The sequence below is a fragment of the Lynx rufus genome, unplaced genomic scaffold (genome assembly GCF_022079265.1).
Source record: "Lynx rufus isolate CCGP_SWC_20201006 ecotype Redwood Valley unplaced genomic scaffold, mLynRuf1.p SCAF_17, whole genome shotgun sequence".
NCBI lineage: Eukaryota > Metazoa > Chordata > Mammalia > Carnivora > Felidae > Lynx > Lynx rufus.
The window spans coordinates 41,263,449-41,401,531 of NW_025814831.1; the positions used below are offsets into that span (position 1 = coordinate 41,263,449).

The window sequence follows — 138,083 nt, forward strand, 5'->3', positions numbered from 1 at the left end:
TTCTCTTTATCTTTGTTGGTATTGTTGGAGATTTATCAATTTACTAATTTTTTTAAAAAAAACAGCTTTTTATTGATTTTTCTCTATTTCAATTACATTAATTTCTCCTCTTCATCATTTTATTCCTTCATCTTGCTTTAGGTTTATTTTGTCTTTTTTTTTTATAGTTTCTTGAGGTAGGAACTTAGATTATTGATTTAAGATCTTTTTTCCCCTAATATTAGCATTTAATACTCAGCACTGCTCTAGCTGCATTCCACATATTTTCATATGTTTTATTTTCACTTTCATACAGTTCTGTGTATTTTTAAATTTTTCTTTGAGACTCCCTCTTTGATCTATTTGTTATTTAGAAGTGCGTTATTTTTATTTCCAAGCGTTTGAAGACTTTCCTAATTGTTTTTCTATTACTGATTTGTATTTTGGCTCCATTATGGTTACAGAATATACTTTCTAAGATTTCAGTTCTTTTGAGTGTGTTGATATTTTTTCTGTGGCCCAGAATATGGTCTCTCTTGGTGAATGTTTCATGGACACTAGAAAAAAATGTGTATTTTGCTGTTGCTAGGTATATATAGGTTCTGTATATTTTAGATCTTGTTGGTTGATTGTGTTGTTCAGATCTTCTATATCCTTGCTGATTTGCCACCTAGTAGTTGTTTAGTAGTAATGGCTTTGAGTGGGTTAAGTCCCTAGTGTATAGTTGTAAATTTGTCTATTTCTCCTTTTACCCTATCAGTTTTTGTTTCATGGCTTTGAGATTCTGTCATCTGGTGTAACACACATTTAAGAGTAAGTCTTCCTAATGGGTTGATCCTCTCATCATATGTAACGTGCCTCTTTGTCTCTTGTAATTTTTATTGTTTTGAAGTCTATCTATCTGATGTTAATATAGCCACTCCTACTATATTATTATATGCTATTATTAAAAAATAATGTTTTTATGTACATCTCTTTCTATTCTTTTACTTTATTATTATTATTTTTTTACAAATTAGGGTTTTTTTTAATTAAAAACGCTTAAATCATTTATTTTCTTTTTTTTTAAAGAATTTACTTTTTTTTTTTACTTTTTTTTTTTTTAATCTTTATTATTTGAGAGAGAAAGAGACAGAGAACAAGCAGGGGAGGGGCAGAGAGAGAGGGAGACACAGAATCAGAAGCAGGCTCCAGACTGTGAGCTGCCAGCACAGAGCCTGACACAGGGCTTGAACCCACAGACCGTGAGATCATGACCTGAGCTGAAGTCAGCTACTTAACTGACTGAGCAACCCAGGTGCCCCCCATTTATTTTCTTAGTAAAGAATTTTGTGCATGTTCAATTTACTTGACTTGTATATTCAAATACAAATATATTAAGTTCAGAATTAAAAAAAAGAACATAAAATGATAGGTGCTTTGCAGAACACATAATTAGATAGCATTCCTGTAAAAGTTATTTTAATCCAAAATATTAATCACAAGTAAGGACTATTAATACTTTTCTATATTTTTCAGGCTTACATAGAGTTTTTTGTTGTAAAATTTCAACAAATGGAACCTTAAAGGTATTATAGTATTTCAATGCTAAATAAAAAGAAAATTCTTTAAAAAAAACTGAAAAAATCGAGATAAAATGTTCAAAACTGCTATGAGCTTGTCATATATAGACTTTGTTGTGTTGAGATAAATTCCTTCTATACCTAGTATGTTGAGAGTTTTTATCATGAAATGGTGTTGAATTTTGTGAAATGTTTTTTCTGCATCTGTTGAGATGATCATGTGATTTTTATTCTTCATTCTATTAATGTTGTATATCATATTAATTCATTTGCAGCACTGAAAGGCTTGGGATGTTGGATGTTTACCTCACCCTCTCTTCTTCCCCTAACCCAGGGAGGAGTCACAATCTTTCTTAGTGATGAGCTGTGTCAGGTTCAGGGGACTAACGCAGACTAAGTGAAATTGCTCTTCTTAACTGTTTTAGTGCAGCTGATCTTGGATTTTTTACCTACTTTTACCTACGTGGGATATTGCAACTTCTTAACTGAATTCTGGACTTCTCATAAAGGTATTTTGTAATTTATGTTGTTAAATCTATGTTGTTGGGGAGATGGGAATGAGGGCTGGGACTTCCTGTTCTGTCATTTTGATGTCACTTGATCTCTTGCTTTTAACTTACCTGTGTAATTGTACTTGAAGTGAATTTATTATATACAGCATACTTTTGGATGATGTTTTCTCAGCCACTCTGCCAATGTCTGTCTTTAATTGGTATATTTAAACTATTTACATTTAAGGTAATAACTGATACATTAAGCGTTAAGTCAGTTATTTTATTGTTTTCTGTTTGTTTTTTCTGTTTGCCTTTTCTTACCTTCCTGTGGGCTATTTGTACATTTTTAGGAGGAGTGGGATTTTCCATTGGTGTTTGGTAGGAACATTTGGTAGGAACAATGGTAGGAACCATTGGCTGGAGTAGGTTCAGTATCGCTGAGAGCTTTTCTGTTGTTAGGCCATTCAGTCCTTTGGCTAAGCAAAACAGATTTTTCTTGGTAGTTTTTTGTTTTTGTGTTTTGCTTTTTCCTGTTAGTGGTTTCAGTTTGGAGATTTCTGTAGTGCCTTGTCCAGAATATATGGGAGGTAACAAGGAAACTCAGGAAATAATCACTATGTTGATCCTTAAGCCCTTAGGTCTGTAGGCAGTCTGAGGTCTTTCAGAGTCTTCCTATCTTTCTTTGTTGTGTATCCCCAGGATTTTTTTATTTGCAGGGAGGAGGTCCTGGGAGGAATAAAAGTACTCCATCTTGGCAGAACTGGGGTATATGTATTTTAATAGCTGTTTCCAGACTGCTTTAATGTGCACTCAGTAGGATACAATTGCCTCTGGCTTTGATGGCAAATTCCAGTGTTAGAGAAACTTAAGGGGATTTACATATCTTTCCTTAGTACTGACAAATGAGATAATTAGGGTAAATAATATGTTAGGGTTCCTAATATGTTTAAACATTCCTTTTTTTTAAGTACTGTTTTATTAATCTTCACTTTGGAGCACTTTTTTTTTTTTTTTTGAGAGAGAGAGTTTGAGCAGGAGAGAGGGTCAGAGGGAGAGAGAGAGAGAATCTTAAGCAGGTTCTATGCTTTGCATGGAGCCTGACAAGGGGCTTGATCCCATAACCCTGGGATCATGACCTGAGCTGAAATCAAGAGTCATATGCTCAACTGACTGAGCCACCCAGGCACTCCTGGAGCACATGTAAATAACATACACTAAATCTTTTCTCAGTACTGTCTTTCTTGGTTTACTGTGTGTGTACAACATTCAAGAAAATAAATACCCTTCTCTTTGTAATTCCTCAGAACGGAATTTTCCATAAGATAAGAAGAAAATACAAGTAACAAGAAACAATGAAATTAATATAGTTGGGCTTTTTTTTAACTTTTTAAAAAAATTCTTGAGAGAGAGCAAGTGCAAGTGGGGAAGGGGTAGAGAGAGCAGGGGACAGAGCAGGGGACAAAGTAGGCTGTGCACTGACAGCAGAGAGCCCAACATGGAGCTTGAACTCACAAACCGTGAGATCATGACCTGAGCCGAAGTTGGCCACTTAACCGACTGAGCCACCCAGGCGCCCCGTGTAAGGAGGTTTTTCAACAGAAATTTTGGAAGTCGGAAGGGGGTGGCATGATCCATACAAAGTTCTGAATGGCAAAAATTTGCAGCCAAGAATACTCTATCCAGAAAGGCTATCATTCAGAATAGAAGGAGAGATAAAAAATTTCCCAAACATCAGCTAAAGGAGCTGATGACCACTAAATCAGCCCTGCAAGAAATATTAAAGAGGACTCTTTGAGTGGAAAGGGGAGACCAAAAGTGACAGCAAAAAAAGGTAGGAAACACAAAAGCAGTAAAAATGAATATTTCTCTAAAAAATCAGTCAAGGAACTCACAAAATAAAAGGATGTAAAGTATGACAACACAAACCAAAAATGTGGGGAGGAGAGGAGTAAAGAATGGGTTCAAACTTAAACAACCATCAACTTAATATAAACTGCTGTATGCAAAAGAGGTTATAAATAAGAATGAAATCTTGCCACTTGCAACAACATGGATGGAGCCAGAGAGTATAATGTAAAGCGAAAGAAGTCAGAGAAAACAAATACCATATGATTTCATTCATATGTGGAATTTAAGAAACAAAACAAATGAGCAAAGGGGGAAAATGAGAGAGACAAATTAAGAAACAGACTGTTAATTATAGAGAACAAACTGATGGTTACCCGAGGGGAGGGCAGTGGGGGGAGGGGGTTAAATAGGTGATGGAGATTAAGGAGTGCACTTGTGATGAGCACCAGGTGGTGTATGGAATTGTTGAATTGCTATATTGTACACCTGAAACTAATGTAATTAACTGGAATTAAAAAGTTTAAAGAAGTCACTATGATTTTTCAGGGGCTTAAAACAAGCAATGGAAACTAGTCTTCAAGGTAATTTCTAAATTATCTCCTTTATGTCATTTTTCTGTATCGACCTAGTCAATAATGATGGCTTCCATTCAGAGGCAGATTTTTGGAAAACCTACCAAAACTTAAGCAATTCTTTGACCCCTTCTGATGTTATGCTTTTGGAAAATTTGTAAGACTAAGGTATTTAACTGTAATCAGTTAAGGCCACCTGTGTGAAGTGGTGATGGAGTAGCCAGTGGCATGTTGGGGATTCAGATGAAGGACAAATGAAAGGAGGTACATCTTTTTTGAGTTTAATGGGGTCTATATAGGTAGCTTGCAGTTACTTGCATGTCTATTTAAGGCATTGTTAGATGTCAGAATAGTGTTGGAATGGCTTTCAATATGCTCTCATGGCCCACTGAGCCTGCTTAGCCAGCAGCGTGACAGGAAGGTATAAGGCCAGAGTCCACAGTACCATATGAAGTTGTCCTATGGTGCTGTGACAGGCAGCTTATAGAATGATGCAACCTGGTATTCACACCCTGTGTAATTACTTTCTCTCAAGTGTGGGTGGGTCCTAGGGATTCCTTCCAACTGAATGGTGAAGGGATGACATTTCTGTGATTAGGTTACAAGAGACTGGCTTCTTGCTAGCTTGTTCTCTCTTGCTGCTGTGCTCTCTCTTGCCCTCTTGCCTGCATACACTTCCTCTTGCATTGCTAACTGCCATGTTGTGAGATACTCAATGTAGACACATGCATGGAAAGGAACATTTTTTTTATAGTAACCACGTGAAATAGAATTTGTCAGACTCCTGTGTTTGTAACAAGCCTATAAGAAATGTACAAGCAACAAATACATTAAAAAAAATTTTTTTAACGCTTATTTGTGAGAGAGAGTGAGAGAGACAGAGCATGAGCAGGGGAGGGGTGGAGAGAGAAAGAGACACAGAATTCAAAGCAGGCTCCAGTCTCTAAGGTGTCATCACAGAGCCTGAACAAATACATCTTTTATAGCTGGTATTGGAAAGAAATTTGAAAGGAATTTTCAAAAATTTTCCTATAAAAATACTGGGTAAAATGTATTATACAGGCTTCTTAGGCAATAAATTAAAAAAATTAACTTTTCTAGATTTTGTGATATTTGCAGTAGATATCTGTACTTTATTGTTAATTCCTCATTCTAAACATTCATTTTCTCACTTAAAAAAAAGTTTAAAAACTTTATACTCTGCCAAGGAATTTCGTTATTACATGTATTGTATCCAAAAATGGAATTACCACTTTTTTGAATGTTTTGGAAGAAGAGACATGAAAACAATAAATTTATTTCTTAAAGATCCTCGGGAAAAAATATGAAGAGGCTCCTTTCTATTTAGAGAGAAACCTCAGAATTCAACACACCTGGCACAAATATTTGTGAGGGAGGAAGGTAAAAAATGAATGAATTATACTATCTGCACAGGACCACAATCTGTTTTATATCACACTAGATGCTTCATTATCACTACACTTTGTCTAACACAGTTAACACAGCTCTTTGAGGAGTAAACCAAAAAGAAAATTTTAAAAGTTACTTTATTTGAATCTATTGATCAACATGCAAGGTTTTCTAAGAATTTTTGAGAAATTAGTAAAGTCTTTTAGGTATGAAATACCATCACACAAACAGAAAGAAAACAGAATTATACCTTTTAAAAATAACTTTCCAAAAGAAGCATTTTTACCAAGAGCAATTGAACTTTTGATTTGATTAGATGCTAGCATTTATGTACTGAAGGCTATAGAACAAGTTGGCATATCATTCTATTTGTAAAAAAGCTACATGAAGTCCCTTAATGTTGCACATATTCTTTTGAGTTGATATACCATTTGGTGAATCTAATTTGTTCAGTGATTTTCAAGTACTTTTAAAATTACATTGATTTACACCAAATCCTAGTGACTAGTGTTCATACTATAAGATGACATTAATCTAATTATAAGATATATTCCTTTTTAAAATGAAGACCATTATAAAACATCTTTCCTATTGATTGAAGTTTTTGTATTTAAACAATCTTTACCTATTAGGCATGGAATCACATTAATATTATAAGGTTAATACAAAACAGACACATATTGTGGGGAAAATAGCAAAATAGAAAGCTTATTCCACACAAATATTCATAAATTTCTGAAAAAACTGCAAAGAATTATTGCAGAAAAATAATAATTAGTGTTAGGTTTTTAACAGATGCAAAAGGAACATTAATATAAACATATTAGTGCATAGCTTTCATTATGCATACTTATGTCATTTAGCAGAACTTATTAACTAAGTTGAGTTTTTAGCACTCTGTGAAAAACAGACTCACTACTGCAAAATCAGAGATAATCACCAAATGTCAAAGTTTATTAATGAACTTTATTTGATGATAATTTTCTTTAACTATATTAGAATGACAAGCTAATTTAATAATGGCTCCTGATACATAAATATAGCTATTTATTACATTTCTTAAAAAATTCATTAGACGGGGGGCCCCTGGATGGCTTAGTCAGTGTCTGGCTCTTCGTTTCTGCTCAGGTCATGATCTCGCGGCTTTGTGGCTTCAAGTCCTGCGTTGGTCTCTGTGCTGGCAGCGTGGGGCCTGCTTGGGATTCTCACTCTCTCCTCTCTCTCTGCCCCTCCCCCATGCACACTATCTTTCTCTCAAAATGGATAAATTAACTTTAAAAAAATTCACTGGATGGAAAAGGAAAAGATATATAATTCCCATACTTTCAAATTTAAAATTTGAGCTTTTTATCCATTTTAAATTGTCACAACTCCCTAAATATTAGAGAGTAAGACTAAAATTATTTTATTATTTTTTACAATGTTTATTTATTTATTTTGAAAGAGAGAGCACAAGTGGGGTGGGGAGGGGCAGAGAGGACAGAGAGAGAGAGAGAGAGAGACAGAGAGTCCCAAGCAGGCTCCATGCTGCCCAGCACAGAGCTGGACATAGGGCCTGATCCCATGAACCATGAGATATGACCTGAGCTGAAGACAAGAATTGGACACTTAATCAACTGAGCCACCCAGGCGCCCCTAAAATTTTTTATTTTAAACATTTCAAAATTATAGTCACTTCTCAGGAAAAGGCAAAAGACAAAAAGGCTAAAATTACCTTTTTAATTTTTTCCATATTTTTGGGGATATACAAAAATTAAAATGATACACCATTGCTGAACTCATTTTACTCCATAGTTTTAAACCAGTGACTAAGTCTACACACTCCACTGAAAAGCCAAGAATTTATTAAAAGGAGAACAGGAATCAAAATGAGAATATTAAGTCAAGTTTAAAGTTCAAATTCATTTTAAAGGTTAGATTTTAATCATTTAAAAAAACTGGGGAAAAAATGAATTCCAGGCACTGAATGGTGGACACTAGCTTCTCCTTTTAAGTATATTTAAGTAATTCATTTGTTCACCAACTTATTGTTCAACAGATATGATACAAATATCTGCTATGTACTGAGCACTGTGTTAAATGCTGGGGATATAGTGGTGAACCCAGACGACATGATCCCTGCCCTCATGGAGCTTCAGTTTCCAGGGATGCTTTATCTAGCAAACTAAGAAACTTGCTATGGAGCCTCAAATTGATTGCTGTTTTAAAGATAATTTTGTTGTTTTGGAGGGAAAATCTTATAAAAGTGTCAAAACTTGAAACAATTCTATACGTTCAATTATGATCATCATTTAGCCTTTTTGTAAAACAAGAAGAGGAACAATTTATTATTCTACCTACACCATATTTGAATCAGCAAAGACTAGCAGAGAAGCCACATGGAGCATAGCCTAAAGGAAAATGTATCTATGCTTCATTGCATTCCTGCTATAGACTCACTGAATGATCTTGGGCAGCTAAGTCTACACCTGGGCTTATGTTTTCTCACGTATAAAATGGGATCATCTAGGGGGCATCTGGGTGGATAGTCGATTGAGTGTCCAACTTCGGCTCAGGTCAGTCAGTGGGTTCAAGTCCTGCATCAGGCTTTGTGCTGACAGTGCAGAGCCTGCTTTGGATTCTCTGTCTCCCTTTCTCTCTGCCCCCACCCATTCTCTCTGTCTCAAACATAAATAAACATTAAAAAAAATGTTTTAAAAATGGGTTTATCTGTGAATATTTTTAAGATAAGTGAGATCATATATGAGTGCTCAGATGAGCCACTACTTGAAACTGTTATTGTACATTACAATACATTATCATTGATGGTCAAAAGGAAAGATGAGGAAGCAATATCCTGAAATAAAGTCAAATTCATTGTGTTGTGTAGGTTCAGGAACCCTTCATAAGAGACTGAAGCTTTTAGCTCACTCTCAAATACCAGAAATAAAAGTTTTCTAGCTGCCCCATTGTGTTTGGTGATGATCGAGAGTGCTGGTCTGGGCCTACTTTCCCCAACAATCTGATCTCATCTCCATCATCACACATGCAGGCAGCCACATTTCATAGACATGTATTAAAGAGAGTCAAAGGCAGAGAATTAACACCTGCATAAAGGATGCAAACTAGGCCATCACATTAAAGAGCATAAATTGATTAAATGAAAATGTAGTAAATGACATCCTAATGGTCCTTATTCTGGCTTCCTAATTCTCTGTGCACAAGATGCTTTTATGCACCACTGAAGTAGAGCCATCACAACTTCCAACTAGCCCCAGTTAGTCTAATTACAGCCTAATGCTCTCCAAATATGTCTGGCATAAAAGCCTCATAACCTGCCTTTTCTTAATTTAGAAGGGTCAGATTGAGCACTTTTTAAATCTGAACTATAGTATAACCCGATAGTACACACAAAATATGCATTGTCTTTTTTTTCCAAAATATACATTCTTAAGGAAAATATGCATTTAAACTATCTTTGGTAACCTGTCTCTGTACACAGATTGAGAATTTGTGAAACTGGAGGAGTTTGGGAGATCATGTGATTAAATTGCTATGAAAACCCTAGGAGGCACCATGTCTTAATATTTTTATTCACTGTGGACATGCAGTTTTGTCTTAATTAGACATGTAAAATTAAATCATTGTCTTATCATATAATCAATATAATAATAATAGCTGATAAGTACTAATTGCTTTACAAGGGTTAATTCATTTAATCCTATAATAATCCTAATCAAAAGGTATTGTTATTATCACTATTTTAAAGATGAGAAAACCAAAGCATAGAGAGGTTAAGTTATCTCAGGCCACATGATCTGTACATGGTGGACCTGGGATTTGAACCCAGGCAGTCAGTCTGTCTTTAGGTCAGCTCTTTTAACTATTATCACAGAATGCCTATATGGGTGTAGAAGTACAAGTCAAAGTCTATTGTATCAGGCAGGGTATCTTAGCTCACAGAATGTCCAGGAGGGTCATAGAGCCAGGTGTGGGGCCATCTGGTTTGGAACAGTACTGAAAATCATGCCATTGACTTGGTTTCTTAAAACCACCTTAGTTCTCCTTCGGCACACAGCATCACACTTGAACCATGAACATCAGTCAAGCTGAATTCTGGGTGCTGCTGCCAGAATCTACTATAGCATCCATCAGACAGTGGACATAGCCACCGCTTCACCAGAATGAATTCTGCCAAGTCCCCACTTCTTTGCATTCCTAGGTTCTGCTTCCAAGTCCAGGCTCTATGGCCGATGATAACCACAGAGAATACATTCTGCAAAGACATTGGAGACAACACACTGTTTCAGTTGAAACAGTTATGTAAACCTTTGAGAAAGAAAGCAATTTTTAATTGTTGATACGTGTCACCATTGAGAGGAATTTAAAGTCACCAAGAACATTTCCATTAATTAGGCACAGTCATCAGTAGAGATAATGGAAAACAGGAGTGTTTCCTCAAGAATGTATTTTCCATTTAGATTAGTAAAAAGTATCTGTGAAAATCCTTAGAGGAAGTGAGTAATCACACACAGTATCTACTGAGTCTACATCTTTTTTGCCTGTAGAATGTTTCACCTCATATGACGCTAATGGAGAAAAAATAGTTTGTTGTTCGAGTGTAAAGACTAAATAATGATAAATTAGTTGCCTGAAGTGCAGTAAAAAAGAAACAAATGGATGTGTGGCATTAACAGAGTTAATTATAGATGCAGATTAAAAGGTAAGATTAAGTAGTGGAAGAAAAGCAGAGAGTCACCTTCGGCCCAGACCCGCCAAGCAGTAGCGGTCAGTCACCTAGCAACAAGTTTCCTATCCCTGCTGTGCTCTTTAATTCAGCAAATCTGCTCAGGATGGCAGGCTGTTCTCCTGACAAAACGCATTATGTAGGAGACGGAGGGATACAAAAATCCACTGTACACAGCACTCTGCTCCCTATTGACCACTGATCCTTTCTCTCAATCCACAAAAGAGGTTCACATAATGCCCTGAAAGGAGAAGAGTCTCTACAGAGAAAACATTTGCTTGTAATTGAGATTGACTACATAATGAAAATGATGTTCTTTTTAAAATTCTGCTTGTTGAGGCCACACTTTTGTCTCCTGGCACTCAAAACACATCCCTGCTGGGAAAAGGGGCAAACATTGTAAAAACTCAAAACTGTGATTTTTTTTCTTTTCTTTGCATTGAAAATACCCATTCTATAACAAAATGGCCAGGTCTCTCTCTTAGAACTTAAACAAGTGATAAGAAGGTAAACAGGAAAACTTCTATTCAGAGTTGCTGTCACAAATGCTTGCTTTGCTGAAGGCACACAGGCAATGTATGCTCATTCATTTGCAAAACAACTGGACAAAAATAGAATTTTGATTTCTTGATCGTGCCCTCTGTGCAGACCCATTAAAATTTTAACCTGGCCCAGAGATAGGAGCAGAGACAAGCAGAGAGCAGAATAGCTCATCTTCTTAATCTAGAGGACACCATTAAAGTGACCTGTGTAGGGCTTAGGTTGATTTCCTATTAAAAGATTACATTGGGATCTTTAAGAGGACTGATCCAGCATAGTCACAGTTGTTTTAAAACCAGATCATTAAATTAATTAATTTTGAAATAATACTGAAATTATTTTAAAATAGATTAGTAAACATTAATATATCTGGGTTCCTATACTTCAAAGATTTTATCATGCAAAATATATAACTTTTACAAAACATAAATGATTTCCCACACATTAAAATGCTTTCACCAAAACATGCATTCAACAGACTTTTATAAAACCCAGGCACTGTTCTAGATGCTGGGGTTTTAGACATGAAAAATACAGAGTACTAGCCTTCAAGAGAAACTGAGGAGTATTGTACAATTACAGCATGGTGTGAAGGATGTTGGGGTAGAGTTTGGCATGTAAGAGAATACCTTGAGTGATATATGGCCCAGAATGTAGGGTAATGTTGTCCATACTGGTTAGATATTCTGGAAGAATGATACCTATCCTAGATATTTATATAAGTGAAATCATACACTATTTGTGCATTTGTATGTGGCTTATTTCACTTAGCATAATGCTTCCAAGTTCCATCCATGTTCTAAGATGTATCAGAATTTCATTCCTTTTTACAGCTATTATCCCAACAATGCACATGCCACAGTTTGTTTACCCATTTGCCCATTGATGCACAGGGGTTTTCCACCTTTTGGCTACTGTGCATAATGCTGCTATGAACATAGGTATATACAAATTTGAGTCCCTGTTTTCAATTCTTTTTTTTTTAATTTTTATTTATTTTTTTAATTTACATTTAAGTTAGCATATAGTGCAACAATGATTTCAGTGGTAGATTCCTTAATTCCCCTTACCCATTTAGCCCATTCCCCCTCCCACAATCCCTCCAGCAACTCTCTGTTCTCTGTATTTAAAAGTCTCTTATGTTTTGTCCCCTCCCTGTTTTTATATTGTTTTTGCTTCCCTTCCCTTATATTCATCTGTTTAGTATCTTAAATTCCTCATATAAGTGAAGTCATATGATATTTGTCTTTCTCTGATTGTCTGATTTCACTTAGCATAATACCCTCCAGTTCCATCCACGTAGTTGCAAATGGCAAGATTTCATTCTTTTTGATTGCCAAGTAATACTTCATTATATATGTATATACCCCATCTTCTTTATATATTCATCCATCAGTGGACATTGGGGCTCTTTCCATACTTTGGCTATTGTTGATAGTGCTGCTAGAAACATCAGGGTGCATGTGCCCCTTTGAAACAGCATACCTGTATCCCTTGGGTAAATACCTAGTAGTGCAATTGCTGGGTCGAGGGTAGTTCTATTTTTAATTTTTTGAGGAACCTCCATACTGTTTTCCAGAGTAGCTGCACCAGTTTGCATTCCCAGGTGTTAATTTTTCTTTAAATGTTTGCCAAAATTCACCAGTGAAGCCATCTGGTCCTGGGCTTTTCTTTTTGGGGAAACTTTTGATTACTAATTCAATTTCCTTACTAGTAATTGCTCTATTCAGATTTTCTGTATCTTCCTGTTCAGTCTTTGTACGTTGTAGAATTTTGTCATTTCTTCTAGATTGTCCAGAAGTTGGTTGTTGGCGAATAGGTTGTTCATTATAACCTCTATGATACTTTGAATTTCCGTGGTATGGATGTAATGTCTCCTTTTTCATTTATAATTTTGTTGATTTGGGTCCTTTCTCTTTTTTTCCTTGGTTAGTCTAGTTAAGAGTTTGTCAACTTTTATCTTTTAAAAGAACCAACTCTGAGTTTGATTAATCTTTTGTTTTTCTGTTCTCTATTTCATTTATTTCTGCTCTAATCTTTACTATTTCTTTTCTTCTGCAAACTTTGGGCTCAGTTTGTTCTTCTTTTTTCTACTTCCTTAACACATAGAGTTAGGTCATTTATTTGAGTTCTTTCTTGCTTCTGAATGTAGGCATTTATTGCTATGAACTTCCCTCTTGGAATTGCTTTTGCTATATCCCATAAGTTCTGGTACATTACATTTCAGTTTTAATTTGTTTCAAGAAACTTCATTTCCCCTTTAATTTCTTTTTGATCCATTGGTTGTACAGGAGAATATTGTTTAATTTCCATGTGTTCATGAATTTTCCAGTTTTCCTTTTGCTGTTGGTTTCTAGTCGTATGCCATTGTGGTCAGAGAAGATATTTGGTATGATTTCAATCATCTTGAATTTGCTAAGGCTCATTTTGTGGACTAACATATGGTCTATCCTAGAAAATGTTTTGTGTGCACTTGAGAAGAATGTATATTCTCCTGTTCTGTATATGTCTGTTAGATCCATTTAATCTATAACGTTATTCAAATCCACTGTTTCCTTATTGATTCTCTGTCTGGGTAACCTGTCCATTGCTGAGAGTAAGGTTATTAAAGTTTCCAATTATTATTGTATTACTGTTTATTTCTTTCTCCTTTTGGTGCTGTTAGTTTTAAATTTATATATTTTAGATGGTCCAATATTAAGCACATAAATATTTACAATTATATCTTAATTATTGACCCTTTTGTTATTATATAATGACCTTTGTCTTTTTATCACTTTTAGTTTAAAGTCTATTTTGTCTTAAGTGTAGCTACTCTGGCTTTTTGTTTGTTTGTTTTGGTTACCATTTACTTGAAATCTGTTTTTCCCCCTTTACTCTCAGTGTATGTGTGTTTTCAAGGCTACCATGGGTCTCTTGTAAGCAGTGTATTGTTGGATCTTGGTTTTTTATCTATTCAACCATTCTGTGTCTTTTGATTGGAGAATTTAATCCATTTATGTTTAAAGTAATTATTAATAGGTAAGGACTTACTATTACCATTTTGTTAATTATTTTCTTATTTTGTAGGTGTTTTGTTCCTTGTTTCTCATCCAGCTGTCTTTTCCTGTGCTTTGATGTGTTTTGGTATCAGTATGCTTTGACTTCTTTATCTTGTTCTTTTGTGTGTAATTACTATAAGATTTTCCCTTGTGGTTACCATGAGATTTACATAAAATATTTTAAATTTATAACACCCTATTTTAAACTGATAACAACTTAACTTCAATAGAATTTGTATATTTAATACTTTTACTTCTCACATTTTAGGTCACAGCTGTTACAATTTAGATGATTTTAATTGTGCAATAACCTAATAACAGGTTACCTCATTTATACTTATTTTTGATATATCCTTTTCTTTTAACTTTTAAACTACAATTGTGAATTCAACACCACTATTACCATATTGCAGAATCTAACTATGAGTATGTATTTACCATTACCAGTGAGATTTACTCCACCTGTTTGTGTTTTTATGATGTTAATTAACATTCTTTTACTTCCACTTAGAGAACTCTCTTTAGCATTTATTGTAAGGCAGGTTTGATGGTAATGAACTGCCTCAGCTTTTGTTTTTTCAGGAAAGTATTTATTCCTCCTTTGTTTCTGAATGACAGCTTTGTCAGGTATAGAATTCTTGGTTGACAGTTATATTCTTTCAATATTCTGAATATGTCATCCCATTCTCTACTGGCATGAAAAGTGTCTGTTGAGAAACCTAATGATAGTATCATGGGGTTTCCCTTAAATGTAACTTCTTTTTTCTCTGGCTGCTCTTAAAATTCTTTCTTTGTCTTTGACTTTTGACAGATTTATTTAAAGTGCCTTGGTATGGCTTTGTTCAGGTTCAGCCCATTTTGAATACTTTGGGCCTCATGGATCTGGATATTTATTTCTTTTCCCAGGTTTCAGAAGTTTTCAACCTTTATTGCTTTAAATATACTCTCTGTCTCGTTCTCTTTCTTTCCCCCTTCTGGAATTCCTATTGGTTACTCTCATTGTGTCCTGTAATTCCTGTTGATTTTCTTCACTCTTTCTTATTTTGTCTTTTTAGTTCTCTAACTGGGTAATTTCAATGTCCTGTCCTCCAGATTACTGATTCTTTCTTCTGCATGGTCAAGTCTACTTTTCAAAATCTCTATTGAATTCTTCAGTTTAGTTATCACATTCTTCAACTCTAGGATTTCTTGGGCTTTTGTTTTTGATGATTGCTATTTCCTTGTCAAACTTCTTGTTTTATTTGTCTGGTTTTTTTTCTTAATTTCATTTAATTGTCTGTGTTTTCTTGTAGTACACTGAACTTTCTTAAGAGGATTATTCTGAATTCTTTGCCTGACAGTTCACAGATCTCCATTTCTTTAGGGCCAGTTATGATTAGCTTTATTAGTTTCCTTTGATGGTGTCATATTTTACCTGATTCTTTGTGATCTTTGATTCTTTACACTGTTATCTGTACATTTGGATAATGGGGCTCTTCTTAAAGGTTTGCTTTAGCAGAGATAGTTCTTCACTGGCCAGCTCAGTTTGGGTTTCTTGTTATGTCTGCTGATAATCTTTGGGCAGTTAAGACCCAGTATTATAGTCTACTTTTAGGTATGGCAATTGTTTGAACTTTGAGGACAGGGAACAGGGGTGTGCCACTGGCACAGAACAGTAGGAATGAACTGCAAGCTTGTTCCCTACTAAAATGAAGCTGTAGGATGGGCTCCACAGTTGTCTGAATTCTCTGGTCAGGCTTACTAGATGATCAGGACTGGGTACTATATTCAATAGTATGTAGGGCTATAAATTAGTTTCCCTGCCTGGCAGGGCAGCAGATGAGAGCCCAGGGCCTATAGAACTCATTGTTTAGGGGCCTGAAGCAGGCCTGAGTATGCCCTGAATTCCCTGGTCTGGTGAAGTTTTGCTCTGCAGACAGGGGAATCCACAGACTGTGCTAGCTGTTCAAGTGCTATTATGTGGAGAGCTGTTGAATGAGCTACACAGCTTCCTATGTGCTCTGGCTAGGTTTCCTGGTCAGACAGGCTCCAGCTATATTCAGCAATGAGCAGGGCTACAAATTAGACTCCCTGCTCAGATGCAGCAGCAGAAGCAGCTCTAAAGCTTTTTGTTACTTTAACTCAAGCTGGCCCACATCCCAAATTTTCTGGCCATACAGGACCATTGGCTCTGCCCTGCAAACTATCACTTCTGTCTGTACTTTTCTTAGCTGGAACACCACTAGGCCACATAGGTCCCAAGAGTTGTCACCAACCCTTCTAGTCAGATAAGACTAGAATACACTCCACAGAGAGTGGGGCTATGTTTCAGCCCCCTTTCCTGGGCAGAATGGATGGGGAATGTTGTAGGCCACTCTCGATTTCCCAAATAGGCTCTCCAGTTGGAAGGGACTAGGAGCTATCTTTAGCTTTGGCTAAGAATTGATCCCTCTGCCTGTTTTATAGCATTGGAAGCCTGCATTTTCAATATTGGCTTGGCTCTGGGGGTGATTAGCTATGCCCATCCACCTCTCAGCTCAAGCACCACTGGGCCACACAGCCTCCAGGAGTTGTTACCAACTTTCTGGTTAGATGGGGCTAGAAGAGACCTTTAACAGTAGATGGATCTGTGACTCAACACCTTGCTTGGGTGTGGACAAACTCTAGGGCCAGCAAAACTTCACATCTGAGGATCTCAAGGAGGCATATCTGTATCCCACTGAGTTCCTTGGTCAGAGTGTGCTCATTCCTGACTTGGTTCTGCAGATGAGCAAAGCTTCTGGTTGGGATTAATTCTTGGGCACTGCAGGTATGAACGCAGTCAGCCAAGATCCATGTGCTACTTATTGCAAGCTCCTTCTTGTCTCTGTCTCACAGTCAGATGCCCAGCAGCTTGGCCCCACAGATTTTCCTGCCATCCCCATATGTGAGATCAGAGTAGGGACTCCCACAAAGTGACCCACAAGGCTGGGAGAGGTTAGCTGTACCCCTGATTCTCTTTCCCCCCTGGAGGAACTAGTGCCTCAGGGGAGGCCTCTCCATGTGGTGCTGTGCTATTCTGAGGTAGAGGCAATGTGGTGTACAGGTAGTCATTTTTCTTACCCTTTTAATGCAGTCTCTCTTGGTCTCTGAGGTGTAGGGGATTCCTTAGCCTCACCTTCATGTTCTAGAATTACATCAGCAGTGTCTTGTTCCTGAATAGGTGTTAGTTCTTGTGAGGGGGAGTGAGGTCAGGAATGACCTATGTTGCTATCTTGGAGATGTCACTCTCAGGACTTTTCTTGAAGGGAGTGAGGAAATACTGATAGACCTTAGTATGACTAGATTTGCAGTGACATAACCGGTGATTTTTATTTCCTCTTCCTGAGGAAAGCTCCCAGGTAATAAAAGAATGTATATCCCTCATTATAAGTTACCATTTAACTTAGATGGTAGAGTTCAGATTTTGCTGAAAATGCTAATGGAAAAAGAGGATTGTTGGTTTTATTGAGTGGTGAAAAATAATATTTCAATTTTCAGGGCATAATGAAGTTGTGAGTTCTTGATATTACTGAGGCTGCACCAAATTGGCACAGAGTGAAACAAAGCAAATTGTGGTTGAGGCATTTGTGCCTCGTTATTTTGCTGATTAATAAAATTGTGGTAGTGCCTAAATTTGAATAATGCAACAAATAGGCTATTTTCTGACTTTCTAGCCTTAAGTGTATATACTATGCATCCGGGCAGGAAAATGGAAGATTATATGAAACACAAAACAGATCCCATCAGACCAGTTTATTATCTATACAGAGACATGATTAAAAACATGTCAATACAAAGTATATCAATTGTCTAGTAGTTGTCATAGGAAGGTAGTACTATACTGTCTATAATCGTGAACACCTGCCTGCCCTTTCTACCACATTTTCTCTTTCCACACCCTGAGGGTACAGATTTTTCTAGACAAGGCACAAGAGGGAGGGTCCAGTATTTATATCATAACCAAATATGAACCAGTTCCAAATGATGACTTCATGTCTCTGCTAGATGGCACATTCCCATATTTTCCAGATTGCTGATGGCACCCAGTTTGAGGCCTTAGCACAAAGCAGTCCAAGCACAGCACTTCTTGGTTGGATGATTACCTAATTTTAAAAAGTCATCTCGGAACTCAAGAGGTAAAGAGATTATGAAAGGTGACAAAACTGAAATAGTGCTATAAGGACAGGAACTACATTAACAATAGACCCGGGGCCCTTCTATTTTGCAGCACTTGTTAAACTGATGGCTGATAGGCTTAGCACACTTTAGTATTCCCTTCGTCCTTCTCCCAAAGCATATCTTTGCCAAAGTTTCATAGTGGGTATTTCAAGGGTTACTTCACAGTAGCTTTCTTCTTTACTAAGCGGAATCTGTTGGGAAAATAGTATCACAACAATGCTGATCAGTTCCCTATAAAAGGTGACTTTAAACTCTCAAGTGAAAATGGGCCATATCAAGTCTGCATGATGAGCCACAGAGGATTTATGAGAATGTTGTCAAAGGTTGTGGAAATATAAGAGTTAGGGAGTCTCCCTCCAATAGTTTCTTTCAGAGAACATGCTTAATAACTTTGCAAATATTACCTTCTCACATTTATGTCTAATCAGTTAAACCACATTATCTACCTTCTTAGCTTTCTCATAGAAGATTATCTGACATTTAGCATTCACCAGTTTTTCTGAAAAGGTTAATAGTTCACCAGCCAAAGTTAGAACTAAACAGAATTGATCATTCCTAAAACTCTTGGTTGAAATGTGAGGGCTTTGTGTTGACAGCCAAGGGATTGTAATGAGTCTTTCGTACATTCTTAAAGCTTGTTTCATTTGCCTTGTGAATGGAGAGAGTAAAATTATAGTCTCTAGGTGTTTTCCATGGTTCTTTCACATGCAGGCTTCCCGACACCAATTAAAGAGATTATGTCATCAAGTGAAAGGAAAGCTATAACTTGTATGTTAATGCTGTGATTACTTGAGACAGGGTCACAGGACCCAACAGCATAGCAGCTGACCTTCAAAAAATTAACTTTGAGCTCAATTCCTAATTAACCTTTTTCAATGTAAGAAAGTATAATTTCAGGCCATTGGCCCTCTAAAATACTCTTATACATGAATGTGTTACGAAATCAGTTAGTAATTATCAAGATATTTTTTTCCTTAATGATGTTATCTTTGAGGGTGAATTTTTATTTCCACTCAAAGTATTCTATTTTCTCCATTAATAAAACTGCAGGAAACACACTTAAACCTACAAAAAATTTAGTGTTAAAATAAGTTCATGCTGATTCACAAAATGTCAAATAAGTATTGTACTCTGCCACTGCAGCAACAATGTGAGATTATCATCATTTGGACGTATGGAAAGATAGGTAAATTTAAAAAGTTATGTTGGATTCCAAAAATGTCCTCATTTTGAATTAATGTTCCCTGTAATTCTTAAAACCTTGCTCTACTGTATAGTGTGTATTTTATTCCAGAAATTGCTCTCTGATAAAGTACTCCAATTATATTAACTCTTATTTAGTCAGACTGAAGTTAATAGCTGGTGGACTTCACATTTCTTATAATCTCTGGTATCCTCTGGCTGAACAAAAGAGAAAGTTACTTTTAAAGTAGTGCTACATAATGGTTGAAAGGTTTGGTTCTGATATTCATGATTTGCCTCTGGAGATTATAAGGGTTCTCTGAATAAATAATTTTTACATCATTTGGTAATTATTCTCTTGTGATCTCCATATTAAAGTAGGATTTATCAAATTTAAGATCAAAATTAGCATTTTTGTGTTATGGATTTAGAAAATGCTTTAAATGTAACTTGAAATGTGGGTTCTACCAGCTCACTCCTTTGACTGCTTTGAATCCAGATTGTATATAATGCAGGCCAAAATATTGTTTTAGTAATAAATTATCAGAAACTATCCTAACAACGTCTGTATTTTTCTATTTTGCGTTTCCCCTAGTTTTGCCATAGCAGCATATTTTACTTGTAGAGTAGTGGACAATGCTCTACAAATTTCTGCAATATTATAATCAAAACAATTAATAATTATTACCTTTCTGGTCAAAAGACCCCAGAATTTAGATCTGAAGTGGCATTGTGGTAGAAATAGAGCAATAGACTTTTTAAAGGGCCCCACAAAATGCCCTGAAATACACTGGCAAATATGAATTTCCCACTTACTCTTTGCCTCATGAACAATGTACAAAAGAATATACTGCTGTTTTGTTTATCAGTTGTATTTCTCTTGGAGCATTTATATATGCCAGAATTGAAAAGAAGAGCTAGGACCAGTAATGAGATGCAATTAATGTCTTGCATAGGTTTCACTCAAATCAGAAAAATGACACCAAGAACACAGTAGTGAGCGCAATAGAAAACAGTTGGAGCACAGCTGGAGAAGTTGCCTTGATATCTAAGTATGCAATTGGCATTGATCCTTAGGCTTTTAAGATGAAACAGGAAAAAAAATCTTCTAGCTCGCAACCCAATCTGCAAAATAAAGAAACACATAATGTTGGAAACGCAAACAAAACATGTACATTCTTAAAGCAGATTTTATGTAGGTTTAGCGTTGTTCCAAAATTAAAAAATAACCCTGGAGAGGAGAGTTCAGGGTTCTTGTAAAATGTGTGTGTGTGTGTGTGTGTGTGTGTGTGTGTGTGTGTGTGTGTGTTTATCTATGTGCTTGGCATAGAAGGAGTTTAACATGGTTATGAAATAGAATTTTCCATCTCAGGGAAAGGCAAAGTGACTTATGAAGTCACCATCAACACATTTGTTCTACTCCTAATGGATTCTTTTGTTCTGTTTGATTCTCTTGAATTAATTTTAAAATGACAGGATTTGGGGTGTCTTGGTGGCTCACTCGGTTAAGCGTCCCACTTTGGCTGAGGTCATGATCTAGCAGCTCGTGAGTTCAAGCCCTGTCGGGCTCTGTGCTGACAGCTCAGAGCCTGGAGCCTGCTTTGGATTCTGTGTCTCCCTCTGTCTCTGCCCCTCTCCCACTTGCGTTCTGTCTCTTTCTCTCTCTCAAAAGTAAATAAACATTAAAATAATTTTTTTAATGATAGGATATGAGGTATACTAAATAAGCCCCATTCTTCAATTGGTGACTAAAGTGACTTAGAGCACAACGAGTACATGGCTAATGCTGACTATTAATATTTACCTTTATTTGGTCAGCTTAAATACATATTAATTCACAGAAGGTATTGCGTAATTATAGAAAGGTCAGTTATTAATAAATTTTAATAGATCTTGGCAGATAAATATATTAAAATATTTGTAACACAAATGAAATAGTTACTGAATTTTTTTCCTCAGCTAGAATTATCTCCTTGATACATAAAGATAAAATGCAAGGATTCCTGTATTCTTTTTCCAGCTCTCATGGAACTCTATTTCATTCTCCAAAATGCTCTGGAATTGGGAGGAAGACCATTGCTCTCAAGTTTCCAAAGAGACTGCTTTCTTTTAAATATCCAGTAACAAGTATCACCATCAACAACTGTGCCTGCCCTCCACCAGCTATAGAGTGCCACAAACATATACATTTCTACCTCTTCTCAAAAGTCTTTCTATTTTCTTGATTCCTGTAACAGCTGCTCACATATTCACCAACACATCTTTTAAAGTCTCACTGAATTATTCTGCATCTTATTTAATTCACAAATGTTTAATGAACACCTCCTATCCCAGTCCCTTTTCAATCTCTGGTTAGCTCTATGCCTTTGAGCAAAGCCCTTAACCATCCTTGGCTTTTCATCCTTAAGACAAAATCTCTAGTCCCTAGTGATTCTCTGTGAACTCTCATATAACTCTGTAAGTCCTTTTGAAATCTTTTTTTCTGAAAAAAAAAAAAGACAAAGCATATATAAATAGGTATTAACATGTGTATTTTCAATCTGCACTTTCTTGAATCAATTTGTACATATGGCAAATCTCATGTAAAAAAATAAACTGCAGACAAAATATCTTCGAGTTCCCAAGTTATACATGATAGGAAGTAGGTGGCATCAGTCCCTATCACTTATAACGTAGTTCCTTTCATTTAGTTAAAACGTAGTTGAGGCATCAGAATTCCAATATGGGGAGTTGGGTAATCCAATGAAATTCACTATGATGAGATCTGATATTTATACAAATATAAGCATATGTCTACATATGTGTGCAATGGTAAATGCATGTATGTGTGGAAATGAGAATGTGTATGGGTACAGTATTTACATATGATTGTGTTTTATTGCTGAAAATGTTTGGATGTAAACCCCTTTTAATCATTATTGGTGCTTGCCAATAGTGTATGAAAGCAGCCGAGGAAACTTCTTGACAAAGGAGTTTGGGGACTATGTGTGTTTTCAGCGTTTAAGCCTTAGAATCATAGCACTATGGGGAAGACATTATGAAGGAGAGGAAGGCTCTGGTGGGGAGAGAGGCTTCTTCAATTCACCTGCCTGTGAGCAGCTCAGGATGCAGACAGGAGTGTAATGTAATTCTAGAAGTTCGTGTAGGCTAGCCTCCCATAGTGCCAGGGTAGGGGGAGCTGGGAAATGAGTGGTTAACAGTGAACACTTAATAAAGACATTCTTAAACCTAGACAGAGCTGTACTGTTTGGGAGAGTCATGTCACACTTAGATAACCATATATAGATCTCTTAACACAGAAAATAAACTCATATGAGTAATAAGCCATCATTTCTCTCCAACTCAGTAAGTAGTACAGTGAGAGGGAAGGAAAGAATTGTAATTTTTAAAAATGACTTTGCAATATGTTACAATGCTGAGGGAAAAAAATACCAGTGTCAGCATTTAGCTTGACAGTGGACTTAAGTATTTAGATTAAGTATTTTTATTGCTGTAATTTTAATGGAACCTTGAATGCTACATTTATTTGAGCTGGTATTGAATTTTTAATCCGTTAATTTTCAAATAACTTAAACATTGCTGGAATAGATTTGGGAACAGGGTTTACTCCGCCACCTGCTGGCCATTTAAAAATACTGCTGCTCTCAGGAGTTTGCCACATGAACAAGGAGACTAAACCCTGGTTTGTGAAAATGCTGTGCTATAGGGGAGAAGACTTCTTCTAGCCTGGGTGGTGATAGAAATAGCACTGGGGGGCAGGGGGGCACCGAGGTAGCGGGGGTGGTGCGTCTCATTTTTATCACTTATTCTATGGCCAGCTGCCTAAGGCTCCCTGAATAATAAGAGCCGCTCTCTTTCCCTCTCCATGGAAGGCCCTACCCATCCCTTTAATTTCCTCCTGCCTGGGATAGGTGTCATGAGACCCACCTTACATACCTCAAGTGGAAAAATGCTTTTAAAACTTTAAGGCATTATATAAATAAATGTATTGGTCAGAAGTAGGGGTTGAATTAACAGTATGCAGTAGTCCCTTGGCTTCCTATAATCTGTATTTCATGTGGACATTGTCAGAAAACTTTTAATATCCAACATCTAACTGAAGTCACCTTAAATCATACTTAGAAAAATGGAAAGTATAAATGTGTATGCATATTTCTATGTATACCAAACCAGTTTCCAACTTCAACAGATCCCTTACCTGTATCATCCCTCCATCTTCCAAAAATATCTATTCCAATTAAAATGCTAAAAGTTTCCAAAATTTGTGCTTCAAACAGAGATAGTACAATAATCATAAAAACAAAATTGCCTTCACGATCTTTTCTAGTTATGCCAAATAGTATTCAAGGATAGCCTTAATGGAACTCAGGGAAACAAAACCAAGATACACAAAGCATAAAGGCCAAAATTGAATTGATTCAAATTGCCAAAATGAATTTTCTTTTTTTCCCCTAACAATCTCTTGATTTCCTAGCTATGGACGATTCCATTTTTTAGAGCCCCAATAAAATTCCCACAATTTATCTTTGTGAGGAACTCTGTGGTTGAGATTTAATATAAATTTGCAGGTATTCACAAAAGGCAGGTCAGGCAACATCACATCCTCCCCAATTGCTTTATTTCTTCACATAAATATCCCTTAAAATAGGCTTTTTCATGTTCCTGAACAGCATTGCAATCACCCTCACAAAACAAACATAGAATTCTGAACCTAAGCAAGCCACTTAGTCTGCTTGAGGGAGACAATGTCTTTCTTGTCACTTGATTTTGTCCGTTTTTTTTTTTTTTAAGAAGAGGAAAGTTTTTTCCCCTCCTGTTTTCAGACCACCCATGAATCTTTTTATTTTTCTCTTTTAATCTGAGAAAGGGGAGAAAAGGAGACTTGTTGCCCTTAGCAGTTCTTGGGCTTTTCTGCCAGTGGGGTAAGTTAATTATTTTAACCTACTGATGAGGGGTGGCCAGGGCAGTCAGCATGAGAGGGAGGGGGAAACAGGTGTTTCAAACACCTGCATTTCTAGGCTTAATTGCTCTGAAATCTTGTAGGCTCTCAACTGCATTCTCCTTTCTTTACAGAGGCTCAGGGGGAAGGGTTCGTTTGTGGAGTTCTTAACTAATTGTAGCATAAATATGCAACCACTTTTGGCTGAACAAATTATTTTCTTTAAAATGAACTCCAGGTAAATTTAATTAGGAAAAAGGTGATTGACAGGTATTACTCTGAATGCAAGGATTAAAAGTCCTGTTGTTAAAAGCAAAAGTCAGAGTCAATTGCCAGACATATTCTAGTTGTTTTCTTCTCACCGCACTAAGTTCAGGTAAAGAAAATGCAAATCAATGATTCTGGAAATCTCCATGTCATGTGGCATAACCACCACAATTAAGTACCAAGAAGTATTTTTTTTTCACTGAGTGCATGGAAAAATCAGCTTTTAAAATATGTTGGGATAACCTATGCACCCAAATGAGTGTTTAATGTGGTATTTTACATTCAGCTTGAATGTTTTCATAAACACAGCTTATCATAATTGAGTGCTTACCACATGGCAAACATTCTTTTTTCTATGTGTTGTCTTATTTAACCCACACACCAACCCCGGGAGAGATTACCTATTATTTGCCTCATTTTACAGGTGCAGAAGCTGAGGCATTAGGAAATTAATTAACTTATCCAAAACCAGGTATTAAGTGGTTGAGTAGGGATTCCAACTCAAGCAGCAAGGTCCAGAGTCTGCAGCTCCCACGCATTCATTAATTCACAAGAAGTCAATAGTTAGTAAGTCTCCCTACACTGAACTGTTCTCTAGGAAATTTTCTTTGTGATTCCTGAGGGTGGTAGAGGTAATATAGGGATTGGAACTTTCAGTGCTGAGCAAAAAATTCAAGGAGTTCTGTTGCTGAGCCCTAAGTCATCAGAAGAGTCATCAGAATAATACTATAGTATTATTTAATAAATGGTATGGGAAGATTCTATAAAAGTACAGGACTCCAGGATAGCCTGGGTAGTCTGAAAGCAGGAAGTTTTGGAAAACCAATTATTTTGGAACTAATCCCTCTGCTCAATAAGTAATCTGTGGTCCAGAGAAATTAAGGGAGATTTCGTCAGGCTTTCACAGCAGGGCCAGAGTCTGGTGCAAGATTATAATCCAGAAATACTGCCTTACAGCCAGTACCCTTTTATTCCCAGTTACGGATTTTTCTTCCTTAGGTGAGGATAATTAGACCAATCAATTAGACCAACAATTTAATGACCTAGCCATGTGACTTCTTGTGTATTGGTGTAAAGGCCACTGAAATGGAAATACAGTCTGTTACTGACTTAATGGTTCTCATCAGGCAGCAGCTAACACAGGCTCACTTGGCACAGGAAATCAGGTGTCAACACTGGCTGATTCTGGCCAGTAAATATGCTAGCCCCAGACAAGGGAGCCTTAGTTCTTTCTTCCACCTTCCCTTCTGCCTGCCCATTTTCACCTATGGGTTTTCAGGATGTGGAGGTGTGGAAATAGGAAAGCAAGAGATTCCCCATTGGGAACTGCCTAAAACTTCTCTCTGCTTCCTGATAAATCCCAGACACAGCCTTCCATTAGCCCTGGGTCTGCCTCTCCTTTCCCAGCCTCGTTTAAGTCACCTTTAAATGGAGGTCAGTGAGACATATTAGCAGGAGACCTTGTTAAAGGTTCTGACGTAAGAGGGTTCAGGTGGGGCCGAGAGTCGGCATTTCTGGCCAATTCTTAGGGAACGTTGATGCTGCTGGTCTGTTGATCCTATTTTTGAGTAGCAAGGTGATAGAGTAAATTCAGCTTATTTAAGATGGGCATTCTATTCCATTTTTTATGAATAAATTTACACTTTTAGGGAAGGTAGTTTAAAAAATAATTACACTTTTGTGGATCAATGAGTTCTGCTATCATAGTGTGGTCTGACCTGGTTTTTTCAGATATGTGAACAAGTTAAGAGAATTTCAAGTACACAATTGATAAGGGTAACTTACATGCTTAGGAATTTCTTGTTGATTTTGATGCTTAATTTTACATTTTAGATGTTTGAAGTGTTTGAGAGAATCAGATATGCTGAATTTATAATCGTACTTTGAAATAGCTAAGGGAATTTGAATAACTATGTAAATGTTATTACAACTATATAAAAGTTGAGGGAAATTTGATCTTTTAAATTGAAATTAATTGACTGTTCATCAAAGAATAAGACAAAGGAAGAAACATACCTAATTCATGGATCAATAAAGAAATTATAATGAGAATGAGAAAATATTGAGGATGGAATAATAACAAAATACTAACAAAACTTTGGGGAAAAAACTAAATTGATAGTTAAGGAAAAAATCAGGTTTTTTAAAATTTACTTTGAGAGAGAGAGAGAGAGCACAAGTGGAGGAGGAAAGAGAGAATCCCAAGCAGGCTTTGCACTGCCAGCACAGAGCCCCATGCGGGGCTTGAACTCATGAACCATGAGATCATGATCTAAGCCAAAATCCAGAGTTGGATACTTAACCAACTAAGCCACCCAGGCTCCCCCTGCAAAAATTCAGTTTTTAATACTTACATTAGAAAATAAGAAAGGCTAAACATTAGAAGTTACAAAAAAAAATTGTAGAAAAGATAAATTGAGAAAGAAGAGGAAGAAAATGATTAAGAGCATAAATTCGTGAAGTAGAAAATAGAGAATCAACAAACTCCTAAATTAGCTATTTGAAAAGACATAACTTACAAATTTACATAAAGATTGATCAAGTAAAAAGTAGAGGACATATATAAACCAAATCAGGAATGAAAAGGAAGCACAACTATAGATGCAGCAGAGATTTTTTTAAATTATAAGGCTATTATGAACAACAGGTTGCAAATACATTTGAAAATTTAGAAGACATGGACAGATTCTTTTTTTTTTTTAATGTTTATTTATTTTTGAGAGGGAGACAGACAGAGCATGAGCAGGGGAGGGGCAGAGAGAGAAGGAGACAGGATCTGGATCCCAAGCAGGATCCAGGCTCTGAGCTGTCAGCACAGAGCCCGAAGTGGAGCTCGAACCTACGAACCGTGAGATCATGACCTGAGCCGAAGTTGGACGTTTAACAACTGAGCCACCAAGGCACCCCTGGGCAAATTCTAAAAATATATCTATAAATCTTAAAACTGACTCAAGAAATAATAGGAAACCTGCATGGTTTTATAACCATTAAAGGAATTGAATTTAGTAGTTAAAAAATGTCACAGAGATTAAACACCAAACTCTTTCACTTTTAACAGTTTAACAAACATGGAAAGGAGCATGGCGGGGGGGGGGGGGGGTAAAGAACACTCCCAAACACAGATCTAAATGGAAATTCCAGGTGGATTACAGACTTGAATGTGAAAGACAAAACTATCACGCTTTAAGAAGATGAATATATTTGTGGCCTGATAATGGAGAGCTATTTCTTAAGCCACTAAAAGCACAAACTGTGGAGGAAAAGACCAACAATAAAAAATGTCAGAATAACAGAACATTTGAGATAACATTTCATACTCCTCAAATCAGCAAAAATTTTAAAGTATGACCAAATCAAGTATTGGAAAAAATGTGGAGGAAGAGAAACTCTTCACTGCTGGTGGGAGTGTAAATTATTACAATCACTTGGGAAAACAATTTAGCCTTATCTAAAAAACTTGAAGACATCCCTGCCATATGATGCAACCATTAACTGTACGTACCAGGAAACATGTACAAGAATATTCATAGCTGCAAAATTCATAAGTCAAAAACCTGGAAATAACCCAAATATTATCCATGTGAGAATAGATAAATAAATTGTGATACTAGTCATACAATAGAATATTATACAATATTGAAAATGAATGAACTAAAATGGCACACAACAACATAGATGAATGTCAGGAACACAGTGTCACAGAAGAATATAAAAGCAGCAAGAAGCTTTATATGCATTCCTCTGCCTGGCACTCATAGCATTCTATAATCCATAAAGCCCATTTAATCTATCCAATCTCATAACCTTCCCCAAAGCACATTAAGTCATTGAATCCACTAGGCACTACTTCTTTCATAGTGCCTCATGTAGACCATGATCCTTCCTCCTCCCTTGGTTTCACTTACATTATCACCACTTCTAGCTCCACCCCTACAGGAAGCCATTTGAGATGGTTCAACCTCTCTCTTCCGAACTTCCACTGAATTTACTATCAGCACTGTGACATTTCGTGATAAGTTGTTCTCCAGGTAAAGTTGATTTAACAGGTGCATAGTGAGCCCCCATTATGTGATTCAGCCTGTGGGATGTGCTGCAAGAGGCACAGAGATGAACAGAAAATAGTCCCCAGTCCCCAGTTCTAAGGAGTGATCTATCAAAACTGGGTGGGAAGTTAGGCAAAACTTTACAGCCTCTCAAGAGGCTGCTCTTGAGAAAGTTGTGAAGCAGCAGGTGGTGAAGTGGTTTGAGCATGGAATTCACAGACCTGCCTTTGACTCCTGGCTCCATCCCATGCACTAGTGGTATGACTTGAAGCAAGTCATTTTACTTTTCATGTTTTAGATTCATGTATTGTGTTATTACTCACTTCCTGGGTTGTGTTGGGGATTACCCCAGATGATGCACTATGGTGTGCTGAGGGCATTATCTGGAACATCATAAGCACAGGGAAAACAGTGCCTAGTAGCAATGAAGATGGCTAGGATTTCAACAGGTAGAGATGATGTAGACAGGAAAAGTTGCTTCTTGTGAGTAGTCCAGTTTGCTGGAGTACAAAGTTCAGGCAAGAGGAGTCCAGGTAAAGGGAATGGTTCGGATATGTTGTACAGAAAGTAGCTGCAGTTGAGAGTTGTGTGCTTAATCCTGTGGGAAAAGGTATTGGGGAAGTTGACCAAGAAGGCCATGCTTGTTTCTAAGAAGGCCCTGTGGAGAGGGTAGAAGCAGGGAAACTGATCAAAACCTTGCAAACTTTTACTGTTTGGGCTGTAGTACAAAAATAATAATGTCATTAATAGTTGAAAATTGTAATAATATTGAGTTTATATTTTGCTTCTGTGGAAACAGAAGAGAGTAAATAAAAAATGATATAGACTTTTACTCTATAGCTTAAATTTAATTCCATTACAACTTTCAAATGTTCCAATAAGGTTGATAATGATTTTTGTTGCTACAACTCTACTATACAAACATACGAAAGATTTTTATCACCAAGGACACCATGAGAGTGACTCAGTGCTATCACTGGCAAATCTGGTTAGCGTTTCACGAACTCTCATCTATTCTGGGAGGTAGGCAGGGGGTTGGAAGCGGTTTTAAACAAGGGCTTGAGATGCTGCCTTGAATTGATAGTTTTATTTTTAAATTATCATGGCAAATAGTTATCATGTAACAAATTATGGTTGTCGTCTAACAAAAACATAGGAAATTGACTTAAAAAGTGAGCTAAATCTTTCATAGTCTTTGCAACATCTTTGAAATCTCTGAAACTCACCCAATCCACTTTTGTGCCCACACTAAACTAGACAACCCCTAAAAGATCCTCTTAGCCTTATCAGTCAAAAAAGTAGAAGGATCTTTTTTACATCCGATGTACTTTACTCTGGGCCTTTGAGTCGTTTTGTGACCCTGCCAAAAATAAAAATAATTAGAAATAAATATCATGAAATTTGTTTCCTTTGTGATTTTCTAGCAAGTGACATGGAGACCCCAAAGTTTCAATTCAATGGGTGGCAGATTCTTCATGCTGCAAATATAGGCAGTGGAGATGGAGGATTGTCTTTTTCATAACTAAGAAGTGAAAAGTCTTTTCTCCCTTTCTCTGAATACCTGACTTTCCCTGCCAGCAATTCTCAAGATTATGGCTAAGTCTCCCTCACTGAATTTACCAGTCAAAAAATTTAGAAAGTGGATTGAATTATTCATTATGACAAAACCCACTTACAAATTAATTATAAAAGAGTAAATCTCTGTATAAGAAAGCCAACATTTTTCTTGCATTCTATTTCTGTGGACTACTTTTTAAAAAATATGTTTATTGGGGCGCCTGGGTGGCGCAGTCGGTTAAGCGTCCGACTTCAGCCAGGTCACGATCTCGCGGTGCGTGAGTTCGAGCCCCGCGTCGGGCTCTGGGCTGATGGCTCAGAGCCTGGAGCCTGTTTCCAATTCTGTGTCTCCCTCTCTCTCTGCCCCTCCTCCATTCATGCTCTGTCTCTCTCTGTCCCAAAAATAAATAAACGTTGAAAAAAAAATTTAAAAAAAAAAATAAAAAATATGTTTATTTTACTCCACTATAAGTTTGTTTTGAAAATCTAAAAGACTGAATTTTGGTAAATACGGATCTTGCTTATTTCCATTTCCTAGCTATTACCCAGAGAATGTACAAAGGAATATTTGTAGTTCATCAGTAAATGCTAGAAAACATGCCATGCCAGGAAGTCTGCAATAACATAAGGTATATAGCTTCACTGACAAAGAAAAAATATCCCTTCTTAAAAATGAGTTTCAAAAAAGAGTTCTTACTTTTACAATGCACCATAATGGTATAAAAAATAATCACCATGGTTTCCTTTCTTTAAAAGAAATAATTTATAGGCATTTCAATTTTCACCATCAACTGCCACAGCTTATGAGGTAGATCAAAATGCTATATGCAATTACCTGACTTCCACAAATGCTCCCTTGAAGTGGAAATAATGGGAGTTGATCATATTTCCTACTGAGGCAGGACTCCCAATGCCATAGATAGCAGCTGTCATGTGTATTTGAGAAGTGGGAGCCTAACAGGACCGTAGACAATGTGGAGACAGAACCATGTGAGAAAGGCTCTATTACTAATGGCAGATACACTATTTGTTGCTTTAGCTTTAAAAAGCAGACACATATTACGAGCATATAAATGTATTATGAACCATGTAGTCAGTTAACAAGAATAGCGAGCATTTATTGGGAGTGTGCCTGGCACTGTTCTGAGTACTTTATGTGTTACAACTTTTCTCACTTCATCACAACAACCTGATAAAGGTGGTACTATCATCTCCACTTTACAGATGAAGAAACGGAGTCCTATGCAAGAGCATTGTCCAAGGTCACACAGTGCATAAGAGGCTCACTCAGGGGGGATCGAACCCAGGTTTGCTTCTCTGAGACCCGGACTCCTAACTACTGTGCAGCCCCACATCCTTGAAAGTTCAGGTGCAGTGACCTCTGCTATTGCCTGTCATGGGCCTGAGGTGGGCCTTTGCCTACAGTGATGACCCAATGTCCGTGCGGGAGAACAAGACAAGCTCATTCCAGCCTGCTCCTCGTTCTAGAGACTCGAGGCACAAAACCGTGAAGTGGTGGAGGTAGGGCTCCATCTCCTGCTTTCCTCTCTGCCACACTCTGCTGTGTACCACACTCTTTTCACTTTTCACAAACTTGCTGGTTTTATGTGCAGCTATTCTAGCAGTTTTCCTATTGGCAAAGCTATTGTAAGGGGAGCTTTACTATTTAGTTGCAATAATAGGGCTTCCTAAGTCCAAGTCCCTCTATGTCAAGTATTATGTCTGTTTTCACAGTCAGGATTATCACACCATGATTAAGTAGCTGACAGACCTCCTGTTTTGCAGAACAAGATTGCATCACCAACCAGTTTCTCTGTCACTGATATTACTGTTGGGGACAAAGTGAATTTAATCATTTGGTAAAATGGTTCAGATTGGCCATATCACAGTTTGGTCATATTTGTCATTTGAATACGACTTAGCCCAAAAGAAAATATCCTGCCCACATAGCTATTTCTCTCCTGTTTACCTTAGACACAGAAGGCTTCTGGAGAGTGGAGCTAAGCCATACTCAACAAATGCCAGTGGCGTCTCTGTTGAAGTTGCTGGCCTCTTCATAGTTATAATCCCCTCCCTCACAGAATTAAGTCTTCCAGGGGAGAGACAATCAAACATGCAACTACAGTAAAGTGTAATAAGGGAAAGTTGGGAGGTTTCTGTGATAACAGTGGAAGGGCACCCAGTTCAGAATTTGGGGGCCTGGGGTCAATGAAGCTTTCATAGAGGAAAGATGTCAGACCCGAAGGGAGACTAGGAATTACTCAGAATGAGTGCCCTGAGAAAGGAGAGAGGAATAGGGAAAAGAGGTAAAGGGAATAGCAAAGGCTGGGAATTTGGAGGGAATATGGCACATCCCTGGAACTGGCAGGGGTTCCCAGCACTATTTTTTATTTACTGATTTACATAAGGGCCAAGGAACCCCCGATAAAAAGATTTTATCCTTGTTTGCCTGGGGTTTGGAAATATGCAGCCATAATCAAAACCAAATAGTGGGAAATGCTTGCAGAAAATGAGGTGAGAGTCAGCTCTATTTACATCCCATGTCATAAGACGTGGGGTTCTGTGTGTGCACAGGAGGGGCTGTGACACTGTAGGGCTCAAGTTGACTTGTGGTGGAACATATTCCCCTCTACCCACAAACTGACTACAATCCAGAAGGTGCATTCTTCTTACTGTTCCTGAGTGATAATGTGGATCTGTGGCCTTATGGTATAACCCCACCTTGAAGGTCTATCAGTCTCAAGGAGACCACAGTCCTGTTCTGCTTGCATTGAGCCAATGAGGGTTTTCTGCTCTGTCCACATCCAGGCAGTGGTGACAGCAAAGAATGAGAATAAGTAACACTCGGGCAGCACCTCTGTGGAACCCTAGAGGCTGGAGGCAGCTGAGTCCTGAAACAGGCCTCTGTACCTAATACTTGGGAGCTCAAGCAATCTTGCTTTGGGACTCCAAGTGGGCAAAAGTAAAAACAGATTCTTCTGGCTTCATGAGAACAGTGATGCCCCCTGGTATTGGGGCATACCACATTTTCAGCCCTACTGTCACCTGGTGGAGGCAATGGCAACAAGTGCAGGTACCAGCCTATAGATTTGTTGATCCTGAGACTCAGTTGTGATTTGGCCTCCACCAGCAACAAGTGATGACTGGGACTATTTATGGATTCCTGTAAGGACCTTGGGAGTTTCTAGAAATACTTTAGTAAGAGGGGACTACATAAAAGGTGAGAGCGCCTGGCTGGCTCAGTCAGTAGAGGATGTGACTCTTGATCTCGGGGTTGAGCCTCATGTTGGGTGTAGAGATTAATTTACAAAAAAGCAAAGAAAAAATTAAAAACAAAAAGAAGGTGTTTTCTGTGGCCAAGTAGGGAGCATGGGATTTAAGTCCCCTAAAATTTGGGCATGAATGGGTTTACATCCCTCCTCACCAACTGGGGAGGTTGAGAGATGTGGGTCACATCCAGAAGACATCACTAGCATAGCTAAACGTGAAGTTTCATAGAAGTAACGTGTGGTTGAATCCCCTGTAGCACTTACTACATATCTTGCACATAATAAAATTTCATAAATACTTGACAATCTAATGACTGACTGCATGTTTTTCTACTGGATCTTTCTGGAAGGAAAACCTGTAACCATGAAGGCATAAGGATTATGGTGACACAGAATGAGGTATGTGTGCCCCTAGGCATGTGCTTGGAGAGAAATGTGGTGAATACTCACTGGCACACTGATTTTTCTAAAGAGTTTTTGGACAAACACTAAATGTTTGAACTGGTAAGTAATTTAAAACATTTTGTATTAAAACAGGCATGGCCATATTCAGGAATAGCTATTAAAAAGCACATTGAATCTATTCTTGCTGTATAAGTGATGTTTGAAATAGAATATCAAACAAAGATAAAATAAATGATTTCAAACAAACACCAGCCTTGCCTTAGACACTTAGAACCTCCTTCCTCCACCTTCCTCCCTGGAGTCTTCTGCATCTTCACTGCCTTTGGCCAATAGAGATACTTGAATAGAAAAGTCTGCAAAGCACTGCTGGGTGGAAGTGTGGGATGGTGGTCAGGAGATACAAGTTTTAACTTTCTGCTTAATAAAAATAATAATCCATTTTTTACTTATTAATAGTAATAACAATAGTAGCAACAGGCTAGTGTTCGGCAAATGCTTACTAAGTGCCAAGTACTTTTAATGCCTTATTTCATTTAAAACACACACACACACACACACACACACATATTTTGAAGTCTGTACTATTAATATGTCAATTTATGAGGCACAGACAGCTGAAGTGACACAGGCTATGGGATGGAGCTGGCTTTCAAACCCAGGAGTGGGTCTTCCAAATCTAATTAAGCAATGGAACCTCAAGATGCCCACTAGCTGTGCTGCCCCCAGCTGGGGACACAGGCTGCTGGTCCTAAGCCAAAGCAGTCAGCTTTGCATTTCACCCGTGGCCTGTGGGGTAGCCGGACAAGAAAATTTGGCCCCAAAGGCATGCCTGAGATTGTGATGTCCAATGATCCCATTTGTATTTTCTTGAGAAAAGTGTGAAGGTAAGACAATCAGAAAGAGCGCACCAGGGCCAGAAGCAATAAAGGGGAAGCAAAGCAGGAAGAGAGGCAGAGGGTGATGCAGTTAGAAGGAGGCTATGTCCCAGTGGCCTGAGTCCCTGGGAGAGATGACATGGTGGCCAAATCCCTCGAGCTTCCCTCGAAAAGCTACGTCTGCTCAATCTGTAACAGTGAGAAAACTTTGCTCTGCCTTTCTGTGGGGCCTGGTGAGCAACTTCCTGACATGTTTCCTAGGTTTCCTCACCTCCTGTGTAAACTTTCAGTCATCCTTCAGCATCCGAGGCTGTGTTTCTTCTTTTCAGTCTGGCAGCCCAACACAGTACCAATTCAGTGTGGGTTCCAGGCAGGTCCCTTCTTCCTCCTGGGTCTCTGGTTTCGCTTCAGTCAGTTAGGCAGTTGTGTGCTCAAGTGAGGACGGTACTGCCCCACTGAGGACACTTGGGATGTGTGTATATAGAGGGGGCAGTTTTGAAGGTCAAAAAAAGATGGAGGGGCATTTAGCACCCAGGAACCATCAATGCTAAACACTCTGCCAGGCCATTAGTACCCACGCTGAGAAACACTGGGTGATCTGGAATCTTTACAGTGGCTTCTTCCTATAGAAATATAAGTAAAGCCATTTTAAGTTTTGAAGTTCTGTTAAATGGGCTTCTTAGAGTTGAAAGTTAAAATGTTAAAGGGAAGTGAAAAATAGCTCATTATTTATATGGAGATTTCCAAACAGACTTTTAAATACTGGGTGATTTTCTAAAGGAAACAGCTTTGCTGTGACTGGAGGATTTCTGGCATGTTTCTAATGCCCTTGAGCTCTAAAGATCTAAAGCCATGATCACATGAAACACAGATGTCCTATGAGCCAGAAGGTGTTCTGTTGATAAACTTTCATAGCAGAATTTCCTTAAATTGCAGGAAAAAAAAACCCCACCATTTTTTTTTTAAAGCCATTTGTACCTGATTTTATTTGTCTGCTAGTGAGGAATAATGGAATGTTTGGCAAAGTCAAACTGGAGCATACTTTGTTAAGGGCCCTTTCTTTCTTTCTTTTTTTTTAATGTTTATTTATTTTGAGAGAGAGAGAGAGAGCCAGGGAGGGGCAGAGAGAGAGGGAGACAGAGAATCCCAAGCAGACTCCTTGCTGTCAGCGCAGAGCCTGATGTGGAGCTCGAACTCATGAACTGTGAGATCATGACGTGAGATGAAATTAAGAGTTGGATGCTTAACCAACTGAGCCACCCAGGTGCCCCAAGGGCCCTTTCTTTAGGGCCATGTGCAGTTGCCTTTTTTGGTCCTCCTGGATCATATATAAACCTATGACTTAAATATTTTAGGTGTTCCTTACTGCTTATGTTATTTTTGTTGTATCTGATTACCATGTGTTATAATTAACTGAATATTTTTTATCAGCTCACTTTTTAAAAACTTGTATTCATCCTAAGTAATATCTGTGAGACAATGCTTTGATAAGCCATTTATATTTTTTTAATATACCCTAAAATGTACACATAACTTAAAAATTGTTTAAGTTCACGGGCACCTTGGTGGCTCAGTCGGCTAAGTGTCTGACTTGGGCTCAGGTCATGATCTCGCAGTCTATGAGTCTGAGCCCTGCCTTGGGCTCTGTGCTGACAGCTCAGAGCTTGGAGCCTGCTTCAGATTCTGTGTTTCCCTCTCTCTGCCCATCCCCCACTCATGCTCTGTCTCTCTGTCTCTCTCTCTCTCTCAAAAATAAATAAACATTAAAAATTTTTTTAAATAAAAAAATTGTTTAAGTTCATTCCATATATTACCTTAAATCACCTCCAGTAAGTATAACTATAGCCATAGCCATAACCTACACAATAGTACAGAGGAGCTTTAAAAATCCAGATCCTATATAGAAAACACAGGGATTAACAGAGAATAAATAAACCCATGTTTGTAACGTGAGTACATATAAGTTTATGATAGAGCTGACTTAAGCATGAGTTGGAATGTGTGAGTGTGTGTGTGAGTGCAATCAGTTATATCTAATATTTTTTGTGGCCTTAAGTTGCACCCTGGTATTACCTTCCAAATACTCCTTAATAGGTAACTGGTAAAATAGTCAGTGTTACCACAATGAATTAAAAATGCTGTAGCCAAAAGCAAAGAAATTTGACATGTATGTTAGTCTGTCCTGGCTTTATGTAGGGTGGACATACAATATCTTTTGGGCTTTGGAAACCATTGAAACAGAACCTATGGCAGACACAAGGGAAAAGATATAATGCGTGGTCATGGAATTGAAGGTGGGGTAGGAGGGAAATGAAGACAGGAAGAAGGGAGGGAGAGAAAGTTAAAAGAGATGAATAGATCGTGTCCCCTGAAGTTAGGTATCAACTTCACCAAATTCATAAGAAGGAATTAGACCTCTTTTCTATTCTTTCAAACATATGGATTCCTCCATCAGCGATGCCTTTTTCTTTGAAATCATTCAATAATCACAGTGATAGCTTCACATGAATGGAGGATGTTCAGTGTGTCAAAATTCTCACTAAGTCAAAAGGAAGGATTCTATTTAAGGGAAACTAGTGCCACACCATTGTCAGTTTGATACTGTCCATAGATTTTATCAATTTCTCTAGCGTCTTGCCAGCTCCACGCTGACCGAGTTTCTTACCTGTTTTGTTCAGAGTCTGAGCATCTGGGCTCAACACATAGAAGGCACTTGACAAACATTTGTTGAATGAATGAATGAAACTTGGTCTTTCCCAGCTTCTGTGAAAAGCACTGCGGGCGACTGAGAAGAAAATAAGAAAGCCTCGTCCCTGACATTTGTTGATGGAGGAGACAAAAAGTCCATGAGGATTGAGGTGAGGAGGCTTTTCCATGCCACATGGGCCTGAGTGAAAGGCAGGAAATGCACCATGACCTTATTGGTCCTTCCTGAAGCCCATTTCAGACACTTAGAACCTTAGCTAGAAAGCTCAGTAGTTCCTCTGCTCCCTCACTGGGGACAGTTCCCACTTATTTAGAGATAAACTGTCTGATGGATACAATTCTTCTGACTTCAATTTTCAATGGTCTTTGCAGCTTGAAAATTATAGTGGTGCATGGCTATTCAGCCCTCAGAACTCTTAAATCCCTTTCCTTTTGCTCAGCACTCCCCCACCCCAGCGGTAACTCAGAAGCCTAACTCTCCTTCCCTGTGTTTCAGAAATCATCCCCAACTGCTAGTGCTGTCCAATTTTATCGTTTTCAATTAAAATATTTTTAATGTATCTCTAAAAGCAATTTAACTTGCCTAGCTTTGTAAGATTTTCCCCATCTGAATATCCAAGTCATAGAAAAAAGTCATTTGGGGCATCTGGGTGGCTCAGTCTGTTAAGGATTGGACTTTGGCTCGGGTAATGATCTCACGATTCCTGGGTTGGAGCCCCAGGTCAGGCTCTGTGCTGACAACTCAGAGCCTGGAGCCTGCTTAGGATTCTGTGTCTCCCTCTCTCTCTGCCCCTCGCTTTCTCTCTCAAAAATAAATAAACATTAAAAAAAAATTTTAAGTCATTGACAGATATAAAGGGTAGCATATGGATGATTTGGGGTTTATGGATGATCGACTTGGGGTTTGGAAAATAGGCTTACCACCTGGAAACCATGGGTATGACACTTTCACACAAAACTAACTCTCAGGAGTGGTTCAGTATCATCTTTAGTGTGTGCGTGCCAGCTACTTTACCAGCCACAGCCTGGCTTTTAAGCTTACACGAGGGCGACCATGTCTTTGCTCATCTGCACACACCTCCCAGGCGAGGAGCACCCGCAGGCCTGGATAAATGCTTGTACGCTTCATTAACCCCCTGAGAGCTGGAGCTGGGGGTATCCGTATCGGGGCGGGCGAGCCACCTGAGCGCCGCCTGAGGCCGGGCGCCCGCAGGTGCAGAGGGCAGATGAAGCCACGGAGAGGCCTCGCCTGCCCGGCGCAGCCCCCAGCCCAGGAGTTAGACCAAATTTGTAGTGTCTCGGAGTCGGGAGCCACGCTCAGCCCACTCCTGGGGCCTGGCGGACGGCGGCCTCCTCCCGGGTGCTCCGCGGGCAGCGCCCTCTGAGCCTGGCGGCAGCTGCACCACGCCCGCCGCCCCCCTCGCGCAGCCGTGAGCGCAGTGGGGCCGTCCCGGGGATTTGTCAGTGCGCCCTAGATAGCCGCAGACAGCTGCCATCTGTTATGTTTAGTAACAACCCCACGCCGCTCCCCCTTCCCGGTGAATAAGCCTGCCTCGGTCATTAAGCCGGGAAGTTATTTTTTAACGGCTCCCACTCCCTCTCGCAAGCAGGTTTTGCCCATTAGGCAGCGGCTGCGGCTGTCTTCAGCGCCGCCGAATCCTCCTTTCTCCCCGCCTCCCGGCTTGGGCTGGAGGCCGTTTTCACTGTCAGCCTAGGCCTAGGGGCAGGTGCTTCACTGCAAAGGCGGAGAGAGCACCTCCCTCCACGAGTTCACTGAAGAGAAAAATCTGTGATGTGTGCACCATTTTAATGCATCGCATTTCAGGTCTGCAAATGCGAAGTGTAAATTGGACTAGAGTATGATTGTGAATCAGACCAGACGTCATGATTAATTTATCACCGTGCTCCAGATACATCAGCTAAAATAATATGAATTTCAAGTAACGGTTCCTCTTGCCTTTGTGTTGGCTGGTGAACTCTAAAGAATAGATCACTAAAGCAAGAAAGGAATTCACTTTCTTCTGGTATTGGCAAGGCATGGATGTAATTAAACATTCCCAACCAGGTTCCTAACACCACCTGAAACTGAATTTGCCCGTTGACATTTTATATCAGCCTATATCCAACTCTCAGTGATACACCCTAAGCGGCTGGAAAACACTGAAGTGGAGATGGGCTCTTTCATATTTCGGGCAATGTTTGAAATGCCTAAGGTTCTGGTTCTCCAACTGGCTGATTATTAGAATGTTTTAGGGCATTGCCACTCAGAGTGTGGTCCATGAAGCAGCAGCACCCCATCCCTTTCAAGATGATTAGAATGCAAAATCTCAGGCCCTACCTCAGACCTGTGGAGGCAGGTCCTGAGAATCTAACTTTTTAACAAGACCTCATATGAAAGTTTGAGAAGAAATGATTTAGTTTTTTTAAAACCACAAATATTTGCCCAAACGTCTAGATGCATTTAGTAAGCACCCCAGATGATTCTTATAAGTAGAGTGGTTAGGTTTGGAGGTCACTGTCACGAAAGTCTAAGGTTCAGGTGACTTTTATGCTCATGACATCAGCCGAATATTTGAATCAGTAGAACTGTCTTAAAGTTTGGCGCAAGTGGGTTTATCTCTTTGGGCATCCATGAATTACAAATGCAGTAAAGCTTATGAATTTTTTTTTGGTTAAATCACAACACATTTATTGCTCCATTAGGAAAGCTCAAAACTGAGAAGGTGGGTTTTCTCCTTGCATAACTGGCTTATTCACTTCCAGACTGAATGTAGGCATCAGAAAATCTTTTGCTTGGCCATTAAAACTGCCCCCTCCCCATCCAAATGGTCTGACTTTAGTTATAACGGTACCTTTCATTCAGAGGGACACAAAAAGTCCTTTATGCTGATGCTCAGTGCTGTTTAGGGTTATACTGGAAGACTGTGTCTCATTCTGGACTTTACAATAAAAGAAGGACGTGGAGACCTTGGCAAAGGGTTCAGAAGAAATTCCTAAAGATTATTTTTAAAATTCAAAGTGAATCTTCAAGTTGCACAGCATTTCTAGAAAGTAGACATCCATCCATTCATTGATATAAACAACATGAAATGAACTGTCACTGCAGCTTGAGAGCTTTTCACTTTTAGAGAAATTAATATTGTAGGAATAAGTAGAGGAAGAGGTAGGAATGTCTCTGGCACACCAGTTCTCCCCCTTGGTCGCACATCGCAATCACCTGGGGAGGTTTTAAAACTCCCAGTGCCAATTAAGTGGATGGTAAGGAGGCTTCAGTAGTTTCTAAAGTTCTCTAGGTGTTTCTGATTTGCAGCTAAAAACGAGAAGAGAGCAGTGCTTCTCCAACAGTAGCACACATCAGCACCACCTGGGGATTTTGTTAAAATGCAGATTCTGATGGAGTAGGTCTGGGGTGGGACTTCTGCAGCTCTAACAAGTGCTCAGGTGATGTCAAAGCTCCGGTCTGTACCCCAGGCTTGAGTGGCAAGGGGCTAGAGACCTTTGATAGTAGACAAATCTCTCTCCCAGAAAGAGTTCAGGATCTTATTTTTAGGACTATACCAAACTCCCTGTGGCTTTATTACATTTGTCAACAAGAAAAAGACATCCCTTCAGGCATCACCTAACCCAATGGAAAGAAAAAAGCAACATCAGGAACACTGCTTTGGATGAAAATATTTAACAATGATCAGTATCTCCTTGAATGGAGAAGTATTTACAGAATTTAAAGGACAGAGATAGGGGCGCCTGGGTGGCGCAGTCGGTTAAGCGTCCGACTTCGGCCAGGTCACGATCTCGCGGTCCGGGAGTTCGAGCCCCGCGTCGGGCTCTGGGCTGATGGCTCAGAGCCTGGAGCCTGTTTCCGATTCTGTGTCTCCCTCTCTCTCTGCCCCTCCCCCGTTCATGCTCTGTCTCTCTCTGTCCCAAAAATAAATAAACGTTGAAAAAAAAAAATTTAAAGGACAGAGATATTCCTGGATTTTGGGGACAATATTGCCATCCCTAATCTCATGCTACTCTTTCCTCAGAATGGTTTTATTTAGTAGCAGAGTCATCACAATGGTATCTGGTCAAGTTTAGGGGCAGCTGGGGGCGGGTGCTGCCACATCTATGTTGGGAACATCTGGTCCATCTCAGAACCGAGAGGATCCTCTGAGTTCTTGGCATAGGAGAGCCGGCCACTTTGTCATGAGACTCCATTCAGCTGTCAACATGATGGGGCAATTAACTAAACACAGTTTTAAAAACTTCAAATTTAAACGTGTCCACAGTGAAAGGAATGGCTAGCCTAGATGACAGGGCTTTAAGTGTGCTATCTCATTTAGATTGTCAACAACCTTATGGGGTGATTACTATTATTATCCATATTTTACAAATAACAGAGCTTAGAAACGATGAGAGACTTGTCCAAGACCACACAACTAGAAAGTAGCAGAACCAAGTTGGACCCCACTTCCATTTGACTCCAAAATTGCCACACTAAGTTCATCCGTGTGACGATAAATCTAGCTTGCTGTTTAGAGTTTTCTATGGGTATTTCTGCTGCTATAAGCAGTGTGTTCATGTTTTCCCTAGGCTGTGGTCTAAATATTTTTTAAAAAGCAGCCTTTTAATTTTGTAATTAGCCGGGTTCCCCAAAGATAAGGCTCTTTAAAGGTCAGATGTTAACTTAATCCTCTTTGGGTTATCATTGAAAAAGATCAGCTGTATTGACCTTGACAAAACCGCCTCAGAGGCTTGGGGACAGACAGGCCCTTCAGTATCAGTGAACACAGACAACTGCTGTTATGGGAAGGGGCATCTTCTGTGCTTTTGATAGCAGGCAGATTTGTTTTTCTTGACAAGACCCTGAGTAAAAAGACTTAATATCCATCTTCAGTGTGAATTGAATCGTGTCCTGCTGACATTAGATCCTCAGCCCCAAGGAACACCAGGCTGGCCACTGAGGGGCTGCGCTAGGCAGACTCAATGACCGAGAGAAGAAACAGAGCGTGACAGGGGCTGAATTGCATTGCCAAAAAGGGCAGGCTTGTCACATGCTTATCAGGCTGCCTCCACCGCAAAGCCTGACCAATGACACAAGACAACAGTGGCCCCCAGCTTGTGGAACACTTTCCTAAGGAGAGTCAGGACTTCTAAGATATCAGCCTAAAATGCAGAGTTTGCCTGAAAAGAGAAAAACTCTATCACCTTTGAGTCAACATGGTAACAGCTCTTCTACATGACAGCCGTAACAAAGCATTGCTATCCTGGGTGTGTGCTGGGATAAAGATGGGGGCACGCTGACCCACCCCAAGCCTGCACAAGGCTAGAGGGGGAACCGCTAGGACCAGCATTGGCAGTTGAGACAATTGGAGTCCTTCCCTGGGATTGTTTAAACTGTAAGTAAAAGAAGGAATCTTCACCCTTCCAGGGGCAGCGGTGGAGGGATCAAAGTTTAGGAGTTGGCAGCAGCCTTTCTGGAGGCGCTGGTCTAACCTAGAGGAGGCAACTGGTCTAACCTAGAAGGTAAGAAAGGCTACAGAGAAAGCAGGGAGGGCCCTCAGGCTCCTGGGCCCAGTTGTTCCTGAGGCTCAGCTCCTCCTGACCAGCCACAATGTAGTTGTTCAATAGTAGATACTACGAAGTAATAAATTCCCTTTTTGCCTAACCTACTTAAATTTCTATCAGTTGTCGGCAAGAAAGCCCTGACTCCTACAGAGGAAGTATGAAACGTGATCTTAGAAAATCTGCACTTCATTTTCAGTGTCCTCTCCTCTGAAGTGGACAAGCAGTGCATTCCTGCAGGGGACACTGTTTTCTCCCATTTCATAACCAGCAGGCTGATGGCTCCTTCCCAGAGGATCTGGCCATCGGCTTTCTGCCATGTGGTTTTAAGAAAAAGCTGAGAATTTCAAAATGTCTCCTCTGGGGAAAATCTGCAGTTTCTCTAAGAATGGAAGAAGGAATGCACTTTAGTAAGCTGAGGAGTGCAGGTACTTTAGGAGAGCAGGTCTCCCAGCTGGTGTTCACATGACATCATAATGTCAGAAATGGAAAGGGATGTGCATTTATGGAACGTGCCTCGCAACGTGTAAGGCACATTTTATAAAATGATCATTACATCACAGATAAGAACTGCTAGTCCATTTTGTAATGTAGCCGAGAAATATTATGATTTTAACTACTTTCTAACCCCTTACCCATATCCTCTCTCTTATTCAAACATCCTTGGGGACTTTCTATATGGATAGGACTAAAATCCTAGCAGAAGAAAATTCTTGCTGTTTTAGTTCAAAGGTAGATTTTTAAAAAAAATTTATAGCAGATACCAGATTTTCAAATGTAAGAGCCAAGCTCTTGAATAATTTTTGTCTTTTTAATTCTAAAATCTTGTTTCCAAATACTAAGGGCCAAAGACAAAAGGACCTAGAGTCCAGACTTTATTCTATAAACCAGGGGTCAGCAAGCTATGGCCTTCAGGGGTAAAGCTTTTATAAATGAAGTTTTATGGAAATAGTCACACCCATTTCTTTATGAATTGTCTATAGCTACTTTTGCCCTAGAACAGCAGAGCTGGGTGGTTGCAACAGAGACTGTATGGAATGTAAAGCCTAAAATAGTTACTTACTATCTGGCCCTTTTCAGAAAGCTTGCTGACCTCTGCATAAATCATAGGAAGGAGGAAGTATATAATAAGAGGTGGTGTTTTCTTCCCCCAAAAGGGATAAGAGTTTGACCTGCAAGAGAGAGAAATTTAAGGATGGGTGACTAAAGCTTAGAGATTTCTGAGCTCTGAAGAATAGGCACAGAGCCCACCATCCTGAACTAAGTCTAAAAGAGAGAGTGGGAAATAAAAACCACAGATTGACTTGGAAGTAGAGAGTAGAGGAACTTTTGCCTACAGGTGACCCCGTGAAGGGTCTAGGGGCAGCCTCAATACAGAGTGTTCTGTAGGAGTTTCCAGAAGATTCCTATGTCCCCTAAAAAAGGACTGGAGGTGACTAAAAGGGCTGAAAGCCTGGATGAAGTCTCTCAGTTATGACATGGGACTGCCACCAACAAATGAGCTGGACCATACATGTTGGAGACCCCAGCAGGACAAAAGCAGCATTAGAGACTGAGCCAGTATCCAAAATGCTATCGAGGGCAGGGGATGTTACATGTCCTGGATGCCTCATTCCTAATGCCAGGATAAACTCTTGGAGCCCCTGATTCACCCTCAGAACTCCAATTACTCCTTGGACAGAAAGAGATAAAATATGGGATCCTTGTCTAAGTGGTTCCCAAAAAGTGCTGAGCAGGCTTCCTGGAAGATAGTGTGGTCTCACTGTTAGCAGTATCTTTTAGCTTATCCTTCAGAAGTTCTGCCCCAATGAAGTGTCATCAGCATTAGGACAATAATATTGGTGTCTGAAACAGCACTGTCCACAGAACTTCCTGCTGGGGTGGAAATGTTCTATATCTTCACTGTTCATCCACTAACTGCATGTGGCTATTGTGCTTGAAGTATGGCTGTGCCACTGAAGGACTGATTTTTTCACTTGCATTTAATCTTTATTAACTTATGTTATAATTTAAATAGCTACAGTACAGGTCTAAGAGATTAGATTATTTTCCAGGTAAAAATGAAAAGAAGTAACTGAAGAAATCCAGTTTGAGAGCTAGTGGACCTTGTGACATCTGTTTTCTAGTCTCTTCAGTTTTGTGTCTGGATTAAATTCCTAGAGTGTTCCTGGAATGTTCTCACACATATTACAGATTAGAGAACCCAAATGAAGAAGCAAAACACAGATCGTTTGACATGAGGATGCCTCAAGAACTTTTCTTTTGATCCCCGCAGGCCATCTGGAGCTGATGGACAAAGAGGTCTGAGATGAGGGAAAAACACAGATCGCAAAAGAAACCTAAGGTGAGGGGGCATCTGGGTGGCTCAGTCAGTTAAGCATCCAACTTCAGCTCAGGTCATGATCTCACGGTTGGTGGGTTCCAGCCCTGCGTCGGGCTCTGGGCTGACAGCTCAGAGCCTGGAGCCTGCTTTGGATTCTGTGTCTCCCAATCTCTCTGCCCCTCCCCAACATGTGTTCTATCTCTGTTTCTCAAAAATAAATAAACGTTAAGATTGTATTTATTTATTTATTTATTTATTTATTTATTGAGAGAGAGAGCGAGCGCGCGCACGAGCGCCAGCATGAGCAGGGGAGGGGCAGAGAGAGAGAGGGGGACGGAGGATCCGAAGCAGGCTCCGTGCTGATAGGCTGACAGCAACTGCAAGCCGGATGTGGGGCTTGAACTCACAAACCGCGAGATCACGACCTGAGCCCAAGTCGGTCGCTCAACCGACTGAGCCACCCAGGCGCCCCGGCGTTAAAAGACGTTGAAAGAAAGAAAGAAAGAAACCCAAGGTAAGAAAAGAAGGTGGTGGGGCACGGTTGGGGCGGAAGATGATGTAACTTCCTCAGCTGCCTGGTTTCTCATCCCCCAGTACTGTCAAAACCCCTCCTGAACCAGTCTCCACACCCAGCTGTATTTGGTCTGCTCTTATCCCTTCTTTCCTCCGTGTCCAAGCCTGTAATTATTGACACCAGGTGCACTGCTAACACTCATCTCCTGTGACTTTATCATTCACAGAACTGTGAGTGGTAATTTGCCAACTTCCATGGAAGTTTCTTTTTAAAGGCAGAAAACGCTGGGTGTAATGTTACATCACTAAAGAACCCTTAGACAATAGAAAAGGAAATGGAATTTATCCAGGGAACAAAGGAGTCTGCAGCTCACTTCTCTTCAGCTCTAGACAACACTGTGGAATTGACTGCAGGGCTCTGGGAGAACAGAGACGGTGCTCAGGACAGGAAGCGGCTTGTGGCAGGAGAAGCTCCTGGGGTTGGTGCTTAGTAACTCCAAGTGGGGCATTTGCCCTAATGCCAAGTTGAGATTGAAGCGAGGAAGCAAAAGACTGGTTTATCCACTCAATAGGTTGCCAGGGAAGACCACAAAGAAGGTAGGAGGTTTTGAAGGCAGGCTTCCTGGTTTCAGACCCGGGCTTAACCAGTTAGTAGTGGTGCACCCCTGTACAAGTCAGGCACCCTTTCTAAGCCTCAGTTGTTCATCTGAGTAATAGGACAATTATCATGCCTATGTCAGGGTGGTGTTTGAAGGATTTTAAAGAAGATGGTGTGTGGAAAGCACTCAACCAGCTACCTGACACAGAATACACACAGTGTCAACCGTGTGGCAGTGCTGGTTTGCTTTGCTTTGCTTTGCCCAGCCGTGTGCAAAGTGGTCATAAGACAGAGTAGCCGTGTACTTTGGGGCATACACCTGCAAATCTGTCATGTTCGGTATCTTTGGAAGAAGAATGTTCCATCTGCAGCTGGTTTTGTGTATCTCTTGCTTCTGTTGGCCTCTGTGCAAGTCTCTTTCCTTAGAAAGGCAGACTGACAAAGACTCCTTCCTCCCTTCAGGCCTTTACTTGGCTCAGGAGACCTACGGCTCCAGACTGAGAGGTTCGGAAGTCCCCTCCAGTGAGCTAAGAGATAAGAAGAGAGTAATTAGTAAATAACTTTCACCTTGGATGACAGACGGATGAACAAATTACACATTGTGACTCAAATACAGGGGACTCTAAACTGTGTGTTCAGCGTGTCTCCCAGCTTTGGGGTTTCTCAGGGGTGGGAAAATGAGGTCCAAATCCCAAGGGTCCCTGGTAGGGTCTTCAGTCTCTTCAAGACCAGTGCAGTTTCTAAGGAGCCAGTTCTGGAGGATTTAAAATCTTATCTTAGTAACCAGATTTCCTTGCCACTCCTCCCCATCAGCTCTTCTGTGGACTACATTGCTGCTGAGGAATTTGTGTGAACGCCAGTTCCCCAGTCATGCTCCGTTCTCCGAGAGACACTGAGGAAGAATTTAGCAAAGCAAGGAGTTAGGAATAAGGTGGAGTGATGATATGGGACACCTGGGAAGGAGAGGCCATGAGGAAGGATCAGACACCTGCCCACAGATGAGAAGCATGATAATTCCCCACAACCCCCTTCCTGAACTTGTCTGTGAGACTTCATCTTAACCCCTGGCAACAGGTGAAAACACTGCCTACCCTCCATTTAGAGAACAAATAATCGTGGTTCACAAGTTAGAAATTAGGCCAAATTTAGTCATAGGGATACAACCAATATTCACAGCCCTTGAAAAACTGCCCTGGCCATGGGGGCAGGCACTTTGGATGGCCGCCAGCCCCCCTCCCCTTGCCCGTCAGGGCAGGAGACCACAGTGCTTGCTTCTGTGCTTCCCAAAGGCTGAGAGCCTGCCTGAAGATATCTCAAAGGTGAGTTTTTGAAAGTCATACTCATGGTGATCTTGACTTTTTGTGGTGAAAAGATTAATTGGCCAATTTGAATTTAAGACCCAAATGGACTTGACAGGCAGTGTCTGCAGTGCTGCATAAAATATTTCTTGTTATTCATTCAGCTCAACTCACCCTGACCTTGAATATGGGGGAAGCATACATCTGAAACCAAGAGCTCACCCTGCTTGCAGAGTGGTGGGTGGGAGCCCCCATGGGAGCCTTCTTCCTGCCAATGGGGAACCACAAGCCTGACTCTGTAGGGGCAGTGGACACCCAGGGAAACAGTCACTTCCTGTTCAGGAGGAACCTCCAGTCGACTACTGTAGCTCATGGCCTTGAGGAAGTTGAAGGGGCCCCCAAAAACCTAGCAAAAAGCTATCTGAATACACAGACTCCAAGACAGACTTCAGAGCTGTGCCCACAAAAGATGGTGCCAGCTCACCTGCTGACAAGCCAGGGGTAGGGTGTGGGGACTCAGGAACAGGGTGCACTCAAAATGACATATCAGAGAAAGGGTTAGTATCCAAAATCTATAAAGAGCTTATCAAAATCAACACCCAAAAAACAACCCAGTGAAGAAGTGGGCAGAAGACAAGAACAGACATCCAGATGGCTAACAGACAGATGAAAAAAATGCTCAACATCACTCATCATCAGGGAAGTACAAATCAAAACCACAATGAGATACCACCTCATACCTGTCAGAATGGCTAAAATGAACAACTCAGGCAACAACAGATGTTGGCAAGGATGTGGAGGAGAAACACTTTTGCACTGTTGGGAATGCAAACTGGTTCACTTGCTCTGGAAAATGGTATGGAGGTTCCTCAAAAAATTAAAAATAGAGCTATCCTATGACCCAGTGATTGCACTACTAGGTATTTATCCAAAGGATACAGAAGTGCAGTTTCGAAGGGGCACATTTCACCCCAATGTTTTTGGTAGCACTATCAACAATAGCCAAAGTATGGAAAGAGCCCAAATGTCCATCAACTCACGAATGGATAAAGAAGATGTGGCATATACATACACAATGGAATATTATTTGGCAATCAAAAAGAATGAAATCTCGCCATTTGCAACAGTGTGGAAGGAACTAGAGTGTATTATGCTCAGCGAGATAAATCAATCAGAGAAAAACAAATATATGACTTCACTCATGTGAAATTTAAGATACAAAAGAGATGCACATAAGGGAAGGAAAGCAAAAATAATATAAAAAGAAACAGGGAGATAAACCATAAGAGACTCTTAAATACAGAGAACAAACAGGATTGCTGGAGGGGTGTTGGGTGGGGGGGGGGGGGATGAACTAAATGGGCAAGAGGCATTAAGGATGGCACTTGTTGAGAGAAGCACTGGGTGTTATATGTAAGTGATGAATCACTAAATTCTATTCCTGAAATCATCATTACACTATATGTTAACTAACTTGGATTTAAATTAAAAAAGAACAGGGTACACTCAGAACTTAAGTCCCAGGTGAGCACCTCCCATTAGCCCCATCCAAGTGCCCCTTCCCCACCTCAGGGCAGCCCTGAAACAACAGGTAGGAGCTTTTTGGAATGACAGTGGCAGCCCATGTGGTCTCTGCCCCCGTTCTGCTCTCTCCTGTTTGCAAAAGCAGCTGTACCACTACAGACTGGCTGTGCCTGCACCCCAGACTTTCTTGGTCTAGCAGAACTGGCACAAGCACATGCCTGGGAGGCTCCAGGATGGGGCTTTATCTGCTGTCTCCATAGTAACAACTATCACTTACTGAGTTGTTATTAGGGAGCGTCCCTGAGTTAAGCAATTGACCTACATGCTTGACTCAGGGGGCTAACATTCTGCATCAGCTGAATGCTGCCATTCTTCCACTCCCCTGTTCATTCACTGGCTTGTCTCATAAATGTGAACAGCATCTGTCACTGTTTCTCAAAGACCGGAATCCAGTCTTTCCCACATCTTCATCTCCTACAGAGAATTAGCTCAGGGGCTTGCATGTACTGTTGGAAATGTGAAGGAAAATCCTCCATGTATGTACTGGATGTCATCGACTGAATGCCTGCCATGCTCACAATTGATCTTGCCTTATCCCACGTGACTTTCCTGCCCTATGTCAGAGGTTGGCACCTGAGCTTCAGGCTCCTGTCTCAGGCTGGGTGTGGTCTGTGAGATGGCTGGTCCAGAGAGGGAGCACCGTCGAATGAGACTCTTGAGAATGGATGTTGACTAGCCAGGCAATCAGATTCTCTCCCTTGGGGAAATTTGATTAAAGGCCTATGGAAGGAGTTCATCAGTTGGTGGCAGCAAAAGTAGAAGAAATAAGTTGAGTCACACATATGGTGGAATCCTGAAAGTGAACAGCAATGTCTGCCCACATGTAAGAGGCTAGAGCCCTTATATCCTTGAATGATGTAACCCTGAGGCTCTATTTGTCTAACCAAAATTAAGTGCTATATTTAGGAACATGTGTACTCTTCTACAGCCATTATCCAAATGTATAAATGCTGTAAAAGAATTTGGGAACATAAACCAAAATGAAAAACAGCCAAAGGGTTTCTCTTTGCTGAGCCCATTGTTTTCAAATTCAGGACAAGGCCAAGCACTGTCCATTGCCCGCACCTGCTTTCTTCCTCCCCTTCCTCACCCGATTCCATAGTCTCACATGGCTAACTGGAAGGGGGTCTCTGGCCATGCAGGCTGCTATACCTAGACAATGGGTCACTGCCTTGTTTTCCAGATGGTCTGTGGGTTGGGAAATCAAACTCTGCCTGACTGTTGTATTTCTGGTTAGCCAGGGAGAGGCATTCTCTGGACATGGTAGATCTAGCATGTGGTCTCCTGTTCCTTGTAGTGCCAAATGGTAGGTGCTTTTTGTCAATTTCTAGGTAATTTAATTTTTTTCAGTGTACATTGTCTTTTTCTATCCTCATTATAGTTTGTCTCCAGATAATGGGGAATTGAGTATTCTCAGTAAATCTGCATATCTCCATACATAGCCATATAAGATGCAAACATGTTTACATGATGGGTATTGCCAGCAAATGTGACATGATAACCAAAAATAACTACACTGTAGAAAGTAAGTGTTGGGTTCAGCTAATAACATGACCAGCTAATAACATAACAGGATTTTTTTTTGCCATGAAATAAAATATATTGATCAAAGTACATGCACATTGCAAATAGGTATTGCCAACTGTCCACAAAAATAATGGCTGTATTAATCTACATTCAAGAGCATATACGTTCATATGTTCTCATGCATTGACCAACACAGGATCGTATCATTTTTTAGTTTTTGCCCATCTGAGAGGTGAAGAATCATACCTACAAAGCAACCACTAGTTCTCCTTTTTCTAATGGGTGGTGGTTTTTATCAGTCATAGTCTAGTCAGGAAAACAGAAAATTTATTCCAGCTTTCTGGTCCATCTCCTATAATTAGCATGAAGTAACTTAAAAAGGAAAAAAAAAATCAGCTGGCAAAGGAGAAATGTAGTTGAAGGGATCAGAGCCCCAGCATCACAAGGTGGAGTTGAGAAGAACAGATCTGGAGCTGAGATGTTAGCTTCAAGACCAGCATATTTCCATGGTCACTGGAAGTTCATATTTCTTCTGCAATCCTTTTGCATTGTCTTTTTTTTAATTGAAGTATAGTTGACACACAATGTTACATTAGTTTCAGGTGTAAAACATAGTGATTTGGCCAGTCTATATAACATAAGATGATTTTGTAATACTACAAAATCCCCTTTCCTAACTCATTGTGGATATGAGGACATCCAACCTGAATGCAGTTAGAGGAAATAAAATGTCATAGAGTTTCTGTTTGGATATTTTTATATAAATGTTTCTTAGAAGACAGTGGTTCCTGAAAGTTCTGATCACTGGTCAGTGCATCCAAGTTAGAACTTAACAGTGTGAGGTTGTCAAGAAACAAGGGACTTAAGATTCCAGTCAAGAAGGAGTATTAGGGACCAGATTTATCCTTCCACATGAAGCAATTAAGGACATAGACAAAACATATGAAACAAAGATTTTTAGGACATTGGACAACCAGGCAGTAAGGCACAGGGATCCCTGAGAGAAAAGAAACATAAAATATGAACCTGTGAATGCCCCAGCTTATTGCCTGGGGAGAGGCTACATCACAGGGAAGGGGGGATTAGGTGGAGCCTTGTGACCCTTCCGCATTGGGTAGACAGATTTTGGAGTCCGGGGAAGCTCAGGCACTAGAGTTCTCAGGAGAGCGTCTCTGAGAAAGCTTAAGAGAAAGGGCTCTAGAGAGCAGCAGAGGCTCCTGCAAGTCTCCAGCTGAGCTCCAGCCAGCACAGGCATATGAGGAAACTACATAAGACCAGGTACAGGATCACCCAGCACTGGATAATGTATAAATATTCCACATATTCAGTAGCAAACTTTATGTGACCTCAATTTAGAGAATTTTAAAAAGTATCACCCTCTACTTGATAAATGAAGATGACCAAAATAACTCCCTTTTGCACTGGCTACTAGAAAGCCCCAAACATGGGCATACAGAATGACATGAATTCTATATACCAGCCTTACTCTGGGCTTAATCTTATTTTTGCTATTCTTGCTTGTTGTCTTAGTTGGGGCTGCTATACAAAAGTACCATAGACTGGGTGGCTGATAAACAACAGAAAGCTATCGCTCACAGTTCTGGAGGCTGGGAGTCCAAAGTCAAGATGCCAGCATGGTTGGGTTCTGGTGAGGGCCATCTTGTACATTGCAAACTGCCAACTTCTTATATCTTCACATGGTGGAAAGAGAGCTAGCCATCTCTGACCTCTTCTCATAAGGGCACTAATCCTATTCATGAGGGCTTCACCCTTATGACTTAATTACCTCTTAAAGGTCCCACCACCAAACACCATGACATTGGGGTTTAGGGTTTCAACATACTGATTTTTTTTTTAAGTTTATTTATTTTAAGAGAGAGAGAGAGAGAGAGCAAGTAGGGGAGGAACACAGAGAGAAGGAGAGAAGGAATCCCAAGCAGACTCCATGCTGTCAGTGCAGAGCCTGACATGGGGCTGTATCCCATGAACCATGAGATCTTGACCTGAGCTGAAATCAAGAGTTGGAGGATTAACTGACTGAAGCACCCAAGTGCCCCTTGACATATGGATTTTTATATATGAACATATTAGACATTTGAACATTTAGCTCATTGCATAGCTTACTCCCTATTCTCTCTCTTAAAGTCGTTGGTATATTTTTGAAAACTACCTTTGAGAATAAGGAAACAACCAACAAAACTAAAAGGCAACCAACGGAATGGGAAAAGATATTTGCAAATGACATATCGGACAAAGGGCTAGTATCTAAAATCTATAAAGAGCTCACCAAACTCCACACCCGAAAAACAAATAACCCAGTGAAGAAATGGGCAGAAAACATGAATAGACACTTCTCTAAAGAAGACATCCAGATGGCCAACAGGCACATGAAAAGATGTTCAGCGTCGCTCCTTATCAGGGAAATACAAATCAAAACCACACTCAGGTATCACCTCACGCCAGTCAGAGTGGCCAAAGTGAACAAATCAGGAGACTATAGATGCTGGAGAGGATGTGGAGAAACGGGAACCCTCTTGCACTGTTGGTGGGAATGCAAATTGGTGCAGCCGCTCTGGAAAGCAGTGTGGAGGTTCCTCAGAAAATTAAAAATAGACCTACCCTATGACCCAGCAATAGCACTGCTAGGAATTTATCCAAGGGATACAGGAGTACTGATGCATAGGGGCACTTGTACCCCAATGTTCATAGCAGCACTCTCAACAATAGCCAAATTATGGAAAGAGCCTAAATGTCCATCAACTGATGAATGGATAAAGAAATTGTGGTATATATACACAATGGAATACTATGTGGCAATGAGAAAAAATGAAATATGGCCTTTTGTAGCAACGTGGATGGAACTGGAGAGTGTAATGCTAAGTGAAATAAGCCATACAGAGAAAGACAGATACCATATGGTTTCACTCTTATGTGGATCCTGAGAAACTTAACAGGAACCCATGGGGGAGGGGAAGGAAAAAAAAAAAAAGAGGTTAGAGTGGGAGAGAGCCAAAGCATAAGAGACTGTTAAAAACTGAGAACAAACTGAGGGTTGATGGGGGGTGGGAGGGAGGGGAGGGTGGGTGATGGGTATTGAGGAGGGCACCTTTTGGGATGAGCACTGGGTGTTGTATGGAAACCAATTTGTCAATAAATTTCATATATAAAAAAAAAAGAATAAGGTATAAACAAATAGTCAAATTAGGACTCCTGTTTTGCAAAGAAAAATTCTAGCTTTGACTTTTGGAAAAGCCAATGAGACAAAGATTAGCAATGAAAGTATGTCTAAAACTTTCAGGATTGATGGAATAGTTGAAATCTACCTCCTTAAAAGGAGGTGAAGATTGATGTAATGTTCTCTCTGAGATAAATGCTTTTGCTAGCACATTATCAATGTCCAGTCTACTCTCCAGGGCACATTGTCCAGACTCAAGGCCAAAAATAGGGTGGGGTGAGGGGGCCAGGAAAGCTTGGGGATGGATGAAGCTCAGAGATGGAGCAGGAGGCAGGTTGGGATGGCAGTCAGTCAAAGGCAGAGCTCAGGATTGGATCAGGGACCAATAGGGGGTTGAAGCTCAGGACAGGGAATTCAAGGATGGAGTGAGAATATGCTAGGCACATGTATTAATTCTTAAAAAGTTAAAAGTTGGAAAGGAAAGGGAAAGCCTTTCTTTACAGTAGAATACAGAAAGTATGGAGGTACAAAATCAATTGATGCTAACACTGGTAGGTGAGAGTTTGATGAGGAATAGACAACACAGTCTCAATAAAATTCCACATTAATTACAAGGTGAAAAACAGTGACTTCACAGTGGAGAAAACCAGCAGATATCACCTTAATTGAGTGATCAAAGATGACATAAACCACCAATAATGGGACAAATAGGTAACATGTGCCTCCTGGATGTGATGCACCAAGGAGGACATGGCATCAGTTCTGTGGTGGTCCTGCCACAACTGCATCATCTGAACTAGTAATGAGAAAGCACTGGAAAAACCCAAACTGAGGGATAGTCTCAGAATAACTGGCTTCTTTTCCTCAAAAGTGGCACAGTCATTAATGACAAAGGTGGGCCGAGGGACTGTTCCAGAATGAAGAAACTAGAGAGACACGACAGCTGATTGCAATGCATGATCCTGGGTTGACCTTGGAGTGGCAGAAAGGGCTATGAAAGGCATTTTGGTGTAATTGATGAAATTTGAATATGGACTGTGGATTAGGTGACTGTGTTTTATGAATGTTATCTTTCGTGGTTATGATAATTGGGCTGTGATTATGTAGGAAAACATCCTTGTTCTATGGAAATACACGTTGAAGTATTCAGAGGTGAAGAAGTACAGTGTTTCAACTCATTTTCAAATGGTTCAGAAAACAGTAACTGCTGATACAACCAATAGTGTACTTATATAAATATTTTAGATAATTTAGTGTTTGCCCACTCCTCCTATTGCCAGGAGTTGGTTAAATTCACCATCTAGTATGTAAGCTACTGAAGGCAAGGACTAAAGAGTAGACATCACAGAGATGTCCTGGACTTGGAACAGTAATTGATGACACTTTGTATTGTCCCCTCTGGGGAGGGGCTAATGCAGTTTTGAAAATTGCATTATGTGAGGCCAGGAGCATTTTGGGAAGCATTTGAATGAAAAAGATGTGGATGTAGATATTGGGAGACTTGCGAGATGATTTACAGAAGACAGTTGCCATTAATTGTTGCCCAGTATTCACCCCCTCTTCCTGTGCTCTGATCTCCTCTAGGACATCTCTTATACAGCCTTATGTCTGGTCTCAGTGCATCACTAAATTTTGGCATCTGTCTTACAATGAAGCTAAGAGGATGGACCATTCCTCTGATTACCTTGGTTTTCACTCATTTCCAAGCCTGGTTTTCCAGCCTTCTTATAAGTCTGTGAGCTTCTAAGAGGCTTGCTATAAATTTCACTTTTTCCTTAAGTATTTCCTAGAGTCAAGATCTGTGGCCTGAAAAGGAAGAACCCTGACTGATCCATTCACTGTGTGGTGGGCACTGTGGTAGGTGTTTTGCATACACTGTCAACAATTCTCAGAGCCCTCTACCAGCCTCATGGAGAAGACAGGCATATAAAGGCTAATTGCTAGTAGCAAGAACCACAAATCCATTTGTCTCAGCTAATCGAGAGTTTTAAATGGGGATCCTAAGTACAGTTTTTACTGTGGGAATCGGAGTTGATCCTCACCAGCCAGATAAGAGGAAGGGGAAAAAGCGGTTTGCAAGCTTTGTGCCTCCAGCCTGTGCCCACGGCCAGGTGAGGCAGGAAGAGAAATCCATCCTCATAAATAAAGTTGTTAATCTTTTAAACAAATGGTGCTGGGAAAACTGGATATCCATAGGTGAAAGAATGAAGCTGGACCCTTACCTTACACCATATACAAAAATTAACTAAAAAATGGATCAAAGACCTAAATTTAAGAACTATATAGCCCTTGGAATAAAACACAGCTGAAAATCTTCATGACTTTGGGTTAGGCAATGATTTCTTAGTTATGACACCAAAAGCACAGGCAATAAAAATAAATAAATCAGGCTTCACCAAAATTAAAAACTTTTGGTACATCAAAAGACACTATCAACAGAGTAGAAAGACAACCCACAGAATGGGAGGAAATATTTGCAAATCATCTATCTGATAAGAGATTAATATCCAGAATATATAAAGAATCCCTACAAGTCAACACACCAACAAAACCAAGCAACCCAGTTAAAAATGGGCAAAAGTTAAACTAGACATTTCTCCAAAAAAGATACACAAATAGCCAATACACACATAAAAAGATGCTCAACATCATTAGTCATCAGGGAAATGCAAATCAAAACCAGTGAGAAACCACCATAGGATGGCTATTTTTCAAACAAAAAAACAAAGAGAAAAGTATTGGTGAGGATATGGGGAACTGGAACCCGCATCATTGCTTCTGGGAATGTAAAATGGTGCAGCTGCTGTGGGTGACAATCTGGCAGCTCCTCAATAAGTTGAACACAGAGTTACAATATGACCCAGCAATTCCACTCCTAGCTATATACCCAAAAGAATTGAAAACATGGACTTCAAGCTGTATTACAAAGATGTAATCATCAAGACAGTATGGTACTGGCACAAGAACACTCAGATCAATGGAACAGAATAGAGAACCCAGAAGTAGACCCACAAACGTATGGCCAACTAATTTTTGACAAAGCAGGAAAGAATATCCAATGGAATAAAGACAGTTTTTTCAGCAAGTTGTGCTGGGAAAACTGGACATAACATGCAGAAAAATGAACCTGGACCACTTTCTTACACCATACACAAAAATAAACTCAAAATGGATGAAAGACCTAAATGTAAGACAGGAAGCCATCAATATCCTCGAGGAGAAAGCAGACAAAAGCTTTGATCTTGGTTGCAGCAACTTCTTACTCAACACGTCTCCAGAGGCAAGGGAAATAAAAGCAAAAATGAACTACGGGGACCTCATCAAAATAAAAAGCTTCTGCACAGCAGAGGAAACAATCAGCAAAACTAAAAGGCAACCGACAGAATGGGAGAAGATACTTGCAGACGACATATTGGATAAAGGGTTAGTATCCAAAATCTATAAAGAACTTATCAAACTCAACACCCAAAAAACAAATAATCCAGTGAAGAAATGGGCAAAAGACATGAATAGATACTTCTCTAAAGAAGACATCCAGGTGGCCAACCAACACATGAAAAAATGCTCAACATCACTCATCATCAGGGAAAGACGAATCAAAACCACAATCACACCTGTCAGAATGGCTAACATTAACAACTCAGGCAACAACAAATGTTGGTGAGAATGCGGAGAAAGAGGATCTCTTTTGCACTGCTGGTGGGAATGCAAACTGGTGCAGCCACTCTGGAAAACAGTACGGAGGTTCCTCAAAAAATTAAAAATAGAACTACCCTATGACCCAGCAATTGCACTAGTAGGTATTTATCCAAGGGATACAGGTATGCCGTTTCCAAGGGGCACATGCACCCCAACGTTTATAGCGGCACTATCAACAATAGCCAAGGTATGGAAAGAGCCTAAATGTCCATCAATGAATGAATGGATAAAGATGTGGTGTGTGTGTGTGTGTGTGTGTGTGTATACACACACACATACACACATACATACAGTGGAGTATTACTTGGCAGTCAAAACAACTGAAATCTTGCCGTTTGCAACTACATGGATGAAGCTAGAGGGTATTATGCTGAGTGAAGTTAGTCAGAGAAAGACAAATATCATATGACTTCACTCATATGAGGACTTTAAGACACAGAACAGATGAACACAAGGGAAGGGAAACAAATAATATAAAAACAGGGAGGAGGACAAAACAGAAGAGACTCATAAATATGGAGAACAAACTGAGGGTTACTGGAGGGGTTGTGGGAGGGGGGATGGGCTAAATGGGTAAGGGGCATTAAGGAATCTACTCCTGAAATCACTGTTGCACTAGATGCTAACTTAGATGTAAATTTAAAAAATAAAAATTAAAAGAATTGAAAACAGGGACTCAAATTTGTATACCTATGTTCATAGCAGCATTATGCACAGTAGCCAAAAGGTGGAAAAACCCCTGTCCATCAATGGGCAAATGGGTAAACAAACTGTGGCATATGCATTGTTGGGATAGTAGCTGTAAAAAGGAATGAAATTCTGATACATCTCAGAACATGGATGAAACTTGGAAGCATTATATTATGCTAAGTGAAATAAGCCACATACAAATGGACAAATAGTGTATGATTTCACTTATATAAATATCTAGGATAGGTAAATTTCTCAAGATAGAAAGTAGACTAGAGGTTGCCAAGGGCTGAGGGGAGGGGAGAATGGGAAGTGACTGCTTAATGGATACAGTTTCTGTTTCGGGTGATGAAAATGCTCTGGAACTAGACAGCAGTAATGGTTAAACAACATTGTGAATGCACCTAATGCCACTGAATTGTACACTTAAAATGGTAACTTTGTTATGTATCTCTTACAGTAACAAAATTATGTGAAGAGATAATAAAGCTGGTGAGATTTTCTCTGAGAAGTTAATTTGGGTGGCTAATGATCAAAGATGTTTGAAAAAAATGTTGGGTTTTTGTTTTTCCCAGCTTGAGGTTATTTTTTTACCGGTTATCTAAATCATGGATGGAGGTGTATCTAGTATATTTTCATTATTAATATTCTTCAGCTTGCACAATAATCCATATACACTAGAATTTCTCTTTGTCTTTTCCCCCAGTCACAAGAAAATGATTGGAAAGACTGTCACCAAATTTGGAGGCTTAAGTTAGTCTAACTTCAAATAATAGGCTCTGTGGCAAACATCACATTCACTTTGATGCTCCCAGAAACACTGAGGGGTAAGATTATCTGCAGAAGACCGGACTGAGGGCCAACTGTCTGCGGGCACACAGGAGCAGTTGCAGGTGAGGATAGCAGTGGAGGGGCCTCTGACAGGGCGGCTTTAGCATATCTGAGGGTTAGTGACAGCAGGGCTTTCTTTAGTTAATATTGGTTAATAATTCTGCCCAGCAATGGGCAGCATGGCTGGGACAGCGGGAGGATGAAGTAGCCAGTAAGTGGGCAGAGCCCACGCTGGTGGGTTTTGCTTTTCGTTTTTTGTTTTTGCTCATCACTTATATTCAGAAAATTTCTACTCCAAAGAATTGCATTTACTAAGAAGAAAAACATATTGTTTTACCTCCTGTCCTGGCCACAACTGGCATAGGTTACTGGCTCAGAATGGAAGGAAGCGGAGCACAGTGTGAGGAGGGAAGCTTTCTGATAACACAGAGCTTCTGGCAGGGTTCACACCCAAACTGTCATATTCACGGTGAATGGACTTGGGTAGTGGCTTTAGAAGCAGCTCAAAAATAGGCGCATGATAATTGTACACCCGAAGAGAGTCACCTCAGAAATAAGTTGCTGATAAATTGGAGGCTCTGTTGGATAAAGTGTTTTTTGAATTGTGAAGTATGTTGTCCATTGTTGAAACTTGAAAAAAATGATACACTGTCAAATGCCGAACTGCTCTTAGCTGACTCTACGTTCTGAATGTTAATGTTATTTTGTTTTGGCTGGGAGGGCGGTGGTGGCAGAGGGCAGCGGCAGCAGCGAGCTAGAGCAAACAGGAAACCTCAAACAGCATTTCATGTGGTCCCCGCCTGTCTGCTCCCACGCACTTGCCTCAAAGTACGCAGTTCAAATTAGACCACCGCTCCTGGGTCGTGCTGGCCAAGTAATAGCTAGGCCAGCTAAGTCGGGGCTCAGCTAAGGTCATGAACGTCTCCTTCATGGAGTCACAGTTCTGCCACAGATACTAAGGCTCTCTACAGCCCCTATCTCTTCCAGAGGCTCCAGAACACTCCTCAGGTGGAAGAAATAACAGATAAACTTTGACTGTTAGGTTTGGGGCAGCACTGTCCTGGGTGGTGTATGAGAATAACACACAGCTCCTCTATGTGTTGTGGAAATGCCACTGAACTTGACAGTAAAGCTGATTTAACATAAGCAATGCCATATTCCTAACATAGACTTAGTGAAAAGCTCTCTTCAGGAAGCAAAGGACATAAAAAGCAGGCTTTCTTAGTGTTGTGCCTTTAAACCTCTCTTACTCCCCTTTGGGGATCTGAGTGTGGGAAGTTCCTGCTAAACCAGGCATTCTCACTGGCCTCAGCCGCCTTACCTTTTCCTTTGCTCATCTGTTTTCTCTGCTGGGAAAACATCCTGTTTAGCCCTGTCTATGCAAATCCAACCTCACCCTTAATGCCAGGTAGTCCGCTTCAACACCCAAAGATGCAGAAACACTGACCTCTCATAATTGGGAGCACTTGCAATACGAGATAATCCCATGTGGTCCCTGCATCTGCCACCAGCACTTATCTCAAAGCGCACAGTTCAAATAAGACCACGTCTCCTGGAGTGTATGTAACACCAATCTCATTTTCTGCAGGCACACACACATGCACAGGCTTATTTATCCAAACGCATACTGTGGCCCCCTGGTAGCTATTAGGGTTATCCACAATTATTGTGGTTTGTTCCTTTCAGGTTTCCTGAAGTTAGATGCGACTTGCTTTGACCAGTGAAACAATCCAGGTGGAGTGAACAGTAAAGCAATTCCCCTAAGACCCTAGGATCTGAAGGAGACAGGCATGTTTGGCGACAGCCAGGAGACCAGTGTGGCTGAAGCAAAAGCAAGGGAGGGGAGTCTGAGAGGTCTCAAGAACATCACATAGGGGGCTTTGTAGGCCACTGTTAAGGACTTTGGCTGTTAGTGAAATGGGAGGCACCTCAGGAATTTGAACAAAAGATCCCAGGAGGGGCAAGAGGGAATGTAGGCATCACTGGGATGGTGGTGGGGTAACCTTCCAACTTAACCTTAACTGATGAAAGAGTTTTTAGTTTTCCAGGTCATTCTATCTTGCAAGCAGGTTCAGAATCACTGCTTCAGAGAAGACAGGGAAACAATGAATAGAAGGGAAACCTGCAATCCTTACCTTAAACTTCATTTTAATCACTTTCCTAATCGAACCTACAAGTGACAGCTGACAAATGATATTGGGTTATCCCCTCCTTCCCTTTATACAAGGCCTTTGGAGGGACATACTGGAGGGAGAACAAGACGACTAATCTACCGACCAGTGATGCATTATATTGACTGCTGTAAAACATAAGGAGGATTTATGGAGCCTAAATTGGTTGTTTTTAATTTCAGAAAAGAATTTTCTTAAGTTAAAAAAAATACCTTGTTTTTCCACTTTAGAACCTCTTCTTGCCCTTATCTCCTTTTCTTCCCCTCCTCATTCTTTTCCTCTTCCTCCTTTACCAAAGAGAAAACTGCCAACTTCATCAAATGACTTCAAATTATTAAAGTCTAAGAAAGTCACAGATTCTAAGATTAAAAAGTACAATTATTTTCACATAAACATTCAAATTTTTATATCTGAACAAATGAGTTTTGAACAAAAGTGTTTGACTTTCAGTCCAAGAAACTAAAATATCAAAACAGTTCCAAGCGACTTAGAGAACCAACTATGTGATCTTCAGAAACTGCTACTGCATTCTTCCTTATTTCAAATCATGGAGACTTGCCCTCCAGGAAGTTTCCTTCTTGGAGCCCTGCTCCTCCTGAGATGAAGTTTTACTGACACTGTAGTTCTGTCAGATGCCAAATCCATCTGGTAGTGAAGCAGCAAACCTCTCTGAAGGTCAAGTTGAACCAGTAACACTAGTGACAGGCACCTGCAGTTGACCTTGAACAAGGATATTTATATATGCATATGTAACACACTTATAACCATATTGTCAGTAAACAGTCCAACCTACCTATATTGTAGAAATCAGGACAGAGCACAACGATATCCAAGGATGCAGAATTCAACACCCTGAGACTTCCCTTAAAAAATGTTTACACAAGTCCTAAAGTGAATGTAGTCTAGGAACTTACATATTTAAAACAAAGCCAAAGGACAAAAACAAGGCAAGCATTCTGATTTCAGACATAAAAATAAATACTAAGGAAGGACACCCAAGCAAGCTTCCTTTCTGTGATCTTGGCACATTAGCAGTTTTGTTGCCCTTATTAAATGCTAAGACCTCTTTTTATTTTATTAAGGATCATTGCAGCAAAATCTGTCAAAATACGTCAAGAAAAGTGGACAGTTATAAAAGCTGAATTTATATAAGTAACATGAGGACTTTTATTTGCCTAATGCCAAGTTAATAACTCACTTCCCATGTGATTCTACTGTATCAAATCACTAGAACATTTTACTTGTTTTGTTATAAGCAGTTAAAAGATCAATGGCTAAAATAACAGAATAACTCTGCTCTTATAATGATATATATAGTGAATCTTCATTTTCTTCATTAAATATGATCAAATACACATTGAAGATTGTTATATTGAAACTTTAAAAGACAATCTTTGGAATGGTTTCAGTATGCTAATGTGAGGTACATATATAAACCCATTTGACCTAGAACAGTCACAAACTCATCTAGCAAATCCTTTGATTTTTAAATATGAAACAATTTTAGTTGATAGCAAAACAAACACAAATAGCAAAATACAATAACAAAAAAGATTTTTAGGAAGGACACAGCACGACTACAATCTAAGTCAGAATTTGTCATCTAGTTAGAGCCTTCATCCACCTATAACAAAGACAGCACTTAAAAGAGTAATTTTCAGAGACTCGAGTGATGTCTCTGTCAGACTGAGTTGGATCCATAAATCTCTATGACCTGTGAAAGGAACTCTGCTCACCTTACTTTTATGTTAATTCAAAATAAAACCATAAAATCATTTTCCCATCTTATCTTTATGCTTTATTATAATCCAGCATTAATATTTAAACTCTGTAATTTCCTTTCCAGGTCAACTGCTGGAATAACATTTCTCATAGCAATGTCCAAGCAAGTTGATCTGATACCAGCGCATCTAGAGGGCTGGCTCTACGAGAAGCTGAAATGACAAAGAATAAGTTAGTGACTTAAAAACTGGAGATTTAATTTCAAGGTAGGAATCATAAACTTGGTATTGTCTGTTTTTACCAAACTTCATATATGCAAATTTTACGTACGTATGGTTTTTCTTTAAACCTGTCATCCAGTTCTAAGGGTCAATTCCAAGGAGACACAACTAAATTGCAGTAATGAGAGAAGTACTGATCTGTAGTCTGATCATTCAAGAATAACTAACTTCAGGGGTGCCTGGATTACGCAGTCAGTTAAGCATCCCACTCTTGATCCTGGTTCAGGTCATGATCTCATGGTTCATAAGATCCAGTGCCACGTTGGGCTCTACACTGACACTGTGGAACCTACTTGGGATTTTCCCTCCCTCTACTGCCCCCCTCATTCTCCCTCAAAATAAAAAAATAAACTTAAAAAAAACCTTTAGAAACTACTAAATTTAACGAAAAAAACTGCCATTTTTATAGATCAAAGATGGTCAAATATCAGAAATTTCACTGACTCAAACTGACATCTGAAAAAATGTACCTTATGTACTCTTGCGTACCTGTAAGGAAAGCCACAGAGAAAATGCTTTGGTCTAGGAGACCCAAGCCTCTACCTAAACTATAGCAGAGGACACATATGCAGTATGTTGAGGTAAGCCACTATCTAGGTAACAGTACAACTATTAAACAATCTTATAAAAAGCTTTCTAGATACTCTGAATCACCTTATACAAGGTATCAGAAATTAATATGAATTTCACTAGAAAACATGCAGCAGCTGAGTCCAAATCGCTTACCCATGTCTGGCAAGTGGCTGGTTTTGAGGCAAGTAAACAAAATGCTGTAGAGGGCATGCAAGCTAAGCTTGTCTGGGGCAGTTCACCTAAGAATAGATTTTTCAACTTGAATCAAAATTTCTGTGATTTGATGGGAATTTCAATCTAAGCAATTAAGTGATAGCAAGGAAAGAGCACCCCAATATTCGTTGCTCGGTAAATAATAGCTTAAAGGCAAAAAAATAATTGAAATAAACAATTTTTACTTAAAAAAAAACAAAACACAACAAACCCTACCTTCAATGTTTAAAAGAATTACAAAAAAACCAAAACCCCAGGACACAAAACTGCACTTTGACACGTGAACATGTACTCATTACATGTGAGCCAAATAAACTTATTTGCCTCAACCCTCATTTCCAAGACTTCCCACCTTTAATTAATTAACGTGTTTTCATTATACATTCCACAATGAAAATAGGTTTTGCAGTTCCTGGAACTTCACTTAGTCACTAATTCGGTGTACTTTAAAATCCCTCTAATTATGCAAGCCTATAAAGTAAGTCACACTTTCAGACATGAACACAGGTAATACAAAATACCAGAATTAGCAGAAGCATCAAAGCACACAGACACACACACACACTGCTACTATGAAGTGAGCACTACATCAGGGATACTCAATGGGTAAGGCCTTTTCCAGACCACTTCCAATTCCTAATCTCAACTCTTCAAGAGAGTAAGAAATATTTATCATCTGTAAGAAGACAAATGTAAATGTTCTTGCCAAAGAACTTCTTTGTTTCTGGGATGTTTTTATGAAAACCATCAATTCAAACTTGCTTTCAGTACTCTTCCTAAAATCAAGAAGGCACAAGACTATCAGTTCCATGTTCTTTAGCCAATTAACCAAATTCAGTTGAACAAAAATTCTCTTAATTTGTCCTAATAACTTCAAATTTTCCACGTTTCTAGGCAGAACAAAAATGCTGCTTGCAATATCAAACAATCATAAATACACACACATTATGCAATTGCCTGTTTATTTAGTGGCACCAGTTTTGCAAACTAGAAATTATTTCTACTTTTCATCTCACATACAATCTGCAACCATTCACAGGCTGAATGCAATTTCTTCAACAGACTTGAAAACAAAAAGTACATTCTTAAAATTAGGACTGAATTCACATGTCTTCTTTGGACCAAGAAAATGGTACATAATACAAAATATACATTTATGGAATTTCTTTAAAAGTTTGGATCACATAAACAGCAAACAGTGGGTGAGTTAACTGTGGAGAATTTCATTATACACTGTTTAGGAAAAATATTTCTGCAGTTGTATTAGTTTTACATTTATAGATTTTTAAAAAATGAATCTATGTATAATACAACATGCTTTTAACATGTACATGGACTCTCCACTTGTAACATTTATGCAAATTAAGTGAAATAAACCATTTCAAGAGTGAAACCAACTACTACTGGGGCATATTACTACAAACAAGATACTTCCTGCAGATATGCTGATGTCTTCGTGAAGGGCTAACCAAGCAAGACAATGGTTTCTGTTTCAAAATTCCCACACATGGGAATTAAATAAGCTGTAACTGAACATCCAATTTGGGCAACAAATGAGACAAGCTAATCAATTTTTTCATGGTCGTTACATTTTAGTAGAAATCCCATTAATCCTGTACATTGATGGCCATATGTTACATCCTATTTTAACATTCTGTATCAGTAAGTAAATACCTAATACCCTAGAATCTGAAGTGAATTAAACATTTTATGAACTCTAAAACTAGGAAGCTCAAAATTTTAAAACCTGAGTGCGATCAGACAGTTAAATGTCTTGTGAATATACTATATTTGCACTATGCAGGTCAGAAACATTCCAAACTTTCAATTTCCATCTTACCTCTTTTCTGTTGAGTTTCAAAAGTGGCAAACTTAAGAGTGATGTTATCCTCCAGAACTGGTCCAAATAAGATTATTTTATTCACCTTTAATTACTCTCCTTTCCCCCAAAATACAACCTTTAAAAAGGGTACTTTAATATCAGATTCTAGCCTAGGCTCCCATCCACCTCCTCTCTCTCTCAAAAAGTTAAACACTTCCTTAAATTACTCAAATTATTTTAACACCTTTGAAATATTTTTTACGGGCTTTTTGCAGGAAAAAAGGCTGATGAACCCCTGCAATATTGTAAACTTTGGGGAGTTAGGTACATTATATGATTTTCCTGGGTAAGGAAGTTCCTAGGATTCATCATTTTCAAAGGGCCTGGGAACGTACAAAGTTAAGAATTGTTCCTAAAATGGATTTGTAGCACTCACTATACCTAATTGAGATATTACTAATTTTGTCCTGTGGCTACAATCTCCTACACCAATCTTACTTCAGGTAGTACAATACAAACACAAATGTTACTCAATGTCTTCTACTGGACCAGGAGGACTATGGAAAAGAAAGGAAAAACATTAAATTTTTCTGAATACTTAATTCGATGAGAAAGCTAATAGAAACTGAGGTTTGGAGCAATTAAAAGACCGGAAGGATTGGGTTTTGTGGTGAATAAACATTTGCATTTATTTTTTCTGTTTTTAAGTTGAAGCAGCAGTATTTTTGTTTATCATTATCTCCCTTGATGGAAAATCAAATGATCTGAAGAAGCAAAGGTTGGTTCTTGCCGGTTTATGTAACAGTTCTTAATAGCCTGGCTAGAGGAAGATCTCTCTATGGCTTTTATAACAATTAAGAGTAATCCTCTCTGTCCTCCTCACTGGCATCTCCCAAATTTTCTTTTTTTCGGCCCAGTTTTATACAGTAGAAATTGGCCTTGGTGAAGTAATGCCCTAAACTCTTGCTCAAGAAAATGGAATCAGCCTGCTTACGTTTGAAAAAGAGAGAGACAACCACCACAAAGAGGGCAGTAGAGGAAATAAAGCAACATTTCGTGCTGGATAAGGGAGGGAAAAAAGTCACTTCTTTGTTACATCAATCCAAACAACATTTTCCCCCATCTAATAAAATGCAAGTTAGTCAACTATAATTTCAATACATCTGAGTGTTTCTAGTTGGCGCACTCCTACCTGCTGGTAATATAACCAGAAAAATACGAGAGCAGAGGCCACTAGGTTAATACATAAAGCAGGTAAAAGGGAAAGAATGAGTGAAGGTGAACAAAAGTAGAAATGTTCATTTGACAATCAAGTGGAACCAAATGCCTCTCATCATTTCTGATGGCATTCTGATTATCAGTAATAACTAACACTTGAGACTTAACTATTCTGACCTACAAAACAATACAGTATTATACTTGCAACATTTAGAAAATGTATCCTTAAATATTTCAAGCATATTCTAAAGTAATATAGAATTTAAAAATACAATCCAAAACTCATGGCACATTATTGAAGAAAATAAAGTAAAATTATGCTTCTAAAGTTTTAAACTATAAAGAACTCTTCCTAATGCCTAAAAGAAAAACTAATGAGAGGACTAGATCACTCAGTTACAAAATGGTCATCTCACCGGCAGTATCTGCAAGCAAAAGTATGAAACTCTTTAAGGTTCCTTCAAAGAGAAACCTCAAAAGAGAAACATTTATGTACTGAAATATTTACATATTTTCTACTACCAAATCCTAATATAATACTGTACAAATAACAAAACATTATAGGCTTATACCTCTAATTCAAATTTTATGAATTAAAAGTATACATCATGAAATTCAAAATTAAAAAAGAAAACCTGTAACCAATTTTGTCATTTCTTTCAGAAATCACAAATTGAATTCACATATGAACTTGTCCAGTAAAGATGGGCAGTGAAATTATTTTTAAAAATTAATGCATAATAATCATTTGGCTAAAACTAGATATTAACGGCAGTGTGTTTCAAAGAAACAGAATTTTTCTTAAATTTTAGCTGTCTGTATATAGCAGGAAACTAATTTTATATGAGTAGTAAAAGGCCATTTGTTAAAGGTAGTCAAGCATACTGAATAGATTTGAGCCTCATCAGTCCTATATTATTACTATGCTGAGCAAAATTTTCTTTTGAATGAGATTTTTAACTTTGGGGAGAGGAAAACAAATGGAAGAGTTTTCAAGTGAATAATGGAAGCATAAATGAGCTTTTTAGGACAGAGAGACCTGCCTTATTCAGGAAAATTATCTGGCAGACAGTAGGAGGGTGACAGTTATTTTTTTTTTTTTTTGGATGAGTGATTCAGCTATAATATTAACATGTGTTAGATTATAAATTCTACTCAAATGTAAACTCCTTGAGGGCAAGGATCTAGTCATTTCTTTATAGTTCCAAGGTATTTCGCCTAGAACAGTGTTTTGCAGATAACACTCAATGTTTCCTGGGAAAGCTGATTAGTGGAATATGTGGTCAGATGGATGATCACTAAAAATGCTAGTAGAACTCAGATTATTTGAATTACATAATTTATTCTTTAATCTAAATTTCTTAATGTAGTAATAAAAAATAAGTGGCTGGAGCAGTATACTAATTGCATAGTACTCTAGAAGCAAGCATTATAATTAAAAATGTTTGAAATAGTTCTAAAGCTAAATAAGAAAAATACCATTTGGATTTTGTAAAGTTAATGCTAATATTGAGAACTGCTTCTGTTATCTATAAAAGTATATTCCTTAACAAAGTGGAAATTAAGAGAGCTTACTGCTACGACAGTAAGAGACCAGTGAAATTTTTTAATGTTAGGGTTAAGAGTCTGCTACACAAAATGAATTTCCTATTACAAGCAGCAAAATGAGTTCATCCTAAGAAAACACTTAAATGAAAGTACATTTTGAATGGTAAATTATCATCACAAAAGAACTTTCACCCTCCAAAGAAAATAACATACAACACATCGAAAAATTTTGAGGCATTGCCCTGAGATGCTAATTAGCACACAAAAGGGGGTTGGGAGGGCAAGAACTTAAGTGGTACAAAAATGAAGTGCACCATAGAGGTGCAAAAGTGCCTTTTAAACGTGTGGTCGGTTCCCACCACCACCATTACCCCCAGGAATCAAGAACACACACAGTCTGCTATAATAATGGATACTTCCTTTTTTATAATGAAAAGTTATATCTAGTATGGCAATGCTGACTCATGTGGAAAAGATTTAGTCTTCTCAGAGAACATTTAATAGTTTTCTCTCACTTCCAAGCTTCATTTCAGTACTAATAATTTTAACAGAGGAATAGCTTAACTTCCTCTTTTTTATTTAAAAACTCTCAAAAAAAAAAAGCTCTAAATATGCTGTTATGGTTTGAAATATAGCTCTCCATCACATATTTTAACTTGTGATTTATGATTTTGCAGATCAAAATCCAATTCGAAGTTTTGCAATTTCTAGAACTAAAAAATTCAGTCTACTTAAAAAATTAAGAACCTGGCTTCTTATAATAGGAATTTAGTTTTCAGTACTAGTATGTCTGGTAATCACTCTATACTAGAAGCATTGTATTCATTAAATGCACACTGAGATGCTTGCAAAGCCATAACTTAGAACATTATCATACTTCGCACTCTACCACAGATTTAGACACTGAGCATTTATTTGTAAGTATGGAATTGGTTCTGTAATTCCAACTTATGAATTTCTAAATATAAATAGTACTTGTTTTTCTTCATGCTGGATTGAGATATAAATTAAATACAATTAAATTACATTTAATCGCCTCACAAATAAGGGGGATAATGAAAAGGTTTTGCTGGTATGTAACTACTTAAATCTGAGACATTTCACATTACTTTTCCCACTACTCCCCTAACTTTACATTAGTTTTAAGGCTATATATACAAATATGTATATTTCCAAGTTAGGGAAAAAACAAATGTAACAAAGTTGATTATACTACCTTTTATACACAGAGTTTTGATTTTGTATTCAATGTTGTATTGTAATCTTACATTTTAATAATTTCTAGTGGGGAATCTGCCTACTGAATGATTAAATTACACGGCAATAAATACAATATTCAACCTAAAGAGACAAAAATACAGAAGGGCACAAAACAGTAGTCTTTTCAACGTGACAGATTTTAAAACTTACTTTCACATGCTTAATCAGAGGAATTTAAGCCTAAATTAAATTAGGTTATTTTTATATCTACAATTCCTTAAGCTTCGAATGTTATTTTTAAAGGCCAACAGCTAAATATTAGCAACATGCTCTATTTCAAATCACAAATACATCTTAACTACTTGGATTCTAAAGACATGAGTCCATTAAAAATCACAGGCAAACACACGCACGTGCACACACGCGCACACCCACCCACACACACGCACACCCCTACTATAGAGTGTTAGATTGTCAAGCTCTGACAATTATTTTAATTAAACAGTAGGCAAATTCAAGCTGATACACATAGAATGAAAAATAAGCAGCCAGAAAGAAACCCATTAAAAAACAGATTAAGAAACAACAGAGATTTAAATCTTTTAGTCTTTCTAATGGAAGGGAAACAGTTCCATCTGTGCCGTGAGTAACATTATTTCCCAATTAAAAGAGACAAACATCTTTCCCCACGAGAAACTTCTCACTTACAATGGCATGGTGTTTTAAAAGGGCGGGGTAAAGGAGGAATTACACATACATGATTAAATTTCTTGTTTGTTAAATCAAGCTTTATTGATAAAATGGAATTCAGAATACCTTACTAGGAACAGCAGCAGGCCCAGCCAATCATGATAGCAAAAATGTGGCAGTCTCCTACTATATGTAGGAAGCTGCTGCTTATCAATTAGTAATTCAATGTAAGGACTCGGAAAAGAGGTGCAAAGAATCAAGGCATTTCAGCCCCAAGATTGATATTCTTATGAATATACTGTATTACCTGCAATACTCCTGGCAACAAGGAGAGAACAACCTAGACGACAGTTAAATGAAGGGACCAGCTTTATCAACAGTGCCAACCCCACTGCCAAAACATGAAGACAGTTTTCAGTTAATTCCCTGGATATCCGGCTTTGTAAGATTTGGGAATTCTCCTTAATCATGTGCACATTTGAGTGCCTAGCTGACATGGCTGCTGCTCTCCCTGTCCCAACCCCAAGTCCAAACACAACATGACTTGAAAGGGCTATATATCTGTTGCATCACACAACAAGCCAAACATTTTTTTGTAACTCTGATAGTGATTTAAAGCAGTTCATAATTAAATATGAGCATTTTGTACAAGGACAATTACACTTTACAAAAAACAAAATCATACAACAAAAATTGCTGGAGTCTGATTTACAACATGAATTATGGTTTGAAATCACGTTTACATAAGTCTCAAATTTACAAAAAAAAAAAAAAATCAGTTCTGGGCTAGCTGTTGTACTGCTGAAGTTCTCTGGTGTGATCCACTCTCACCCATGACACATGTCCTTCTTTAAAGTTGAGGAGGGATGTTTAAAAGGTTCAAGGAAGTTGAGCTGTACTCTCCTTTGGAGGTGAAGGTAAACTCCATGGCTAGATGAGCAGTTTTACCACATATCATCAGTCGATGTAGAATCCTTTATAAAAGGAAACAAAGCAAAAGAAGGAACTACATTAAAGCTGAGAGGTGCCAAAGCACATTACTCTTGGGATAATGCAGCAAGATAAGGTTTTGTAAAGTTGACATTCAGTCTATAAATGCTTTTTAAAGTATGTAAGTATGTGTGTGTGTCTAATATGAAGTATCAGTATTCAAGTTGTTCAAAAAATGTTTTGGAGTAAAATATTTAAAATATGATTTTACCATGAGGTGGACCAAATGTATTTCTAAACCATATAATAAAAATTTCTTATTTTCTTCAATTAAAACCCAATTTATTTTTAGACCACTTTTATAAACTTTTATTACACAAGAAGAGATTAAGACCTCAAGTCATAAGAGATGTAAGGAATACAGATGTGAGCAGTATATATTTTCGAGCTGTGCCCAAATGATTTTTAAGTTACCACTTTGCTGTAAACACCATACTGCAACAGAATTCTAACAGGAAACTGGAGAATAGGGCATTCTTTTCACATAAGTAGAATTCTCTACTTTAGTATTTAAACGAAGTATATACTTCAGGGTTCTCAGACAAGGTATTTCCAAACATAAAAACTATTCAGTGGAGCTGGGCAATCTGAAGTTCTATTGTAGCTCCTTATAAAACTCATAATAATTCAAGATTCTGAGCAACTTCAAAAAAAACATTTAGTAGAGACAAACCTTCTGAAGTTGATTGCCTGCCGAGGCTTAAAAAACCAGCAATAATTCAAAGGGACTTTCTTCTTTTTTGAGAGGTGGCCACTCACCATGATTATGTCCTCAATCACGAGAACTTTGGTGCACCCAGAGTTCAGAACAATCAATCAGGGGTGTGTGTAAGGGCAAATGGGTACAGTGAACAGCTCTGCAAAATACAGGTACGAGGGTGTGCACATTTAGAGTGGTGGGGAAGGAGAAGCAGAGGGAGCGAAAATGCTACTTACAGTGTCATCATTTTTGTAAGGATTCAGTCTATTGTAAACGGCTTCAATTACATTCCGCCTAAATTTAAAAAAATGCAGAAAGTTAATTCTTTAGAGCACAGAACTGCTTAATAACTCATAGGTGCTCATTAAAATGTCAGATAATCTTACACTTAGAAATTATTTTAATTCTATTTCTTACTGTCAATAAGTGATCCACTTTAAGATATTTGAACCCCAATGTTAAACTAGATGTGAATTTATTCTAAAATGTAACATTCCACCAACCCAATTAATAGAAGACTGAAAGTCATGGTTTAAAGAAAAAAATCAGTCAGTAGGGTCAACTTCATTTGAACTGGCTTATGTGGTTATGACTCAGCAGTGATGCTAGTCTTAAGATATAATAGTAACATATTCTGGTTAAGAGTTGAACGTTAGTTTTGAAATAGAAGTAACGTCAACATCTGCTGTGGTAAAATAATTTGGATAAATTTTTACATTTGAATTTCTGCTTTTTGTAATGCCCCCTTTAAAAAGCTCTATAAAACAGAAATGTCAAATGTGACATTTTCCCTGCAAAGTCTAGGAATTAATTTTTGAATAATATTTTGTTAAAAACTCTGTAGTGGTATTATAAGTTATAGCCTCCCTACTTCCAAAATTGATTTGAAGCAATTTTATAGACAGTCATTTCACAGAAGGTCACATTGGAAGAAAAGAAATAAAAGCTTCAAACAGGAATTTTTACAATTTCTATTTAGACAAATGATCATAAGGAACCTGGCTTCATTTCTATAACAGTAGAAAATCAAGGAAATTGTCAATATATCTTTGTAGGTCAATTATATGGATAGTTAAGGTACAAATGCTTGATTTATAAAATTTCCTACAAAGATGTAAGCTTAATTTTTAACACGAATTAGTCCAGTTCTGTGAACTGAGGTGCACATAGAAGAAGGCAAGAAATGCTTCCTCCTATCTTCCCTCACAACAAAATCCACCCAACCAGGAATCAACAACCAAAAACACTGGGAAAATCAGAGATACAGAAAAATGGCCCAGATGGAGGAAGAGAAAAATGCTTATCCCTGGGGTACTAAATTATCCAGGGATCAACAAAATCAAATTACAATAGCAGCAATAAAAATGAAAATTGTAGTGCTATGTAATTTAGCTTAAAAAATTCTTTCACTATATTTATTATACTTATGCTACATGAGGAAATCAACGTAACCCACGTCTCCACTAAAGACGGCCTTCAGTGTAATAAGTTACAAACAATGACATCCTGACACCTGTTCTGAACAAGCACCATGTACCATTAATAATGAAAAACACTGAATTGCGGTTAAACATCCTGAAGATCACTTCAGAAATTAGGTAAATACACATTTGGTCAATGAACACCTAATATTTTTATGTACTGAGACAAATTTTAAGAGTGTGCAGAATGTAACTTACTTGCTTGCCAATTCACCCCCCGGTGGGAGGCTGGGGATGTTCTCACTTGCTAATGTGCGCATCACATGGACTAAGTCAGGGACGCCTTCCCCCTGCTTCTTTATGATTTCTGGGAATCAGAAGTACTTTTTTTGTAAGTGTTATTCAAATTTAATTAAAAAAAAAACGAAACAAAGATAACTTAGGTTTTTAAAGATGGCATTTACCACATCTGAGATTTTCTAAGCTGGTATTAGAAAAAAAATTAAGTTGACTTTTGAAAATTTATGACAAAGGGATGCACAAAATGACACACAAAAATGAGATACTTTCCAGATTAAGTTGAAAGAATGAAAATGAACAAGATAAACATGTGAAAAAATTTTCATGTTAAAACCAATGCATTACCTAATCAAGGATATAGGTATAAAAATGAAATGTCAACTAGTTTACTTTGGAGGAGGTCAACTCCTCTCTTTACACTAGAAACATGTTTCCTGAATTTTACACAGATTTAAAAAAAATAATTTCAAAATTTGAAAGGAAAAAAACCCTTTAAGTATAGGGGAATTTATTGATTATATACTAACCCAAATCATTTTTACATGTTTATATTTGCAAAACGATACTTAAGTAGCATGTGCAGATTAGGTTATATAACTGAATACCACTCACAGCTTAGTTTTTGTCTGAAGTAACTTTAGGCAATAAACAGATATATAATACCATTTCTTTAGTTGATTATTTGAACAAGGCATACAGAATGGAAAAAAGTCTAAATTTCGTAACTTTTAATTTGATAAACCATACAACTGCATTTTAAATTGTTAATTTCAAAACATCCAGTTACTAAATGGGTATAGTGATATGATCTGCAGTGTTGCCATGTAGATGCATACTGTTCCTCATACCACAGAATACCAACAGTTACGTACAAAAGACTTAACTCTCAGACTAAATCTTTACATGGGAGTTTCAGCGTATTTACTCTAAACGCAAGATCATACCAAAGGTATCTGTAAATTAAAGGTTCAAGTTTTATTCAATTTTCTGTTTTTAAATGTTTATCCTAAGAGATTTCTTTGTCATCATTAGGGCAATAAAATTATCATTCTAGTTCTCAATTTGTAAATACCCTTGAAAGTCACAATGCATATAAAGATCTTCTGTCTTCTGATCAGGTTTTAAAATACTAATTCCTCATTAAAGCCGCATATTAAAAGACAGACATTGCTACCCGTATTTCTTTAAATGGCTCAAATTGTCCTTTTGGAATTAAGGCCAAATTTTACCATGTATTATTTTTTTGCCTTTTTTTTTTTTTTTTTAACCAGTCTTAAATCTGAACAAAAAGCAAGGATCTCAGATTTGGTTTGCCAAGTTCCTTTATTGTATAATCTTTAACATCTAGTATATTTATTCTACATAGTTCTAATGCTGGAAATCTGCCGTACAAAAATAAAGGGTTTTGATGTTTACCTAAGCTGCACAATTTCACAATCTAAAGCTGTAATACACTTAACATACAGTCTCTGCTAAGCCAACACAATTATTGGATAGATAACTAAATACAATAGAAATGAACACTGATGATAAATTCAATCAATGATAGTTTCAGGTCTAAAAAACATTACCTTAATTCATCTATATTTGATGTATCTTACATCTCCTCTGTTAAAATATATATTTGGGTATTTTAATTGTGAAGAAAATTACAGGAAGACAAATTCTTTAAAAAAAATGAATGTAAGTCTTTAAAAACAGTTAATATCTCCTATTCCACATGGGACAGTAATACATTTAAACTGTCTTACCATTAATACTATACTAGCATTGCCTCTTCTGCTTTTAAAAAGGAAAACAAAGTGAATCTTAAGAAATATTCCTTTAATTGCTGTTGGACTATACATTTTAATTAGAACTGTAAAAAGACTGAATGTTTTTACTAAAGAATATATATGTATAGAAGATGTTTCTCACACTCACATATAAACACATTCTACTCTTCCCCACTCCACTTCACACCAAGTTTGAGGGATTCTAGTATTTATCTCCAAATTAGCAACTTTAAAGCTTGGGCAGTCAGCAGCAAAGATTTAAAAAATATATGTGTAGAAGAAGAACAATCTTACATTGGTTTAAAAGGACCACAACCTTAGGTGATGTGGTTTAAATTATGAGCTGAATCTTTTCACAACCCTACAGAGTCAAGTATTTAGAAGGACACAGATAACAGGAGAGCTGAAAAGCCTTTTCTCTTCTACGGTGTGGACAGAGAAGCCAAAAGTATTCAAAGCAAATAAAATGAGGTTTGATAGGTCACAGCAATTTTGAAGGCATGTATTTAAAAAAATAAAGAAAAAAAGAAGAGAATATTCAGTGCCTGTTCTGGAGGCTGAATGCAGTCTTTTTTTCTTAGAACAACTTTTGCAATTTAAATAGTTACATTCTGTGTTTTAAAATATAGTAGCAATTTTAATTAATGTAATATATTTATTCTCTAGTTGCAGTCTTATCAAATCTATCTCAATAAGGAATATAAAATTTAACTTCTGACACAATAATCTTAAATTGGTACAAGTATAACACTTCGACATATCAAAAATATTGAGTATTGATGTAAACTCTGTTCAGGTGGCAATCCTTGCTGGATAAAAAGCAATATAAAACTTAATACTGTAACATAAAATTATGTATCTAAAGCAATTATTTAGAATTGCACCAAAAACTTAAAGAGTGCATACTAAAGAGAAAAGTTGTATTTCAAAAATGTGACCCTATTTCATAGCAAATAAAACTGAAGTATTTATTTTTTATATCAATAAGAAAACATGTACACCCAAGTTAAAGTGCCAATAAATCAAATACCAATTTATCCCAATACAGATTCTTACGGTTTCATTTTTCCACTAACCAGCAGTTTGAATCAATGTGAAATAACTTGGTAGCATTCTAAATATTTTATTTTACTGTATTATATAAATAACATATCAAAATGAATCATTTAAAATATAAAAATTCCAAGATCCTTGGATAATAGTGAGAAAACAAAGTCATTTAATAAGTAGGTCCAATGAATGAAATAGTAAATAGTACATACACACACTAGATATATCGCTATCAAGTGGGGGGAGAGCAATAAAAACAAAACAGCAGCTCCAGATAGTACTGAAAATCAAAACCAATCATGATTCTAGTATCAGACTGATAATTGATATCAAACAGTAAAAAGGGAGAAAACAAAATTAAAGTGCATATTAATTTTAATAATGCAGGCACAGCAGGATATAATAGTGTGTAGGTCAATGCTTACATGCTCTTAGATCTTTAACGTGCAAATTCATAACATCAGGAGCCCAAAATGTATTTTAACGCTTTTATAAGCATGTTAAAGTTTTTCTTCCTAAAGAAACTGCATAATCTACATGCTTACTGCATATATGCAGCAAAATGCAATTCTCTGGGGAGACTTAGCATTTATATCAAGTAGTAGCTGAGTAAAAGGTTATGTATTTTCAAATGTTTAAAGCCATTACACTTGACAGTTACAGACATCTTTCTAATTGTCTCAAAATAATTTGCAGAATCATGACAAATCCACTGCTGGAACTCCCAATAAAATGCTGATTTTATTCAGCATTTGCATTTCTGCCAAGTAGAGACCTAGCATATCTTCTATTCAGGTCTATGTTATCTCGATGAGGCAGTTTATGTCTTATGTCTTCAAGTCTTGAAACAGTTTAAAATAAATTTTTAAAAGCTGTGGCACATGAAAGTTGCTAATAACCAGGCTGTGATCTTCAAGTTATTGAAAAAAAAAAAAGTCCTAAAAATCTTAAATTCATATACATAGCTTTACACAGAAAGATGGTATTTAAATTATCACCATCATAAACAATCTGTTCATCATTAAATAAATCACAAATCAGACTTTCCTGGCATAAAATTACTCATGCCAGTGAATTCATCAAGAATTTTAAAGCACACACTTTTTAGCCTTTTTAAACAAAAGTATCCTGAACAGAACGTACAGCGCCACATTAGTTCTTATTTCTATTATAACTGTGATAGGACAATCAAAAACATCTGAACAGTGACTACAGAAATGCCCTTTCCCACCTTTGTACACTAAACACTAAATGTCAAAGGCATGTAAAGGTCTAAAAGCTAAAATATTAAAGTTTGATTGTGTTGAGGTTTTTCTTTAAGAAAGCTACTTATTTTTTGTTAAATGATCCACCTTCTACTCTGCTTTCCAGGTACTTGTCCAATTCTGCCTCCTTCTTCACTGCTTCTGGTGATACTTTGGGTGCATTTGGAAAACAGATCAATATCACACTCATGTTGTCTCGACTTCCCTAGGAAGAAAAAAGTTTGAGAAATATTATGCTTTCTTCTTGCTCTTTAAAGCTTTGAGAATCTTTATAGCCACGACAATTTTAATTATACTTGTTCTAGAAAACACATACACATATGGTTTTTAAGGAGAAAAAAATACGCATATGTGGAGAGGCACCCCCCCCGCCATACACATAATAGTACGTATGGTATACAGTATAACTAACACTCCAAAAGACAGAAGAAACACTACAGGTTAACCTCCACTGCAACAATAATTTTTTTAAATGCTATAAAAAAAAAATATTGCCGAACATTTACTACTGGTGGCCTACTTAACTTGCAGTGATACCTAACCCGAATACATGTACATATTCACTCAACAAAACAGAAAATTCTAGTGGTATTCCTTACAAGAGGATTTGATCTGTAGTTACATGTATGCTTGACAAATTTATATTTAAAATGAATCATAATAAATTATGGGCTAATTAACTTGCTTCATAATAGAAACATGAAATTAAAAGAATACATGTATATAGTTTATAAAACAGTTTTTAACTTTCATAAGTTAAGAACAACTGACTTTTTAGGAAGTACATTAACTTTTAAAGACACCTAGGTATTCAAAATGTTATAATTAAAATACTTGAATCAATGGTAGCCTCCCCATACTCCTCTTCCTATTGGGAACTGGAGTTAACTTTTACATGTTAAGTATTTGATGCCTCTATATGGGAAAACTGACCTTATAACATTAGTTTAAGCAAACCATACAAAGAATTTAATATTAAAAAGAATCTTGGAGAAAAACAGTATAAAATGTGGCAAATGATAAGGTACTGAATAATTTTTAAAATGGAGTGGAATGCAGAAGAAATAAGTGGAAGCTGAGTCATAATTTACTAGTTTCTGAATGTGATAATTCTCTCAAGAAAACAGCTTTGAATTTAGCTAACAACTACTTAATTCTCAAGAGCTACAGAATAAGACCAACAAATGGACACTACTTTTATGCATACTAAAAGGGACAAAAAAACACAAGCATCACTGTTCATCATTGTTCGCCTCTCATCAAATTCAGAAATTAACAGTGTGCACTATTAAGTTGTTGCTCTACTGATTTTTTGTAACATGTGTTGCATGTTACATAAACTTGATTTGTATTGGATGTTACATAAACCTGATTTCTAAGTATGATCAGATTTTAATTAAGATTTTAGGTAGAGCTGGCAGTATGCTTATAAAACTACACAGAACATTAGACGACTTTCATTTTCTGCACGTTGAAAGAAAATCAAATATGTAGCCTCAGAGAGTTTTATAAAATCAACATTTGCTGGGGGGGAAAAAAAATCAAAGAATTAGTTAATGAACACTACTGACAAAAAATTTAATTCCTCAATAGCCCTGTGAGTTAGATACTATGATCTCCATTCAAAAGCGGAGAAAGGTTGAACACTTTGTCCAAGACTGTAGAGTACAAAAGTAAGAGGTAAGCCTGATTCAAGGCCTGACTCTTAAGTGTGCTTCCTCTTGCTTCAGCTTCCTCACCTGTAAAATAAAGGGGCTGACCTGGCTCATCTATATATATTACCCCTTTTGATCCTCCCCAACAACCCCAGTGACAGTATAATAATCTCTCTTACCTTTTTTACAATGATAGAAACTGATTTTTTCCACACAGCTTAAATAGCTTACCTGAAGTCATAGTCTCAGACCAAGTTCTTCTGACTCCATGTCCAAGGCTATTCTTATTACATCACACCAATGATCACTAAATTCTTTGCTGGTGCTACAGATTCATTACACCATAATCTCAAAGTACATCCATGAGTATACTGAGATATCACATGATAAAAATAAAATATTAAAATTCTAAAATGCTTTTCAATTATAGACAAAGGCCTAACCCTCCCTTTCCTTTTAAAACATGCACTCTGATGTGATCTTTCTGCCTTTGATAATCTTCCACAATACTGAAAGACTCAAGTAGTAATGGTTAGTAAAAGACCATTCAGATCATAACTCTTGCATATTTGGTAATTTATTTCTAAAAAATGTTCCTAAATTTTCCTAATTGGTAAAGAGTATCCTGCAGTTTTTGTGCCAAAAACTTATTTCTGAGAACTATAGTTTCTAAAATGATTAAATACTAGAGTAATAATTAAGATGACATAAAATCATTTTTATCTTTTAAAAGAAAGTCTAGCTACCTTATACAAACAGGTGTCGACTACTTCATTGCAAACTTTCTCAAGGTCATCAGTGACTTCAAGTCTGGATCTTACAAAATCACAGAGCTCTTCATTTCCCATAACATCCCAAATACCATCACATGCAAGGATAATGAACTGATCATCTTCTTCAGATCTTTCAATATCATGGACTTCGGGCTCTGGTGAGACAAGCTGCTCTGTAGGACCTTTTCCATGGACACATTTGTAATCAAAGTCCCCAAGGGCCCTCGATACAGCCAGAGAGCCATTCACACGCTGAATCATTACAGAACCACCTGCATTCTGAATTCGTTCTTTTTCCAGCGGATTACTTGGTTTGTGATCTTGTGTGAAGAAGTGAACTTTCCTGTTCCTACAAAGTAAACCTCTCGAGTCTCCACAGTTAATGAAATAAGTATGTTGAGGAGAAATTAAGACACCCACAGCTGTTGACCCACTTCTATCTGCACCATGTTTCTTCTCTGACATAACTCTCATGTGTTCATCAATCTCCAGAAAACCTGTTCTGATTCCATTCTTTACATTTTCCACAGAAGGTGCTCCTGCAGACCCTTTAAAATCCTGGTTATTGGTGATGTGATCTAGCAAATGCTCACAGCAGTATTTGGCAACCTGAGAACCAGCATGCCCATCATACACAGCAAAGAATGACCATGTTTCAAGTCCACTTGGCAAACCGATCACAGCCGTATGTGCATCCTCCATTTCAACTCGCCAACCTTGCATGCTGCTTAGCCCATATCGCAACCCATTACCCTGCCCCTGGGCATTATGTTTTTCCATCTTTGGCTTGTCTAAAAATGCTCCCATTATGTCTTGATATTCTAGGTCTGCAAAGGAAGAGAAACAGGAAAGTTAATAACTATCTCACACACAAAATACATATCCAACAACCTTTTTAAGAGTGAAGGAGACAAACCTTTAAATAAGAAATCACAACTTTTTAAAAAAAAGTTTATTTATTATGAGAGAGACAGCATGAGCAGGGGAGGGGCAGAGAGAGAGAGGGAGAGAAAGAATCCCAAGCAGGCTTTGCACTGCCAGCACAAAGGACTGGGGCTCGAACCGCATTGGTGTTCGAACTCACAGACCTCAACATCATGACCTGAGCCAAAACCAAGAATGGGACACTTAACCAAATGAGCCACCCAGGCACCCAGGAAATCACAACTCTTAGATGCCCGGCTGATTGGCTCAGTCACTGGGTCGTGAGTTCAAGCCGTACGTTGGGCGTAGGGTTTACTTAAAAAAAAAGAGAGAGAGATTTAGAAATCACAACTCTTATAAGCAGACATTGTGTTGCTGATGTGGAACCTGGAGATTAACAGGAAAGAGTTGGGGGAAAGGCTGATCAGGCACAGCTTAGAACCAGGCAAATAGAACTAAAGCATCAGGATAAAGGTAGCTGACCTGACACTGCCCCCATGAGGCACAACCATTTGAGGTAGCAAGGAGATCTGGCAGTAGTCATCAGCTTATTAGAGCCAGGCCAAGTGTTTAAGAATGCAATAAACAGGTGAATCTCTTAGGAAATCTCAGACCTAAGTTGTATGTGTATATTAATCAAGAAAAAGCCAGATGAATTCACAACATACCAAAAGCCTACTAATTCAAACATCTTGGTTGAAGATTCAGGATTTTCCAGTTTAATTCTGAACTACCTATAGTTTTATTGCTACTACATGAACTCTCTGAAAAAGTAAAAAATGATCTACTCACAATGGTCCAAATTTGCACACTCCTTCAAGCCTCTGCTCATGTTAGTTCCCCTAACTGGAATCCCCTTCCCCTCCTCCCTACTTATTGAGAAAAGTACATCCATCTTTTAAAGTTTAGTGCAAATTCTACCATTTCCATAGGTTTTTCAGTCTTTGACAAAGCCATTAAGTTATTAAATTTCTATAAATAGTACAGCCTCAACTGTCAAAGTGCAAAGCAATTATCATACATACAGCAAAGCTTGTTACACAGAACAAAATCAACCTACTATAATCTACTGATGTATTAATTTAATGGTAATAACATGTATCATTACTATTATACTCTATGACCCTTAGTTATAAATAGTAAAGGAGATTAGAGGGTCTAGAAACAGCCATGTGGACAAGCCTGAAGGCTTAGCTAATCTAATCCTTTCCCAAGAACCAGTAACTACAAACCCTGGTCTGGAATGGACCCAGACAACACAGGGAGACAGTTGGTTAGAATTTAGGTCGACCTCTACTTGAGTAATAGCCTAGGAATGCAGAGACTTGGGGTGCAAGTCATCAAATAAGTCACAACTCAATTCAAACCAATCTGAACAAAGGATAGAATGAAATTTAATAGAGGTAAAGGGGGGAGGGGAAGTAGGGGGAAGGGAAAAGTACCTAGGTACATCAGGATGCAGTTATGAGACTAAAGGATTGATGATGCCAGTGATGCTAAGCTTTCAGAAGAAGATGGGAGAGAAAGGGAAAGAATAACTCCTCAGGAAGGTAAATAGTTTCCAGTAACCTTTTTCCCCTTCTTTCCCTATCAGGGCCAAAGTAATACACAAAAGAGAAGTATGACTGATTGGTGTGATAAAACAATCTCCTGCCTACTCCTCTGTCCCTTATTACAATTCCGCTAATGAAGGTAAATAATGAAAACTAGCCATTTATTCCTTATGCTCATATTCATCAGATTACCAGATACCAACTTGATACATATCATGACAAGGGTGAGTGTTTTGACTGGACAAAGGATAACATAACGATGACACCTTAATAGCAGACAACATTTAAGAATCATTCATTCATTCTCAACAACTCTCTAAAGTGAGTAATAATACCTTCACTTTATAGATGAATCTTAATGAGACTAAAGGACTTGGCCAAGGTCACTCAACTGATTAAGTTTAGAGGAATCAGGACTCTAATTCAAGCCTGACTCTGAAGTACCATTTTACTAAGGCAATGGTCTTGATAATAGATGTACAAAAGAATTACCTGTGGACCTTTTGAAAAATAACAATTAACAAATCAGAATTTCCAGGGTAGGGTTGGAACCTAGGCATCTGCGTATCCATAGAAAAGATTAGATGGGATGCCTAGATAGATATGTGATTAGATGATGACTGAGTCATCATAAAGTTAAGTCATCTGCTGAAAGTCAACAGCAATTTGCCTCATTTCTGTACCTCAATTCCTTTAGCTAAGCTAAAGGGGAGGAGGGAGATATAGTTAAGATGTTTGATATTTACTAATCTAGCATTTCTTCTCTATACAATGGACACATTTATACTTAACTCTGAATGTTGCTTTGAGGTTTAAATGAGGCACTCAGCAAACAAGTATTTAATTATTATTACATTCTGACATACACAGTCACATCTAGATTCTGATATTACCTAAAAGGGAACTTACTCTTTTTTGAAATATATGTTAGAATATATATTCTAACATATATATGTTGAAATATATATATGTTTGAAATATACATGTTAGAAATGTAAAAATAACAAACCAAGTCAACCATCTGATAAAATTTTAGGTCCTGCTCAATCATAAATATAAAAATATGGGTCAAGGACACATTCAAAGTTTTGTGGTTGGACTTTCACATAGCAAAAACAGGCAATTTAGAAATCTTACCTCCTGGAATTTTGAGTAATTTGTAGAATCCTAGTGAAGCAGCTAACAATAGCTACATAAATACAGCAGATGGTTATGTAAATTAATACCAGAAATATATTTTCTTATAAATACTATGTTTACATAATCATCTTCCAGAAGTGGACTACTTACTAATTATGTAGTCAAATTATTAAAATGGCATAAATCTAGAAATAGTAAATTCCAAGGGGATTCAATATGCCAATGAAAGCTTAAGCTAGTTTCTGAGAGAAATTCTAGTTCTCACCTCATCTTTTTTTTATGTTTATTTATTTGAGAGAGAGCACTAGTGAGTGTGGGAGAGGGGCAGAGAGACAAGGAGAGAATCCCAAGCAGGTTCAATGCTCAAAGCAGAGTCCAAGGAGGGGCTTGATCTCACTAACTGTGAGATCATGGCCTGAGCCAAAAATCAAGAGTCAGATGCTCACCTGACTGAGCCACCCAGGTGCCCCTCACCTCATCTTAAATCTACTCTGCACACATGCTGACTAGATCTCACCACAACACTAGCTTATCAGTTGATCTGAACTTTTCAAAACAGTACTATGACAATCACAAGACTGTATTCATCTTTGATATAATCAGAAAATTTGGTGAATATTTTTTGTCTTTTTAAAAACTAACTCCTAAACTGAAAAATTCTAAGGCCGAGCCAGGAAATAATTCATTAAAGTCCATCCATTGGCTTTTATTAAGAAAAACTGATCTTATAATGATAGCATAAACTCTTAATAAACCTTGTCATTTGGTTTAATCTGCTCATAAATCCTCCCCTCCTCCCCATAAAAGCTCTATATATTCAACTGTTAAGATCCTTAAGCAACATATTAGTCCAGAAACAAGAGTTTTTCAAGTGACCGTTTGGGTAGTCTTTTAATAAAAAAAACTGTGGTTTTTTTGTTTACCTATGGACACATAGTAAGTGGGCTCCATACACAGAGGTCAAAATACACATATGTAAACAATGTGAAGAAATTATATTTTAAAGATTAGGGGGGATCCAGAGGGATTATATACAAGAAAGATTAGAAGCTCCTTGGGGGAAGAGGGAAAAAATAGAACACTAACTGGTAGCAGTGTATAAAACATGGCAAAATTCAAGTCATTTGCAGTGAGATATGGGAAGTAAACCCTCTACCACTACCAAATATTTAGCATATTCTACATTGCCCACTAATGCTTATATATAGATTTTGTCAAAGAAGAGGACAAATGCTCAGCTGACCCTGGAAATGCACATTTACTAAATAACAGAATATTAAGCAATATATTCCACAGCTGGGGTTCAATAAAGAAACACAGATTCCTTGTGGACGTATATCTGCTGTAAAGGATAATTTAGGGTACACAAACTACTTTTAACTTCCTACACTATGAGACATGGTAATTCATAAATTATATTTTGTAATACAAGGCAGTCACCTCAAAATTATCTATGGTAATGATAAATAAGTGCATGAGGGGTGCCTGAGTGGCTCGGTGGAGTAAGTGGCCAACTCTTGATTTTGGCTCAGGTCAGGATCTCACAGTCATGAGATCGAGCCCTGGGTAGAGTTCCATGTTGTTGGGCTCCATGCTGGGCGTGGAGCCTGTAGAAGATTCTCTCTCCTTCTCCCTCTCTCTCTGCCCCTCTCCTGCTCTCTCTCTCTCTCTCTCTCAAATAAATAAATAAATAAATAAATAAATAAATAAATAAATAAATACATGAAAAAACTTTTTACCAATTTCAGGGAAAAAAGTTAATCTTTGGATAATTTTTCTCTCATTGGGAATCTGAAATTTCTCATCTCATTTACTTTAAAAAATGATCACACATATTTATATTTACAAATTTGATTTTGGTTAACTTGTATAACTCATCAGAGCCAAAAGGTAGAAATTATCTGTCCAAGCCTATTTTACAAATGAGAAGGCACCAAGAAATAGAATGATTTGCTCAAGGCCACAAAGCTAGTTCTGCAGTAAAGGCTGAGAAACAGGACCTAGGTTTTGGACTTTTACTCCAATTCTACACATGCTATCCTGTGTACTTGCAAATGAAGTAATGGAAACCTAAAAACATAGACTTTTTATTTTTATTAATGTTTATTTTTTTTAGAGAGAGAGAAAGAGACAGAGTTTGAGGAGGGGAGGAGCAGAAAGGGAGACACAGAATCTGAAGCAGGCTCCAGGCTCTGAGCTGTCAACACAGAACCCCACATGGGGCTCGAACTCACGAACCATGAGATCATGACCTGAGCAGAAGTCGGACGCTTAACTGACTAAGCCACACAGGCGCCAAAGAAACATAGGCTTTTTAAAGACAAAACACAAAGCTCATAGGCAGGGGAGGCTGTCAGAGAATAAAGCTGAAACTTCCTTAAGTGCCATTTCTTCCTCTGCCTATTCTAACTTGTCTTCTAACCTTCTATCCTACCAAAGATAAATGACCAAAACAAACAAACAAACAAACAAACAAACAAAAGGAAAGGTAAAGAGAAAAGGAAAAAAGGCAAGAAATCTAAACTTCGGTTTTTTTTTTTTTTGTCTGGGACAGAGAGAAAACAACAGTGAACAATTAAATTTCTGGCAAAGCAAATCTCAAATACTCAGGCTTAATAAAATATGAGCAAAGAAAAGTTAGGGGATATATTTTTAAAGATTCACAAGTTACAGGGAGAATGGGAGTACCTCAATATTCATTAGCTCCAAATTGGAAACTACCCATCAACATACAAGGTATGAGAGGTCACTGAATGAATAAAAACTGCAGGCTGTCAATTAAAGAAACAAACAAAAAAACAAAAGGCACTCTGAAAGTAGGTTCATGGAAATGAAAAACTATTATTGAACTAAAAATTTCAATGAATAGCCAATCAGAGACTACAGAAAAAACAAACCTATACATGAGATCACCTCAAGAAATTCTTTTAGAACTCAGGTCTTTCCTCATCTTGTTAATTCTAAACATACAAACCCACCCATATTTATACCCATCCTATCCTCATACCTTTCTGTTACAAAAGAGGACTCTATGCTCTCACTTAACATAAATCCCTCTACTAGAGCTTTAAAGCCCATGCTTCAAAGGAATCTTACACTACTTACATGTCTTCTCTGGAACCTTACACTATTATCCTCTTTATATTCAACCTCTCTCTTTCAATTGGAGTACAACTTTTTTTTTTTTTTAACGTTTATTTATTTTTGAGAGAGAGACAGTGTGTGAGTCGGGGAGAGGCAGAGAGAGAGACACACACACACACAGCATCTGAAGCAGGCTCCAGGCTCTGAACTGTCAGCACAAAGTCTGACACGGGGCTCGAACCCACAAACCGCGAGATCATGACCTGAACCAAAGTCAGACGCTTAACTGACTGAGCCACCCAGGTGCCCCTGGATTACAACTTTTAAAGATACTCAAGGGGCGCATGGGTGGCTCAGTCGGTTGAGCTTCCGACTTCGGCTCAGGTCATGATCTCATGGTCTGTGAGTTCGAGCCCCGCGTTGGGCTCTGTGCTGACAGCTCGGAGCCTGGAGCCTGCTTCAGATTCTGTGTCTCACTCTCTCTCTGACCCTCCCCTGTTCATGCTCTGTCTCTCTCTGCCTCAAAAATAAATAAACGTTAAAAAAAATTAAAAAAAAAAAAGATACTCAAATGCCACCCATTACTAATAAGTCTTTACGTGACTCCTGCCCCTCTAGCTACTCGTCTGCCTTTTTCTTCCCTTTGCAGTTCATCTTCTTAAAAACAAGTATTGATGCTCTCTACACTGTTGTCTGACCATTCCACCAAAATAAACTTCTCCAAGTTGCTTATTACAATGGACATTTTTAGTCCTCATTTGATTGATTTCTTACAAAAGCTTTCAACACTCCCTCTTCCAATTTCCCACTGGTTTTTCAAGAGACTACACACTCCCAGCTTTCCTCCTGCCCTTAGCTTTTCCATCCTTGTTCCCTTTGCAGACCCATCTTCATCTTCCAAGCCATTAAATGTTGACATTCAAGGCTTAAACCTAAGCCCTTTTCTCATTTTATGCTGGCTTCGAAACTATTATTAATGTACATAGGAGGAAAGGGAAACAGAACAGATACACAAGGACTCAAAGTATACACTCATACTTTATTAATGAAAAACCCAGCCACGCAAACATATACTTTCTATGGTTTAAAACTAAGTTCATCTCTACGACTTGTCATTATCTCTTAAGTAATCTCCTTCTTAAAAATAATCTAGAAAAACAAAATCCTGTACATAAAGTAAAAAGAACTTGAGAAATTGCCCACTTATCCAATTTAATAATAAGGAGACACCCATTTTATGTCTGTAAATGGAAATACCTTTCATAATATTAAACTGAAAAGTTATGGATGTATCCAATATGTGACTTTGGACAAATCCTTTCACTTAATTTCTAACTCTCTTCATTGATAAATAAACATTGATAAATTAAGTGAAAGATAAACCATTCTCAGAACAAGGTAATTCCACATTGAGAAATGTAGAAGTGAGAAGCCTAAAGTTTTAGGAATACTTAGGTAAATGGCATTAGTAAATTAATACTTCAATCTAAAACCATGCTGATGAATCCTATTTAAAAACTTTTATTCTCAATACCAAGATGAAGGTTATGAGACAAAGATTATTTTATAACAGAAAAATCAACTTGTAGAGAATGAAAAAAGAAAACACACAAAAACCAAAACCAAATTCAAACAAAAAACAAAAAAAGAAAAAAGAGAAAAACAGTCACCAACAGTTGTAAGACTACAAGCTGGTAGCCTGAATTTGACCTTCACATTTATGGTTAGCCCCTTCCCTGAACAACATGCATTCTTCAGAGTCCCTACTACTTTTTATTGACCACACGGCATCTGAGCTTGTATCATTTGAAAAAGAGGACAATATCTACTATGATGGTAACAGCATATAATCCATGAGGATGAACTCTAATCTGTTATTTCATGAGTGGTCATCTCATCTCAATGTAGCAAAACAAAATATATCTGTAATAGGCTGAATAATGGCTTCCAACGATACCAGGTCCAAATCCTATAAATATTACGTTATTTGGAAAATCTTTGCAGGTGTGTTAAGAAACTTGCAATGGGGTAATTATTTTGGATTATACTGGGGTCCCTAAATGCAATCACAAGGGTCCTTGTAAGAGAAAGACAGTGGAAGAATTGTCACAGAGAAGTGATGTGAAGATAGAGCAAAGAGAGATTTGAAGATGCTGGCACTGAAGATTACAGTGATATATGGCTACAATCCAAGGAATGCTGCATTCTTCCCTAAAGCCTCCAGAGTGAACACATTCCTGCCAACACCTTGACTCTGGCCCACTGCAAATGATTTTGGACTTGTGCCCTCTAGATCGGTAAGAGAACAAACATGTATGAAAAGTAAGAAACTAGCGGTAAGAGAACAAACATGTATGAAAAATAAGAAACTAGAGTATAAAAAGTATTAATAGAGCTAAGGAAAGAAATTTAAGAGGCAAAAATTATTGTAGTATTTTAAATGGCATGAAAAACAATAATGAGCAGAAAACCTATAGAAAACAACCTGCAAGGGGTAAAATTCAAAAACAGGAGAAAAATCATCCTGTATGCAGATAAGAATAAAGAGATGAAAGTGGGTAAAGATACAAAGAATGTAGATCCAACAATTTAATTAGTACATTATAAAAAGAAAATCAAATACTGGAGAATAAACTTCAAAGAAAAGAGAAATTAATCCTAAACTGAGGGAAAATTTGATGATTTAAAATGTTCATCAAATACTAGATAATTTTAGTAGAAATGACCAACACCAAAGTATAATTTGATAATGAATTTCAAGAATATACAAATTCAGAAAAGTGAAACATACCAAAAAACAAAAGCAAATCAGGCTGGCCTCAAACTTGTCACATGATATGCAATAATGAAGTCATGCCTATACATGTTGAGAGTAAAGGGGAATATTCCCAGAATTCTATACCCAGCAAAGCTGGCATTTATATGTGAAGGTAATAGAAAAGGTATCATCAACTATGACAGCATTAAACAAGTATCATCCATGTACCATTCATGAACAACCTATTTAAAGCCAAAATGATGTCACCAAGAGATTAATCAAAACCAGAAACTCAGTAATGGAGATGTCATAATATAGAGGACTTTGGGGTGGGCAAAATATGCTAAGCAAATACAGGTGACCCTTAAGAAGGAGATTACTTAAGAGATAATGACAAGTCATAGAGATGAACTTAGTTTTAAACCATAGAAAGTATATGTTTGCGTGGCTGGGTTTTTCATTAATGATCTGCACAGGTCCACTTATACACAGATTTCCTTTTTATAAATACAGTACAGTACTATAAACGTATTTTCTCTTTCTTATGAGTTTTTTAACATTTTTTTCTTTAGCTTATTTTATTATAAGAATATGGTATACAACGCATAACATGCAAAATATACACAATCAACTGTTTATATTTTCAGTAAGGTTTCTAATCAACAGTAAGCTATCAATAGTTTTGGGGGAGACAAAAGTTATATGTGAGTTTTTGGCCATGTGGAGAGTTGGTACCCCTAACCTCCATGTTGTTCAAGGGTCAACTGCGTAACAAAAGTCAAGGGTTGAGATTTTAATTTCAGACAAAGAAAAGCATAAGACTAAGTCAATAAATACGATTGTCTTTTTTTTTTTTTTAATTTTTTTTTCAACGTTTTTATTTTTTATTTTTGGGACAGAGAGAGACAGAGCATGAACGGGGGAGGGGCAGAGAGAGAGGGAGACACAGAATCGGAAACAGGCTCCAGGCTCCAAGCCATCAGCCCAGAGCCTGACGCGGGGCTCGAACCCACGGACCGCGAGATCGTGACCTGGCTGAAGTCGGACGCTTAACCGACTGCGCCACCCAGGCGCCCCCGATTGTCTTTTTTTAATTGATGAGAGTGTACTCTAAAATTATAACTTCCAAATTTTATGGGCTAAGTATTTTTATGCCAGATAATACAGAACAATCTTTCAAATATACTATATATTGAAATCAAGACTATATGCTCTGTTCAAACATGCTTAAAGCATTAGTTAAAAACCAAGCATTTACTTGATTGTATACTGGAAAACGAAAGGGGTAAAGTTTCCTAACATACTCCCACCCATCCTACCCCAGGACCCCTCTCCCCACCAAAAAAGAAAACGAAAAACAAATGACACAGACCATACTATCTGACTTTACTACAATAACAGTAGATGCTGGTAGCAGTAAAGAAAGAAGAACACTTCTGAGACCTGGATATTGCTTTAAATAAGGCATGCTTCTAATAAACCTTGCACTGAGTTTGTGTATTTTTAGAATTATAGGATATTTAATCCTATATAATCCAATAATAATGAGAAAAACCTTGTATCAATTTTAATGAGATGTGACCAAACCTTACTCAAGAAAACTCACACTTCCTTAGTAAAAAAGTAAAAATCAGCATACTAAACATCAACTCAATAAGTAAAAAGAACAACCACACACACCTACACACAAGACCTATGGAGAGAAATATATTAAGGAATATATTAAGAAAAATTAAGGTAAGGGGCGCCTGGGTGGCTCAGGCGGTAAGACCTCAGCTCAGGTCATGATCTCACGGTTCGTGAGTTTGAGCCCTGCATCAGGCTCTGTGCTGATAGCTCAGAGCCTGGAGTATGCTTCAGATTCTGTGTCTCCCTCTCTCTGTTCCTCCCTCTCTCACACTCTGTCTCTCTGTCTCTCAAAAATAAACATTACAAAAAAAAGAAAAATTAAGGTAAATATGATGTTATAGGAGGAAAATACGAGTAAAAATAGGTTAAACCACTAGTCTAAGAAAAAATATTATACAAAATTAGAAATCAAACAAACTGTACTTGCCTCACGGATAGGTGTTTTTTTTTTTTTTTATAAAAACACACTGTACAATTCTTTGCCAATAAATTTGAAAATATGGAGGAAACAGGCAATGTTCTTAAAAATAAATTATCAAAATTTTTTCAAGCAGTTATGAAATAGAGACCAGTAACTCTGGAACAAAATGAGAAAGTTATCAAAGAACTGAAGAGCTCTTGGGGCGCCTGGGTGGCGCAGTCAGTTAAGCGTCCGACTTCAGCCAGGTCACGATCTCAGGGTCGTGAGTTCGAGCCCCGCGTCGGGCTCTGGGCTGATGGCTCAGAGCCTGGAGCCTGTTACCGATTCTGTGTCTCCCTCTCTCTCTGCCCCTCCCCCGTTCATGCTCTGTCTCTCTCTGTCCCAAAAATAAATAAACGTGGAAAAAAAAAATTAAAAAAAAAAAAAAAGAACTAAAGAGCTCTAGGGTTCATGAAAAATAAAATTAAAAAAACATAAGAACCATTCCAGGGTAAAGAAGACCAAAGAGATATAAGTGTAATATATAATAGTGCACTGGCTTATACATATTTGTGTGTGCAAAAAGAACACGCATGAGTATACACACAAAAGGAAAAAAATAAAACTTGTAAAACAAATGTGGCAAATGTTAATTAGTCATTCAGGTTAATATTAAAGTTCGCTGTACTTTTTTTCTTAAAATTTTGTTAATTTAAATTGTTTTCAAAATAAAGTTATTAAAAACAAAAGTGTATCAGATAATTTCATGATCAATATCTTACAAGCCTTAAAAGAAATAGTAATAATACCCAATTTACCTAAATTACCTAAAGAACAGAGAAAAAAGCTTCCCATTTCTTTTTACAACCCTACCATAATCCTGATTAAAAACTGAAAAAGACAGCGCCCAAAAATACAACTACAGTCTGAACATATTAATACAGAAGCAAAAAACCCTAAGTAAAATATGAATATATATTACAAATCAACAAGTAGAGCTCATTTTAAGAATTTAACTATGAGCCAACATTTAACAACCTATTAAGATGTCATCTTCTTAAAAAAAGTTCAAAGAAAAAAAAAACACATGATCATCTCTTCATATGATAAAAGGGATTTGATAAAATTAATTCCATAATATAACATATATTTGAAGCCAAAGAGGACACACAGTGATTAGGACAATTCCCAGGAAAAAAACGAATACAGGATACCTGCTCTTATCCTTTAGCAATGTCTAGAAATGGTGATCAATACAGTTAACACTTTTTTAAAGGTGTAAAATTATGAGACGAGATAAAATTGCTATTTGCAAATAATAATTATGTCATGACAAACTCAAAATCTAAAACATTTTTAGGAAAAAAAAGTTCAGTAAGGTTATCTGATTACAGAAAATCATATAAGAAAACTATTAATAACCACTTACAAAATAAAGAAAAAATGCCAACAAAAGTATATCTGAATATATATTCAAAGAAATATTCAGGACCTTTAAGAAGAGAGCCTCAGGGGCGCCTGGGTGGCTCAGTCAGTTAAGCATCTGACTCTTGATTTTGGCTCATGGCATGATCTCACACATTTCTGAGATCCAGCCCTGTGTGGAGTCTGCTTGGGATTCACTCTCTCCCTCTGTCTGTCCTTCCCCCAATCACATGCATGCCCAAGTGTTTTCTCTCTATATAAATAAACTTAAACCCCCCTCCCCCCACAAAAAAAGAAAAGAGCCTCAGAATAAAAGACACTTCTATTTCTGAGACAGGAAGATTCAATATTACAAAGACAGTTATCCTCACTTTATTAACCGATAAATTCAGTGTAACCACAACTGGGTCCTTTTGTTCCCAGACCTTGATGAAATGATTCCAAAATTCTTATGAAGCAATAAATGTTTGAGAATATCCAAAACATTCTAAAAAACATTAGCACCTGCCATACATAATATTAAACAATGTCGAATTATGGTAATTAAGAGTGAATACTATTGCAGGAATGAACTGATCAGTGGAATAGAATTGAGACTCCAGAAAGACAACTGTGCAAACAAAAATTCAAAAAATGGTGTTAAAATAGCTGGCCTATTCTAATCCTCCCCTCTCCCATGGCAAGTAACTGAATCCCTATCACACAGCTTAAAATAAATATCAGGTAATTAAAGATTTAAGCTTGAAATACTAATAATAAAACAATACAAGTGCATCTAGGCAAATATTTCAATAATCTTATAGTAGGAAAGGACTTTCTGAGTATGACATTTTTTTGCCATTGTGGCAAAAAAAGACTCTAAAGGAATAAAAAGCAACTCCAGAGGAATAAAACTTCTACACTATAAAACCAGGCTTATAAAGTTGAAAGGCAAGTATCTTTGAAATAACTATTTGCAGGGGTGCCTGGGTGGCTCAGTCAGTGAGCGTCCGACTTTGGCTCAGATCATGATCTCACAGTTCATGGGTTCAAGCCCCGCATCAGGCTCTGTGCAGACAAGCTCAGAGCTTGGAGCCTGCTCTGGACTCTCTGTTTCCCTCTCTCTCTTTGCCCTCTTCTGCTTGTGCTTTGTCTCGCTCACTCTCAAAAATAAAATTAAAATAAAATGAAAAATAAATTAAAAAAAATTGTCCATACAAATGGACAATACATGGAGTAATAAGCAAGCTCACTAGCCATTAAACATAAATTCATTTTTTACACATTATTAAAGATTAAAAATTTATAATGTCCACTATTGGCAAAGAAATACAAAAAATATGCTTCTCCTAGATAAAGAGTAAACAGCCATCTTTCTAAAGGATATATATGACACACATTAATTTTAAATTTTTTTTTTCAACGTTTATTTATTTTTGGGACAGAGAGAGACAGAGCATGAACGGGGGAGGGGCAGAGAGAGAGAGGGAGACACAGAATCGGAAACAGGCTCCAGGCTCTGAGCCATCAGCCCAGAGCCCGATGCGGGGCTCGAACTCACGGACCGCGAGATCGTGACCTGGCTGAAGTCGGACGCTTAACCGACTGCGCCACCCAGGCGCCCCAACATTAATTTTAAATGTTGATCGCCCTTTAAATGGTTTTGTATATTCACACTCTGAAGTGCCCTTCTACTACAGAAGTATTTTTAAATAAATGAACTATAAAACAAAATTAAGAAGACCAAGCCACTTGCTAAAGATAAATTCTTGAAATACAAAGCTCTTTGTGAAGCTGAAACTATGAGCCTCCTGGGTTCAACTCCCAGAGATGGACAAGAGTCTACATCCTGTAGAGATAGTAACAGAGATTAAAAATGCCCTGTGCAAGGCTGAAGCAGAATTCTACCTCACTGAAACTAATGCCTGGGACGGAAGGGCTCTGCTGCCTATAAAAGGAGCTGGCAAAGGCTACTTACTAATCCTTACCTGGAGCTATACTTTGAATGAAGTTAGGTGCCCAGTGAGCAGAAGTATAGAAATCTTTTAGTCTGTCTTTTCTTCGGAGAGATAAGGCTGATTCTGATGCTATTGAGAATCAGGAGCCACACCTCCAATATAAGACATAGTTTCAGACTGGACACCCTAGGGCCAAGATGTGGGCACATACAAAAACACTGGATAAGGGCGAAAACAAAAAACTTCTAACATGAGAATGCAAAACCGAATTCCAAAACACATGAGGGAAAAAAAAAACAACTAACATGGACAAACAAAACAATAGACATGAAGAGGAAAAAATTTTAAACAGAAACCAAATCAGAATAGGTGGCTATTAGAGACAGAGATCCTGAAAAGGAAAAAATATTCACCGAAAATTAAAACAACTGAGGCCATGTAAACTCTAGCTGAATAAAGTCAAGAGGGTAATTAGTAAATTGAAAACTGATACTTAGGTAGTATCTGGAACATAACACAGAGATTAAAACGAACACCACAAAAGCAATATTCAAAAATTTAGGGGCACCTGGCTGACTAAGTCAGTAAAGCATGTGACTCTTGATCTCAGGAATCTAAGTTCAAGTCTCATGTTAGGTGTAGAAATTACTTAAAAATAAATTTTTTAAAAAGACGGGGCGCCTGTGTTAAGCGTCTGACTTCGGCTCAGGTCATGATCTCACAGCTCATGGGTTCGAGCTCCGCACCAGGCTCTGTGCTGACAGCTCAGAGCCTGGAGCCTGCTTCTGATTCCGTGTCTCCCTCTCTCTCCGCCCCAACCCACTCGCATTCTGTCTCTTTCTCTCTCAAAAATAAACATTAAAAATGTTTTAAAAAGAAAAATATAAAGGTTAGAGAATTTTCTAGAATTGAAAGATACTCGTCTTTAGATGAACAATGCGTATCAACCACGTATTTCAAGGAATACTTACATACAGCACAGCATACACATATCTAGGCATATGAGAATGTGTTTAGAATAGTAATATTTATATCACACTTAAAAACAGGACTCTGTCCTACATACATTTTACATAGATTAATGTAATCACTGCTACAACCCCCCCACAACACAGATAACATCTCATTATCTCTGTTTGCAACTTGCCAAAGGTCACACAGTGGTGACAGATACAGAAAAGGAATCTTTTTAAAACTATCAGAGAGAAAAATTATATACAAAAGCCTAACAGCTAGGTAGAAACCAGACTTCTCAGGGAGTCAAGTTTCATAATACAATGAAATAATACCTTGAGGGTACTAATAGGAAAGGGGGGTACCTATTAGCCAAAAAGTCTTTATTTGCTAAAAAAGGAAAGAAATGTATAAAATATACTTTCAAACAAAAACTACAGATATCTACAGGCCACACTCTGTTATTAACAATATTACTAAAGGATATACTTTAGCAAGAAAGGTAAATCCAGGAATGAGATATAAGGAACAGTTAAGCATAATAAAATATATTGGCTGATTACATTAGGTGTTAAATATAAAAAAGAAAATAACTTTTTTATGCTACAAAAAGAGGAAATAAAATTATAGACAGTTATACAGAAGATAAAGGAATGTTGTGTTTAATCAAATATGAGCTCACAGAAAAAAAAACTCACCAAATATACAAGGAAACAGGCTGCCATGAGTAGGAGTTAACATGACAAATATAAGATATAAAATAACTACGTAAGGAGTATTTAACAAGATTTCTCTCTCTCTCACACACACACACACACACACACGAAAATGAGAAGAAATTATTTAAAAATCACCAGGCAAACTGGGAAAGAATTAAATGCCACTTTTGGAAATTAAGAATTAAAAATTTATTTACTTATTTTTAATATTTATATTTGAGAGAGAGAGAGAGCGCGCACACAAGCGGGGTGGGGGCAGAGAGAGAGAGGGAGACACAGAATCAGAAGCAGGCTCCAGGCTCTGAGCTGTCAGCACACAGTCTGACACGGGGCTTTAACTCATGAGTGCCGTAGGATCATGACCAGAGCTGAAGTCAGACGCCCGACTGACTGAGCCACCCAGGTGCCCCGAGAATTAAAAATTTTTTTAAAGAATTAAAAATTTGTTGATAACAAAATTTCAAAGGATGACAACAGACTAAAAACGAACGCAATAAATGTAGTTGACTGATTTGAAGAAATAAATAAATAAAATTATGTTCACTTCAAAAAAACCTACAACCAAAGGATGAGGGAAAGGGGAAGGAGAAATAGAAAATCAAATTCTCCATAAACAGAAAGTAGCATAAATAGTCCACATAAGTAGGTTCTTAGAAATTTAAGACTTGGACATTGTAGGACCCCTGAAAGCCCAGGAACTATTAACTAATCTCTCTCTGTTGATGTCAACTCCCTAGAACATGGTAGTAGTAGCAGAGTTCTTTATACTCTATAATCAATATTTATTCCACTATGAAATCAGAAAACACCAGTAAAATAATGGTACCTTACTCTATACATACAGCTTAATCTCATTTAACAAACGCTCCTCTAGTATCTCATATTTTATTTATTTTTAATTGTGTATGTGAGAGAGAGAGCACAGGCAAGCAGGGGAGAGGGGCAGAGGGAGATAGAGAATCTTAAGCAGGCTCCACACTCAGCACGGAGCCTAACATGGGGCTCAATCCCACAACACTGGGATCATCACCTGAGCCAAAAATCAAGAGTCAGATGCTCAACCAAGCCATCCAGGTGACCCATTATCTATTTTCTAAATATACATAAATCATAGTCTCTAAATTTGTACATCTTTATTTATTTTTATTTAATTTTTATTTATTTTTGAGAGAGAAAGTGCAAGCAGAAGAGGGGCAGAGAGAGAGGGAGACCCAGAATCCGAAGCAGGCTATAGGCTCTGAGCTGTCAGCCCCCCACCCCCCATGTGGGGCTCAAACTCACAGACCACAGATCATGACCTGAGTTGAAGTCAGACTCTTAACCAACTGAGCCACCCAGGCAGCCCCATCTTACTTCAGTTAGAAGTTTCTTATAGGGTCCATTAGTTTGCAGCTCATAGGGCTAAGACCTCCGGAATGTTGCTCCAATCTCCCTCAGGCCTAAAATATTTTCACAGGTTTCTTATTAAATATTCTTTTAGGGACGCCTGGGTGGCTCAGTCAGTTAAGCGTCCGGCTTCCACTAAGGTCATGATCTCATGGTTCGTGAGTTTGAGCCCCATGTGGGGCTCTGTGATGACAGCTCAGAGCCTGGAGCCTGCTTTAGATTCTGTCTCCCTCTTTAGATTCTGTCTGCCCCTCCCCTGCTCATGCTCTGTCTCTCTCTCTCTCTCCTTCAAAAATAAACATTAAAAAAATAAAATTTAAATATTCTTTTAATAAAGCTCAATCTGATAGTCAGTTAAATCAACAAATAACTGTACTCTTAAGTTTCTCCTACAATATAACCTATAAAAGAATTATGCAGATTTATAATAGAGTTCTTTTGAAAAGAAACACATCCTTGTTATTAAAAAAATTATTCACACATTTTATAAACTTAGGGTTCCAATACTAAAAACATTTAAATCATATAACATATTTCATGTTAAATAATGAATCTCAATTGTTCTAAAGAAAACTATCTTCATCACCTGCTCCTTTAAAAAGTTATATACAAATACAGTACGCAATATTTTTTTTGAGAGAGAGAGTGGGAACAAGCATGAGTTGGGGAAAGGCAGAGAGAGGAGAGGGAAAGAGAGAATCCTAAGCAGGCTCCACACCCAGCATGGAGCCTGATGCAGGGCTGGATCTCACCACTGTGAGATCATGACCTGAGTGGAAATCAAGAGTTGGATACTTAACCAACTGAGCCACCCAAGCACCTGGCAATATTTCTGATAAGGAACTGAATATAGGGTTTTAAATATGTCATCCAAAATGTAAAATACATGCGCAAACAGTTCCCATCAGTTTTGTACTCCCCTCCTCCCAAATTTTGACTTTGATTATAGGATTTTACTCCTTTAAAACTTGATGTAGGACTGTGGCTCTTCGGGGGCACTTTTAGCAAATGCTCTTAAAATCCTACTGACAATTCTAATCCAACCAGAAGGCCTCTGATCTATCAAATCAAATCTTCTTTGGCAGAAGCAACCTCTCAATTAGCGTGATTCTGCCCCTCCAATTTGAAATTCTAGGGGGGACAGTGCCATTCAATTTTCTGTGGAATATCTCTGAACAATAATCCCAAGCTAATAAGGGTTTCCCATGCTGCACTGGTTCAAACCTGAAGATCTTCAAACAACCCCCAAAAAACAAAAAACATACAAACAAACAAACAAACAAAAAAAAACCATGACTATAGTTAAGCTTCAAAGTTCCTATACAAAGTTCTGGAAAGAAAATATATCAAGGGCATTAAATCTCATCAGAAAATGGAATTATCATTTGTGTCTCACTGACATTATGACTAAAATTCAACATTCAGAACTGAGAACTTAAAAAAATTCCTTTCTTCTACTACATTATAACATCTTTGCCTTTTCTTCCCTCTAGGTCTTATTCTCTCCTACACAGCCTCCAAGTTTTATTCTTGTATCTACAAATTCAGTCTCCTTGCAAACTTTATACCATTTCTCTTCCTGTTCTTACAACCTTGATCACAATCTGTTCTATTTTCCTGTTCTTGCCTTTAATTGTTTCTCATTCTTGGGTTTAGGGGAGTAAGAAGGTAGAGTTCAGGCAAGTCAGCTGTGAGGGGAAACATTTCAGTGAACTCATCAAGATTGAGTTTACAAGGTAGAAGAGAAATGGCTACTACACACACTTCAGGGAAAGCTGAGGGGCTACTGAGCAACCCACAGTACTGGAGATGAGGACTAATGGTACATGTTCTTTGAAGTTTTAATGCTAGTGAAGAGCCTGATTCTTGGTTTAAATTTGGATACAGTCTTCCAATTACTGAATAATTTTTCCTGGTCACAGGACAAGGAAACCACCATTATTCAAGCTATAAAAGGAGGCTACATTATTCATCACTGGTTATCTCATAAGATATACAACATGCTTATAAACTGATCAAAAAGTTATCTAAGATTGCATTTATATGAAATATCAAAAAAAATCTATAGAGACAAGAAAGTAGATGAGTGGTTGACAAGGGCTGGAGGAGAGGAGAATGGGGAGTGACTGCTAATGAGTATAAAGTTTCTTTGGGGGAGATATAAATGTGCTAAAATTAAATTGTGGTTAATGGTTGCACAATTCTGCGAATACGCTAAAAACTACTGAGATACAAACTTTAAATGGGTCAATTTTATGCTATGTGAGTTATATCTCAATAAAGACTGTTCAATAAAGCCATTTAAAAAGATGGTTTTACACGGTTTTCTGTATCTATATTTTATTTTGCATAAAAAGATTATTTTTATTTTTTTCCAAGTTTATTTATTTATTTTTGAAAGCAGGCGAGAGAACGAGTGGGGGGGAGGGACAAAGAGATGGGGAGAGAGAGAATCCCAAGCAGGCTCTGAGCTGTCAGGGCAGAACCGGATGTGAGGCTCATCTCACAAACCCTGAGATCTTGACCTGAGCCAAAATCAAGAGTCCAGCGCTTAACTGACTGAGCAATGCAGGTGTTCCTGCATTAAAAGATTTTTAAAGATGACTATAGATTATATGGGACAACATGGAAAATACATTAAATTTTTTCAAAGATTATCTGAAAACTTCCTTAGCTGCCCAATATTTCATCTTACAGCTTCAACTAAATATTGACTTCACTCTTTGATTCAAATTATTTCTTCCAAAAAACCAAATTTCATCCAGAGGAATTATAATGCAAAAAGACTGTTACAGAGTTAAATAATACCTAAATTTAAATGTCCTAAATTAAAACCTTAAAAATGAAATTTCAAAAAGCAAACCAAAAGTGACCAAGCAAACCAAGCAAAATAAGTCAAATACAGCTCTTCTATGCTAAATAGCATTTCCATGAAGTCCATGACACAGGTCATTTTTTTCCGACCAAAAATTATTCAAAAATAATTAGTCTTCGCTGAATTAGGTAAAAATATACAACTACCTTGGGGGTGCCTGGGTGGCTGAGTTGGTTAAGTGTCTGACTCTAGATTTTGGCTCAGGTCATGATCTCATGGTCCGAGATCTAGCCCCATGTCAGGCTCTGCACTGAGCAGGGAAACTATTTGGGATTCTCTCTCACCTTCTGCCCCTCCCTTGCTAATGCACACACATGCTCAATGGCTCTCTCCCTATCAAAATAAATAAATAAACTTAAAGAAAAATGTACAACTTACCCAAACCATAGTTACTTTGTGCAGGCTATGAGCAGCAGTCTCAATTTCACATGGTATGTGCAAGTCAGAGCTTGTTGCTTTTGATGTTTCCTCCATGTTTTCTCACAATTTATTTACTTTATTTTTAAATTTTTAAAATTTTTATTTATTTATGGGGGGGGGTGGAGAGCAAGGTGCAGGGGGAGAAAAAGAATCCCAAGCAGGCTCCATGATCCAACGTGGGGCTCGATCCCAGGACCCTGGGATCATGACCTGAGCTGTAATCAAGAGTCAGTTGCTCAACCCAGTGAGCCATTCAGGTACCCCATATTTCATGATTTTTTAATGTGTCAATATCTTCTAGACATGTGCTGTGATATGAACTACATGCTCCATAAGGTAGTCTTATTAAACTTCTAGGTATGTACTGCATAATTTTTAAAAGTAAACTTTAGAAGTACATAATTACCTGAAAAATATCTAAGCTCAATTTAGTTTGAGGTTTCTAGTGACCATAAAAATTAGATACTGACCTATTTTCACTAACAGCTACAGTATGAGCAAAACATTGAAAAGATGTGGAAAACATGGAGCTATTTAAAGTTTTCTAAGAATATTCTATAGTATTCACAATTTCAATTTGCCTCATCTGTCAACTATTTCAAATTTCTCAGTTTTGAATAACTGTCTACAGAAGTGGATTCAATTTCCAGTCTGTTATTTTTTAATCCTTGCATATTTGAGGATTCAGACTCAGACTGACCTAGAAAATAACTGACTCCCTTAGCCAATCCATCCTTTTTCCTTTTGCTTAAAATAAACAAACCCCCATGTGACTGAGCATTTATATGTTTGCTGATAACCTGAAAGAAGCGGAAATAAAACTTACTAAATATTTAAGACAATAAAAGATTTATTGTCTTAACAATATGTAGCAATTCTAAGTATTTTACACAAAATACAGAAAAGAGGACCAAAAAATATTTGCCTCTAAGAGAAAGACTTCGGTCCATACATTTCAAAACAGATTCATTCACTGAGTCCACAAGTTTTGATGAGATATTTTGTGTATGGAAAAGGGTGTTGGGGAAGAGAAAACATTTTTTTTTTAAGTGAAGATTCTATCTTTCTAAGAGCTTAAAAAATATATATATCCAACTACCTCCTATACTTGATTAGCCACACCTCAAATGACATGACCTAAAGTGAATTTTTCAATGCCCTGCCACTTCTACTCAGTTCCCTGTCTCAGGAAATAGATCTACCATTAGTCATAAGCTCACAGAATCCTGTATTCTACCCTTATCATAGCACAGAAGACCCTGTGAATTCTCACTCATTTTAGATTGTAAGATCCATGAGGGAAGGGATTATGTCTTTTTTGTTCATAGTACTTTGCATATAGTCAGACACTTGTTTAATATGTAGGACAAAGGAGTGACAGCCATTATCATGACTTCTCTCTTGTCAACAGAGTTAGGAATTCTTTTCTACCCAGGAAAGGTATTCCCGGACGATGACCTCTGCAAACAAACTATATCCTACCATTTCCATCTTGTTATTCTACAAAATGCATAATCTAATTTTTAAAATCTCTACAGAAATTTAATTGATTTCTAATAAGAAAATATTGGACCCTAAAACAAATGTGCAGCCTATTAATCAAAAATCAAATTTTCAGATTAGTGTTCATTAATGACTTTTAAAAGTTTCTTGACATCATTAGTTACATACTCTTATTGTTGAAAAATGCCACAGAAGACATACCAGAGGAAACAAAAGAGAAAGATGTAGTTTTGACTGTAAGTTAGAGCCTATACAGTCTCTTTCCCTGTGCTATTTATCTGCTCAATCAATAGTCATGAATGGGTAAAATTTTAAAAGTCTTTTCTATATGAGAAGCAAAGTATAAGGTAATTAAAAAAATTTTTTTTAATGTTTATTTTTGAGACAGAGAGAGAGACAGAGCATGAATGGGGGAGGGTCAGAGAGAGAGGGAGACAGAATCTGAAGCAGGCTCCAGGCTCTGAGCTGTCAGCACAGAGCCCCACGCAGGGCTCGAACTCACAGACCGTGATATCATGACCTGAGCCGAAGTAGGACGCTTAACCGACTGAGCCACCCAGGCACCCCAAGTACAAGGTAATTTAGACACAAAGGAATAATTTCTGAGAGCTAAGAAATCCACTTTCAATGTATTTTAGACAAAAGTATCTTTAACTTAGTCTGGGAGTTTTACTGTATAAAATGAATTAATCTCATTTGCACTTAAGGAGCTCCTTATTCTATTGACTATAGCAAACCATTACACTAGATCACACTAGACCGCTGACTAGTAGAAGTACTTACTTATACTATCAGGAAGCATTTACATAGATAGAGAAAAATGAAGATGACAGATATGGAGTAATTAATACAGGGTTAAGTTGTGGGTTGACAGCAAAACAAAATCTGCTATTTCTAAGATCAGCCCCTAACATCCCAAACAGGCTTACACACTCTCAGCAGGGATAATAACTACTGTTTTAAATAGTGAAAATTTTATTTACTATCTATTTACATTCTAAAGCATAATGGCATACTGCAAAGATGTTTTTCTAAAGCCTGGTAAGCAATCTGTAAACAATTGTAAACCTTGTAAACAATCCTGTTTGCAAAACAAGAGAAGAAGAACCAATATATAGCCACTCATTGCTTACCCTTAATATTTTCATTTCTGAAATTTGGTAACAAAGGTAAGTAAGCAAGTTGCATCTCCTATAGATATAATGTCAAATTAGATGCACTTTTCTACCACTCACACTAAAGAAAAGGAGCAATACTTAAAAAACAAAAACAAACAAACAAAAAAAGCCAAGGCCTTTATTCAGTCAGTAATGAATTGCATTCTTAGAAACACCAGAATAGTTCTTGAATAACATATTAAGAGAAATAATTAAGCTACATATAGCATGACTCAAAACACACAAAAAACCCATTTATCTATCTACATCCCTGCCTGAGATAGTCATAACACAGATTTGAATAAAAAGAATGAGCCTAAATTTAAGATGGATTGTACATGACCTATGCTCTCATAGTTTGCTATATTTCTGGCTCACAATCAATTTTATTTGTCATGTGTTCATCAGAAAGTAAGCAAGGAGACTACAAGGATTAAACAATCCAATATTGAACATCTACTTAAAACAAATGAAACCTGGTCCTTGCTTTCAAAGATTTATTTTTAAAAAATCTTAATAATGAAATATTCCATTTATAGTATAACTTTTACTGTAAGCCCAATTAGGTAGCTTGTGCTATATTCTTAAATTCATTAAGAATTCTTCTTAAATTCACTAAGAATTTCATTTGAATAAAGGAATGATGAAATCATGTCAGTGGGTTGCAAAGTAGTGAACATAAGTAAGGTAAAATTGCATGTGGCTTGTGGTACCAGTTATATTATGCCTTTATCTTATATTCTTTTTATATAACAAAATTTAATAGTTCTTGGTAAAAAGCTCCTTTTTAAAAAAAAAGATTTTATTTTTAAGTAATCTCCACATCCAACAGTGGGGCTCAAACTCACAATCCAGACATCAAAGGTCACATACTCCATGGACGTGAGCCAGCCAATGGCCCCAGTACTTGGTAAAAAGCTCTAAACAGAGCTGACATGATGTGACATATGACACTATACTTTTCAAATTTAGTGTACACGTCTACCTCAGACCCAGCTCAATCACAGGATTCACTCATTGAGTATGATGGAAATGTAGTTATAAGCTTCAAAATCAAAGATTTTCTTTGTATCTATTTATTTAGAGAGAAAAAGAGAGAGCGCGTGCATGAGCAGGGGAAGAGCAGATAGAGAAGGAAAGAGAGAATCCCAAGCAGGCTCAGCACTGTTAGTGCAGAGCCCGATGTGGGGCTCGATCCCGCGAACTGTGAGATCATGACCTGAGCTGAAATCAAGAGTTGGATGCTTAATCAGGGCACGTAGGTGGCTCAGTTGGTTAAGCATCTGACTTCAGCTCAGGTCATGATCTCACAGCTTGTGAGTTCAAGCCCCATGTCGGGCTGTGTGCTGACAGCCTGGAGCCTGGAGCCAGGAGCCTGTTTCAAGTTCTGTTTCTCCCTCTCTCTGCCTCTCCTCCCCTTCTCCCCCCGCAACGCTGTCTCTCTCTCAAAAATAAATGAACATCAAAAGAAAAATTTTTTTTTAAAGAACTGGATGCTTAACCGACTGAGCCGCTCAGGCACCCCAGTATAATCAAAGATTTTCTAAACCATCACAACTGCCAACAATTTCTTTTAGCAGAAGCAATAAAACTGCATATATAGGGGCGCCTGGGTGGCGCAGTCGGTTAAGCATCCGACTTCAGCCAGGTCACGATCTCGCGGTCCGTGAGTTCGAGCCCCGCATCGGGCTCTGGGCTGATGGCTCAGAGCCTGGAGCCTGCTTCCGACTCTGTGTCTCCCTCTCTCTCTGCCCCTCCCCCGTTCATGCTCTGTCTCTCTCTGTCCCAAAAATAAATAAAAACGTTGAAAAAAAAAATTAAAAAAAAAAACTGCATATATATAACAACTATGAGAAGTCCAAGGACATGTGTTTAGCTTCTGTTACTAGCTGTGAAACTGAACAAGTAACTTAACCTGTCTCAATTTCCTCATCTGTTAAGATACAACTAACAGTAGTATCTACCTCATATACAGAAATATGAAGATTTAATGAGATAGTAATTAAAAATTTTCTATAATGCCTCGCATACTGCTCAATAATATTAGCTATCAGTGTTAGTAGCTAATGTTAAAGCTAGAAAAACTTAAAAGGCACACAAAGAATCAAATTTATGATTCTGGTCTCATTAGTATCATACCTCAATAAAGGAGTCTAAGCAGCCACAGACTGTCTATATAAAATTATTCATTTTAAAATTCAATAAAGGAAATTTTACTATGCATTTTTCAAATACTGGAAATAGTTTAACAGTTTGATATGGTTTAAAGTTTAGCTTTAAGGTTCATATGAACAGACTATTCATAATGTTAGACATTTATTTTGGTTTAAATTAAATCAGTTGAGTTATCTCCCATCTTTAACTAATACATCATCTAATTACTGTGATTCCACCACTCCGGTTAAAAGGTTGCCTAGGTCATAATATCTGCAAATATAACTCTGGAAAGAGATGCAAGATTATGAATGTCCCATTAACCCTTAACTGGAAATTAAAATGAAACCATTAGGGGGGCGCCTGGGTGGCACAGTCGGTTAGGCGTCCGACTTCAGCCAGGTCACGATCTCGAGGTCCACGAGTTTGAGCCCCGCGTCGGGCTCTGGGCTGATGGCTCAGAGCCTGGAGCCTGTTTCCGATTCTGTGTCTCCCTCTCTCTCTGCCCCTCCCCCGTTCATGCTCTGTCTCTCTCTGTCCCAAAAATGAATAAACGTTGAAAAAAAACTTTAAAAAAAAAATAAATAAATAAAATAAAATGAAACCATTAGGTCTAGAATCAATCAACCTAATTTTCTACACCAACGTAAGAACTCTCCCACATTTCTGATTTGTATGATCTTCACACTTAAATATCCAGGTTCAACGAAAATAATACATAGGAAGAAAAGCAGCAATGTCCACTACTTGAAAGCTCTTAACTTTTTCCACCACCTCCAAAGCAATCACTCCCACTCTCAGGTAAATTGTGCCTAATATTTACAAAATATGAGTATCTACTAGCCACAAGGTCCTGTGGTAGGCTTCAGGGATAATAAAAAGCTACTGTATTTTCCCCGTCAGAATTTGTAATTAAATTGAACAATTATAATTACAACACAGACACCTAGCAGTATACTATTAAAGCCACACAAATAATACAATAGATACTACTATAGAAGTACAGAGAAATGAGAGATGAAACATTGTGATCAGAGAAGGCTTTGTGGGAGAGGAAATACTAGAAAAGAGCTTTGATACAGAGGAAAGCAAAAGCTGGAAAAGGAAGGGCAAGAATTCCAAGCTACCACTTAGCATGAGTGACAGACAATCCACTGAGAGAAAAGTACAGGGTGTGTTCTAGAGATGGAAAGTGTACCAGTTCGGCTGAAATAGATCAGTCCTGAGGTTCAGTCATGGAAAGTGTCAAAAGCCCAACAAAGATTTCTAAACTTTATTCTGGAGGAAAAGGGAATCACTGAGTATGCGGAGCAAAGAAATAATATGGTGCAAATAGTTTATTAGGACGGGGTTTGTAATGGTTTATAGAATGGGGGAGGGAGATGCAGCACAAGATGAAAGTGGGAAAGACCAGCTGGAGTGCTGAAACCATGGTCTGGGTATGAAGTGACAAGAGCTGTAGTATTTCAATACAATTTTTCAACCTTAAAGGACACAGGAGCCACCTGAAAACCTTAACATATTTATGTAAAGACTCCCTATTTTTTTTTTTTTACAAGAACTGGTTAATTAGAATAATTTAGTTTTCTCACTCTCTCACATTTTTTTCCTGTAGCAGTATCTTCTTGCCCATTTCTAATCATAGACTGTAACTCCTCTTCAAAATAGCAACCCTTGTCTTTCCTCACTTACTGATCACTCTAGTCTAAACATTCACGGTTGCTTTATTACTCTTATTCTTTATCCTCTGTTTAACTGTCTATTCCCACCTAACCACTAACTCCAAACCCATGACCTCTCCAGCTTCATATAATCAAACAGATCTAATCATACTCTCTTCTGTTACCTCTTAACTTTTTCACTTTTATAGATATATATAAGTTCTATATGCCTACAATCTTTACAACATCTTCTAAAGTCTCTACTCAATCTCTTACAGTATGGCTTTCAGGTTCACTGCTAAAACTGTGCTCAAAGACTCAGTAAGTCTCTATTCCTGTATCTCAAGATTTCACAAACTCAATAGCAGCTACTATTTATCTAGTACTTTCTTCATGGTAGAAGTCAAGTATTTTACACAATCATCTCACTTAATCTTCAAGAATATCTTATGAGAAAGACTTTTCCATATGACAAATAAAGAAAACTAAGAGAAATCAAGTGGCTTGCTCCAAATAACCCCACTAGGAAATTCTACCACCTTCTCCCCTCTAAAGCCTTCAATGTGGTTGTATTGACTGTATGTACATAGAAACATTTCCCTTAATCCTTCATTAAGGATACCAACCATTTGAGAATTTAATATTGATTCCATTCCTCAATCTGAACAATGATAGGTGAAGACATAAAACTGTCTAGCTCTGTTGACTTCTGAAACTTGGGGAATGACAAAATGAATTTAACTTCTGAATGTTTTCAGAAGACACTCTTGTAATGGATGACTTAATCTGAATCATAGTGTTAACATTCAGCTTTTCAATTTTTGATTCCTAGGAACAAGAAGGCTCATTTAATTGGGACAAATTCACTTAGGAAGATTTTGAAAATACTTTTATATCTACATAGTTCTGATTCTGGCATGTTACTTAGATTCTGAGTCTGTATTTCTTCATTTGTAAAACAGAGATAACATCATATATGTTAGAGGGTTGTGGTGAAAATTAAAGCTTGACAAATAATAAACTATGGCTTTTATTATTCACTTTATCTAGAAGTAGTTTGGTCTCATAGGATTTTAATTTAAATCATACCAGTGACAAAAACTCTAATGACTTTCAATCCAGATCCTACATAAACTCAGTCAATGGATTCCAAATAAACATATTAAGAATTATAAAAGCTCAAGCTCCCTTCTTCATCACACATTCAAGGAATGTTTAAAACATCTCTTATTTTATAAACACATGTATCAATAGCCTACTTTATTAATACACATTAACATCTAGTACTTTTCCCTCAGTCTCTTTAAAAAATTCTAAAGTCTATTAGATTTTAGATAAAGGTACACAGAAGCTCACCTCTCTTAAACCTTTACTTTCTCTAGCTCCTCCTACCTGCCTCAGCAAAAGAAAAGCTAGGTAAAGAGATTATCTAGGTAGTATATAGATAGCTAGGACTTGCAAAGGTCAAAATCATCAAGGAATATATTCTGGAGACTCAATCAAATACAAAATCTTTACTCATGTAATATGAAGCACATTAGAAAGAGCAAAAGAAGAATATAATCAACCTTTTGATTTTGATATCATTTAACCCAAGCTCCTTTCATATTAGGGCAGTTCGTCATCCCAGATAGAAATTCATTGAATTTCTTGGTTAATAATGCAATAATAGATGAAGCAACTGAATTTTAAAAATTTTGCCACCAACATTATTTGAAATGTAAGAACACATTCTGGCATAAAATTACTACCCAAGGTACAAGAAGAAACAAACTTTTGCCCAGTTGCCTCACACCTTCCCTTCACCCATCGTCCACATATTTCACAGGGCCACACCTTGTTTTATCTTCTTGCTTAACTCTTATAGGACTCCACTTGAGCCAATTTTCTTACATGGCTGCCTCACTTCTCTGATCTAAGGACGGAAAGTAATCAGTACCACTCAGAGGCAGGTGCTCAGGCAAGAGTTCGGTAATCATGGGGGGGGGGGAGAAGGAGGAGGAGGGGGATCATCAAAATATCACCCTATAATTAATTATTTCTACATGATCATAGACTTACACCTTAAGAAATTAATCCAGCTCTCATGCGTGAGCACTTCAAGGATAATAAGCTCTCTGTGGACATGTCAGTCTTTAAATTATTAAATAAACATTCATAGTTAAACCAGAATCAGCTACACATTCTGTTGGCCATTATACAGTCTAGGCATAATGTGAACAAATTCAAAGACTGTAAGTTTTTGGTAACTGTTTAGAAATGTTTACAATGTGACAACATGATGTTGCTATAGATTCCTTTGGAAAAAAGTTAAGTATTAGGAAACAAATTTTCACACAAAGGTTTATTAACAAGTCAAGATAGCAAGACCCAGCCTGAACTCACAGAAAGATATAATGTGTTCTTATAATGCCCTTCACATCAAACTACCCAGGGTCCTGTGCTTGTTCAAGCCTATAGTCTCAACCACCCTCTGTCTCGGACCTAAGAGTTCTTCCTTCCTCTTTCTCCTAAGAGTTTTTCTAGACTTCCCAATCCCAACAGAAAAATCAATAAAGCCTACCTACAGGACTATCTTCCCTAAAGAAGAATCACAAATTTAAAATTCTTTTAATTAAGACACTTATTTCTAAGTAACACACATCTTTAGAACACTGAAACATCTAAATGCCTGGTATGGTCAAGGCATACTGAATAGACAATGTTAACAGAATAAAAAAATTTAACAACTGGGCATGCATTTGACAATACAGTATACCACTTTAGCTTTACCAATATGCAAAAGCTGAGACTCAAAAGGTTAAAGGATTTGTCCATGGACACAGATATTTTGGAGCACAGCCATGACCAAACATTTCTTATCTCCCAGCGCAGTGTTCCCTTCAACAGGTTATATTGTAATTATGATCATCACTTCAGCCCTTCAATCTAAAATATAAAAAAATACAACCTGTGTTTTAAAAAAGAATGTGAAAACAAATTTATGTAAATTTCCACCAAAAAAGAAATTTTGATGATGCCAGCATTTAACACAGTTATTTCTCAAATATAATCTGAGATAGCTAGCCAAACCTTACTGGTCTTAATATACCCCTCCCATAATAAAATTACTTCACTGAGGTGAAAAATGTTTGAGGATATCAAATCAAAAATGTCTTAAGCAACTTCCATGTGAAGTTCTCATTAATGGCTGCAACTTGCAACTTAAAAGTAATCATCCCTACATGACTGAATGCTTATTCAGATATATGTGAGTTATACATAAGAACAGAACTACAACACGAGGCCAGGGATGTGACTTTGGGCTTCAATTTTTTGACCAAAGAAACATTAAATCAAAGGTAACATCTAGGATTAGAAAATAGGCAGTGGGGTGGGTCACCATCTCTCTAATCAGTTTTCTACTCTGTAAAGAGTTACAGAAATGCAGTATTTGTAAAAGGCCCAATATGTTAAAAAGATAAAAGCTGTAAAAGTGAAGTTGTTCCAATTAGAGAGGAATTGGGGAGTAAGCCCAGTTGGACTCCTGTGAGCTCTGGAACTCAGAAAGCTCAGCAGAGTACAGTTTAAATAAATAAATCCTCTGACTCTTCAGAGCTCTTTGCATCTTAAAAAAAAAAAAAAAAAAAGTGGTTGTGTTTAAAATCCCATCGTGCGAGTTTGAAAAGATTAAGCCTTTTTCCTCAGAACCATTTTTTTAATTTCGAATTTCTAATACCTATATCCCACTGATTTTTACACCTCCCATTACTCTTCCAATCACTTCTTACAATTCATTCGGCTCATTATTCCAATTAGCAGAAAATTCAGTGGGGAGGGTAGGGGCGGCGCAGATTTCTTTGGACAACTTAAGAACGACCTTTGTGGATTTTTAAGTCCCATGCGGTGCTTGAGAAGAGAGAAGGAAAAAGACCTCAGGTGGGTGATGAAATGTTCAAAACGTATCTAAACTGCGGTTGCTAAAAGGCTCTCCAGAGCCAGCTGTCTTTCAAGAAAATATTTAAAATCTACAGGCAGAACAGAACCATACCTCAACCATCAAACTGACGTTAAGAACTTTTACCAATTTACACAGTTAAAAATACGAGAAGAAATCAGTGTGATTTACTCCAATGCATTTGTTCGATGCCTTAATAATGAATGAACTGGAGGCATCACAGACTGGAGTTCAGAAAGAGCCTCACTCTCAGCTCAGCCCCCCTATAAACCTGAAGCAAACCGTCCAGAATTTGGTGCCTCGAGGCTAAGTCCGGTCCAGAGGAAGCCAACCCCCTCCTTTCTCCCGGCCTCCCTCCCAGGGGTTGGAGCCCTGGGCGGCCCGGCGGGCAGGGGCGGGGGGAGGGGGGGGAGAGGGGGCGGGCGCCGCGACGCCCCACTCCTCGCCCCGGAAAAAAAGTTCCGCCCGCCGCTCTCGAGCCAGGATGGCCTGCGGCCCTCGCCCGCGTCGCGGCCACGAACACCCGCCCGGCCTCGGCGGCGGGAGGGTCGCGCCCCCTCCCCGCGCCGCCGCCACCAACACTCCGCCCCCGCCTCCCTGCCGCCACCGCCCTCGCGGAGCGTTAACCCCTCGCCGCCCGCCGCCCGGCTTCGGGAAGGAGGCCGGGCCAGGGGGTGGAGTTGTCGTGTCTCCTCCCGGGAGCGCCCGGGCAGACGCCCGGCTTGTTTACAGGCCCCAGGCCCAGGCCTGGCCGCCACCGCCGCCGCGCAGGCCCGCGCCGTCCGCCCGCCCGCCCTCGGCCCAAGCGTCGCGCTTACCCGGAGCAGCCGCGGGCGGGCAGGTCCCTGGTCGGCCAAGGCAGCGGCGGCGACGGCGGCCGGGGAGGGGGCTGGAAGGGGGTCACCGCGGCGGCCGCCGGCCAGGTCAGGCCGGGGAGGGGGCGGAGGAGGGGAGGAGCCGGGCTGCGTCCGGGCCCCCGGCTCTCGGCGCCCTCGCGACTCAGATCATCCGGGCGTTGGAGCGGGAGGCGGAGAGCGGGTCCCGGAGGAGGAGGAGGAAGAGCCAAAGATTCATCGCTTTCGCGCCCCACCTGCCTGGCGCCCCCCCACCCCCCCTCCCCAACCACCCGTTCTGGCGCTGCAGCCGCCCGAGCACCCGAAGCTGCGGGCCGGGCCGGCGCCGAGACCACTGCTCCCTCGCTCCCGCGCGCGCTCCCGTCCCTAGCGCCGCCGCCACCGCCGCCTCGAGCGCGTCCCCGCGCAGGCGCGCTCACGACGGCGCCGTGCGGCCCCTCCCCGACTCCTCTGTCAGCCCCGCCCCGGCGGCTCAGCGGCCGCTACAGCTGCGGCGCGGCGGAGCAGCTGGAGAGACCCGGATGTCGTTGGGCAGGAACTGCGGCGAGGGCCGGCAGGCGGGGGAGGGGCGGCCGCAGATGACATCACTGCCCTACCCTGCTTCTCTCGCCGCAGCCCCCTCGCGGCCAGGGCCCCAGGCGAAGGCCGAATGGAGCATCCGAATGCCGGATCAGAACAGGCACTGGGGTCGTTATGCCCCCGGCGTTGGGGGCTGGACAGAGTGTGTGAGTGTAAGGCGCCCCGGCCGTCGAGAGCTTCTCCAAGCCCGACAGTCTGTCCAGCCGGGACTCGGGAGCTCCCCCTTAGGGCGTCGGCTCCTCCCGCCCCGGCGCTTCCACTTGTCTTAAATACACACCCCACTCCCTGCAGAGACGCCGTTCTCTGAGCACCGAGGACCGACCTCTTTCCGGCGCAGTCGCGGCCTGGTTGCCGCCTCGCTGCTGTGGTTTAAACGCACTGTTGGATACAGGCTGCGGCCAGACCCCCTCCCGCTGGGCTCTAAGCCACCCTCACCAGTGACCCTGGGAGCCCCACGCAGGTGCTTCTGCTACAACACACCTCGAGTCCCGAAGGGCAGCAACACCCTACAACCACCCATTCACACGCGAATGCAACCGATACACGGGGCACATGCTCTGAGTTTCTGGCAGGTTTTCCATCTGTAGGTCATCAGATTCCACATTGTATTTATTTGCACATGTTAGACAGTCACGTGATTCTGTCACAGGGGACCTCCTACGACCTCCAGCGAGGTTTAAGGAACTAAAGATTTTTCAAAATCTGGAGGATAATCAGAAACGTAACAGCTGTTTCTGTTAAGAGTTAGAGATCAACTGAACCTAATTGAAACTGCACATGCAGGCGGCCACAATCCAGTTTAGCTAGCTGGTCTACGGAAAACCGACCCACGCTGTTTGCAGACGCCGGGATAGAATGACAAACCCTAGGCGGCCAATGAATCAGAACTGGAAGCAGTACATCACCAGCACGAGTTCCCATTGGCTGGGGTGCCTTTCCCTTTCTTGTCAGAGGCTTAACCTGTTCAGGGATTTGACCTATACCACATTTGCTGGAAGAGAAGTTTAAAAGCAAGATCCGCGTTTTAAAAAGATGCTCTTGTATATACAAAGAAAAACCAAATAGTTCAGTGTAGGAGGCAGGTACTTTAAAAAGAACACCTGAAAATATTAACCAAATTGTGTTCTGGCCAATAAAAAGGTTAGTATGTGATGAGTCCTATTCGTTTTTATCTGAGGAACTCACTGTAGCAATTTTTACATTGCTACTTACTATCTCCTAAAACCACTTTGCCCCACACCTCCTAGATCAAAAAGCAATCTTTTTTCTTTTTGTCATTCAACGAACACTTAGCTGTTTTTGAAGCTGTGAAAGGCATTTCCAATTTTTTCTACATGACTTTTTTTGAGTTTCTGTTCCTTTCACGTTTAGGCCTGGAACCTGACAACGGGATAAAACAGTATCACCAAATAGTCACTGGGAGGCCCATTCTTCAAGGAACCCAAAAGTCACTCTACCCAATATCTATGGTGTTTGAATTTCTTAGAGTAAGATGACGATGGATCTTTTCCAGGTATACAACGTGAAAATAAAATTCACTTATGCATTTGGTCCCAGTATCATCTGAGGACACATTTCCTAATTGCTTCTCCATACACTTGCCAAAAAAAAAAAAAAAAAAAAAAAAAAAAGGAAATTAGATCAAAGATCTTTGAAACTGTTCTGTATTGAAATCCTTAATACTTCAGACAAGTAACAGCATGATTTGCATGCTAGTGGACTCATTACCATTCTGAAACTGAAAAGCCCATGTGGCAACCACCGTTTGAAGTGCCCTTGGAAAACAAATTTTCTTATTCATAAGGCAGAGCCCGGACAGCCAATGGCAGTAGTGGACCGCAGTGAACTTGAAGGGCTTTCCTATCTTTCTGCTTCCTTCGTTCAGGCTCCCATATCTTTCTTCTCTCTGTTCTACACTTGGAGGAGAATCTGGGTCAATTATAGCAGAAGAGGCAGAAAAATAGAAAATATGAGCATAAAGAGATTTTGAAGAAGGCTGCACAGTGTACCACAGACTGCTGATAAAGTTGTACCTTCCTACCATTTCTTATTTCTGGAATCAGCTTGCAGGGACATTTTGGTATGAGCTAGGAAACTCATGGGTTATAAGCTAACATTTTAAAGTTTGGAACAAAGATATCTTAGTATTGTCTGAATAAATATGCTCGATCTTATAATATCCCCCTCCTTATTATTATACTAAATATTATGTTTCCTAAATATGCTATGGGCAAAACCCAACTATTTAGAAGGGAGGAAAGGACATTGAAAAAAGAGAGTTAAAAGTTTTCTTTTCGTTTGAACTACAAGGCTTTGCTTGGGCCTCCTACACATATTTGGGATGTTCATAGTGAGTTTCTGTGAAACATCCGTGAGCATATATTCCCATAATTGTTTTTTAGTAATTTTTATAGGTACAACACAATCCTACTCTGCGTCAGAAATCTGTTTACATTACAATTACCAAAGAGGAAGATTTTCTGAAAGATTGGCTTTCAAGTCCTGAATTTAACTGTATGTGATTAGCCTAGTAATTGGGAGGCATGCGGTGAGGATGGGGGTGGGGGCCGAGGTGAAGAGTCTGAAGCTCAATCTGGTTAACAATAACACTCTCTCATCTTTCCCTCCACAATCCGTAATTTAAAGTGAAGGTTAAATCACTTGTTCCCAAATTACTATTGTGAATCCACCCAGGAGAGTCACCCATGAGACATCCTGGCTTGGGCCTCTCAAAATAAGGGTCGCCCTTTAAGTGACCCCTCTAGGAAGCGCCTGAGAATTCCCCTCACCTCAGCCATCCATCCTTTCCCACTGAAGTCAGTCAGTCACTACTCAAGAATCACAAAGTCAAGCAGAATGAGATCCAACTCTTCCTCCTCCACCTTCATTACCTGTTCCGCGTTTCTTTCTCACATATATCCTCTTCATATGTCTTCCTCTTCTCTCTTTTCTCATCACTCTTCTCCCTTTCTTCTGTTCTTTTTTGATCTCCTTTGCCCTTCTTTTCCCCATTCTTCTCTTCTCACTTTTTCTTATCTTAGCCCAAATTACAGCCTCTGCTACGCACTTTCTCCTGAAGCAGTACAAATCAGTGGATAGTGCCCCTAAACTAATTTTGTTGGTGGGGGGTGTACCCCCCACCCTGGTCCTATTTTCTCCATCGTCCCCCTCCCCTTGCACCATGTCAAGTCATGAAACACTTAGGTCTTTAAAGGACTGTCACAGAATGAGAAGGATTAGAGAATCCTGCCCTGTGTGACATCACTGAGGCAGCTCCATTAGGGTGGAGCCAGCAGTCTTGTGTTGCCACTGTGACTCCTCCTAGGCCTTTTGAGGGAAGTGCAGGCCGCCATGAACACCACAGGCCAAGCCTTGGAGAGTCTTTAGAGGAGGCTATCACCTTAAGAGAACTGTATATGGCCACAGCTCCACAACATTGGTGTGGATCCTTTCAGACAAATTCATTTGTTCAACAGATAGTTATGGTATGCTAGGCTGGAAGTAGATAAGGATATGAATGGGCAAAGTCCTAGCCCTCAAAGATCTGATATTATAATCAGGGATATAGACACAAAAGCAAACAAATAAGGAAATTAAGATTGTGATCAGTGCTATGAAGAAAACAGATTGGGGAGATGATTTGAAACAGGTGTTCAGAGAAGACCTTTGTAAGAAGGTAGCATTTGAGCTAAAGGATGAGGAGGAGTTAACTTTGCAAAGAATTAGGGGAAAGCTTTCTTGGCAGAGGGGTCAGCATAGGCAAAGGGCCTGATGTGGGAAGACTCTGGCAGAAAAGTTGTCTACAGGCCAAAGAGAAGTTCAGCAAGCATAAGGTATACATTTTTTATAAAGGCAATCAAGTTTAGAATTTCAACTTGGGATATTTGGGATACTTAATCAAATTCACGTAGAAACCACCTTCAACAGAGGGGCATGATCCATACAAAATAACTTAGTGAATTTGTGTGGCCCCAAAAGGAAAGCAGCTTGAAAAATCAAAATTACAAAATCAAAAGATCTTTATTCAATAATTAAAAATAAGAAGCATTCTATAACCCCAGGGAGAGATCCCCTCAGACAATCCAACAACAGCTAGAAATGAGTAAAAAGAATCTCTTTTCTCCCAATATATATAGCTACTCTCAGTAAGTGAAGACTAGCAAAAATTTGGACTTCTCAGAAACAGTTTTTCTGGGTTTACTGTCTATGGTAGGCATTACAGAAGATCTCAAACCATATCTTTGAAAGCTGCAACACATTTTGCATCCTTTTTTTTTTTTTCATGTTTATTTTTGAGAGAACACACATGCGAGCAGAGAGAATCCCGAGCAGGATCTCTACACTGTCAGCACAGAGGCTGATGTGGGGGTTTGAACTCACAAACCATGAGATCATGACCTAAGCCAAAATTAAGAGTCAGATGCTTAACCATCTGAGCCACCAAGGTGCCCCCCCCTCCATTTTGTATCCTTACTGGTGGTGGCCTGGTTGAACACCAGTGATGAAATGATAATCATAATAAAGACTTTTTTCTGTGTCTGGCTCTGCAGTTTTCAAAGCACTCTCACTTAGACCAACCAGTTTAATGCTCACAACATCCCTTGTGGGTAGGCAGGGCAAGGACTGTTGTTCTCATCCTTTCCAGAGGAGAAAATGAAGTGTCCAGTAGCAGCAATCCAGGGGCACCAGAAGTAATGGCTGGTACCCAGATTTTCCCCTGCATCCTACAGATCATCTCTAGCTTTTACATGCCAGTTATAAAGGCAGCAAGGAGACTCAGTGGAAACTGTATGGGCTTAGAGTCAACAGCGGTGTGTGGAGCTGGCTTATACTAGCATTGAGAGCACACTTAGATTTTCAAGGAGTTTGCCAGTAGTTTGTTAAATAAAGCCATTATTAAAAATTAAATTATATAAAACTTCAAAGTAAATAAAATTTAAGCATAGATAATGTGTATTAAAAACTCACCACTTCCAAATTATTTTAATATAGCTTATTATTATCTGTGCTCTTGAGGTTACCTGTCTTGTGTCTGTGTGGTGAAAATTCTCTGTAATGTGTTACTACACATCTCTTCTCACTGCTCTATTCAGTGACTTCACTTTAGTGGCTTGAAATTGGCTATGAAAGGAGTATTTACACCATGGAAATCAGCAAGTGCCACCATTCAGGACTTAACTTATCACTTTGTTGATTGTCTAGACTTAAGTGACAGAGAAACTGTCAATGCAGATTAAACTTTAAAAAGCATGTTGTGGGTACCTGGGCAGCTCACTTGGTTAAGTGTCTGGCTCTTGATTTCAGCTCAGGTCATGATCTCATGGATGGTGAGATTGAGCTCCATGTGGGGCTCTGAGCTGGGAGTAGAACACTCTTAAGGTTCTCTCTTAAGGGTCTCCCTCTGTCCCTCCCCTGATTGTGTGTGGGAGCATTCTCTCTCTCACTCAGTAACTAACTAAATAAATAATAAATAATGAATAATAAATAATAAATAAATAAATACAAATACAGAGCATATTATGTCTATAGCTGTTACATGGTGACTGGTACACAACATCCAGTTCTGTACTAGAGCTACTCAGATCATTGACAAAGTAAGTCCCCATACACGTTTGCTGTTTCAGTTTTATCTTAAATATTAACCAACAGGCATGTCAGAACTACATTTGGAAAAGCTGATTGTTACACATTTACCAGCATTCCACTGGTTCTCATCCACTGTGCCAACTGGGCCACTTACTGGCTCTGTGACCTTAAGCAAGTCATTTAAATTATTAGCCTCAATTTCATTCTCCATGTTCAACCCCCTTGGACATGGCAGGGATTTAGGGATGCTGACCCCTTGTACAGTTGAGAATCTGCCTATAACTTTTGATTCACCAAAAACTCAACTAATAGCCTACAGTTGATCAGAAGCCTTACCAATAACACAAAACACATATTAACACATATTTTTTGTATATTATATATATTATATACTGTATCATTACAATAAGCCAGAGAAAAGAAAATGTTAGTAAGAAAATCGTAAGGAAGGGGAAATACATTTATAGTACTGTACTGTAAAAATTCTGCAAAAAAGTGGACACGCGCAGTTCAATCCTGTGTTGTTCAAAGGTCAAGTACACTTCTTCTCATTGTATTGTAAGATTTAGAATAGATGAGGCACTCTTGACCACCATGTCCTTTTTCCTTCTCACTGGTAGATCCTTCTCCCACTACAGTTTGTATATGGATAATGCTCTCTCAGTCTCTCTTGTAGTCTAGAGCACAGTGTCCCAATCTATGTGCCAGCACACGCTGGTATGTCTTGAATGGGTTAGAGATGTGACACAGTATTGATCCCTTATGCCTTTGGAATATTCCAGTAAGGGTCAACTACTGAAACCTGAGACTGTCTTGTCTGGCCACAAGCAACCTCACTCAGGTACCCCTGTATGTCCTAAAAACCATAATCTTCCAGGACACCTGGGTGGCTCAGTAGGTTAAGTGTCCGACTTCGGCTCAGGTCATGATCTCACGGTTTGTGACCTTGAGCCCTGTATTGGGCTCTGCACTGACAGCTCAGAGCCTGGAGCCTGCTTCAGATTCTGTCTGTCTGTCTCTCTCTCTCTCTGCCCCTCCCCTACTCACACTCTGTCTCTGTCTCTGTCTCTCTCTCTCTCTCTAAAATAAACATTAAAAAAATTAAAAAAATAAGTAAAACATTAAAACAAACAAACAAACCATTATCTTTCTTATTTGTGTCATCATGTGAAAAAATTGGGAAGCACTGGCTTAAGGCATGGGTATGTGATGCAATTCTAACCAATGGAACCCAGGGAAAAGCTTGGGAGATGGATCTGGGAAAGATTACTCTCCCTAATGATAAGAGTCACCCAAGAGAAAATGCCTTCTTCAACCATAAGCTGTTACGTTTATGTCTGAGCCTGGAACTTCTGAGCCATCTTGCAAAGGACCAGTGTAACACGGAGGAGGTGAATGATGACAAAGGTTGGGTCCTGCACATTGTTGAGCCATTGAGCTCTCCCTGCAATTGCCTACCTTGGGAATCTATTTGGGGACAGGGGTGGATAATAAATATTTCTCATTGTTTAAGCCACTCTTATTTTTGTATTCAGTTATTTGTAGTTAAGAGCAGCTCAATACTGCAGAAGACCTGGACATCCTTGACACCTAGTAAGTACTTAATAAGGTGCTTGCTACCAAAATACATCCTTTGCCTTTAGAAAAGCTACAAGATGAGATGTATACTTACCTTATTCTTTAATAGTTGAAGGATTTGTTCAGTATGTTGATTCATTTTTCATCTCTTTCTTGTTTCATAAAAGTGTTTCTAATTGAGTAGTAAAAGCAGTAATTGAAAAGTTAAGTCAGGGGCGCCTGGGTGGCTTGGTCGGTTAAGCATCCGACTTCGGCTCAGGTCCGTGAGTTCGAGCCCCGCGTCGGGCTCTGTGCTGACAGCTCAGAGCCTGGAGGCTGTTTCAGATTCTGTGTCTCCCTCTCTCTCTGCCCCTCCCCTGTTCATGCTCTGTCTCTCTCTGTCTCAAAAATAAATAAATGTTAAAAAAAAAATTAAAAAAAAAGTTAAGTCATTTAAAGCTTGAGAGGGATTGATACAGAGATGTTGATATGCCTTTTCTTGAAAGCTCTAGACAAACTAGAGCTTTATCACATGAAGATATCACATGAAGAGCTTCTATCATGAAGATAATAGAATGTCTTCGTGTTCTGCAGAGTAGAGCTAGAGCCAATTCTTAGGAACTACGGAGAAGACAATTATAATTCAATAGAAGGGGAAGGGAATGAATGTGGCCTAGAATATGCCAAGCTCCATATCAGGCCCCTATGGGTGTTATTTAATTCTTACAATAACTTTGCAAAAAAGTTACTTCCCCTTTCCTCCCACCTCTCATTTTACAGAAGAGGAAACTAAGGCTGAGAAAAAGAGCTCTTTTGCAGACCTAGGACCATATGAGTCCAAAGTCCCTGCTTTTTCTGTTCCAGAAACTGATTGGGCCTTCTTGGGATGACTTTCTCCCTTCTTTAGGCCCTTTCTACTGCAGTTTCCCATCCAAGAAAAAAGAACCAGTCCCAAAACGGTGTCCTTACTGAAGATGTCTTAGGAGAGGAATCACACAGCATGTTACACAGCAAAATATTTCTCATGCTCCATATAAAATCATAACTTTTCTTAGAGTTTTGCTTCCAACTGTCACCAATTCCATTCTCCTGCTCTTTCCATTCAAGGAAAACTTCTCTCTTCCCTTCGTGCTAGACTCTCTCCTCTCTTTTTGGCTTATTATTTATAAAACCCACTTAATAAGATAAAAGCCAGCATAACGGCCTTTAACCCCCACTCAGGGGGTCCTTGGAGAACATCTTCAACCTGTTATTGGTACAAACATGGCAGAGGCCTCTTGGTAGAGAAGCAGCCCATAGAAGGAAGAATTCAGATTAGCATCAGAGACTGAAAACCCTAGGGGTGCCTGGGTGGCTCAGTCTCAACTTTGGCTTAGGTCATGATCTCACAGTTTGTGAGTTCTAGCCCCACGTCAGGCTCTGTGCCTGAAAAAAAAAAAGAGATAGAGAGAGATAGAGATAGAGAGAGACATACAGAGAAAGAGAGAGAGAGAGAGAGAGAGAGAGAGAGAACTCTAGAGTCTATGGTAGAGGCCAGACAGATCCATAAGTGTGAGATCACGCTGGGTATGACCCAACAGGCCATGGTGAAAACTGTGGAGGAGGAGAGCATATTTATTCATTTTGAAGATATTCAAAACAATCATTTTAAATACTTTAGACATATTACAGCCAAAGAGGATATCCCAAAGCCTATCTCTGCTCTATCTTGTGGACAAGTTATTAACCTCTCTTAGCCTTGGTTTCTTCGTCAGGACATGGAATAATCGCCTTGCAGAAACAGATGAGATCTTGCACAGAAAGAACCTACCACATTGCGTGATATCACGGGTGTGCAGACACACAAGAAAATGTAACTGTTACTTTAAAGCACATAATGTGATCTTTTTAATAATAATACATTGTAAATGATTTGACATCTGCTGTGCAATATTTTATCTCTTCCATAGGCCTAGTTAGGTTCATATAGACTTGTCCCTTGCAGGGCTAAAACTATTCTCTTGAAGGCTTGTTTTGACTTCTAGCCCTTTGGCTTACTGAGGCCTGCTGGAGTATTCTGCCAATCCCACCACTGCTGACCCTTTTTATGTGAGTTTCACTTCATGTCATCTATACCAGAGGTAACCATTTGGTTCTGAACCTAAACCCTGGATTGTTCTTCTTATATTGCTTTAAAAGACTGACTCCAAACCCTAGATTTTATGTGTGTGTGTGTGTGTGTGTGTGTGTGTATGAAACTATATAACTATATGTTATATATAAAAAACTATATGTATATATATAGTATATATAACATATATGTTATAGTATTTGTAATTTTTATACTATAGACTTGAGTCACCATGCATTTTATTTAATCAATAGATATTGAGTACCTTGAAAATGCCAGCTACTGCTCTAGAGGCTAGGGATCTTTTTTTTTTTTTTTCGACTGAACCCCCAGGCACCCACCTAGAGGGATCTTATGGTGAAGAGGAGGGGCAGTTTTCATAGACCTTACTTGGGATTAATAGAAAACAAACAAGATCATTACAGAGGAATAAATAATGGATGTGGAGCAAAGTATGATGTAGGCAAGTAGTATGGGAGAGGGGGCAAAGGAGAGGTTACTTTATACCAATTGGTGAAAGAAATCCTGTTAGAGGAGGTGGCAGCTGGGCAGGCCTGAATCACAGAGGAAGCCACCATGTAAAAATCTAAGGGAAGACCCAAGCAAGAGCAAAGGCCCTGGGGTGGGGGTGATCTTGACATGTCAAGGAACAGACAGAACTCAGGGATGTCTGGGGCACAGTCAAGGTGGGAAAGAGTGCTATGTAGTCAGGGTACCTATAGGCCACAGTTAAGGATTTTGATTTTATTTTAAGTGTGATGGAAAACCGCTGGAGGTTTTTATGCAGGGGGATGATGTGATCTGATTTGCGTTTTGCTCTGGTTGCAATATGGAGAAGAGATTTTAGAAAAGCAAAAGTGGAAGTAGAAAAATCCTTTCATGTCAGTTTCATAAATCCTTAAAGAGGAAGTGAAATTAGTTTCAGCTTTAAATGGCATAGGATGATTACATTTTGGTGATAGGAATATGGTCTTTTAGAGAGCTCTTGTTACTGGAGCTTATGTTTTCATTTTCTGAGAACTATACTTAGATATTTTTGCCAATGACTCATCATGTAACCTTTCTTGGTAAGTATAGTGAAATGTTGCAAGAAGTACCTTGTAGGAAAGGCCAAATTAAGAGTAGGTAAGACAGACACCCATTTAAGTGGTTCAATTTCAGGTGAATACTTAGTGCCCTCAAAAATATTCTCCAAGAACCTCATTACCCCCTCTCTCTCCCCTTGATACTCTCCCAACACACATCTGAAGGCTGAAGACTAAAATTCGACTAATCATTTATACCTTGTGCTATCCAGTGAGAATGATAGTTTAGGTGTCCTTACCTACAGTGGACATTTACATCTTAATATGAAAGTTTTTAGATCTTTCGAATAGTCAAATTTTAATACTTGGGAAGCAAGTTCCATGGACATGCATTAGTGGGATAGGGGAAAAGAAATTTACAAAGGAATTTGGTAAAGACCTCAATAAAATTAAAGATGAATTCTACTTCTTCCATAGCCATACTTAGTTTCAGTCTTACTCATGGACCAATGAAAGAAATACAAACACTTCACATGTTTAATCTTATTTACTATGAGTTTTCTTCCTTTAATTTAATGGTCATATATAGGTAGTTTTCAAAGTAAACCTAGAATAGGCCCTTGGAAAAGGATCATGACTAATTTTACGTTTAATGATCTTATAACTTGTACATTATAGATACCCAAGAAATATTTCATAATAAAAATTATTACGGCTATTATATTACAATTGTAGAATCTGTAGTCTCTGCATTGATGACCAAACAACAATTTCTGCCTATAGTGCCAAATTCAGCCTGTGCACTAGATGGTATAAATCATAAGCATCTACTACTGGGAAAATAATCCATCATTCCAAACTAAGTACAGATGAAGATCCTATGTGTCAAATCCATTAAACATGGAAAAGGATGCAAATAATAGTTGACGTAATGTAGCACAAACCTCCAATTTACCAGACTCTGATATATGTCATATCCATTCTATTAGAAATACCTGTTAGAAATAATTTGTTATTTAAATTATATTTTATGGAAATCATAAGTTCTTGAAATAAATATTTAATAAAATATGTGAATGAATCTTTAGTTTTAAAGAGCCACATGTACGTGTCCTGGGGAGGGGTCAGTAAAATTACTGACCTTTATCCAAGTAGGCAAGACATACAAAACTCTTTTGTGTTGTCAATCACAACAAAAGCATGGAAAGGTTAAAGGGAACAATGTGAGTACTTGAAACATGGGATGCCAAAAAAAAATCTTGGCCTGATATAAAATACCAGTGATTTATATGGCCTGGTGAGTCATGTGTATCATATCTGGGTTATGTACCCATAAACATTGCCTTAAAGGCAGTGAGACTATTTGGATTGTCATCACGAAAGTCATCATCACATGTCAGTCCTGCCTGAATTCAAAAGCAAAAGCTAAAATACAGAAACACATGGAACTGATAACAAATAAAATTTCTGCTTCCTACGCCTAGATTCCCAAAAGCAATGTTACAAAAGGGTGTTTAAAAGTCCATGACATGCTCCTTGTAATTCTATCTAACTTGGATTAGATACATCCTTTTTGGTTATTAATATTTGTCTGAAGGCCGTTAAGGGCAAGAACTTTCACTGACTGGATAAAATGCTCTAGAAGACGTAAATCACAACCTCCACACCTATGGAAAGAATTGTTAGTCAAACACCAAGTTCAAAATAAAAAACACAGTATGTGTCAAATCCCATTAAACATAGCAAGAGATAAAAATAATGACTACCATTTATTGGGCACTTCCTTTTTTGCTAGAATCTTTATCTCTGCAGTATCTAATTGAATCCCGACAATATTCCTTCAAGGTAGCTGTCTTTACTGTATTTCACAGATGAGAAATGGAAGCTCAGAAGGGTTAAGTCACTTGTCCAAATTCATAGAGCAAGTGAGTGGATAGAATGTGAATCCCATGTGACTCCAAGTTTTGCTGTTTTTTATAACATGGAACTACAGTTTAAAATATAATCTTGGCATCTATTAAGACATCAGGTTATACAAGGACCCTCTGGCCTGGGGAATCAGAACCCAGGGTTTCAGTCTTGGCTCTGATGCTATGCCACCAAGTGCAACTTAGGCAAGTCATTTCATCTTTTTTGAATTTCAAATTTTCACATATGTAAAAGGAAGGTGTTGAATCAAATAATCTTTACAGTTCCTTCCATCTTTAACATTCCACTACTCTAGCAATGAAATTGGAACTGGACTCTGGAATTGGGCTTCTATCTCTTCCATATTCTGGTAACAGTAATGCACATTTCTTAAGAAGGAACTGCTTCTTCCTCACAGTATAATTCCTTTATTTGACCCCAGAATCTGGTGAAGGGTTGGACACATGACCTACGTGGACAAATTGGAGTAAATCCTAGGAATTGTTTGGGAGTCCTTAGAGGAAAGCCATCCTGTTCCTCTATGATTGTTAGCAGGAAGAATGATGAGAGTTTAGAGCTTCTAGGGGCATGTACAAAGATAGCCCTTCCTCTGGATTGTTTAGTTTCTAGAGGCAATGAATTCTCTATTTTGTTAAACCGATTTAAATGGGAATTTTCTCTGGCTCCTAGAGTCACAATAGGGCTACTCCTTGAAGGATAGGTTGGATTTGCATTTGGAGGGGACTTTTCGGAGGGGAAAGTTTTGAGATGGGCATGACTGTCTTAACTGGATTGGAAGCTAAGTGTGAAGAGGCAATTAGATACCAGGAATGAAAAGTATGAGACTGAATTGTCAAAGACATTGTAAGCCTCCGGGAGGACTTTAGCCTTGGACGGTTAGGTCAGATTTTATTTTTCGAAAAAGACCCTTATCAGGGGCACCTGGGTGGCTCAGTTGGTTAAACATCCAACTTTGCTCGGGTCATGATCTCGTGGTTCATGGGTTTGAGCTCTGCTTCAGACTCTGTGCTGACAGTGGGGAGCCTGCTTGGGATTCTCTCTCTCTCTCTCTCTCTCTCTCTCTCAAAATAAATACCCCCCTCCAAAAGGACCCTTATCATATTTCTAGGTCTAGGCCTACCTCTCCTCTTCCAAACCTTGCCATTCTTCCATCAAAAGATGGGAGACGATTTACATCTTTTCCCATTGATCTTAGGTAAGTCTTTATTTGTTCTATTTTTATTTATTTTTTATGTTTATTTATTTTTGAGAGAGAGAGACAGAGTGTGAGCGGGGTGTTGCAGGATTTTTTACCACGATACCTGGGATTCATTGTCTCGCCGCTTCAAAGAATGAAGAGGTGGACACAAAATGAGCAGTAGGCAAAATATTAAGAGTATAAGATTAGAAAGGAAGAATAGTAGGAAAGCTCTCTGTATAGAAAGGGCACATTCAAAAGTGAATGCCCAAGACTATAGGCAAGGGTCCTTGCTTTATAAGGTTCTGGTCAGCCCCCCTTGTTCCTTCTCAGGATCCACCTTTATTGCCTTGATAGCTCTAAGTGCTGGGTTGTCCATTCCTGATTGGCTCATTTTCATTGTATGAGGAGTGGTCTATGGCCACACTTAGGTCTTTCTCAAATTCCTGAGGGAAATCTGAGGGGGAGTAGGTGGGGTCTGTTACATTCTTAAGAGGAACCTTAAGCCTGAGGGAGTTTGGTGTGGTCCAACACTCCCAGCATTATTCCAAAATATGTGTTTTTTCCCCACCCAGGGACCTCAGGTTCTAATCCTTCCCTCTCTGCCTATTGTATCCTCTTTTCCTATTACAGGGAGAGGGGCAAACAGAGAAGGAGACACAGAATCTGAAGCAGGCTCCAAGTTCTGAGCTGTCAGCACAGAGCCCAATGCAGGGCCTGAACTCACAAACTGTGAGATCATGACCTGAGCCAAAGTCAGATACTTAACCGACTGAGCCACCCAGGCACCCCTGATCTTAGGTAAGTCTTTAAAACTGCCTCAACCAATAGAATATGATTGACACAACACCGCATCACTCCCACGGCTAGGTCTTAAAAGGCAATATGGTTTCCATATGGTTTTCTCTCTTTCAGAACATTTGCCCTTGAAACCATACTACCATGTTGTGAGTAGAAGCCATGTGTAGGTGTTTTAGTTGGCAACCTGTGCAATAAAGAATTTGGCCTTTCTCCCCAGTTCCTGGGAAGCAGCCCTTAAAACCTTGGAATGTCCCAAGTGATAGGAGTATCTTTGTTATTCATCCTGTTCCCTGATAGTTTATGCTGATAGGCTGACTAATGTGGGACCTTAGGTAATTAAAACAAATATGATGACTCAAGATAGAAGATGCCTATGCCTGAAAGACCAGTCATGTGACTAGAAGTCTGGGGTTTTGAATTGGGTGATATTAACCCAACTTATGAGATGGGGGTGGGGGTGGACGTGCACCAGCTGGAGACTGAGTCACATGGTCAGCGATTTAGTCAATTATGTCTATGTAATGAAACCCTAATTAAAACTCTGGACACTGTGGGGCACCTGGGTAGCTCTGTCGGTTAAGCATCCAACTTTGGCTCAGGTCATGAACTTTCAGTTCATGATTTCACGTCCCCCATCAGGCTCTGTGCTGACAGCTCAGAGCCTGGAACCTGCTTCCGAATCTGTGTCTCCCTCGCTCTCTGCCCCTCCCCCGCTGGCACTCTGTCTCTCTCTCTCTGTCTCTCTATGTCTCTCTCTCTCTCTCTCAAAAATAAATAAAAACTTAACAAAAATAAAAACACAACACAAAACAAAAAAACCTCAGGACACTGAAGTTTGGGTAAGCTTCCATGGTTGACAATATTCTGTATATTATCATATATCGATGTGCTAGGAGAGTGACATGCTCTAGCTCCACAGGGAAAGGACAAAGGAAGCTTCATATCTGGAACCCTCCCAGACCTCACCTCATTTGTCTCTCCCTTTGGTTAGTTCTGATTTGTACCCTTTAAATTAATCATAAGAATAGCACTTTCCTGAGTTCTGTAAGTTATACAAATCAATGATCTAACCTGAGGAGTACTGAGAACCTCTGAATTTAGACAGCTGGTCAGAAGTGAAGGTGGCCTAAAGACCCCAAACATGTGGCTGGTGTCTGAGGTGAGGGAAATCTTGTGGATGACTGTGCACTTAACCTGTGCATTTTGGCCCAACTCTGGGTAGTTGGTGTCAGAAGTCATTGCACAGCCCCAGCTAAGGTCCAAGCTAACTGCAAGCATCAGCCATCAGTCATGAATAAGACTTCATCTGACTTCAGTACACAGTCATCAAGTTATCCCTAGACTTTGGGTCTTCCAGTTGATGCCCTAGACAATGTGGGCCAGAGAGAAATCATCCCCACTCCATCTGGCCCAAATTCCTGACCCACAGATCCATTAACATAATAAATAATTATTTTATACTACTACATATTAAGGAGATTTATTACAGAGTGAATGACAACTGGAATGTATTTTTGTACCTGGGAGTGGGATGGAATTGTAACAATATATAAAACATAAGGCAGTGGCTTTCTGACCAAGTGGAAGACAGAAGGTGAAAAGTTGAGGAGAGTTAGTGAAGAAAGTTGTTTGTAGTGTGAAGGGGCAGGGATAGAGGATAGATTTCAGGCAGGAATAACATTAAAAAAAAATTTTTTTTTCATTTTTAGAGAGAGACAGAGAGCATGTGTGAGTGAGGGAAGGGCAGAGGGAGAGAGAGAAAGAGAGAGATAGGGAAAGAGAATCCCAAGCAGGCTCCTCACTCAGCACAGAGCCCAATGCAGGGCTCAATCCCACAACCCTGGGATCATGACCTGGGCCAAAATCAAGAGTCAGACACTCAACTGACTGAGCCACCCAAGCACGCCAAGCAGAAATAACATTTTGCACACAATATTGGGCAAAAACATATGAAGTTATCAAGCAATTTCAAATAATTTAATAGTGCCTGGTTATTTTGTTTGGGAAGGAGAGTAATGCAGTAAAAAATTATGGGGGAGAGGTGGGCCTCAGCTTAGGAACTGAGGTGCCTATATGCTATATTGAAGTTTTATAGAAGGACACCGGTAAGCCATGCAAGATTCAATAGGGAAATGATAGGATTTGATAAGCCTTTTGGAAGGATGAGCTGGAGGAAATTTGGAATCTGGGCTGGAAGGCAGTGATCTCAGAGGTTTAACATTATACACACAGTTGGAAGTCATTGTAGGGTTTATCGGCATCTAAAAACATATTAGAAACGACAGGGTCATTTTGAAAAGCTAGTTGCATCCATTCCTGTAGTAATCATGACAAACCCAGTGTGACTGGCAGCCAGAATAAGGGAAAAGGGGGTAGGTGGTCATAAAGCAATAGAACAGGAGGGTCCATAGCATCTAAAGTAGACACCCTTCTAAGATGGCCACAATGATCCCCACCTCCTGCTATCCACATCACATTGTAATTCCTTCCCCTTGAGTGTGGGCTGGACCTAGTGAGTCCTTTCTAACAAACAGAATGTGGCAAAAGTAATGATGTTACTTCCAAGATTAGGTTGCAAATGACTGTGGTTTCTGTCTTGCTGGAACTCTCTCTTTCCATTCCAGCTTGTTTGTGCTGATGAAGGAAGCTGGCATGATGTGAGCTGTCTTCTCCACAGAGAGGTCCATTTGGCTGGGACCTAGAGGCTGCCTCCAGCCAAGGGCAAGTGAGGAACTGAGGCCCTTGGTCCAACAGCCTGGGAGAAACTGAATCCTGCCAACAAGAGCATGAATGAGCTTGGAAGGGGATCCATCCCCAGTTGAGCCTTCAGGTCACAGCAGCTCTGGCCAACATTTTGATTGTACACTGTGCCAGAGGACCCTTGAGGAACCTTGAGCCAGAAAACCCAGCTAAGCCACCCCCAGATAACTGACCAGAAATTGTGAGGTATCATGTGTTTGTTGCTTTAAGCCACAAAGGTTTGGGGGTAATTTGAAAGCAACAATAGATAACTAATATAGCATTGAAGCCCATGATTTCTACTCTACCCCTAGCAAGATTACAATGATACTTAAAAATTTTTTTGCAACGTAATTCTTTATACATCCCTAAATATATATGGTACATTTGCTTCAAGTTATGGTGAATAAAAACAAGTTTCATCTTGAAACATTTTTGAAAATTTAACATCTTAAAGAAATTTTTTTAAATGTTTACTTATTTTTGAGAGAGAGAGAAACAGAGCACAAGCAGGGGAGGGGCAGAGAGAGAGGCAAACACAGAATCCAAAGCAGGCTCCAGGCTCTGAGCTGTCAGCACAGAGCCTGACATGGGGCTCAAACTCAGGAACTGTGAGATCATGACCTGAGCCGAAGTCGTAGCTTAACCGACTGAGCCACCCAAGCGCCCCTAAAATTTAACATCTTTTGGAGTGATTAGAGAAATCCTGTAATGTCCCAAACCCAGGAAATCTATAATTTTGGAAACTGGAATGGGTTAGGAGAGATTATATTCTCTTCTTTTCCAAAGACATTCAAATACTAGCAAGTTTATTCCAAATGTGTTACTAATAATTTTCTTAATTGAAAACTAGAGTGTACAGAGGGCAGTCTGCAAGCTGCAATAGGCCTAAAGAGTCCAGAATTGTAAATAGGGAGGGTGTGGACCATTAACATCTTACAATTATAATTCTTTAATTCTGTGTGTGTGTGTGTGTGTGTGTGTGTGTGTGTGTGTGTGTTTTAAAGCAAATACTCTCACAGTGTGGTGAACAGAATAATGGCTCCACCAAAATGTTGACCTCTAATCCCTGGAACGTGCAAATATGTTACGTTACATGGCAAAAGGAACTTTGCAAATGTTATTAAATTAAGAATATTGAGAGGGCGCCTGGGTGGCTCAGTCGGTTGAGCGACCGTCATGACCTCGTGGTCTGTGAGTTCGAGCCCCGCGTCGGGCTCTGTGCTGACAGCTCAGAGCCTGGAGCCTGCTTCTGATTCTGTGTCTCCCTCTCTCTCTCTCTCTGCCCCTCCCCCACTCATGCTCTGTCTCTCTCTGTCAAAAATAAATAAACATTAAAAAAAAAAAAAGAATATGGAGGTGGGGGGGGTGCCTGTGTTGCTCAGTTGGCTGAGCGTCTGACTCTTCATTTTGGCTCAGGCTGTGATCTCACAGTTCGTGGATTCAAGCTCTACATAGGACTCCTCACTGGCAATGCAAGTCTGCTCAGGATTCTCTCTCTGCTCCCCACCCCAATTCAACAGATAAACTTTAAAAAAAAAAAAAAGGATATTGAGGTAGGAAGATTATCATGGATAGCCTGAGGTCTAGTGTAATCATAAGTGTCCTTGTAGGAGTGAATCAGGAGGAGCAGAGTCAAAGAAGGATGTGATGATGGAAGCAGACGTCAGAATGATATGAAGAAAGGGTCACGCGTATCTCTAGAAGAGGGAAAAGGCAAGCAAACGGATTCCTCCCTAGAGCTTCCAGAAGGAACATGGTGCTGTAGGGAGATCTTACAATTTCTGATCTCCAGAACTGTAAGATAATACATTTATACTGTTTGAAGCCACTGAGTTTCTGATAATTTGCAATAGTAAAGCAAATTTGCAATTTGTAAAGCAGCAACAGGAAGCTAGTGCATATACTTTACTTCTTTCGGATCTAAATTTGCTTCTTATTGTAATCAGGCCATATTTTCAAATCTAATTAAATAATGGCATTTTATTACAGAAAACCAGCTGACTATCAAAATTATTTGGAAAACTTTTAAAAAATACATTTCCCTAAGCGTCATCCCCAGGGATTCTAAGGTGGGAATTATTGCTACAGAATGAGTATGGCTAGAAGGGAGAGCCCCCTTTAATGGGGTGGGTGGTTAAAGTGTAAATGGCAACTTTAAGTGCATTTATGGTTAAGATATATTTTTAATGAGACTTTTATGATCAGACCAATTATTTTTTAAACCTATTTTTTAATCCTAGGTTTCCTTTTCCAGCATTCAAAGATTTCCCTTCTGATGATCTCTGATGAATGAACTTGGCTGCAAGCATTGCAAAGAGAACCTGATTGCAATCCAGTGATGGTAAAACAAAACAAAAACAAAAACCAAAAACCCTTTATGGGACTGAATAGGTACTGACACAGATATACCAGCACCACAGTGGGTAGAAGATTGTATTAGTGCCCTGAGGCTCCCATAAAAAAGTACCACAAACTGGCTGGCTTATTGTATTACAGTTTGAGGGCCACAGTCCAAAATCAAGATGTCCGCAGGACCATGCTCCCTCTGAAAGCACGAGGGAGGCATCTGTTCTGGGTCCCTTTCCTAGCTTTGATAGCTTGGTTTGTGGCAGCATAGCTAAAATCTTCACATGGCATTCTCCCTGTGTGTGTCTGTCTCCAAATTCCCCCTCTTTATAAGGACACCAGTCATACTGGAATAGAGGCCCACCCTACTTCAGCATGACCTCAGCTTAAGTCCTTACATCTGCAAAGACCCTATTTCCATAGAAGGTCATATTTTACAGTACTGAGGGCTAGGACTTCAACATATGAATTTGGGCAGAACACAATTTGACTCAAAACAGGGATGTAGGTCCTGGGAGACTGAAAACAAGGCTTGTCAAGGAGATGGTGGGGTAGTAACAGCTGCCTTTTTTTCTCACAGAGACTCTCAGAGTAGGTGCTCTTCTCTCTCGCTCAGAGATGATGAAACAGAGACTGAGGAGGACTAGGCAATTTCCCTGAGTTCGCACAGTTAGGGGCAGAGCTGGGTGCCTGCCCAGGCTTATCTGGCTCCAGAGCCCAAGCTTTCAATCACTCTGCCACCTCCAGGAATAATCATGAGAGCAAAAGCCCTGGTTTGTAGGCCTAGTCCTGCCACAAAATAACATGAGACATGTAATGAATCATTTAACTTCTCTAGGGCTTAATTTTCTCTCCTGTAAAATGAGCCTAATAATAATATATGGGGAAGTACAAGTGCTTCATAAACTGTAAAGCACCCTGCCATTGTAATAAGTGTTATTAAGAGCAGCATCAGCATAAGGCAAAGACAATTAACATGTTCTCAGTGGAGAATGAGGATAGATTTCTCTTCCCTGGGTTTTTAGACTCTGTATTGCTTTTATGACCCTCCACCTTTCCTATGTGGGCCTCTCCCTCAGTCCATATACCTATCGTCTCATCTTTCTCTTAATTCAGACCTCCTGCCTTGAGTGAACAAATGAATTCCAGGCTCCTTTTTGTTTTGTTTTAATGAAGTTTCCTAAATTAAAATCATTGTTTCATTGAGACAGTTCTTTGGGTAGCTGAGAAAAAAATATAGTGTCTCAGTTCAGGCTGTTAAAACAAAAGTACCATGGACCCGGTGGCTAATAAACAACAGAAATTTATTACTCACAGTCCTGGAGGTTGGGAAGTCCAAGATCAAGGTGCCAGCAGATTAGGTATCTGGTGAGGCCTGCTTCCTGGTTCAGAGATGGCTGGCTTATTCCTGTTTCCTCACATGGTAGAAAGGATGGGGGAGCTCTCTGGAGTCCCATTTATAGGGGCAATAATCCCATTCATAAAGCTTCCACTTTCATGAGCTAATCTCTTCCTAATACCATTACTTTGGGGCTTAGGATTTCAAAATATGAATTTGAGGGGGATACAAGCATTCAGTCTATAGCCTACAGAAAATGGGGTATTAGATCTCTTCAGAAGCTTGTTAAATTCTCCCCCATTCTTTGCCAGTTGAATATCTACTATCAAACTGCAAAAGGGAAACACAACTAAACAAAAGACCAATTTACCCATTTGATAATTTCAGGTAAATCTATTTTGTTTCCTTATTTAGCTTTTGTTCGCTTTTTTGGATATCAGCAAAACAATACATGTTCATTATAGAGGATTAGAAGTTACCCAATACAGGAGTGCCTGGGTAGCTCAGTCAGTTGAGCATACAACTCTTGATTTCAGCTCAGGTCATGATCCCAGAATCATGGCATCTGGCCCCACTGTATCCATGCTGAGCGTGGAACCTGCTTAAGATTCTCTCTCCCCCTCTGCTCTACTGCCCTGCTCTCTCTCTCTCTAAAATAAAAAAAATAATGAAATACAAATTAAAAAAAAGAAGTTACCCAATACATACAAAGAAAACTTAACCAATAATCTTATATCCAAAAGAAAGAAGCCATTAACATTGTGGTTATTTGTGAAAAACTGGACTTTTACCGAACATTTTGCTTTTTAAACTTAGTATTATGAGTATTTATACATCTGTTAATATTCTTTAAGAACACAATTTTTAATCACTATATAATATTCCACACATATTTTCCCTATTGTAGAGAGATTGTATTCAGATTGTTTCCATGTTTTTGCTCCTCTCAACAGGGCACAGAAGGAAATCCTTTACTTAAATGTGCACATCTAGTTATTTACCTAAGATATGTCCTGAAAGTGAAATGATAAGGTTGGAAAGCTTTCTGTATATAACACTGTATCAGTCAAACAACAGACACTACTGTGAGATTTGATTGCAAGGTGTTGGGCAGCCCACAGATTTGTCAGGAAAGTTAGAACCTAAGGCTTAGGTAATGGGCAGCAATGGAGGAAGGCTGGGCAGCCGGAGCCCCAGCCAATGGCTCACTACTGACCCAGTGCAGCAAGGATTCCTCTGCTACTGCCACTGAGGCAGAATGGGAGCCTGCACTTGCTGCCACTACTGGCCCTGGGCCTGGACATCAGACACCATGCTGGCATCACTACCTCGGCAGCTCCCGGAAACTGGATGTTGCTGTGGCAGCCAGAAAGAGTTCTGCTCTCTTCCAGTTTCTAGGCATGACAAGCAACAGATGCACAATCTTGGGTCATTACATCTGAGTGCCCAAGCCTAGAGGCTGGGAATGAGAGTAGCTGGTGTGTGTACCTCTCATAGGAAGGGATGAGCCATGCCTCCCAAGACTTACAAGGTGGGAGAGCCCACTCACTGCCGGTTTGATAGGCAAAAATTAGTATCTTCGTCTTAACTTTAATTTGTAGTTATTTGTTTGCTGGAGATGACGGATCTTTTGGATAGAACTATTGGTGGTTTGTATTTTTCTTTTGTTAACTCCTTAATCATACCTTTTGATGCTTTTTCTGTAAGAATATTTCTGTTGGGGTATATATATCTGTCTTTTTTGTGAGTACTACTTTTAGTGGTAAGACCATGAACACATTGAGAGCCAAATCTGTTTTATCTTTTCCCCAATTTGACCTTTCACTTCACTTAGGAATTTATAATTTTAGAAAAAGTTACATCTACCGCCTTTTCTCATTAGGACTTCTTACTTTGCTTTTAAACTTAGGCCTTCCCTAATCAGGAGTTAGGTAAATATTCACCTATATCTTCTGGCTAATGCAAATAAATCTAATTTTTAAATCTTCAGGTGAACTGGTCAGACTGCCGTAAAGTTGCAGAAGGGAGATCTAAATCCTAGAATAGGGGAGGAATCCCCCAATATTCAGTAGAGGTAACACAGGAGGGGTGTTCTTTTTCCCTTCTGACTCCTGAGGGCATGTGAAAGCCTACTGTACAAACTGTAGTTAGAAGTAGATAGGTTAGTTAATAGTGCATTCTACCATGACCTTACTTTGGTGAGTTTCCATGTTGTTAGAAAGTGAAAAAATGAAGTGGCTTCTTATTCAGAGTAGTGGAGTTTTATTTTTTTTTAAGGTATACTATTGTATAACTATCTGACATTTGAGTCTCCATAGCAGAAACTCCCTTTATCCCCAGACTATATGTGTATGCCCTCAGCATGGTGGGATGGATGTAGGAAAATACTGAAGAAGATTTGGAGAACATTAATGCTGCCAGACAAAGACAGTGAGATATTTAATAATTACTTGTTATTGACTGGAAGAAGTGGCTCCTGAATCCTTTCCATGTTGTTGTTGGTATTGCAAGAGCCAGTAACTGGCTCAGTGTGAAGAACTGAAGGTGGGTAAGTCTGGGGAAATGCAGCAGAGAGCCCTCCAGAAGGTCAGCAGAAGAATCCAAAACTCCACAGGGAACAGGTGCCTCTTTAGAGTTCTGAGAAACAGGCACAAGAACTAATAGCCAGAGGATTCACTTCAGGAACGGGGTGGGCGTAGCTGTTTTAATCGCCTCCACTTCACCCCATCAGTAAGGGGAGGATTCCCGCCCTGGGATTATGGGCATGGCTGTGACACCTGACACTGAACAGACGAGATCAACAGCAGTTTATTGGTCATATATACTTAGCTTGGGGGAGGAGGACACTCCATGCCACACAGAGTCACACGAGGGTTGCACTTGAGGTCAGGGTGAACAAGTGGGGGCTGTGGGAAGCAAACTTTGTAGTATCAAGACAGTGAGGTGCCCCCTGGCTCCCAAGAAGGATGTGATTGGCTTGTTTGAGTAATTCTGTGGGCTGACAGGGAACTGAATCCTGCACACGATGAATGATAAACAGGTGGTGTGCCTGGTCCCCATGATGAAGAGGGCTGTTTGGCTAAGAGACATCTGCATGAAGAGACAAGGGATGGGAACTTACAGTTAGGCCACCCGGGAGCCTCTGGACTTTATAACATGCTAAAGCAGCAAATAATATTGAGCCTCCATTTCAAGCCTGACACAATAGCGCTTCAGGAGATTGGTTGGTATGGGCTCTAGTGGTTAGAAGGAGAGAAAGTCAAATCCTGGGCAAAAGTTACTTTATGCCTTCAGAAATCAGGGATCTCAACACCAAATGGCACAAGCAAGACAGATTATTAGGACAGGTTGGGAGTCAAAGCTTTGAGCTATGAAGGATCCCACCTGTGGTGGCAGTCAGGAGACTGCTTGTTGTCCCAAAGCAGTGCCTGGTGCTGTGAGTAGTGAAGACAATGCCTATGTGTAACTTAATCTGCTCTCCATAAAACATACGTATCCTTCAGCCAACAGTGAGCATGTTGCTCTGTGAGAAAAGGAGAAGACAAAGTCTCTCTCTGGAGACCCACATGTCACTCAAGTGATGGCAACAACAGAAAACAACCAGACAAACTTCTGGGGGCTTCCCAGGGATATTTTGTCATAGTCTGACATAAGGTACAGGGGTGGTACTTTCCACAGA

At 38.8% G+C, this 138,083-nt stretch overlaps 2 protein-coding genes across 2 annotated transcripts; one reads left to right on the plus strand and one right to left on the minus strand.

Annotated features, from left to right (window-relative positions):
* Positions 1–70,890: 70,890 nt before the first annotated feature.
* On the minus strand, positions 70,891–113,255 carry PPM1A (protein phosphatase, Mg2+/Mn2+ dependent 1A). Its single transcript, XM_047079559.1, has 6 exons — positions 113,178–113,255; positions 80,717–81,570; positions 78,403–78,520; positions 74,184–74,292; positions 72,741–72,798; positions 70,891–71,788 (listed from the first exon to the last, which is right to left on the minus strand). The coding sequence occupies exons 2-6, from the start codon at positions 81,548–81,550 to the stop codon at positions 71,759–71,761; spliced, it is 1,149 nt and encodes a 382-aa protein (XP_046935515.1). The 5' UTR covers positions 81,551–81,570; positions 113,178–113,255; the 3' UTR covers positions 70,891–71,758.
* LOC124512271 (gametogenetin-like) lies at positions 112,844–114,379 on the plus strand. Its single transcript, XM_047079754.1, has 2 exons — positions 112,844–114,023; positions 114,084–114,379. Exons 1-2 carry the CDS (start codon positions 112,844–112,846, stop codon positions 114,377–114,379), a joined length of 1,476 nt encoding a protein of 491 aa, XP_046935710.1.
* Positions 114,380–138,083: the final 23,704 nt, after the last annotated feature.

Coding starts and splice junctions, on each gene's coding strand:
- PPM1A (XM_047079559.1), bottom strand. CDS start 81,550: ATGGGAGCATTTTTAGACAAGCCAAAGATGGAAAAACATAATGCCCAG. Junction 74,293..78,402: donor CCTGGAAAGCAGAGTAGAAG/GTGGATCATTTA, acceptor TCTGATTCCCAG/AAATCATAAAGAAGCAGGGG. Junction 71,789..72,740: donor CTTACAAAAATGATGACACT/GTAAGTAGCATT, acceptor CCTTTTATAAAG/GATTCTACATCGACTGATGA.
- LOC124512271 (XM_047079754.1), top strand. CDS start 112,844: ATGGCCTGCGGCCCTCGCCCGCGTCGCGGCCACGAACACCCGCCCGGC. Junction 114,024..114,083: donor CGGGAGCTCCCCCTTAGGGC/GTCGGCTCCTCC, acceptor CACTCCCTGCAG/AGACGCCGTTCTCTGAGCAC.